Source organism: Xyrauchen texanus, chromosome 17 (assembly GCF_025860055.1).
Source record: "Xyrauchen texanus isolate HMW12.3.18 chromosome 17, RBS_HiC_50CHRs, whole genome shotgun sequence".
Lineage (NCBI taxonomy): Eukaryota > Metazoa > Chordata > Actinopteri > Cypriniformes > Catostomidae > Xyrauchen > Xyrauchen texanus.
The window spans coordinates 25,077,564-25,221,742 of NC_068292.1; the positions used below are offsets into that span (position 1 = coordinate 25,077,564).

The window sequence follows — 144,179 nt, forward strand, 5'->3', positions numbered from 1 at the left end:
TTCAATTACTTCAAAAACCATGCTTAAACGTCTTTTCTCCTGTAGCCCACCACAAGCTCCTTGGTCTTACTGATGTTGAGGGAGAGGTTGTGCTCCTGACACCAGTGTGTCAGAGTGTGCACCTCCTCTCTGTAGGCTGTTTCATCATTGTCAGTGATCAGACCTACCACCGTCGTATCATCAGCAAACTTAATGATGGCATTGGAGCTATGTGTTGCCACACAGTCATGTGTGTTCAGGGAATACAGGAGTGGGCTGAGAACACAGCCCTGCCGGGATCCAGGGTTGAGGATCAGTGATGAGGAGATGTTGCTTTCCATTCTAACCACCTGACGTCTGCCTGACAGGAAGTCCAGGATCCAGCTGCACAGTGAGCTGTTTAAACCCAGAGTTCAGAGTTTCACATCAAGCTTGGAGGACACAATGGTGTTGAATGCTGAGGTGTAGTCTATAAATAGCATTCTCACATATGTGTTCCTTTTTTCCAGAGAGGCAGAGGGTGGGAGAGAGGTTTGTAGCCGTCTCAGAAGGGAGAGTAGCAATGGTCCAAAACCTAGTCCCCACCAGTGGCGATTTTAGGGGGTGGCCTGTGGTGGCCTGGGTCACCCCTGAAATCTCATTGGCCACCCTGTGGCCATCCCAGAACTGATTGGTAGTTCAACATGTTCATCAACACAAGAACGAAGAACCAAGAGAAACGCCTGTCAATCAAAGATGACATCAGCCACACTGACCCAGGGTCAGTTTTATATTTCTGACCATTATAGTGGTGGGACTGAAGCTGTGTGAGCTGATCTCTGATCAGTGGGGAGGGGCAGGCCACGGGCAGCCAGGCAGGTGCCGCAGGTCACATGCAGCGGGCGTCAGGTCTGGAGTATAACGGTCGGTCAGAAGCATGAAGCTGACACAAGCTAGTGTCTACCTCCAACTTCCAAGGAGTTGATGACGTCGATTTGTGGTCAAAAAGAAAGCTGTGAACTGAGAGGTACGTTCATCTAATCTAACGTTTAATTCATCCCGAATTTCCATCTGAAAGTGAAAACATTCATATAGCATGTTAACAGTAGCTAGGTTAAAGAGTAAGCTAGACCCTACACCACATTCAGCATGTTATCTTGATAGTGTCATGAAATATGAAATGTCATGTTTTCTGTTTTAATGACGGAGGCGTGTAAAGCGTTTTACAGATATATATGTTCAATAGCTAAAGTCATATATATGGCTAACCTGTGTGTGAAATGGAGGGGAGTGTGCTGTGACTATGCTTTAAGTCTTTACATGAGTTATTTATTTATGAGCTCATTATTTGTATTATTGGTCAATCGGACCAATAAAATCTTCAAAGTTTTATACCTTATTTTACATTTTAAATATGCAGAGGCAGGGCAAATTGCACTTAAATGCCATAAATGATTTGACTAACAATTTTATTTGGTAATATTCAAAGTACTTGAAGCTATCAGAACATGTGGAAAATAAACCTTAAAATAGTTATAATATAAATCATCACACACACTCACACACACACACACACACACACACACACACACACACACACACACACGTTGTGTTTCCATGTTTTATGGGGACTTTCCATAGACATAATGGTTTTTATACTGTACAAACTTTATATTCTATCCCCTACACCTAACCCTACCCCTAAACCTAACCCTCACAGAAAACTTTCTGCATTTTTACATTTTCAAAAAACATAATTTAGTATGATTTATAAGCTGTTTTCCTCATGGGGACTGACAAAATGTCCCCACAAGTTCAAAAATGTTGGGTTTTACTATCCTTATGGGGACATTTGGTCCCCACAAAGTGATAAATACATGCTCACACACACACACACACACACACACACACACACACACACACACACACACACACACACACACACACACACACATGATGTGTTTCCATGTTTTATGGGGACTTTCCATAGACATAATGGTTTTTATACTGTACAAACTTTATATTCTATCCCCTAAACCTAACCCTACCCCTAAACCTAACCCTCACAGAAAACTTTCTGCATTTTTACATTTTCAAAAAACATAATTTAGTATGATTTATAAGCTGTTTTCCTCATGGGGACCGACAAAATGTCCCCACAAGGTCAAAAATTTCGGGTTTTACTATCCTTATGGGGACATTTGGTCCCCACAAAGTGATAAATACACGCTCACACACACACACACACACATATCATCCTAGCTCCACCGGCAATGCAGAGAGAGAGAGAGAGAGAGAGAGTGTACAAAGCAAAAGACATAGAGAAAAGCTTCCAACCTCATGTCTCTTTGTATTCAGTCACTGCCGCTTCAACTTCCGTTGACTGGCCACATTCACAACAGAAAGTTGTGGTAGATGAGTGTGATCCAGGAGAGTCTGGAGCAGCACCTGCCTCACCTCACAATAGTATGTCAAATTCTGTTGATTCTTTTTCTGAGTTCCATGAATATTTACTTGTTTTTGTGCTCATATTTCATTTCATTTAAAAAGGGTGATGCACTTTTGCTCAGTGTATGATATTAATTTGCTAATACAGAGCAAACCCACACTTTAGCATACACAATATTAATATCTCAATGCAGAACATAAAAAGATACAGGAAGAAAAGTCACATCAATGTGTCCATGAGCAAACTATGAATGTGATGATTATTTTTATCACTTCAGGTTCTTCATCTAGTGGGGAAAGTGATTCTAAAGATATTACAAGAGGTGATGTTGACACCATTGACGAAGAGGTTCTTCAGGCTATAAAAGCACATGCTTCCTCACCCAGACCTCATGGTATGTTTTGACATTTAATCTTTCAGTCTAAACAACATTATTATTATTATTAGCATTGAGACTAGAAGAGCTTAGTCACTTGACATGGACATGTTTATCCAACTTTTTGCTAGCCATCACCAAAACAGTAGACTTAATCTGATTTAAAAATTGATTTATACAATGGATTATGGTTCTTGTAAAAACATTTAGGAAGGAAAATTAAGCAAGAGCTTATTATAAACATATTGTTCTTGAGAGTTTGAAAGTTTACAGAACATTGTTTTATTGTACATACTGTTTTATCCTCTTATTGTTCTTGAGATTAAAATTTGCAGAACATGACTTGAAAGTCCATTCTTTATAAGATTTCCTCACAAGGTTATCTGGTATGAATTATTAGATTAAGATATAAGATTAATATAAGATGAATTAACTATAAGGCAATTTGGTGAAAATTATACTGTAATTTTGTTCTTTTGACTAGATTGATTTGTTTTAATTTAACCACAAGAAGGCACCTTAATCAGTTATCACCTGTACTTTAGACATGTATCTTTTTATGATTATACAGAATACCTAATGTTATATGCAGATTAATTCTCTACAATGAGAATAGCTCTTAAAAATGTGTAACTGACTTTTCCTAAACAATTACTGATTTAAAAATGAATATTATGTTAAAATAACCAGAGGTTCCCAGAAACTGTAATAGATTGAAATAGAACAGGAATCTAAAACTGACAAATTTCAAAACAACAGTCTGATATTGAATACAAACAATTCAGTGAATGCTAACATGAGTTTTATAATTAATTTATTATACACGTGTAGATGTTGAAGCAAAGCAATGCGATATTTACACATTTTGATCATGACCCATTCATAAAGTTTCTCCCAGTCTCGCCACTCCACACTAGGTCTGTGCCCCCTCTTGGCCACCCCAGTAAAAATGTCCTGGATACGCCACTGGTCCCCACGTGTGTTGAAACTGATGTGTTGGTAGTATTTCGGTGCTATTGACTTGAAGTTGGCTTTGTTAAAGTCCCCGGTCACAATGAATGTGGCCTCAGGGTGCGTGGTTTCCTGCTTGCTTATACTCTCATACAGTTCCTTGAGTGCCTGGTCTGTGTCGGCTTGTGAAGGGTTGTAAACAGCTGTGATAATGACCGCTGTGAATTCCCTCAGTAGCCAGAATGGTCGACACAGAAGCATGAGAAGTTCCAGATCAGGAGAGCAGAAAGACTTGATAGAATGTACATTCCTCTGACCACACCAGGATTTGTTGATCATAAAACATACCCCACCACCACTGCTTTTACATGAGAGGTCTTTCACTCCCCCATGGGTTAGATGGCTGAGTCTGGAATCTTCCGCGCGACAATCACGTGATACGCAGTGTGAGATAAGAAGCATAATCAGAACCCAAAAAGAATAAATTTCTTGTCAACGAAGATGACATACATTTTAGCCAAATACATTTAAACTCAGTTTTTCACAATTCCTGACATTTTAATCATAGAATATATTCCCTGTCTTAGGTCAGTTAGGATCACTACTTTATTTTAAGAATGTGGAATGTCAGAATAATAGTAGAGAAGGATTTATTTCAGGTTTTATTTCTTTCATCACATACCCAGTGGGCCAGAAGTTTACACACACTTTGTTAGTATTTTGTAGCATTGCCTTTTAATTGTTTAACTTGGGTCAAACATTTTGGGTAGCCTTTCACAAGCTTCTCACAATAATTTGCTGGAATATTGGCCCATTCCTCTAGACAGAACTAGTGTAACTAAGTCAGGTTTGTACGCCTCCTTGATCACAAATGCTTTTTCAGTTCTGCCCACAAATTGCCTATTGGATTGAGGTCAGGGATTTGTGATGGCCACTCCATTACCTTGACTTTGTTGTCCTTAAGCCATTTAGCCACAACATTGGAGGTATGCTTGGGATCATTGTCCATTTGGAAGACCCATTTACGACCAATCTTTAACTTCCTGGGTGATGTCTTGAGATGTTGCTTCAATATATCCACATATTTTTCCTTCCTCATGAAGCCATCTATTTTATGAAGTGCACCAGTCCCTCCTGGAGCAAATCACCCCCACATGATGCTGCCACCCCCATGCTTCGAGGTTGGGATGGTGTTCTTTGGCTTGCAAACCTCACCCTTTTTCCTCCAAATATAACGATGGTCAGTATGGCCAAAAAGTTCAAATTTTGTTTCATCAGACCAGAAGAAATTTCTCCAAAAAGTAAGATCTTTGTCCCCATGTGCACTTGCAAACTGTAGTCTGTCTGTTTTATGGCAGTTTTGGAGCATTGTCATTGGCTGAGCAGCCTTTCAGGTTATGTCGACATAGGACTCGTTTTACTGTGGCTATAGATACTTGTCTACCTGTTTCCTCCAGCATCTTCACAATTGTAACGAACTCTGATTCTCAAGTTCACCCCGCCCCCTCTAGCTCTCACGCTCGCTCCCGATCACCAGAGTATTAGTTTCACCCGCACTCGTTCCAATCACTGGATTATTAGTTTCACCTGCACTGCTCGTTTTTTCCCCTATATATCCGCTGCCCGTTCTCTTCACGCTTGTTGGTTATTGTTTAGTTTACCCCTTCACTTTGCCAGCTCTAGTGTTCCCCTAGCTTGCCCTGTCTTTTCAACTCGCTTGTTTCATCTGTATATATATTCTGATTCCCCGGCTTCGACCTTACGCTCCCCTTGACTACTCTTCTGTGGATTTGCACCTTTGTCATACTCTGATTCCCCGGCTTCGATCTTTCGCTCCCCTTGACTACTCTTCTCTGGATTTGCCCTTTTGTACTTTTGCCTTGCCTGCAAATAAAGCAGTTTTACTTTACATTGTGACTGTCTCTTCTTGTGCGGGTTACATAATAACCAACCACACTGAAGACAGTCACAATGGATCCCACGGAGGATTTCTGCAGCTCTCTAGAGCGGATTTGTATGGCCCTTTCTGCCCAAGGATCTACGGTTGGGAAACACGACCAAGCGCTCACGGCCCAGGGACAGCAGATACAGGAGATACTACACACGGTACGTACTATTTCCGATAAATTTCACCCTGTTCCACCTGTGTCTGTCCCTGTACCCCGTTGATGCTCCCACCGCATTTCCCAGCGCCGCAAGCTTTCAACCCCCCGAGAGGTTTGACGGTTCGTCGGAAGCTTGTCAGGGGTTTTTGATGCAATGTAGCGTATACATGACGTATCACCCCCTTTTACACACTGACAGCGAGAGAGTACATTTTTTAATCTCACTGCTCACTGGTAAAGCACGGCAGTGGGCCACCGCATTATGGACTGCCGATAGACCCCTTCTGACTTCATATGATCAGTTTTGCCACCAGATTGCCGTGGTTTTTAATCACCCGGCAGCTGGAAGGGATGTGGGCAGTCGCCTCGTGTTTTTGAAACAGGCGTCACGCACAGCCGCAGCCTACGCACTTGATTTCCGCACCCTTGCTGCGGGTAGCAGGTGGAGCGACCCCGTTTTGTTGACTGTCTACCGCCTGGGTTTGAACAACCAGCTACAGATGGAATTAGCATGTCGAGGAGAGTCACTGTCGCTGGAGAATTATATTCAGCTCTCCATCACGGTAGATAATCTGCTTCGTGACCGTGCTTTTCGCAGCCCCTCTGTCATCCAAGAGCTTTCAACGGGTCCCAACTCGTCTAAACCCCTTACTCCTGAAGGCTCTTCCAAGTCCGAACCCATGCAACTTGGTCGCGCCCCACTATCTCCGGCCGAACGCACTAGACGTTTGATGCAGGGCCTCTGTCTGTACTGTGGCACACCGGGCCACCGTATTGCCTCATGCCCGGCCTGTCCCCAGCCTTCCCTCTCCAAAAGCCAGGTGAGAACGTCCGTCATTCTCAACATTACCCAGAAACAAGTCTGCCTCCCTCTGGTTTTGAGTTTTGATAATGTCTCCTTTTCTACCCCAGCCCTAGTAGATTCCGGGGCAGCGGGGAACTTTTTAGACGATGGCTTGGCCCAAAAACTGTCAATCCCACTCAGCCCGGTCGTGCCACCTCTCAGGGTTAATTCTCTGGATGGGGCACCCCTCGGATCGGGTTTTATTTCCTTTTGGACCATGCCATTGTCCCTCCGGGTGGGCTTGTTCCACACGGAACTCATCCAGTTTTTTATTGTTCAGTCACCCAGAGACCCAGTGGTTTTGGGTCACCCCTGGTTAGCGCTTCACAACCCCCACATTTCCTGGTGCACAGGGGAGCTGTTGCGCTGGACCGACCACTGTTTGTCTCACTGTATTTCCCTTCCGGTGTTCTCCACCTCCGTAGAGAGCCCCGAAGGGAGCTCTCCGGTCTCCATCCCTCCTGAGTACTCTTCCTACGCTGATGTGTTCGAGAAAACCCAGGTTAGTCTCCCTCCACATCGTAGTGTGGACTGCGCCATCGATCTCCTTCTGGGGTCCCCACTCCCTAAGAGCAGAGTGTACCCCTTAACGCTACCCGAAACTAAAGCCATGGAGGACTATATCGATGAGGCGCTCAGTCTGGGCATTATTCGGCCATCCACCTCCCCTGTAGCATCCGGCTTCTTTTTCGTGGGCAAGAAGGACGGCGGGCTTTGCCCCTGCATTGATTACCGTGCCTTAAATAAGGCAACGGTAAAGTTCGCCTATCCTCTGCCTCTCATCCAGCCGTCCCTCGGGCAGGTCAGTAAGGCCCAGATCTTCACGAAGCTTGACCTCAGGAGCGCGTACAACCTCGTACGCATTCGCAAGGGAGACGAGTGGAAGACTGCGTTCATCACCACCAGGGGGCACTACGAGTACTTGGTGATGCCGTACGGCCTCGCCAACTCCCCCTCAGTGTTCCAGTCGTTTATGAACGACATCTTCCGGGACATGCTAGACCTCTTCCTCGTCATCTACATAGACGACCTTTTAATTTACTCCCCCACGCTCTCTGAACACACCGTTCACGTCTCGAGAGTGTTACAGAGACTGAGAGAACACGTCCTGTTCGTCAAGGCAGAGAAGTGTGCCTTTCACCGTCCCTCCGTCTCCTTTCTGGGCTATGTCCTGTCTGCTGGAACTATGGAGATGGAGACTGACAAGGTCGCCGCAGTCCTGTCCTGGCCAGAACCTAGGATGCTCAAGGAGCTCCAACGGTTGCTGGGTTTCGCCAACTATTACAGGCGCATTATCAGAGACTTTGGAAAAATCGCCGCACCTCTCACGTCCCTGACACGAGGCAACCCGAAGTTTCTCACTTGGAACGCACCCACCCAGCAGGCCTTCCAGGCCCTAAAGGAAGCCTTTACGACCTCCCCAGTTCTCCAACAACCCGATCCCACTCTCCCGTTCCCACAACGTCGGGAATAGAGAGCTGCTGGCCATTAAGCTAGCCCTGGAGGAATGGAGCCATTGGTTGGAGGGCTCTAGGTTCCCTTTCGTCATTTTCACCGACCATAAGAACCTGGAGTACCTTCGCTCAGCCAAGTGGTTGAACCCCCGACAAGCCAGGTGGGCGACCACATGATTAACCACATCTTTAGAAACTTCGGCATTCCCGAGGAGATTACTTGAGATCGGGGTACCCAATTCACGTCTCGCTTCTGGCGGGCCTTCAGTGACAGACTGGGTATCCAACTCAACTTCTCCTCGGGATACCACCCACAGACCAATGGCCAGACCGAGCACCTCAACCAAGAAATTGGCAAGTACCTGAGAGCCTACTGCGCCCAGAACCAAGGCAGCTGGCACACCTACCTCCCCTGGGCCGAATACGCCCAGAACAGCCTGGTCAGCTCTTCGACTCGTCTTACCCCTTTCCAATGCGTCCTAGGCTACCAGCCACCCCTTTTTCCATGGGAGGCTGATCCCGGCGACGTTCCGGCGGTGGATGCCTGGGCCCGGAGGTGTGCCCAGGTCTGGAGAGCCACCCGTGACCAGATACAACGCTCTACCCAGACCCAGAAGTCCAAGGCAGACCGCCGACGCCGACCTGCCCCCATATTCCATCCGGGCCAAAGGGTATGGCTCTCGACCTGAGACATCCGTCTCCGTCTCCCGTCCAAGAAGCTCAGCCCTAAGTATGTTGGCCCTTTTAAAATTGTTAAAAGAGTTAACCCAGTCACCTATAAATTGCTTTTGCCACCCCGCTACAACATTTGTCCTGTGTTTCATGTCTTCCTTCTGAAGCCAGTGTTTTATAGCCCCATGTTCCCGCCCACGGCAGCCCAAACACCCCCTCCACCACTCGATGTCGGAGGTCAACCCGCCTATACGGTCCGGGCCTTGCTAGACTCCCGATGTCGGGGTGGCGAGTTGCAGTATCTGGTAGACTGGGAGGGCTACGGACCTGAGGAACAGTCGTGGGTACGGTCGAGGGATGTCTTGGACCAAGCCCTCAAGCTGGATTACCATTGCCAGCACCCCGATCGTCCCACACCACTTCCCAGAGGTCGCGCTCCTCGCAACCGAGCGCGCCGTCCGGAGCCGTCCGTAGCAGAGGGGGGAGTACTGTAACGAACTCTGATTCTCAAGTTCACCCCGCCCCCTCTAGCTCTCACGCTTGCTCCCGATCACCAGAGTATTAGTTTCACCCGCACTCGTTCCAATCACTGGATTATTAGTTTCACCTGCACTGCTCGTTTTTTCCCCTATATATCCGTTGCCCGTTCTCTTCACGCTTGTTGGTTATTGTTTAGTTTACCCCTTCGCTTTGCCAGCTCTAGTGTTCCTCTAGCTTCCCCTGTCTTTTCAACTCGCTTGTTTCGTCTGTATATATATTCTGATTCCCCGGCTTCGACCTTACGCTCCCCTTGACTACTCTTCTGTGGATTTGCCCCTTTGTCATACTCTGATTCCCCGGCTTCGACCTTTCGCTCCCCTTGACTACTCTTCTCTGGATTTGCCCTTTTGTACTTTTGCCTTGCCTGCAAATAAAGCAGTTTTACTTTACATTGTGACTGTCTCTTCTTGTGCGGGTTACAACAATGTCCTTTGCTGTTTTTCTGGAATTGATTTGCACTTTTCGCACCAAACAACATTGTTCTTTAGGATACAGAATGCGTCTCCTTCCTGAGCAGTATGATGGCTGTGTGGTCCCATGGTGTTTATACCTGCATTTCCTGGAATTTTCCAAGCTGCTTTATAATGTCACAGTTAACTTCGTGTATGTACATTTCTGACCCATTGGAATTGTGATAGTCAATTAAAAGTGAAACAATCTGTCTGTAAACAATTGTTGGAAAAATTACTTGTGTCATGCACAAAGTAGATGTCCAAAACGACTTGCCAAAACTATAGTTTGCTAATATTAAATCGGTTGAGTGGTTAAAAAATTTGTTGAATGACTTCAACCTAAGCGTTGTAAACTTTTGACTTCAACTGTATTCTATCTGCCAGAATCAAAAACTTCAGGATCAAATGTTCCTTTGATTGTATGCAATCGTGTGGGTGCAGTGCATACAATCACACAGATATGGGTTAGGAGCATCAGTTAATGTTCACATCAACCATCAGAATGGGGAAAAAATGTGATCCCAGTGATTTTGACCGTAGCATTATAGTTGGTGCCAGATGGGCTGGTTTGAGTGTTTCTGTAACTGCTGATCTCCAGTCTCTAGTATTTACTCCGAATGGTGCCAAAAAGAAAAAAAATCCAGTGAGCGGCAGTTCTGTGGATGGAAATGCCTTGTTGATGAGAGAGTTCAACAGAGAATGGACAGACTGGTTGGAACTGACAAAGTCTATATTAACTCAGATAACTGCTCTGTACAATTGTATTGAGATGCACAGCATCTCAAAATGCTATTCTGAGATTCGGGTTGGTGCTGATTTGGCAGCACGAGGGGGACCTACACAATATTAGGCAGGTGGTTTTAATGCTGCGGCTGATCGGTTTGTGTAATATACATCATTAATATATATATATATATATATATATATATATATATATATATTATGACTGCAACACTCACCCTCAACAATCTTCCTTAGCAGCTGCCAACATAAAGACCATCCCGATATCCGCTGTGGCATTATCCACCACATGAGGAGTGGTGGAAACTTTGACTCCAAAGCTATTAATCAGAGTAATATCAAGATGGTCTACCCCTACCCCACTACTGCCAACATCTTTGAGGTTAGGCAAGGACTGTAACAGATTTTGGTCAACTTCACACAAATAGTGTCTGGATTTTGTCTGCGAAGTCTTCTTTCTTTACAAATCTTTCATATGGGATTACAGTGAAGTGTTTCTCGATACAAGGTGCAAAACACTGATGATGCCTCCTTTTCCTCCAAGTGCGGTTGCCAAAATGCATGGTTTCTCCATAACCAATGAGAAATGTAAGTTAGAATAGGTAAAAAAAACAAAAAAAAAAAACAATATCGCATTTGTCTATGGGTGCAAAGATGCCTGTATGACTGTAGACTGTAATGTGGATTGACACCTGTGGGAAATAATTATGATTTCCCACACCTGTTCTTCTCTCGATCTCTCTCCCCACCAGAACATATGAGTGGAGTGGAGCGGCAACAATTTCCCCTCCACATTCTTTTATCTCTCTGCTCCAGCTCAACTCAACTCCGGGTTGTCAAGCCAAGTCAAGTTTATTTATAAAGCACACTTAAAAACAACAAATGTTGTAACCAAAGTTCTGTACAATTTTTTACGAACATTAATAACAGAATTTAATAGAACTTATAAAATGTTAAAAAGAACAAATTAATAAAACATTATAAAACCTACACAGAAAACTATTAAAATTCTCAACCAACATTATAGGCTAAAGAGTACAAATGTGTCTTCAATTTAGATTTAAATATCGGCAGTGAGGAGGAAGACCTAACAGTAAATGGGAGTGCATTCCACAACCTGGGGGCCGCAACTACAAACGCCCGATCACCTTTAGTTTTCAACCGGGAACGAGGAACAGAGAGGAGTAACTGATTTGATGATCTAAGAGACATTGGTGCAGAATGTAGATGGAGTAAATCAGCAATGTACTAGGGAAGCGAGAACTGGGGAAATATGCTCTATTGTCCATTTCCCGCTCCTCGCTCACTCCACGCTCCTGGATTAGAGAAACCCCGCTACATGTTCGCTCCATGGCAAAATTAGCACCTAACTGCCTCTCCACTGTAAAGTTATTTCAGTATGCTTTTTTAATATCACAACCTTCCATGCAGAAGGTGCATTAAATGAAAAAAATCCTAAGAAAAGCAACAATGTACTTTATTAGAACACTAACATTAGCCCAAGACTAAATTAAATAAATTGTATAGGTTACTCTGAAACATATCGGCAGCATAATTAATCGGGGTTTGATTAATTAAATAAATTGCTATGCAAATTTACAAAAAAATGTAAAATATAAATTACCAAACGAAACATTAAATTAAATCAAATTAATAAGTGACCAAAAAAAAAAAATTAATAAACATTATTAGGCCTATGTATTATTGCCTAATTATTGAATATTATATTCTATTATTGCACTTCTTCCTTGCCCTATAATTCTGTAAACGAATAATAATAAAAACTATATGTCAAATGCAGAGTTCATTTTTAGAAATACTAGCGTTTTAATGTTGTAAGATTTTAAATCTTCCTCTATTCGCATTTGCTGAGCTTCTTCATCTGCAAATGTATAACACATAAATTAGCCTATACAACACTAAAATAAATGAAGATGGTAATCGATTAAAGTCAAACTACGCAATATAACATGTTGATTAGTTCAGTTCGTGATTTATGTCATTAAAAGTTAATTTTTAATGCAGAACATAATAGCCTACAGTTAAGATTGAGATGCATTAGATTATAATGTTGATGTGATTATTCAAAATATTTAATAGGGGATATTATATATATATAAACCTTTAGATTTTCTCTCCACATGTGAACGGATTATCATCATGTTTTTTGGACAGGTCTTTTATGATTTCACCACAAACCTTTCATCGTGGCAATCACCTCCCCACTCATGTTCTACTTCGCCATCCCGTCATTAATTTTCACTTTATGCGAGTTGATGTAAAGAGACCAGACACAAGTATGTAGTTAAGTCAAGGAGCGTGAAAATAGAAAGCGAAAGTAACCTTCGCGCTTGGAGGTCGAACATTACCAAGTGCTGCTAGATTTTAAATGAGTCTTTTTTTATTATCTAATTATTTCTGGTTATATCAGAAAATTCATCTTTCATCCATGCCAATTGTGTTTAACACTGCTTAACACGTGGTGAATTATTGCATTAAGGTCCGTTAACAGGTTTTTTTTTATCCGTGATGGAGCATTAGTGGAGCGCTCTGGAGCGAGAGAAAACAATGACGCTCCGATTAAAAAAAAAAACGCTCCTCGCTCCAGGCAAAATCATGCTGCTCCACTCCTTGCTCTGCTCCCCACAGACGTCGCTCGGCCACGCACACACAATATGGCACGCGTAGCCTTTCAGTAAAAATAATCTTGTCATGTGCAGAATTGTATTTTAGACTCGTTTGAGATGAGCAAGTTCTGTGCAGAACCAATCACCAGTAATCACCAGGAGGGAGGTGCATGCCGGTTAGAAATCTGTCAGACTTGTTGCGAAGTCATGACGACTTATGTCTAAAATAGGCTTGTTGGAGATGACAAAATCTCCTCAGCACCGATCAATGGTGATCACCGCGAGGTGCATTATGGTTAGAAATGTGTCGGAGCGTGGTCCGACTTGCTCTGATGTCATGCTGACATATGCCAATATATATATATATATATATATATATATATATCTGTGTCAGGTTGTGCAGTCGAGCGCAGTTACGCTTCCCCAACTGCGCTGAGTCAAGGCACGATGTGAAACGACTTGCTGACGACACCGCACAATGCTGATTGGCTTAAACAACCTTGATGCTTTGTTCTTTTTCTCTATATAAATGTTTGATCTTTTTAACTCTCATGTCATGTTTTATGTGTATACATTATTTGCGAATATTCCATCATCGACAGTGCGATCTGTGAATGGGATAGCCTATATGCCTATGTTATCATATTTCTGAAATAGCCTAAAACACATGTCTTTATTCATTAGAAAATAGATGAAAATACACGTAGGCCTATATAGTAGAAAAACAACATTTACATTGAGTGTCTTTTGCATCATATTTATTTTAATTTTAAAGAAACAGAATTTAAATCATAGCCTATTCACTTTATCAACAACAGCGCACAACAGCAGGTGGCGGTAATGCACTAAATTGCGATCCGCCAATAAAACATAAGAAAAATCAACAGCGTAAGAACGTGAATCCCGCGACATATGTCTTTGATCTCGAAGGTGTCTGATCCATTACGAGAAGTGAGAACTGTCCGACTTGACAGCGTTTATTTCAGCCCTCCACTAACTGCAGTCGAAGGCGAGGCGTTTGTGTGCTGTACAGCGCGAGCACAGGCACTGGAGTGACCGCTCTAGGAATCTGCGTCTCACAGGTGCAGCGCGTTTTTTGATGGACTAGGCCTACAGAGAACAGCGTCTGATTTACAAAACGCCCCCGAACACAAAGATAAGGTGCAGTTTACCCTGGTTGTGAACAAAGCTGATGGTTTAAATTCATTAGCGACAGAATTCGTGCAACAGAGGGCTTTAAATTGGTTATGTCATGCATGCATTTAATGATAAAGCCAAAGTGCTTTAAAATCCTACATATGTGCACGGTAAACCTTTTGTAATATTTGGTTAACCGTGAGTGTTCACGAACAGTTATTCTGTTATTTGTCGGGAGTCGAGAATGTTTATTGCCATGGATAGCCTACGCCAAACACAATCTCAGATTAGCAGGGAATAAAGTGCACAGTGGGCTATGAGCCTTGAATAGCACAATACATATATCTTCAAATGATAAAATCACAAATCTGAATGAAAAGAATCTCTGTCACTGCCTGCAACACAACAGGACTATTCTTAATAAAAGGAGAATGCGCAATTCTGCCCGGGCTTCACTTTCCATGAGGCCGCGAACGCTACGGTTTATAGGACTTTTTCAGAATGCTTTTAAATGAAGCATTGAACTCGTGTGATTATTGTTTACACACCAGAGTAAAAGGGAGAAAAATGGGCTCACATATTATTAAGCACTGAAACTTTGAAATGGTGAAAACCAATCTGGATATATCACGTGTAATCAAATTAACTCCTCTTTGCAACCTGAACTTCAACATAATGTCGATTTGTGACACCAGCACTGAAAAAGCTTTATGCAGCGCAACAAATGGTGAAACAGCAAACACTCATAACCGACCCTTTAATCCTGCTTTACCCAGTGTGATGTCTGAATCTAGCGCTTGATGTTTTAAAGCTTCATTCTCTTCTATCTCTACACGAGCAGGTACCCATAATAAGTATGTGACCGTGCATAGTCTGTACATTTCTTGATATGCTTTGTAGAATTTCACAGACTATATCATGATGGCTGCCCAATTGCCAGACTTACCAATGCTGAATATGAAAATGTGGGATGGATATTGCTGATGCTGTATGATCAGAAATAGGGTCCTTTGAACCATCAGTATATTTCTGTAATACTAACAAATATTTCTGGTTTATAAATTGTCTAACCACAACCTCATTTTAAATCTCACATGGTATTTTATTGATTATTTCCTGTAGCTGCAGATATACATTTGGCATTGTAAACAACAATGGGTGTATTGCAGACCAAACAATAGTGGGGCTAATCTCCATACTTGTCAGACCCATTTCCTGAGCCTTTCTACCTGCAGTCCAACCAACACTTGTGACTTTGTTGTTTCCATGTTCCCAGCAATCCTCTAATATATTTTTTTTCACAGTATGATTATCTGTACAACCTCTAATTGAAACCCAATAGGCCATAGTCAATTTATGTCTTCAGAAGTCCAGCGACATTTCTCCCATCTCCACTTGAATTGGCGGGACTGGAGATGTTCTAAAACCACCACAACATATTCTCATTGCCTGTGCTTGTATTATTTATACTCCCATAATCTGAGGATGGCCTTATCACTGGTCTTGCTCCTCAATCCAAACCTGCCAGACATCTTAATATATTTATACCTTTTTTTTTTTTTTACATTTGGTTGTTAACTTTTGAATATGTACTACAAATGACAACCCTGTATCCAACCACACCCCATATTATTACCTGGACTTGTTCCAGTGTTTGACTATACATCATTATTCTCACTGATGGCACTTTGGGCCTTTTTGTAAAGCATATGTTTTTTGTACTAATAGACAATTTTATGAAATGCCTCTTGCATTATTCTGATGATGTGTTTGATGTTATGACCATGTTTCCATATAGCTCCGTCATCTGCATACAGTGATTTGCCAATTTCTGTGTTTACTTGTCCAAAAATATAATTATCATTGTTTAAAAAAATATAGGACAGCAGAAACTACCCTGCAGAGTACCGTTATTTATTATATGTTTTGGAGTATGAGGATCCCACTCTTTCTATTATAAAAGAAGTCCATGATCCAGTTATACATACCCTTTATGTCCATAGAACAGTTTAATTAGGAGTGCCTCTTTCCACAACATATCATACTCCATTTCTATATCAAAAATCACTCCAGTCACTAACCTCTTTATATACTTGTGCTTTTCTAATAGCTGACTCCAATCCAGACACAAAATAACATCCATTGTGTTTCGACCTCATTTAAATCCACTTTGATATGGAGAGATTTTTTACTTTCCAAAACATAATTTAGCCTATACGTTACCATCCATTCCATCAGCTTCCTTATATTAGATGTCAGTACAATTGTCCTATGGCTACTGGGATTTGATTGATCCTTTCCTGGCTTTTCAAGCGGTATTATTACTCCATGCTTCCACGATGCAGGAATTTTCCCTGCTTCCCATACTTTATTAAAAGGTTTTAACACTATGCTGAGTGAAAGGTCTGACAGATGCTTAATCATTACATAACACATCATCCAATTCTGGGGATGATTGCTTTATGGCCCCAAGGGTTCGCTTCATTTCAGACATTGTGAATATCACATCTGTTGTATCTCCAGAGGGATTTCGCTTTTCCAGAATGTCTGGATTGTCTTTAATATCCTGTCCTCTACTTGCCTTACTTTCCTCTGAAATATTATTATTATTACAATGAATGTTGGTATTTTGTCTCCCAGACAAATCTAGTATCATTTCATCTATTAAGATCAAAGGTGGCATTCTGAAAATCACTGACGTGGAAGTAAAGATTATCCAAAAACTCAGGCACTGTCTGTCGGTAACGTGCAACTTTAAACTGTTTCCAAATCAACGGTTAGTTGTTGTTTTCTCATGTCTACTACTACTACATCCGAGGCCATAAGAGTTGATAGTCTTTCAAATAACCAGAAGGGGGTGTTAAAAGCCCACGATTGACAAATCATAACTTGTCACATTTTTCACAAGAATAAGTACATATATCGGTTGAATTGACATCTGCTTCGTGTTTGTATTTCTACACTATGGTAAACTTTTCAAATTTGTTTTAAATAAATTGTATAAGGTACTTAAATCACGAATGTTTTCCAAATGATGGCCAAGGTCTATCATGTGCTTTCCTTTGAGAATATCATACCAGCATCTTTTGGTTAATAGTTCATGATTGTATATCTACTTAAAGGTTTATAGGCTACTATTTAGCTACTAAAATCTTGGTCTCAATGACAGCTGTGACTTGTATCTTTTCTATCACCATATTAACAATGTTACAGGGCATCTAAAGGAATATTAGGGGTTCAATAAAATTTTCAAATTTAAACATTTCTCAGCATTTATTTACCCTCACTCTCAAGAGAATGTCTCAGCTCTATGGATTTAATCACTGGAGTCGTATGATTTACTTCTATGCTGCCTTTATGTGCTTTTTGGACCTTCTGAGTTCTGGCCACCATTCTCTTGCATTGAATGGACCTACAGATTTGAAATATTCTTCTAAAAATCTTAATTTGTTTTTCAGCAGATGAAAGAAAGTCACATCTGGGATGGCATGAGGATGAGTAAATTATGAGATAATTAAACATTTTGGGTGAACTATTTCTTTAAGCTCAATCAACAGCATTTATGGGATGAGGTTGATTACCACAAAAAATAATTTAGACTTTAAAAAAAAGCAAAAATCTGGGTTACATTGAGGCCCTTTCAAGTGTGTGTGGCCAATCTGAAAATTTAAAAATACTCACCGTTTCAAAAGTATAGCCACAATCTTGGCGGCTGGATCAGTGAGTATTGATGCTGGCTTTTACCCCTGGAGTCGGGAGTTCGAGTCCAGGGTGTGCTGAATGACTCCAGCCAGGTCTTCTAAGCAACCAAATTGGCCCAGTTGCTTGGGAGGGTAGATTCACATGGGGTAACCTCCTCGTGGTCGCTATAATATGGTTCTCGCTTTCGGTTGGGCATGTGGTGAGTTGTGTGTGGATGCCGCGGAGAATAGCCTGAAGCATCCACATGCACTACGTCTCCTTTGTAAAGTTCTCAACAAGGCACGTGATAAGATGCGTGGATTGACGGTCTCAGATGAGGAGGCAACTGAGAGTCGTCCTATGCCACCCAGATTGAGGACGACTTGGACCTAGAGTGCATTGGGAATTCCAATCTGGGGAGAAAAAAAAGAGGGATGAGTAATTACTTTTTGTGGAAATCATCACAAATGCCACTAATGCTATAGATTGAGTTTTACTTATATTAAACCTGCAATTTTATTATTACACATTACTTAAAATGTTTATTAACAAACCTTGAATATATTTAGTCAAAAACAGCCTCATTCACAAAGTCTCAGTAGATTCACAATGCTATGATACTATAATACTATCGCAAGCAATGATTTTGTTCTTAAGAACCAAGCATATAAAGGGTTATTTTGTTAAAATATGACAATTAAATACAAATTATTAAGAAAAATTGCATTTAATGAAAGAAACTGTGTGTTGTAGGCTTTGTAAGGGCCATAGCATTAATTCCAGCACAGTATTTATTAGCAATAGTAGTGCTCCAGCTTTCCTGCAGACTCCATCTGTTTTACAGACCATGTGTAGAGGTTTAGAAATCAACAACCAAATAATTTAATATGTTATGCATTTTCCAAATTCCTGACAAGCAAGCATATTATATTATTATCAAATGTAATTTAACTTAACATTTGACAGGACACTAGAGGAATTTCTTATCTATCCTGTATAGGCAATTGTGGCATAATTTTGTTCACTGGGTGTCCTGGATTGGCTGATCCAAGCTGAATACACCAAATCCATCTGCTACAGTTGACAATGTGCAAGAATAAAGGTCCATAATGCATAATATGCTGTGTGGAGTGGATGCAGTAAAAGTATGGTGTCTAAAGCAGATCCATCTCTACCAACTTAAATCGTGTCCTATATTTGTATAAAACTACTTTCTTGAGGGTTTGATTTGGTTGGCAAGACACTAAAATCTTTGGTTCTGCTAAGCACTTCCCTTCAATGTTTTAGTCTTCACAACTGACTTTGGCCCCAGGGACAATCATGTTTTAAAGTGATAAATTGATTCCCCTCCAGCAGTGTGCCCCATTATTAGTGAATTACAGCATTCATAGTCTACTTAAAACCCTATTTTTCTAAACTAACCAGAAGAAAATACAGGACAAGCTCTTGCAGACTTTACACGTTCATGTGATTTAACAAAACAAAGGGTGCAACAACCGACTCGGTCCTCCTTTACAAACTCAAATAAACAAAAGGTCATAAATAGAAAACACACAGCCATCTATGTTCATTAATGTACATTTTGTCTCATTATTTATGACTAATGTATCAACACTATCAACAGTAATTGGTAGTGAATTGTAGTATAATACTGTGAAATCTTAAAATGCATATCTTATCTGAAAAAAGGAAGTTTGATTTTCATGACTTGTTTGTACTTTAAGGGCATTGTGAATTAATATTTTAGATCCCAAAAGTTTTTTCAGTTTAGTTTTTCTGTCCTTGGCATTTGCATCTCTGACCAAAAGTCTCTGCTATAATGAAATGGGTACTTGTGCTGTGATATACATCTAGAGATATTTTTAACCCTGTTCCAATTAAAGAGACCTATCTGCCTTCAGGCTCTGACTGAATGATAGAATTTCTCATGCACTTTCCTGGTAGAAGACAAAGAACAGACTACCAGTTCTTCGGCAGGACAATCGTAGAAATATACCATCTGTATTACCTTTTCAGAGCTCTCCTGCCAAAAAAAAAATAAAGAGGATAAATCTATAACTAAAGAAACATGGTTTTGCGCATAGATGCTTTGAAAGCTCAATTTTCACCCTTATGTATCAAGAACAGTTTATACAGTATCCCCAGTGTTGTGGAGAAGTACATTGTGAGACACATCTAACAGAATTGCAAAGTAGTAGCGACACAAATCTTTACTTTTTTTTAGTTTTTTTTTTTTTTTTTTACAAAAGTTTTCCCTGTTGTCTTATTCAAATTAAATACACACACATATTTCACAAATTAATAGAGAAAGTACCCCATCAGTCTCAACACTCATTGCTAATCAGGGGTTTTATTTTTAGAAATCCTTGGATTATCCCAGAGAGGGGTTGCTATAATCCTTATGGACTCCTTGAATTCACCATCATTGGCAGAGTATATGCATTCTGTGGTGTGCGTTTCCAAAATTGTTGATTGTATTTTTGAAGATGTTTATTCAATTCGAAAGTGCGACTGTCATAAAGTGGGAGTTGCATGTCAATTATAAGGGATTTATGTTGTTTATATGTTCATTTATGAATAATTTTTTAATTTAAGCTATTGGCATTGCATTTTGACCAGATGCAGGTCATTTAAACACATTAATATATTTGGTTCCTTTTTAAAAAACATTTTTTAATATAATTAACTGTTCATAAACATGACTACAATCCCATTGACATTTAATGGTAAAAACAAAAACTTGTCATTTATATATACCTACATGGTAGAAATATTTTAATGCAGACATTCAACTTTTGGATCTTCTTACAGTGAGTACAATAATCTGTTGACAGTAGATACGCATTGTATTTCGTCACAGGTTTAATTCAGTGGACAAAAAACAAAACTGGTAAAGTTTTATATATTAGCCTATTTGCACCAGCCTTTTCAAATGTGCCGCTAAACGTGCCCGGTGAGTGATAGGACGGAGCCTCAAGAAAGACGACACAAGGTCTCATTAACATCGGTGCCATTGAGTTCACACAATATGAGGGAGCACAGCGGCAGCCAAAACGCAACTCCAGATTTTTCAGTTTGGCGTGTTTGCCTCTTGTGCTCTAGCATAAATGTAACATTTAACGAAACAGTATATCCTACGAGAGTAGAAGCTCAAATGTGGCTTTTATTTTGACTGCAAGAATGTGGTGCGGAGAGCCGAGATAGCGTTCAAATGGAAGACTGGCTACACCAGCTCTTTCAGTGGATATGTTGCCGTGGTGGTTTTTTTGCATCGATCCTTTTTTAATCGTCACGGATGTTTAGATTTGGATCCTTTATACCTCGTTCGTGTCCTGAGCTGTGAAAGAAGAGAGGCAGCACCAACCGAGATAAAACATTCCCTGCCTACTTCGACATATTCCTTCCAGGGATTTAAATAATCACATGCTACAACAACAACAACGGAAATATTTTTTTAATCAGACTTGATGTGGCCGTCTGACCTTTAATGAATTCTTGAGAGCAAAATGAGTAGGGAAAGGCCGAAGAGAAATATCATACAAAAGAAATTTGTAAGTGGAGATTTGGCATTTAATCATCTTGATTACTCGTCGCGTGACCATGAGATTCAGCGCAAGCTGCATCAATAGAACACTTTTATTTACACTAACCACATATTTATTGCCCCCGTGTTAGGCTGTCATCTGTTATGGTGACGGAATTGGGTCAAATGTTTATAAACGACCAGCTAGGAAACTAGCTAACGACTTTGAATTTGGGTTTAAGGACAGACTGGACGGTGGGAATCTTGCTGTTGACCCACATATTGCATTCGGCTTTCGAAGTGTTCCTTGTTACATTTCGTATTTCCGTTGTCTGTGACATGTTGCTATGTTGATTTCGACTGTCAGTGTTGTTATATAGTTACAGTAGTCGATGTGCCGTGAGACGACGGGAAACACCGTGTTGAAGGGGTCGGTTACAGCGTGGTCAGTTTGTGGACGTGTGTTTTTGCGGTCAAGAAATTCTCTCTGTGCGTCGGCTTTTCAGTGTCACACAAATTTAGCTATTCAAATCGTGTTGATGTTTGTACTGCAGTAGGGGCAGCATATCTCTGGCCTCTGGTTAAATGGTGCTGGCAATATTGACATCTTTATTGCAAACAGAATATGCTAATTATTAGTACCCTACTGACCCTCTATTCGGGTCTCTTCTTATCAGGTGCTTCTATTTTAGTTCAAACACTCCAACCCGGCCGTCATCAAATCCAATAATCAAAATACAATTGATAACTCTTTGCTGAGCTCTTTATTTACTGAATTAGGTGAAGCAGCATCCAGTTTTTAATATAACATTGTAATAGTGTGAGATTTGTTTGTTTTGTTGATTACTTTTGGTTGACCCATATTTGATGTCAGATTCATTCCATCCTGATCAGTGACATTCAAACCTCTAAAATGTAAAGATTATTTTAAATTTTGTTATTTAAAAAAGTTATTTAAACTTCTTGCAACCTATTTATTTGTTTAATTTTTACTTTACTTTTTAAGAATAGATGAGAAATATCTGAACCTGTTAAGGCATGCTACTGCTGCTTATATTTATTCAACATAATTTTGACTGGGTAAGATTATGATAATCTTGGGCATATTAGAATATGCCAACAGTGGCTGTGTGCTTTGAAAAATTTAGATCAGGGTCAGAAATTAATTGGGGGGGTGTTATAGTGACAAAAATGCCCCCATAATTTACATTTTGTCGCAAAAACACCCTCAGAATGAAAAAAGTGTGTGCAGCTAGAGGTACAAGGTCAGGTTTTCAGATAAATGTGGCTGGGAATGGAGCGTTTGACTATAAAGATTAATTTATAAAGCTCTCTACTCTAGCTTTAGATGGAAGTCACTGTAATTCATTGCAGCATGGATCAAATACAGCTGCTGTTGCTAATATTTTGAACTTGTGAAGGAGCCTGTCACTGTCTGTTGCAGGAGCCTGAAGCACACTCAAGCAAGCCTAGTTCCTAAAGGGACAGTTCACCCATAAATGAAAACCATGTCATTATTTACTCGCCCTCATGTTGCTCCAAACCCATATTACTTTTTTCTTCTACGTAGCACAAAGGATGTCAGGTAGTCTGTCACTTTGATTGCATCTTTTTCTCATGTGATGAAAGTGAATGGTGACTTAGACTAAACATTCTGCCAAACATCTCATTTTGTGTTTCACGGAAGAAAGCCTACAGGATTGGAACAACATGAGGGCGAGTAAAGAATGACATGGTTTTCTTTAATGGGTGAACTGTCCCTTTAAGCAGTCGATATCATTTACAAGCACAAAAACTTTTAGTTTTTTATACTTTATAGTTCAAGAAATCAAACATGGTGCATTATAAATGCAATTTTATGTCTAAGCTAAAAAATCTCTAGTGTTTTTGAAAAGCAATCCCATGAATATAAATAGCACATTTTGACGAACTGCATATTGAGACTCAGAATGTTTTATGTTATTTCTTCTCACTTGCCAAACAGGATGTGGTTGGTTATTAAATCAACACAGGAATCAAGAGACTTGAGATTAGGACTGTATTAATCAGCCGCAGAGTTGATATACCATGGATTGAAAACTGGCCTGTATTTACACAGTAGTTGCTTTGTTACAGTTCCCACAAAGCAATCTAAACTGATCTCATTCTTTCTTTTTTAAAGTATTATGTAATGTTATTCTGGATTAGGTGAGGTCACAGCATACATCTGTGGATTATTGTAATTTCTTGAACATGAATTGCAAATTGATAAATAGATCACATAACTATTAAATGCTCTCGTTGTCTCTATGGTGCTATATGAAAACAAATCTATTTAATGTGACAACAGAGCAAACATTTTCCTATATTGCTCTATATTTACAGTGAACACAGATCTCACATGCCAGAGATGGCCATCTAAACTGTAAGCTCTTATGTCTCACACATTTTCTTTGGCCTCAGTAGTCAAAGATATTTGATATATGTTTAGCTCTCTCAGACTCATCCTTGCCATCAATTTGCTTCGCACAGTAATGGAGAGCTAAAGCCTATGCTACACTGACCCACTTTTGGTTAGTGCTACATTTACAAACACTGGCAAGTCAAAATAATGTAAGCATAGACTTTATATAATTTTTAGTTCAATCTAGAAAAACGGTGTGTTATAGCACATCTTGAATAACTGGTTTAGTGGGGTAGCCTCACAGTTCAAAAGTTTGGCTGTTAACTAAAAAGCTGCACCACCAGAGTGGTGGTGGCGTAGTGTCTAAAGCACAGGGCTGTTAATCAGAAGGTCACAGGTTCTAACCCCACGGCCACCACCATTGTGTCCTTGAGCAAGGCACTTAACTCCAGGTTGCTCCTGGGGGATTGTCCCTGTAATAAGTGCACTGTAAGTCGCTTTGGATAAAAGCGTCTGCCAAAAAAATGCATAAAAATGTATTTTCTAATCTATTTATATTACATATATTTTCATTACTCTTTTGAGCAAAGCCCTTTGATCCACTCCATAAGACTGCAAGAGAAGTGTCCCAGCAATTCTTGTGACACTTGTCACAATAACTAATAAATTATAGTCTGTTTTGTAGAGCAATTTAGGGCATACGTGAAAAGTTTTTAGACAGAGTGGCTGTTCAATCCATCACAGTCTGTTTTCACTTCTTTCATTGGCTTTATACTCTATATCTCAGATCAGATCCAGAGATTTGATCTACTTTCATATGATGTATGCAGTGTTAGGTAAGTTACTTTATTGAAAGTTATTGATTTCTAACTACTAATTACATTTTCTACAGTGTAATTAGATTACTGTACTATTTATTCTTCTGAAAAGTAATTGCATTACTTATTACTAATTACCCTTATCAACCTCGACCAGATGAAAAATACAAGGATAGACATGAAGCTGTTCTTTTAATTCTTTCAAATAAATCATATAAAATCAAATAAATTATTTAACAAACTGGCCAAATAGTTGAATGGGGTAGCGTTAAATTAGGAGTAATCCCTTATTTTTTCAATGAAAATGTCATTTAATTACTTAGTAATGCATTACACTCAACACTGTATGTATGATGACTAATTTGGTTTGAAATTATAGGGCCTAGGGGAAACTAGGTCACACTTTATACTCCAGTGTTCATGTTACATGTGAATTTACACATCGCAAGTAATGAGTTACCCTAATGAACTACATGTGTCTGCTATGTAATTAATTTGTAGAGCTGAGTGCTATTACTATATATTAATTAATTAGTAACATGCATCATGTGAAACAATGACACTAAAATAAAGTGCCACCAAATACTCATAATGGTAATTTAACATGGTAACAGCAGACTTTCGCAAATGGTGTCATGTGCTATTGATTCACAGTCTAATTTCTTTCATATATACAGGTGATTTTTTCCTGAACTTTATCTCATGACACTTTGAAAATTATATATATATATATATATATATTATACTGTATACTTATAGCCTATATTTGTACTCTAATTATGATAATACATGACCACGATAGTTTTCTACAACATATAAATAAGTCATTTTCAGCTGTGATAAATTGATAAATTAGTCAGGAACTGATCAATAAAATTTCTGTACAACCTCACTTTTATTGCACTTTATCTATGTCATGAAATTTTGTGGCTGTGTTATAGCTCCCCAATAAAACAAAGGATGACATAAAAACTGCAGGAAACTTGTAATAGCTGCTTTATGCCTCCATTTTTGACATGTCCAGCTGTGCTGTAATTGATGCAGTGATCCCAAACTCCACAGAGACATACGGTCTTAGAAACGGCTTGCTGAACTGGGTGCAGTTTTTACTGCATTGTTATTATCAGGAGGTCGTTATTATCAGGAGATATCTATGGGATGGGTTCAAGTGATTTAAAGGCTCTTTAATTTGTTTTCTAAACAGATCATTCTGTTAATTGTCCCATATGAAGTATTTAAAGAATGCAGCACAATTCAAATAATTTTTTGGTTGCAGTATTGGGTTCAAATGGGTTTCTGTTTGTTTACTGCTGCCAGCCTTTCTTACAGAATGTTAATACACTGCTGTACAGCATTCTTAACATATAAGCGATATATTTACTCTTCATTTCATATCCCCAAATGAATGAAAAATTAGTGCAACGTGACTCCATTTGCAGCTGTTGTCTCTCATGCTTGTAGCAATTTTTTTTTATACCACTCTCAACCATTGCATTGGATCACCATGTCTGCTTTGAAGTATCACCAGTGCTGAGTTTGTTTGAAAAGTACCCAGTACAAGGCATGCTGTTTAAGCCTGCTGATATGTATGGAGAGAGAAGGAGGTGCATATGATCAAGCGGCCAGGTTTGCTCTGGCATTCTACTGTTGTCATGACGAGAGAGGGGATTTTCATAGGGTGGGTCTGTGCTTTCTTGGCTCTGTCTGCAGCAATCTGTCTTCACAGCAAGGTGAACGTGTAGAGGGTGCTGTCACTGGAAACAAAGTGTCCTTGATAAGCAAACCTATAGGATATAGTGTTGCAAACTTGATTGTGGGGACTCCCTTGAGTGCAGTCAGAGATAATGAAGAACAGAGCCCGAAGATTGCATTGCACAGAGCTGAACACTAGATTTAGACATTTATAAACCAAAAACGACTAAACATTTTTTATGCAGTGCAAGTGTGAAAGATCAGCAAGTAGAAGAGGATTCTGTGGCTCTGCAGTTTTGCGTACAGCTCAGGAAAATTAATCCCCAGTGTTTTTCAGAATTTATCTTAGGGATTGTGCATGCTGTAACAAAGAGATGAGAGATTGTCAGAGAGAACAAAACATTTTTCTGTTGGTTCTCATCTGAATACAGCATACACAATTCTGCTAAAATGCTAATTTTTGCAATAAGTAATTCAATGGTAAAATCAAGGTTAAATATCTCAAAGGTTCCTGATCAATTCTAATTTGTTGAGTTGAGTTACAGGCAGTTAATGATAAACTTACCTGAGATGGCACATTCTGTATTAAAGCTGAAGTGTGTAATGGCTGTGCTTCTAGAACCACCAAATGGAATTGAAATAAACAAAAATAAACATTGTCGAATATGCCCCCCATCTGCTGTTGGTCAAACAACCAGATAGTTCGGCCCCAAACTCACACTACAGGTTGAGTTAATGTTGTCTTGTTGAACTGGATGGGTCACTCAAAATAAACAGAGGAATTTTATAGCGCAACAGTGACAAGAGAGAAAATTACCCCATGAATGGCATACTTACAGTTGTCTCTGCAGAAAACACTGGGATAGGAGAAGAAAAAGTTACACACTTTAGCTTTAATGTGTAAAGTTGGTACATTTCTCACAAACAGTCTACAGTTAGGCTAATGTACTATATGACTAGGTGTAAGAATTGTTTATTCTGATAATTATAATATATTGTACACTTTTTTGAGCAGTGCTGTATTTTATTAGTGTTTGTGTTTTACAGTGATTTTACCACAGGTAAGGGGTGTTCTTAGGGAATACACAAAGCATAATGTAAAATCAAGACTGATCCCACTGTGAATTCAATGAGAGTATGTAAAAAATGTAATCAGTTGAAATCAGTCCATGCATACCAAAATTGGAACCAATGCCCCCAGTGGCCAAAACTGGAAGTGTTGTTGAATGAATGGGCACGTCTTAGCTCCAGTTTCCAGGTGAAATTAGGGTTGGAAGATATGGCAAAAACATTTAATCGATTATTATTCGATATATATATTTTTTTTCGACTTGTAAGTGTACTCCAACATGTTTCAAATTGTATGTTGCAACCTGTTTAGAGAAATCCAAGTTCTTGTCATTATAGGAAACATAGTTGTGCAGGAAAAATTTACAAATGCACCACAGGGGGAAGTTGTCAACAGAGTGTAAATGTAAAATAAATTAAAATATTTCAGTCTCCATGTTGTTAATCTGTCACATTCATTTGGAGTGCAACACACGTGCAGATGATCAAATCAGGAGAGGAATGAAGACAAGTGCTGTAAATTATTTTTCTCTTTCTCTTTCAGCCTTTGGTGGATTTACAATGTATCCAACTATAGCATTTGCAATATTTTGCAGTATAATATCTCGATTTATCGATTAAAATGCAAATTCTAATTAATCAGAAATAACTCCCAGCCCTAGGTCCACAGAGTGGCGCCAAAAGCGAGTTGTAATGTGAGAATGTTCTCAATCTCGTGCTATATATTTGTAATAAAAAAAGAAAAATGGATGGTGCTAAAAGCTATAGTTTGTTGTAAATTATGTAATATAGTCAACAGGAATGCATATTTTATTAACCATACGCGCTAACCCCAACCCTAAACCTAAGCGGCAGTGGAGTAAAAATGTTATCTTACAGGGAAATCACCACCTCTGAATCAGTTGTGCTCACCATTGATTATATGAACGTGATTGCTTCCACGGGACCAGAACCTCTGTCTCTAATGTTGCTGCGCATCAGCAGTGCCACAGGAAAAGGTAAACACATTTGAATTGATGTAAAAATGTTTGATGTGGGGTGGCGCATGTCAGGAACTTGGCAGAATGGGGTCGATGTCAGGGTTCTTGAACATTCGGTAGCAACATGTTGATTATGTTGTCAAGCCATTGTACAAATGACTCTGACAGTTGTTCTAACACCAGATTCACTAATCTGTGAGGAGGGCTGATTTTGCCCTTGTAAATTCATCATCAGTACGTATGTCTTTTCAGACCTGGAGAGATTTCAGGTTGTCACTGGAGCTAGTGATTTTTCCCCTTTGTGGATGCATTGGATGTGTGACATTGAGGCATGTGGAATGGCTTATTTGAGAAGCTTATGTGAGTTACATTTCCACAGCCTGTCACATCATTTACAATCATCTGCCAGTGTGTACTGTGCTGATAGGCCAGCCGATGTAGGCTTTATGTCACACTGTTGGGCCTTTGTAAATAATAGATCTATTTTTCCTTTCATGCCAGCTTGCTTCTGTTAACATTAGTAGTAATGATCTCTGTTTTGTGTTGTGTGTGTGTGAGTCGCCAGTGACTGGTTTGAGACAGATGGGTAGCAAGGTCAGATTTGATGTGTTGGCAGGCTGGCCAACAGCCCTGCTGCTCTTGCTGCCCTGTTTAAATTTGATCTGTGTGGACCAGGGCTCATAGACCCAACTAATGCTGGCAAGCTCTGTCTAAATCACTGACTTTGCAAAAGTTGTGTTTGTGATTAAAGCTTTTAATTGAAACATTTCTGTAAAGGATTCACTGACTGCAGTCTGCTTTTGGATTCAAGCTTTTGCGGTTCATGCAGGACCAATTTGCTCATTAAAGCCATCATGTTTGATAAAGGCTATTTGACAAGATATCTGTATGCAAATCAAACCCACAGACAATAATTACATCTGTGCAACAGGCCTCAGCCTACAGTTTATTATTCTGCCATTATGCCTTTGACTTTGTCCTCAGTTGTATGGTTGCTTTTTTTGTTATTTTGATGCCTTTCTTGATCTTTGATTATAGAATCCAAATGTGATGTCATAGTGAACGTGGTTGTGGCAGAATTTTCATTTTTGGGCGAAATATCCCATGTAATGCTGAGCCAAAGTCCTCTAATTCTATGGTTATATGTTTGTGGAGCGGAGGGGGGCGGGGCCAGGCTAGAATGTCGCACGCCCGGTCCCCAATATGCCTGATGGGGCGCACGAGTGATAAAGGCGGCCGGTGACGTTTTGAGTTTAATTAAATATTATTTATATTGACAAGCCGGTTCTCGCCTCCTCCTTGCCCATCTTAACCGTGTTACATTGGGGACATTCTAGCCCGGCCCCGCCCCCCTCCGCTCCACAATGTTGTTGATCTTGAAAGAGTTGCTTTGTGCTTACTGTGACAGATTTGTCCTCATGACTTCAGACACAATAAGAGCTACTGAGCCTGAAGCTAGATGACCTGACACAAACAGCAAAATTATGTGGTTCTAAGAGGATACAAAAGTGGTAGTTATTACAAAGGAATTGATTTAGGCAGTTAAATGAGCAACATGAATCATGTGGTTAATTGATTATGGAGATTTGGTGTTCATGTGCTATCTGTGATTAATGCATTGTTCTGGTTGCATCAGATTCACTGTAAGCTTCTTTCACAGCACTCATAAACACTTAATGGATGTCAAGATTTTCATTGAGAAACTACTTACATTTCAGGTTGTTTCACCCAATCCTAATGTATAGCTTCTGAAGACTTGAAATATGATGCAAAACTAAGCCACATGGGCTACTTTTATTAAACTTTTATGATACTTTTCAATGCAATTGCTTTTTAAGCAATTGCATTGAAAACACAGGCTGGATATTAATAAAAACATTTATTTTTGTGTTCTGCGTGTGTGGAATCAAGCAAGCAAATTTCGTTTTACAGTTGGCAAATGAATTATGCTAGCATAAAAACAGCGAATTTGGCATCTATCCTCCATCCACCAATTTTTCCACCAGTTGCCTAAATTACTTTTTAGATATTTTTGTCTCTTATGATGCTGAGTGGCATCTTACTTGTGCACAGGTTTATACCTCAATATGAAATTGAAGACAATTACTTCAAAACAAAGAGATTATTTTGTGCTTCTAAATCTGTTATTAGAGAAGGGTGTCCTTTTCTGTCTGGCAATGTATTGATAGCGTCTTCTGCTTTTTGGTGTCTCTTTTTGGCACCCCACTTTCATAATCTCATAAATAATACAGCTTGCCCCTTGTTTGTGAAATGTCAGAGTGTTTTGAGTTTACCCTGATGGGGACTTTAACATAACCGCTTTAATAGACCTGTGGAAGACTGTCTCCATGGCGACAAGAAGTTCCCTAGAGAGTGGCACTTTCTTCGTGTGCCATGAGGAGTCCCTAAACCGGGGTCAAGCACTTCACATCGTCCTAATCATCTCAAGAATTTCACATTGTTCTCACTGGGGGAGGGGAGCATTCGAGCTTATAACGACTCTTGCTCTCAGGATCCAAAGATAAACTTGTATGTGAAGATAGATTTGTAGTGACAGTCTGTATGTGGGAAACGTTCTCAAAATATATCAAATGTGTAATATATTTAAACTGTCTGAAGGTGTTTTCCTCACTACTCAGCATTCCTCTGTGTTTTGGCCCCTGGCCAGTCATGCTATGGAGCTGCTTTCAGAGGGCTTAACCCACTGTTTTACTTGTTATACTTAAGCCAAAATGTTGGAAACTGGGTAAATAGGTGAATGCTATTTGTTCATGGTGTTAAAACACAAGTTCATGTATATTTCTCCATGTTTACGGCCGACATGTTAATGAGATCTAAAAGGATAGTTAAAAAAAAAATCGAATTCTGTTATTTTTTAATGGCCCACATGAATGTCAAACTCACATGACTTTCTTTTATCTGTGGACCACAAAAGGAGATTGTCAGGTAGAATGTTAAGGAGTGACAGCCTCAGTCACCATTCACTTTCATTGTTTGGTAAAAATTAGCTTTAGTATTATTGAAATTTCACTTTTATTTATTTAATAATTTTTTTGGGTGTTCCATGGAAGAAAATACTGTAAGTAATGTAGGTTTGGAATGAACTTTTTTAGTTGAACTAACCCTATAATAGATGCCTGTATAAGAGATTGGATGAAAGACTTGTTTTGACATTTTGACAGAAATGTGTGATAAAGTGAGATCTCGCATTCAGCTACAGTTTGGAAGATGTGTTATTACAGCGCATTAGGTAATCTGTGGGGAACAAATGTTATGCTAACAATGAGAGTGTGTGTTGTGATTGCTTTTGGAGAATTCAGTAATAAAAGGCTTCTGACACGTGCTGGCTGATTGTTCAGGGATTGAGAAGCCGCAGCCAACTCTACTATTTATAGCCTATTACTCTGTCTGTAGAGCTTTTCTTTGGTTTCACAATACAAGAGGGTTTTTTCCTCACTTGTTCGCATTCAGTGTTTGTCATTCAATATATTTTACAGTAATTTATTAATTCTCTTTTTTCATTGTTGTTTGAACTTTTAACCCTGAACAGTTTATTTAGAGAGCACATTCTTACTGAAAAGACCAGATTAAAGCAGCCTAAGTTGGTTTGATGGTCTTCACTGGTTTAGCTGGTTATCCATCCTGGACCAGCTGGTTTTCACAAGCCTGACCAATGAAAATCAGCTTGGTGGTTTGCCAAGACCAGTAAACCACCTTAGGCTGGTTTTTAGCTATTTTTTGTTTTTCAGCTGGAAATCTTGTAATGTGGTTTTGGGTCATCTGTTTCATTTTTAGAACTCTGATGTTAACAATAATTTTCTTTCTGCAGGATGATAACGATGGGATCCCATGGTCGGAAGAGAGAGTGGTCCGCAGGGTGCTGTACCTCTCTCTTAAAGAGTTTAAGAGAGCTCAGAAAAGCAAAGTGGAGAATGGCACTGGACTAGTTAATGGTGAGTGTCTTTTCTGGTCAGTATTGGAACGTTGAAGGATATTCATAATGATAATTATTTCTTGTTGTTATCAACTGTGAATGTAATAATGGCACAAATGCATATTCTAAGTAAAGATTACGCTTAATTAGATGTAATTTGTCATATACTTAAACTGTTTAAATGCTTGCTGAAAGATGGTTAATTAATCTGACAACCATTGTCCATATGTAACAAATTGTTATCAACTTGGTTGATAACATGAGGTATGACTGTCCCTGCGTTAAAAACTGTGTACTGTCACAGTATGTACTGTATTTCATAAAGAATGCAACTTTTCTTGGTATATATCACTTAATGTTGAAAAGAGCCACCTGACTCGCAGTTCACCGCTGTTCTTTTAAATCCAGTGTTTTGAATGTGACATAATCCCTAGGGATTATTGGATAGTAAAGTGTCCAGTTGATCTGCACTTCTGAATCTCGCCAGAAATTGTAGGTCATCTGGGTATTTCGCTTACTGCTTCATAAATACTGAGGATGCAGACATAATACTCCATTGGCGTACTGTTTTTGGCATACTATATAGTAGGGAAAGTGTGTGCAATTTATGATCTAGAACAAAACATAAAAGTCTCTAAGTAAGGGTAACCCCAGGTCTTATTTTACTCGTAAATCTAAAAACGCTATTTTAAAACCCATTAGAATTTCCTGAGGGAAACCGTGGCTTGAAATTGCTAATTGTATTCTGGGCTTTATGATGGCAAACTGAACAGCTCTATACCTTTAGCATCCACAGATTTGAGCTTTAGAGTACTGCAGTAGGTTGTAGTTGAATGAGCTAGATGTTTTCATGGTGCCAGTGGAATTCCCCTGTGGATCTCTAGGGCAGTGACTTCAGTGCCCTAGACCAGGTTTTTTCAAACCTTTTTAATTTGAAGGATACCCAAATATGATAAAAGCTTTGCAAGGGACCCCCTAATTGGATAATATATTGTTATTGTATAACAATAAATAAAATATCTTAAATATTAAGTTCAAATATTAACTTTTTATTAAGATGACCACATATCTTCACCCATTTTAAGAGCGCTAAGATCAGCACTATGCTTTAAGTTGGGATGTTCGATTCCATTTTTTTGAGAACGAGTACGAGTACAATACTTCATTTTTGGTACTCGCCGTTACAGAGTCCGATACCTGTTTTTTTGTTTGCTTGTTTTTTACTCCATATCAACTGTTTATTTGCATTTTATCATTGAAATGGTGTTAAAGGGTAACTAAACCCCTGCTCAGAGTCTGATTCCACCCACTAGCAATATTTGAAAAATGCTGGAAAAGTGGGCAGACCCCAGCGGGGATAGAGGGGACGAACCGCGGGGGGGGGGGGCGTGCACCTGAGACCCGTAGTGACGGATTAATTGACAGCTGCTGTCAGACTCGAAAATGGAGAGTGACTGGAGTGACGCAAGTAGCTTTGCCACGAGCGGCCTTTTGAAGTCGAGGACTTTTCTCCCCCACCTTCACCTGAAGTGGAGGAGGGTGAATTGTCTGTGGACACAGGGCCGGAGCCATATCAATTCGAGCCGCTGGCTCAAACTCCCGCATCGCGATCGGCATCCGACGATGCTAGCGAAGCAGCCGCGCAAGGGAGAATGGGGCCAGTGTCTAGCTCGTACCAAGGGCGTGGTGAGCTGGAACCTGCTTACCTCAGCTCTCACCGCTTACGTCACGAACTACCGCAAACAGCCAATAGGAAAATTCAACTGCAGTAGCCACCGTTCAACCTGAAGAGGGCAGCACTCAGACGTTTTTACACCATATATTGTAGAATTAAAACACTTTATACACAAATGTCAAAAAAATTACTTGAATCAATGACCAGTACTAATAAAGCCCCATTCTTACAGATCATTAACTAAAAAAAGTTGGTTTAGGGTTTAGTTACCCTTTAAAATAAATGAATTCATTAAAAATTGTATCAATGAAAATATAACAGTACATTTTCAACATAATGTTGTATTTTTTTGTTTTTATCAAAAGAAGTGCTTATATACAGAACCTCACAGCACAATCCAAAATACAACATTGGCGTTTGTCAAATAAAGTGCTGTATAACAGAGCATCACAAATGTTAGATGCTTAAGTATAATACATTTACTACTGATTTATTATTATTATTAGTAGTAATAGTATTACAGTGAATATTGCATAACTTTACAGTAGTGTATTTGACTAAATATAACGCCAATGTTGTATTTTGGATTGTGCTGTGAGGTTTGTATATAAGTACTTAATTTGCTAAAAAATAATACAATATCATGTTGAAAATTAATTGTTATATTTTCTTTTTTTTTTTTTAAAGCTGGAGTATGTAATTTCTGCAAAACTAGTGCCACCGAATGGAATTGCAAAAATGAACATAGTTTTAAAACAGCTTTCTGAATACCCCCTTTGCCTGCAGTTGTTCAAAAGTCAGATTGTCCCGCCCCATCTCAAGCCATTGAGTGCAAGGGCAGTTAGACAAGCAGGTTGGCCATCCAATCATTGCATTCAGGCCGAATGCAATGATTAGAAGGGCCTTTCACAGGCCTGTGACTGCCACAAATAGTGGATTTTTAAATTATCAGATTTTTTTGTATCAGAGCACTCGATTTATTGATTGCTGTCAGGATGCAAAGATACTTTCAACCTGTATAACAAAAAAATACTTCTGGTATAAATTGCATACTCTAGCTTTAATTAATTCATTTATTTAAACATAATTTTGATTATAAAATTAGAAGAAAGTTGATATGGAGTTTGTTGAAACAGGTACAGTGCAAAATGGAACGTGACACCCCTTTTTGTCGGCATAACGAACGCTTCCAGTGTAGAGAGCATCAATGATTATTATGAGGTTCTATTACTTTACAGGGTGTAAGGCATATTTCTATGACAGTGACACATTCCTTTTAGACATGTAAAATGTGGTTCAGGATTTGGATGTAGAGGCTCCATTAAAATGATAGCGAATGTAAGTACCATTAATCATTTCGATCAAGTGACTCACAATCATGGCTGGTATTAAAAGTAATTGTATCAGCCTTCTAGGTTAGGCTGTAGATTGAGGGATCATTTTTTATTCTTCTTGCACTTCATATCTACCAGTTGATTTTGCTTTAAAAATGTTATTTGTTTTTTGAAACACGGAAACCGAAAATATTTCTAAATTCAAATTAAACTTAAAAATCAAAGTAACAGTGGTAAAAAAAACATAAAATGACATCTAGCAGAAAATGTCTAGGACATGAAGAGGACACCTCTGTAGATGCATTCAGCAACTAACACTTGAGGATTGGTTTGGATTTGGTATATAAGGTAAAGCAACACTTTTCTGAATACTTCATTACAGAATCTTGTGCATTCTCTGTAATTAAGACACCAGTCAGAATAACATAATTTTTGTCTGCCACTGATGACACATTAACCTATGCAGTTATTGACTGTAGTGTTTACAGACTTAATTTGGTAATGTTTCTTATGGAGTCGCGTTGATAGATTTGCTGTTTTTATTCGCAATTTTATAGGACAGGGAAGAGGAAATAACATAAGCATGCTTTGTAATTTTAGTTATTAGACTCATCTTTGGCTGTTTGACATGAATGAAACCTTAGATAAATATAGCTGGAGACTGTCAAGGCAAAAAGGCTTGTGGCATTTACTTAAAAAAATTTTTTTTATCAAAATTGGATTTTTGTGGATTTTAGTCTGTGTCTGTTAGCTTTGAAGTCATCTTAATGCTAGTGTACTCTTAAAAGTTGACAAACAACTTTATTTCATACTGTCAGGGTTTAACAGGGGCTCAGGACCCAAACACAGAGTTTAAAAAACAAAGGATTTATTAATATAGGGCAAAACACACCAAAACAACCCCGTAGGGGACTAATATAATCCAGGCTGGAGTAGACAAGACACAGGACCAACCAGACCGAGCAGGGATGGGGGAATGAACCATGAACCGAATAACAGGACTGACCAACACATAAGACCGACTGGAACAAACGAGTCCGACTGAAAACACAAGATGATCTGGCACTGGACAGCACACATGAGGAGACTAAAATAGGGAGAGAAATCAATAGGTTAACAAGACAGGGCAGGTGTGACTAATAAACTAATAATGAGCAAACAAAGAGGCAGGGTATGACTCAAGTCAGAGAGACACATGTCGATTCGGAAACAAAACAAAGCCACGTGCTCTCACAAGACAACAAATCACCCGAATAGTATGAGCGCACATCGCCAAGACAATAAGGAATATACGCTCATGCCAACTGACAAACAAGACGAGAGAATGCGCAGCAACTTCAAACAAGGTGATGCCATGCATTCTAACATCCATACAAAGCCTGAGCATACATCGCAAGGCAAATGCCACGCGAAGCACACAGCGGGCGACAAAAACAAGACAGGACACCTGTGTGAGAGTTCGGCCACACACAAAACCTTAGACCGAAGTGACCGAACCTCAGCACAACATGAAGACAGCTTGTGACCCAGGCACGCAGCGCGAAGTGAGAGCAACAGATTATTGAGGCAAGTGCTTTCCGCCTAAGTGCAATGCACTCACGCCAATACAAGACAAGACATGGAACTTGAGTGTCCAGATTCTGATACCAAAACCGAACCAGACAGAAGTGTCAGGATCCAGACACCATGCTCCGGACATGAGACACGACTGACAAAGAGCGCACGGTGGGAAATCACAACTGGACCTGTGCACTCACACAAGACAGAGATGGGACGATGATGCCTGTGACATTACCCCCCCTCTCCCCCCAAAAGAAAATTACAGGAACATCAAACCATAGACAAGACAAACAAAACGAGCACTAATATAAAACAGAAAACACAACAGAAAGGGAGGGAAACCAGGGAGGGAGTTTAAGGAAAGAGGCGACGTCCGGCGGTCTGTGAGCCGGCCTCCAGGCAGAGGCGGGGTATGGTGGCCGGGGAGGTGGCCTCAGGGCAGAGTTGGGATACGGCGACCTGGGAGGTGGCCTTAGGGCAGAGTTGGGATACGGCGACCTGGGAGGTGGCCTCAGGGCAGACATGACACAGTACTGGGGGGCGGCTGCTGGACAGGGGGTACCGGACTAGGCAGCAGCCGTTGGACAGGGTTCAGGAGGGAGCTCAGGGGTGGAGCCGTGGAAGGCTAGGAGGGCGTAGCTGTGGAAGGCTCGGAAGGTGGAGCCATGGCAGGCGTATGACCTCTGTGGCCGTGGGCACCAGCAGTGACAGGGGAATGGCCTCCATGGCCGTGACACATACATGATATTGGATACTTATATTGGGATTTTTAGTAATAATAGGGATGGGGATTTTCTTTCTTCTGTACATATGTTTGCCTATTGCTTAAATTTAACCACATGTCCTTTCACAGGCTCCTTTGCAAATGGTCATTTGAATGGTTCTGGAGCTAAAGCTGGGCTGTTTGCTGGGAGCTGTAAGTCAGACAGGATGCATCATGCAGCTCAGAACAAAGACTGCAGCCATGAGTACTCAATAGAGGGGCCTGTCAGGAAGAGGTGAGTTTACTATCTTTTCCTGTTAGATGTTTGAGATTTTCAGCTCAGTATTTGGTGTTGTTGTGTCATCCTGAATGAGTGCAAAAATATGTGTGGTTGGATGGTTGAATATTACATTGGGGGGACTTTTCAGATGACCCTTTACTTACCGTATGGAAAATTTCCAACTATAATATATCAATGTTACATTAACGATCTGGAATGACTTTGCCGTGATGCCATCTGACGAGCTTACTGGACAAATCTCGTCTTGTAGGCTATTGTTTAGATTTGGGACGCATCATTTCATATTTAAAAATGGGACGATCGCGTAAAATAGTAGTAAGAATAATTTTTTAACCATGTTTCGTGAATTCACCCCCTTGTGCACGTTGTGTCAGTCATCAGTCAAGATTTATTTTCATTTATAAATAGTACAATGTACTTCATGAAATAAAGTTTCCTGTTCACAGCATTTTAAACAGTATTAAGAGGATGCAATTTGTTCACTTTTGTTAACTTCCCTCGTCTCACACTGTTTCTCTCACCAGACCAAGATTGCAGGTTCAGAGGAAGTTTGCTCAGTCTCATCCCTGTTCTCCCAGTGCCACCCCGCTAAAAGTGCTAGCGACTGTGCCCCTGAGCCCCGCCGCCCTGCTCAACCATCTCACTAAACGCAAACCCAAATCTGAAGACTTCCTCACCTTCCTCTGTCTAAGAGGTGGGTCCACTCAATCTCTCTCTCTCTCTCTCTCTCTCCATCTTCTTAATGTTCTTAATCTTTTTCACTCTCTCGACTTTTAAAATGTATATATACTGACTCCATAATTCACCTCTGTGCTGCACACATTCAACTCTTATATGGGAGTCTCAGTTATTACTGGCAAACATTTCTGTGACTCTCGTGTATGCTGCTGTTATTTAGAGTGTTTGTTTTTTGGCTGATTTCCCAATGTGCATCAGAGTTAGAGCCTGTCCCACAGCACTCTGCCTAAACCTCAGTCTTACATAAGACACCAAACCTGTGCTTATTCTAAACCCCAATCATTCGATCTCTTTCTTTCAATCTATTGTTCTCTGCCTCTTTCATACACACAAATGTATATTTGCCTTTACAAACACAAGGCCTTCACTGTCCACTGTCTTGTTTTTGTGTCTTTTCTGATTACACTGGTGTTGAAGATAAGACTTACCTCTAAAGATCATGTGTCGGTCAATACATTTTCAACTTAATGCCAATTTTTAACCCTTACTATTGTTAATGCATTAGCAATGGAGGTAATATATAAAGTGTAGTGGAGAGTCAGCTAGTAAGGATTGTAAAATAAACTCTGACAGGAGGATCAGGACTTGATGGTTATTGTACAGCTACTTAACAAATAAAGAAATAAATGAACATGAGATATTGATTTGTGCTAAAATTGTTTTAGGAATGGAGGGGCCTACAGTATGCAGGAAAATTGGATGCCTATGACAATGCTTAATTATACAAACATATTGACCATTCAGAATGAAGTATTCCAGAGAGATACAGAGCGTTTTTTGTTGGCCAACCAGGAAGGCTAATTCATCATGTGTTCCCTCTCTCAAGACTTTCTTTGAATAGTAGTTTCGATGTATGAGTAAAATAAGATTTGTGTTTGACTTTACTTGAAGAGACTTTCATTAAATTACATATACTCTAAAACTCATTGAAAATGTGGACAAACCAGTGGGTTGAAAATGATAATTCTTATCTGGGGTTTTAAGACTACAAGCTAAAAAGCTCTAAAATCCCATATTCAAATGGGAGTCTGCCATATGGATTCAGATTAACTTGTTTTCTCCTGAAAGATCCACAAATCTGAACAATTCTAGGGACCGCAGAGCACCCAGGTGTGTTTTTCTGAACATCTGATGAGCTTGTAAATTTCAAGTCAGTTTAGTGTTCATTGGGTTGCATGTGCATGTGCAGTATATGTTGAAAGAGAGAGATATATCAGCATCACTGATAATATAACCACTATCTGGATGAGTGACAGCTATAAGTGATGTGCTATCCTTCTGCTTCAGTCCCTCATCATATTTTACTTCTCATCTTTCACTGGCAGTCTGAAGCTGAACACACTTAGAGGAACACAATTTGAGCTAACTTTATACTCTCTTTTATTCCTTCTCGCTCATATCCTTGCACTTTACGTGTGCCTTTGCAAATGGTTACAGGAACAGTTCACCCAAAAATGCTAAATTCTGTTGTAATTTATTCATGCCGTTCCAAACCTGTGCAACTTTCTTTCTTCCATGGAACACAAAGGGAGATTTTAAGATGCAATGAAATTGAATGGTGACTGAGGTTGTTAGGCCCTAACATTTTGCCCAGCATCTCCTTTTTCATTCCATTAAAGAAAGTCATATGGGACCGCATTGGAATTATTTTTCTTTGGGTGGCTATCCCTTTAACTTTCATTTATTCTCTCTCTCTTCTTTCTTGCACACACATGGCCGTGTAAAGACAGGAAACAGACTGATTAGATTTGCCATGGACTCTTAGCTGTGGGCAAAGTGGGTTAATTGATTTTCAGATATAAAGGATGTAAATGAGAACATATTTCCCCAGTCTCAATCTCTTTTTATTACTGGATTAGTACTGAGAGCTGCTTTGTAGATCAGTTGATGGATTCTAAAATATCACCAGAGCTCGTAGTGTCACGGAAGTCATGACTGATTTAATGTATGACATCAGCAATAACCTAGATGGCTATGTCAGCTTCTCAATCCTGTTTTATAGTGCACATAAATCTGTTGATAATATCAATACTGCTTAAAGAGGCGCTATTATGCTTTTGGGGATTTTACCTTTCCTTTAGTGTGTAATATAGCTGTTTGTGCATGTAAAAGGTATGGTACAAAGCACAAAGTCCACACTAAAGGGAGTTATTCTCTCCCACAGATAACACTACTCAAGAACTACATGAAACAGCTGGATTGTAGACCAGCCATTTTTTTTTGTAAAGTATCTATAACTATTTAGCATATTTGCATAGCAAGGGCTACTTTGTCTCACCCTCAAACAAACATAGTTATAGCTGAGGCCAGGATCAGTTGGGATAGTGTTGTCGCAATGTCGAGAAGATGCTGTTTTCTTCACTGTGAAAGCAAAAACTCATTGTTTGGACTTCCAAAGGCAGACAAATTGAAGAATCAGTGGTTAAAATGTATTTTTACCACTATTCCTCAGCAGTACAACCACAACTAATGCCGGATTTTCAAGACGGTTACTCCTGAAAGACGGTGCAGTTCCCACATTGTTGGGACAATCTGGTGCTTCAGAATCACAACCTGTGAGTATATTTGATTATTTGTGGATTTATCTGCTACTGAGAGTTCAAAAGCAGAGTTTTGTGTTGTATCTACTGTGTACACGCAGTGCACAGCTGTAGGCCTCTGCTAACCTGATAGCTAATGTTATACTGTGAAATAGTGTGTGAGAAAATGTTCAATCTCATGAGTCTTATATAATTACGAGCTGTAATGTTATGGCCACTTTCCACTGTAGTACATGGCTAACTTGCTCACTAACTGGGAGTAAGCCTCTGTTCTCCGTTCATAGTTCTGGTGAAAAAAGTTTAGCTACACCCATTCCAGCAAAAGATGACTAACTTAGATGCACCATGTGTCTTTTACTTGAAGTTTTGTTAGTTTCACAATAATCAACAGTGTACTTCTAAGAAAGCAACAAATGTAAAACTTACCACTGTGAAACGCCCTACTCAAGTCGTGCTTGCTAAGGTGGTTCGGGTCGATAAGCTTGTTCTTACAAACTTTCATTATCTGACTCAAACTAGTACCACAAAAAACAATGCCACTGTTACCATAGTTACAGTAGTGTTTACAGCTGTTAAGGAAGCCTGAAACTCAGTTATGGTGAGGGGTGTTTCATTTCCAACACACACTCTACGCGGTTGACCAGTCACAACAGACTGGGCCTGTTGACCAATCAGAGCAGACTGGGGTTTTTGGAAAGCGGGGCTTTAAAGAGACATGACCTAAATCAAGAGGATGAAAATAGGTTTAGCAAAAATGTACAGTATGAGAAAAATAATGTGTTTTTTGAACATTAAAGCATGTAATTAAACATGGAGCATGTAGTGTTAAAACTGGATGATATCAACATTGAACATGATTTTATTTTTTTAAATTCATTTGAAGATGAATTCCATGTAGGGATACATACGCAGTAGTCCCAACAAGCATTTTTTATTTTTTTGTAAATGAATGATGTTTTTTTGTTAGTAGATCTTATTGAGTTGGTCATTTAAAGTAGATCATCACGCAAAAAAGTGTGGGCACCCCTGGGAGGGGGCTCTGTGATCTTGGGGTGGGGGAGAAGGCAACACTGGTTGTTTCACTGTCGGTCTCTCTCTCTCTCTCTCTCTCTCTCTCTCTCTCTCTCTCTCTCTCTCTCTCTCTCTCTCTCTCTCTCTCTCTCTCTCTCAATTTTCAATTTCAATTTCAAATTTGCTTTATTAGCATGACTGTGTAACACAATGTTGCCAAAGCATCAACATATTATATATAACTAATAAAACAAACAAACAAACAAAACATATATGTATAAATCATGTCACATGTAGCATTGTAAATAGATGGATAAATAAATATACACACACTGCATAAATAAATACATTGGGTCACTCTAGAGAATTAGCTGTCTCTGGCGTTGTGAATAGCTAGCACATATTTAGCCGCTAGTGCAGCTGTATTATCATCTTCTCCGAGTAAGAAGGACATTTTTTCAGTGTCACTCAGTTCATAGAATGATGGGATCAAGGCTTCAAATTTGGGCAGAAACATTTCTCTTATATTGTTATATTTAGAGCAAAAGAACAGAAAGTGTTCCTCATCCTCTATGTGCTGTAGATCACAGTGTCTACAGATCCTCTGCTCTCTCTCTGTCCATGTTTGTCTATGTCTTCCTCTCTCTATCTCTAGGTCATGGTCACTTAATCTGTATTTGGAGAGGATTTGTCTTTCTTTAATGTTCAATAAATAGATAACTGGCCAATTTAGTGGTTCTATTGAGGGTCGAGTAACATTGGAGTTTATTCTGGAGGTCAAAATGTGCTTTTAATGATTTATCATGAGTGTCTTTTAGATTTGTGTGGATTTCTTTAATAATAATTTTGGGGCTGTAGCTGTGGTCAATAGGGAGTATAGTCTGATGGACGAGTTGAAGAGCAAGTGTGTTCAGAGGATGAGGTTCTGCTGAGGATTCATTGGCGAGGAGGGCTTTATATTGCACTGACTCTGGATCAGACTGATGGAGGTGATGCCAGAACTGAACACATCTCTTCTGGATCTCGATGTTCAGCGGGTACAGGCCTAGCTCAGCCCTGCAGGCGGCAGTGGACGTGTTTCTGTGGACCCCTAAAATATTTTTGCCAATTTCCAATTGTAATTTTTCTACTGGTGTTTTATCCCAATTTTTAAAATTTAGTACTGGTCCCCAAATTTCACATCCATATAAAATAATTGGTTTTATTATTGAATTATATAATTTGATCCAGGTTTTAATGGGTAATTTTAAGTGTCCGCATCGTAACTTTATAGCATAGAAAGCCCTCCGTGCCTTTTCACTCAGAGTTTTGACAGCCAGACCGAAGCGTCCCGAGGCACTGATGTCGATACCCAGATAGCTATAGCTCGTGCTGTGCTGAAGGACCTGGCCTTTATTCAGGAACTGGTGTTTGTGTGCCTGAGATCGGACCTTCTTCTGGAACACCATGACTCTGGTTTTGTCCAGGTTGACTGTCAGGGCAGGGACAGGCTCTGCTGAAGGCCCTCAGGTGTGCGGAACAGCAGGACCAGATCGTCCGCGTACAGCAGACATCTGACCTCTGACCCCTGACCCCTGGCCTGTGTGTGGTGTAGAGTGAGACCGGGTACAGTCGAGATCTCCAGCGCTGATGCCAGATCATTGATGTAGATGTTGAATAGAGTCGGGCTCAGACTGCAGCCCTGACTCACTCCACGGCCCTGCTGGAAGAATGCGCTTCTGTGGTTACTGATTTTCACAGCACTTTTGCTGTACAGAGATTTTATAATATCAAATGTTTTTCCGCCAATGCCAATTTGTAGGATTTTGTATAGTAGACCATCATGCCAAATTGAGTCGAATGCTTTTTTAAAGTCTACAAAACATGCAAATATTTTTCTTTGTTTGTCCTTGATGTTTTTGTTGATGAGAGTGTGAAGGGAATAGATGTGGTTGGATGTGCGGTGTTTTGGTAAAAAGCCAATTTGTGCTTTATTTAAAATGTTGTGTGATGAAATGTGTGAAACGATGCGTCTGTTTATGATGCTGCAGAACAGTTTTCCTAAAGCACTGCCCACACTGATGCCGCGATAACTATTGGGGTCGAATCGATCACCTTTCTTGAATATGGGTGTGATGAGTCCCTCAGACCAGCTCTCAGGGACGCTTCCGGACCACAACACCAAATTAAATAATTTGGCTAAAGTTTGAATCATGCTGGGACTGCTGAGTTTAAGCATTTCGTTACTAATGTGATCTTTTCTACATGCTTTCTTTAATTTAAGATTTTTTATATGTTCTAATATTTCAGATATTGTTATATATTTATCTAATGGATTTTGATAATTTTTAATTGTTTTCTCCAAACAATTGTTTTAATTGCCACTCTCACTCACTCACTCACACACTCACTCACACACTCACTCTCACACACACACACACACACATGTTGTGTTTCCATGTTTTATGGGGACTTTCCATAGACATAATGGTTTTTATACTGTACAAACTTTATATTCTATCCCCTAAACCTAACCCTACCCCTAAACCTAACCCTCACAGAAAACTTTCTGCATTTTTACACACACACACACACACACACACACACACACACACTCTCCATCAGCCCATGAGGGACAGACATTAAAAAGATTTGGCTTCAAACTCATAGACCCTCAAGCAAAGTCACACTTTGCTTTGAGAAAGAATTCAAATAAGAGGATGTCATTTGCCATATATCGCTACTCTTTCAAAACATATTAAGATAATTTATTCAGAGCTTCTAAACACAGAAGCCTTTCCTCTAGATACATTGTGCTATAATAAATGTTAACTGATGAAAATTAGAGTTAAAGTATGGTTGCTTGTAACATTAGTTATAGCATTGGGCATAATGAACAATTTTTTTTTATTAATCTTGGTTAATGTTAATTTCTAAATATACTGTTGTTCATGATTTGTTCGTGTTGGTTCATAATGCATTTAAAAATGTTAATGTATACAACATTCAATATTAAAAATATATTAGTAATTGTACAGATTAAAATGAAATAAGAATAATAAATGCTGTACAATTATTGTTCATTTTATTTCATCTTAACTTATGCAGTTAAATAATGTTAACAAATAACATTAGCTGTTAACAAATACAACCTTATTGTAAAGTATAACCAATGTATTTGTAGAATAAAATGAAGAATCTTAATAACATATTAATAAAAGCTGGGTGGCATTTGTTCATTATTACTTAATTAGAATACATGTGTTAATTTGTACAACCTTATTATAAAGTGTTACCATTTTATCATATCAGATCATCATCAGTATTGCTGTAGCGTAATATTGTGACATGAAACTCGCAGAACATTCATTAATATTCGTATCTGAATTGGCTCTTCTAAACCCCCATAAGACCTTGGCATTATCAGAGAGCATCGAAGAATCATTCATTTTACCTCTTGAGCTGTGGACAATAGGCAGTAGCTCAAAGCCCCCAGGAGCGCATATTAAAGCCCTTGATGATAGAGGACTGGCTTAAAGTGCGGTTCCCAGTAATCTGGAGGCCTAGAGATCCTTTCTTTCACCATTCAGCCCAGCTCTTCTTTCACCTGGAAATTATAACTCTCCATCCATAATCTGCCACATAAATAATTTAAATATATTCCAAATGATTATGACCAGATAGCAGTATGAATTCAACACTCTATTGGTTATTGTGGTCTCTTCAGATTTACAAAATAGTTTTATGTAAACAGATTGGTTGAAAAGCAGCTGAACCACCTCCCCTCTCCACTCTCCTCTCTCTAGGTGGCCCTGTTTTCCATCCCCCTTCCCATGTGCTCCATCCTACACACTCAGTCTCTCTTGCACTTGCACACAATCCAATGCTACTGCACATGTGAGCACCATAGACCCAGTGACTCTGGTGCAGATAAATGGCTATTGAGGGACTGTGGAATAAAGCTTGTGAACAGGCACTCCTTTGTGAGCACTGGACGCTACAGTGAGGATCAGTAGCAGGCTAGATGAGTGCTGGACTCGGCCACTCTTCCATATCAACAATTAACTGCTCTCTCTCTCTCTCTCTCTCTCTCTCTCTCTCTCTCTCTCTCTCTCTACACAGACACACACACACAGTGCTGCCTTGGACAGTGTTGGTAAACATGATACGGAGCTTTGCGCAGAAATACAAATGCACATTTACACCATTTTGAGCATTAGCATCTTGATGCATTGGATACTTGCTGTAGAATTTTATGAAAGTTATTATAAGTGAGTAGTTATTGGGATCTCATGCCCCTGGGAATGGCTGTGAGAAACATAGAGCACCGAAACTTCTTACATCTGACAGATTAAGAGCAATCATATTTCTTTCAAAGAGAGATATGTGGAGACTTGAGCATGTAGAGGTCTGTTTCTATCTCAGATGCTAGCCATTACCACTGTCTCAACAGGGCTTGACAATAAATATGTGCCAGTGTTAGAGAGTTGGGCCAGTTGATGAGACTACCACTTGTCTTATTGGGCCAGTGCTGTGTTGCCACTGTATTTTACATTCGCTGATCATGGGAATGAGTTTTTATTAGAGATGCACTGATATAATTAAGAATATTTGCCAAAAAACTATTTGGTGGTTGTGCTTTTTTATGCAACATTGTTTGAAATCACTGATAATTATTTGCACAACTTTGAAAGAAATTAATATTACTTTATTACAGGACTGAGTAATATTCACAAAAAAAGCTTATTTTATATATATATATATATATATATATATATATATATATATATATATATATATATATATATACTGGCGACCAAAACCTATGGAAAGAAATGAGTACTTTGATTCACCAAATATGCATTCAACTGATAGTCAGGGCATTAATAATGAGAAAAATTATTATTACAATAAAACATTTTTTTTCTGAACTTCTTAAACTACTTAAAAGAGTTATCATCAAAATATCCTCCATGTGCAGCAATGACAGATTTGCAGATCCTTGACATTCTATATGTCAGTTTGTCCAGATATTCAGGTGACATTTCACACACCTTACAGTCTAACTGATCCCACAAAAGCTCAATGGTGTTAAGATCCATAACACTCTTTTCCAATTATCTGTTGTCCAATATCTGAGTTTCTTTACCCACTCTAACCTTTTCTTTTTGTTTTTGTTTCAAAAGTGGCTTTTTCTGTGCAATTCTTCCCATAAGGCCTGCAGCCCTGAGTCTCCTCTTTACTGTTGTACATGAAACTGGTATTTAGCAGGTAGAATTCAATGAAGCTGTCAGCTGAGGACATGTGAGGCATCTATTTCTCAAACTAGAGACTCTGATATACATATCTTCTAGTTTAGTTGTACATCTGACCTTCCACAACTCTTTCTGTCCTTGTTAGAGTCAATTTTCCTTTGTCTTTGAAGACTGTAGTGTACACCTTTGTATGAAATCTTGTTTAATTTTTTTGGCAATTTCAAGCATTCCTCAAAACAATGATTGACTGATGAGTTTCTAGAGAAAGCTGTTACTTTTTTTTGCCATTTTTGACCTAATTTTGACCTTAAGACATGCCAGTCAATTTAGCATGATTACTCTTTGATTACTTTAAAATTTCTTTTTTCAAATAGTTATGGTGCGGTTTTTTACATCAGTAATGTCCTGATTATACTTTGTGATCAGTTGAATGCCACTTTGGTGAATTAAAGTACCAATTACCTTCTGAAACAGCAACATCTGTTTATTATTCCAAACTTTTGGCTGCCAGTGTATATAGATAGATTGTGGTTGCGATTTGGGGAAATGTTTTTCCTTATTCACATAATTTACATTAAAAAAAAATAAGTTTTTCTTTATTCGTATTCATCTTCCATATTTGTGTTCTGTTCACTCACTGGTATCTTTTATGCACTGTATTTAGCCTTAAAAATACTAGGGGTGAAACAATCAATCCATCAATCTGGATCAATGCATCGATCATTTAACCAATGGTGCGATGTCATCGCTAGAATTTGTAAAGATCAATGTTTATTTTTTTTTTTTAAAGATGCACCTTTGTTTTAACGCTCTAATGCCAGCCATTTTTGTTCAAATTTTCATCATGCGATGCAGTAACCTTATGATGTTCATCTCGCTTTATAAGCACTAAATATGCTTCTCGTGATGTGGGAAATGGATGTGCGTGGAGTGATGCTCTGAGCAGAGTGCGGAGAGGCACACATGCGCAATTAAATAGGGCTTTGTGGCAGCGGGGGCGTGGTCAAGCCCCGTCCGGGAGAGGAAAGCGGTAAGGGCGCTTACACCTGAGCTAAATTATGCCTAACACCTGTCTCTAATTCCAGTGAGCACGAGGAGAGCAGCATAAAAGCAGACACAGAGCCTCCAGTCAGGGAGGCCCGACAAGCGAATCCAGTGTGCTTGTACTGTACCATGTTATTCTGTGTGAGATCATTGTAGCTACATTATTGTGAGAAAGACGGCAATTAAAGCCTTACCTTTTAGTTGGAGCCTCGTTTCCTGTCATCCTTCCCGTGAGGGATTTACAGGCTTACTTCAATATGGTGGCTCATGCTGCACTTTTGAATTCTGCATGAGATTTTTCGCTTTTAATGAATGTTGGAGCAATTCAATCATGACAAATGGCTAAAGAGCCCCGATATGGTGAACAGCGCTGACAAGAGATAGAAAAAAATGCTTGTTCTGCTGCACCAACATCAATTACAACACTTTTCACATTTTTACATCAGCACTATTACTAAATTTATCACTGTAAATTGTAACAGATTATTTTCAATACAACTGTGGAAGATTTAGCCAAGAAAAAACAATTATAGCACATACTCTCCTGTCATGTGTATGTAAGTATTTTGGATTGAAAGTCTTGCTTGACTGTTTTAGAGATGACAAATTGTCACTGTATGTTTACCTCATTCCACAAAGCAATGAGCTGTCATCAAACGATTGATGATCACTTGTATGTGATTACATGACTGTATTTTTGTATATTATTATTATTTTCTGTAGTAACTGAAGTAGCCCATCTTATTTTCTTGTGGATGTCCCAATGTGGATACTGAACTATTTTGGTTGCATTTTTGACATAATAAACGTAACTGTGTAAAACAGGCACATAATATCGTAATATCGATCGCAGGCCCCTGAATCGCAAATCAAAATGGTATCGCGGCAGACTTTGAGGTATTTGCAAACATCGGATCGCTGGCTAAGAGAATCAATACATGATTGTATCGTGATGAAACTGGCGATATACACACTTATAAAATACATATTAGCCTTTCATCAAATAATGTTGAAGCTCAAATTAAGCTTTTAGAGTCAATGTTGCACCTCCTTCTTTTTAAAGTATTGCATTAAGATTTTTGGTGGCACCTCCTCTTTAGTTGGTTGAGCACCTTTTTCTAACTTTTTGTGAAAATTAATATAGATTGTTTTTTATTGTTTTTGCTATAGTGACCATAAACGTCTACTTAATTGAGTAGCCTATTATATATATTAGCCTAGGCCTAAGATATTAGAAAGAAATATGTTCTTTCTGGAAGTTAGAAAATTATGTCTCTAAAAATGAAGTTTATAATTTGTTTGTGGTGAGGCCAGTAAAAATGTTGGCAGAGCATGTAAAAATCTTAATATCCACATAGTTGCGTACTGCTTTATTCTGTCTTCTGCTCTCTACTGTATTTTTCTCTCTCTCTCTCTCTCTGCGCATTTTACTCCCTCATTTTGGCTTTCTTCTCTTTTCTTATTGGCTCAGGCTCTCCTGCGTTGCCCAGCAACATGACACACTTTGGTAGTGCTAATGATGATGAAGATGTAGATGAGGAAGAGGAAGAGGAGGAAGACACTGCTTGCAATGCCCCTTCTTCCTGCCAGTCTACTCCACGCAAGAGCAAAACACCCAGCAAATGCATTGCCAACGGTCATGGTACCTACACCCCTGAAACTGTCACACACACAATTTCAATACAAAAACACAATACAATTTTATTTCTATAGCACATTTAAAAACCACTTCAGTTTACCAAAGTGCTTTCCAGAATAATAAAATTAGGACATATAAGATGAAATCAAAAACATTTCAAAGAGCTAGTTTACCCAAAAATGTTGTCATCATTTAACCAGAATGTTCCCAGAATGTTCACTTTTGGGAGAACTATCACTTTAACATCCACTTAGTGACATCATCCATTTAACAGTTAAAGTCTACATGTAACCACATACACACTCTCATAAACTTTATTTTACCTTGTCTTTTATAATACTTTTTACTCAAAATAGCGATTTACAATCCATTTTATTGTGTAGTCTGTGTAGAGTTCAGTGTATTTTTGCCCTGCCAGTAGCAGACAGGGTGGACATTTGGTTCCCATTTAAGGACCCCAGCGAAGTGAGTTATGGTCCTGCCTCTCTACACACCATACAGTTAATGAGCCGTGTCTATACACAGCACCCTGTCAGATTGCCTACATTTGCTGTATGCCATCCATATAACATGAGGTATGCACATCTGCAGTGTTGTATGAAGTATCCATTTGTCATACTTGAGTAAAAGTAAAGACACCTTCATGGAAATGGAATCAAGTCGTTAAATTAGCTCATGAGAAAACAACTTAAGTAAAAGTATTGAAGTAACTGATTTTAAATTTACTTATGTATCAAAAGTACAAGTAAATTGTATAAATTACAGAACAGTTTATTAAACCCATGGCGACTTATTTGATTGGTGGTGCTCATCATTTACTCACCCCTCATATTTATGGGATGATTGTAAATAAACAGTCCATAAAAATTGGAACACTGAAGGAGAGAGTTGAGTCATATTAGTGACCAGAACAGATACTTGTGGGGATGGGCTCTTTTCATTTGGGCCAATAAGCAACCACCCAGAACACCCTGGCAACTGTGTAGTAATATGCTAAAAACAGGGTTAACAGCATAGCAACAACCTGACAACCACCTAGAACACCCTGGCAACTGCAGGTCAATGTGCTAAAAACATAAAACAACTTAGCAACAGCACAGTAACAACCTGGCAACCACATAGGGTAGCAATGCGCTAAAACACACAGCAGATCACCTTGACAACTGCATATCATGCCCTGGCAACCATCCAGAAAACCCTAGTAAGCACATGCTGTTGCATAAATGTGCTCCAAAGCAAATATAACACTTTAGCAACCACAAGAAAACTAGTTTTGCTTAGAAACTCATAAACTCCTAAAATATAAAAATAAATATTGTTGGATATTTTCATGTGCGCTGGTACAGTAATTGATGGATATTTTAACGAGCGCGGTAAACAGTTAAATGTAAAATGTGAATGCATGATTGACTTTTATATAAACAGGTCTCCTGGAATGGTGGGAGACTGATCACACATAACTTCATTATTTCACAGCTTTCATAATGTTTAAGCCTAAACTTATCAAATTAATTAGTGAAAAACTAATTTAAACTTACATGAGCAGTTTCTTGTCTTCCACAGAGGAGACAGATGATGGAACACGTAATCTGGTGCGTTTTGCTTGTGATTTTGATTCAGATACATGATTCGCAAAACAAATTATTCAGACTGCTTTTTGAATATTTTTGTTCAGTTCAAAAGCATAACATTTTAAAGATTAGACTCAAATGATTATTTCAACGAATCACACATCACTATCGCCAATCTGCACGCATTTTTGCACGTACAGCTGTTATTTATTTGTGGTGTTATGTAAAAGTAATGAAAGGGTCTGGAGAAATGTATAATTGAATTAAGTAAAATAAATATTTATACTCATGTAATGTACAAATATGAAAAAACTGTCCTTAAGTACAGTAACAAAGTATTTGTACTTCGTTACTATACACTTCTAGACATCTGCCTACACACGTGTGCATTCCTGAAAGCAATAACACAATATATAGCAAAAGACCTGCAGTACACACATAATAATTTATAGTATCACAATAAGCAATATACAGTGTAATTCTTATAAATGTTATCTGTTCATTAAAGAAACATCTAATGAGCGTATCATTAAAGATCGCATACTAGTCAGGACGCTATTAAAGAAAGAGTTCACCCAAAAATACAAATTCTGTCATCATTTACGTAACCCATGTCTTTCACAACCTGTATGAATTTTGTGTCTTTATGTTTTACAGCTGAATAGCTGCTCTTTAATATACAATGAAAGTGAGTGGTGACCATAGCTGTGAAACAAGAATTTCAAACTTAAATTTCAGTTTGTTCTTCACACAAAGCTATGAGATGTCTTCAGAACACTTTGAATATACAGTAACACAATTCAGGTTGACTAATTGTATTACACTTTTATGGTGCTGTGTTTGTCCTTTCTGGAGCTTGACAACTCTGGGTCCCCATCCACTGAAGAAAACAGCTCAGACAATATGCTAAACTTCTTTTGTGTTCCATAGGAACAACATGAGAGTGAGTAATTGATGACAAATTTGTATTTTTATGGTGAACTAGCCATTTGAGGTTTGCTTTATTAAAGTGTTTAAATGTAGTTTGTCTGTATATTAGTGATGACTCATCACTGTGCTCATTTTCCTTTTTTTCCCCTGAGATTTCAATCCTAATTATAGCTAACAGATAAAAACAGGACACTCAGAATTAAGCACAGATTTGATTTGATACTGAGGTAAACGTCACTCCATTCTCTGTCTTCTGAGGTCTATTTCTTTCTGGGTCTCTGGGTTTGAAAACGGACCCTTTTGCCCACTCAGCAAGATCTTTAGCTTAATCTGACACCACAGTCACCTAATACTGCTCCACATCCTCCATGCATGTCTGAGGGTCTCTGGACATACTACCACCATACACACTACAGACCTCTACAATAAACAGAGCATGCAGTGTCTGAAACTGGGCATGCTGAAGAAAATAACTTTTCCATCTCAAATGCTTAAAGGTGTACTCTGTAATTTTGCCCCCATTAAAAAGGTTTTACACCTAAAGAAATGTATTTTAATTTTGAAACCTATTCTAAAATCATTGCCACTCACATAAGAGGAGGACTCATCTAGTCATATCAGTAACCGTATAAAAGCTCTTTTATTCTACATTGGGTAGGGGCATCCTCATGGAAGCTGCCATTTTAGAATCACATGACCAGCTGAATTCTACTCGCTTAATTTCAGTAACTATCTTGTTATTAGACATTTTCACTTTTAATGTCATCTGTAACTGAAAACTATTGATTTTGAATGATGCTGCATCCACACCACTAGGTGTCACTATAAGTCCAAGATGACATGAGCAAAAAGGTACTGAGTGCACATTTAAAGGAAGGTTTTATGAGCCATTTTTATGCTCTTTATGTGTTTTTTTTTTTGTCATTTTGGAGCTTGACAGCTCCAGTCTTCATTCACTTTCTTTATTCTTGAAGAAAACATTCTTGAAACAGTTTTTGACCAACAGTTGAAGTGACCCCTCAAGTTGTTCTGCTGTTTTGAATCAGGTCTCTGCAGAGAACCCTGCGTGGCCAGATGGTCTGGCGTGTATGGACGTCGGATTGCATGCTGAAAGAAAACTCTGTGTGAAGCCTAATGAAATTGGGATTCATGCTGAGCATCCATAGTTTGTAACAAAACCAGAACCACTTCTCCCTATATATTGTACGAGCCCACAAGCTAAATATGACACTTTTATGTGCGTTGTTGGACGAGATCCAAACAGTTTGAATGATAAGTTGGTCCCTTTAGAAGCAACATGGTGTAGCTTTCATTTAGAAGAGTGATCCAAAGAGCACTTGTTTAGTATTTTTACTGCTAACACTGGATTCTCTGTTGAATGCACCATCTGTTTAATTCATGGAGAATTAAAACTTCGCAAACTTTGTAGCTCCTTTTTCCGGCTGCAATGTGGTGGGCTCAGTAAATATTCATGCAATATTATATTGATTGTACAGTCAAAGCAAGAGATTAAACTTTTAGATATAGGCCTTTTTAAGTGTTTTTTATTTTTTATTTTTAGCATTCAGCAATTTGTGTTACAGGGTTTCATGTTTTAAGTATGATTTATTGATGCTGGTTTGAGAGCTATAAGCAGCTTTGCTGTTACCATATTTGAGCTTTAAAAGCCCATAAACTATAGTGTGTCAGACAAGGCATCTATGCAGACTCTGTTTGCTCTTTGGCAGTCTTCGTTTACTGGAGCAATTTACAAGTCAAGTGTATAGAAAGTGGAAAGTAGAGCAGTCAGGTACAGCAGGACCATTCAGCAGCAAACCTCAAGGCCCAGGGTGTTTTTTTTCCCCCCATTATGGCATTAAATCACCTGGTTTAACTCACCTAGGAGGGGAAACCATCTGGTTAATTCAGTCACTTCAGTGAATAGTATTTTGATGCAATGTGCACCTTAACTAAACATACTTTATCACAGACTTTAAACACGTAATTCAGTGAATCAATAAATAAATGTGTTAATTTCAGAGATTTATCTGATGCAAATATTAGTTAAGGGACTTATACTTAATTCACTTAATTCAGTAAAACCCTCACGTCTTTCTACACCTATATTACTTTTTTCTTCTTTTTTTCGTGGAACACTTCAGATGAAAAAGATAGAATCAATGTGCTCTACCAGTTTAGGGTGCAAAGATCAATGAGCCTTTATAATCTCAAGAGAAAAATTATCCGCAATACTTTTCTATTTCTCGCAAGTCAGGGGTTGCAATAGCCTTCTTCAGTTTTTTCGTGGAACACAAAATTAATTATTTACAGTATAGCAGAATGTCCAAGCTACACTTTTCTAAACAATCGAAGTAAATGGTGACCACTGCTGTCAAGCAAGATTTTCGGTGAATAATGACTTAAATTTCAGCCTGTTCCTCACATGAAGCTAACATATGAATTCAGAAGATTTGGAATATAACACACAAGTCATATGGACTACTTAAACAATGATTTTATGGTGCTTTTTGTCCTTTTTGGAGCCTCGCAGTCTTTATGTACTTTCATTATATGAAATAGAATGGCCAGGGCATTTGGGTTTGAAACAACATGAGGTTGAGTAAATCTCAGAATTTTTATTTTTGGGTGTACTATCCCTTAATGTATGCATACATACTCAAAAAAGGAGTACTTACCATTAGTTCTGTGCTATGTGCTCTCTTCTTCAAGTATTCAATGGGCAAGTACGAGCTGCTGAGGAACCGGAGAGCAGTTTGAGGGCCAGAGGTAAAGAGGGAGTCCAGGGGAAGGAGAAAAACTCTGTAGCATCAGCTAGAACATCCAGTACACACAATTTACGACCCAGCAGATCTGTACAGGAACAAAAACAACAGGTATGGCTGGCTTTATATTGCATTGGTTTATTTATTTGTTAACTTTTTATTTAATATTATAAACTTGGATATGGCTTTGGTAATGTATGGAAGATGCCCACATATTTTATTTGCTATTCTTTTAAATGTAAGACATAAAAATTAGCTAACACACAGATTATGTTTGTAAAATGGTTTTCTAATGATTTATTCTATTTATTTTAAGAGCTACATAGCCATTTAACAATAACATGTTTAATAGCATACAATCTCTTAAGATTGTGCTAACATTAAGCATTTGTTATCGCTTTACTAATTTTCTAGTTTCTTTTCTTACACATCAGAAAAGATGTTCTGATACTCCCCAGATGACCAAAATAAATGTTCTGCCTTCAAGAACTACATTGTGCCATACATTAGACAAACCATTACTGTATATTACCTAGTTCAACATTACATATGTGTTCTCTGCTACTTGTGAACTGATGAACAGTCCAAAACCTCTCCTTAGCTGATCCAAAAAATAAACATTTAGTAATTTCCTTATTCACCATTCACTTTCATTGTATGGAAAGAAAAATGCGATGACTGCTGCCTGACATTTCCCGAAAGTCATACATATTTGGAACTGCGGAGGATTGTGCGGCAGAGAGAGATCGTATACGGACATGTCCATCATGTGTGTGTTGTTGTCTTTTGTTTAAGTTTATAATTAAAATATAATTTTTATTGACAAGCCAGTTCTCGCCTCCTCCTTTCCATTGAACTACGTTACACTGGTGCCGAAATCCGGGAAGGAGGAGGGATACGCCGTAGTAGAGTTCTCACAACGGAGCAGCCGCGGCCATCTGCTGGGGGACGAGGAGCCCGGCCGCCTGGAAGCAGATGACGTCCGCCAAACGCGAGGGGAGAAGGGGCTCCTAACCGACCACCTGGAGCGGTCAGGGCCGCTGCCAGGGGCGGAGGAGTCCCCTACCAGCCGCTGAAACGCAGCGGGGTCTGGGGCTCGCTGTCGACCACCTGGAGCGGGAGAACCGCTGCCAGGGGCGGGGGAGACTTTTCTGCCCCCCAAGAACCCCCCCATTTTTATTATTTTTGTTTCCCTCCCCTTGTCCCCTCCCTCATCCAGGTGGATGGGGATGACCTGCCGGCAGACGGGGCTTCGGGCACGCCCTCCCCCAGGGAATGGGGGGGGGGTGGTGTACGTCATGCTGGGAGCTCCCCTGCCTGAGAGAGGAATGTTACAGGGCGGAGGACGGGTCGGGTCGTGATTCTACACACCGGTCCCTTATTAGGCTAATCAAGCCTCTGAGAGGGATAAAGGCAGACTGCAGAGGATTGTGTGGGAGAGAGAGATCGTTTCCGGACATGTCCTCCTCCTTTCCACTGAACTATGTTACAGTCTTACAGATTTGTGAGAGCACAGAGACAATTATATTGTGCTCACCAAAATATCCTCTCCTCCAGCCAAAGCTTCCTATTTCAGAGCAGCATAGAGTTTGGTTTACCCTTCCCTACCATCCTGCAGCAGGCCTATAGCAACACATGATGTCATATCTCCAACCCCCCCCCTGTCCACACACAGTCAAAACCAGTAGAGTGTGGGAGTACAACATATTTGGGATTCTGTTCATTTTATGTTAACATGAACTGAGTTTCTATGTGGTGGACCATTTGTATATCTGTGGTGGTTGCTGTTTGAACTTTGGCTTTGGGCAAATTAATTGACTCCCATCCCCCACCTTGCAGATGGAACAATCATAGGACATGGCCCAAGTCACGTGCATTCACTCCCAAAAGAATGAAAGAATGGCTCCACTGAGCCCCCTAGTGGAGAGTATTCTTTTTTTTAGAGTGAATTAGTTGAGGTCATTGTTAAGGCTTATGGTTTTAGATTAAAATCGAGGAAATTATGGAGGCAGTTTTGTGTATTTTTTGTAACTGTAAATTATATTAAACTGGGTTGTCAGATGGAAGCATTTTTTTCTTTGCTAAAGGAAATTAAAGCAGTAAAAAAATATATTTCTGTGCCACTAGCAGGGTGAAATGCTGAAAAGCAAAAATAATTAATGTTTTTGAATGAACTATTACACAATTCATCTTAAAAATTACAAAACAAACTCATTCTGTTCTTTTCCTCATCCCTCAGCCCTCCAAAATGAACAGAACTTTGGGAGCCTCTACTGTCAATTCCAGGAAGATGAGAGATCTCCGCACTCCTCCGACCAAAGCTGTGAAATACCCCAAGGGCCACGTGACTTACACCAAAGCCAGACTGCTGAAAGAGGCCAAGCTCAGCCTGAGCACACAAACACGCCAACTCAGTTCGCACCACACCCACACACACCCTCAACACTCCAACTCAGGTAAAGCCCAAAACAGCCACGCCAAGATGCAAAAACATGTGCTATCACCAGCAACTGCTGGGCGGCTGTGTAGGAAAAACACTTTCCCACCCAGACGAAATGGACTGAGAAAGTCGAAAAGACAGTTGGAGATGGCTGGCATTAGAGCAGAGGTTGAGGTAAAAAGGGTCAAAGTTCAGGTTGTTCCCTTGGAGACCCGCAGTAGGAAAGCAGCTCAGGGGACAGCAGCGCCCGGTAGCCATGGTAAAAAGGTGAAACCGCAAATGACTGGAAGACCCAAACGGGCTTCTGCGGGGAAGCTCATGTACACCAAACAGATGCACTGTAAAGCCACCGTTCAGGCTAATAACAGGCACGCTACCTCAACACAAGACATTTTGAAACCAGCCAAGTCCCCCAAATTATCTTTATTCACCAAAATAAATAATGCTCGAAAACAAGTCGATCCTTCTGATGTGACCGAGACCCTCAAACCAGTTGAGCCTAAAGGTGCTAAAGACAAAGAGCGAGGCAGGCGAGGCACGGTTGCTCAGGTAACGGAGATAACAGAGGTTCCGGTTTTCTATCCAAGCACACGAGAGTTCCATGACCCTCTGGCTTACATGGAGTTTGTGCGGGGGCACGCAGAACTGTGTGGGTTGTACCGTGTTGTTCCGCCAGTGGGCTGGCGTCCAGAGTGTAAGCTTAAAGAGGAGATGCGCTTTGTCTCTTACGTGCAGCACGTGCACAAGCTGGGCAGACGCTGGGGCCCGAATGTGCAGCAACTGGCCTGTATCAGAAAACACTTACGGACACAAGGCATTAATATGGAGGAGCCTCCACTCATAGGTATGGACAAGTATGAATTAGTATGAAAAGTATTGCATGAGATTCAAACATTTTTAGTGGGCATACAAAAAGTATTTGGACACCCACACTGAAAAATTTATGAACTTCATTGTAATATTCTAACCAAGTGGCATCTGCCAGCACTTCACTTTTCTGAGCACTTTTTGCAATGACTTTTACCAAGTTGGTTTTAAGGTGATATTTAGTTGACGCATGAAGTCAGTTCCTCTCAAGTTCACATACAGAAATTTAGTTGGCCTGAGGCCAAAACTGCCATCAAAAATGACCCTGAAATGAAAAATGTGGGAGCAAAAATGCTCTCGTAATAAATTCTAAAAAGAAATTTGTAACATCTGATATAGTTCTTAATATTCTATTGTAGATCTCTTAATTATTCAATCTTGAAGATTTGTATAAATTTATCAATTAAATATTACAGATAATTTGTTTAAAAAGGTTTGAAAAAATGCTCTCAAAGGTAAAAAATAAAATAAAATAAAAAAGCCCCTGAAAATCGTATGTTCTCCCATAATGTAAAAAGTTCATTTTTGACACTGGTGCAGAGCATCCACAAGTGTAGTTCATCACATTAATTATGGACATGTTCCACTATTATTATTCCATGTTTGATAACCAGAAATTGTCCAAATACCTTGTATCTTCATTTTAAACATTGTAAGCATCATTTATAGTTTAAAACTCAACAAACTTCTTTTTTCAAAATGTGTTGGTATCTTCTGCCGTTCCTAATGCAATTTATAGATGATTAAAGGTGTAATTACTTCGTGGGAACAATAGATTTGAAAATTAGTTACATGCACAGCATTTTTAGTGGCATGCACATTAAAGAGGGTCTGCTATTTTCATTTACAATTATATTGACCCATATCACATTTAAATTGTCTGTCAAATTCATGCTAATATGTCCTCATTTGAAGTATATCAGATTAGTCTGTTAGAAAATTTCTGTCATTTATTTACCGTTTCAAACCTGAATTGTTTTATTTTTCTTTAGAACATAAAAGTAGATTTTAAGAATATTTACTGCTCTTGCTATACAACAACAGTTAATAGTGACCACACCTGTTAAGCTCCAAAAAGGACAACAACAACAAAAAAAACTTTGGGGCATTATTCCAAGTCTTCTGTAGCAATACGATAGCTTTTTGTGAAAAACAGACCAAAATTTAAGTCATTATTCACTGATAATCTTCGTCTCTGCTACAGATTGAGACTAGTCAACGTCCAGATAAAAAAATGGCATGTCGTACATCACTGACACCAAACTACATTGGTTTTTACATGTGTAGCAACTGAATGTGACACACCATTCTTTAATTCTGGATGAGATCTTAGGCTAGACTTGAGCTTCAGTGGAGATTTAGATTATTAATGAATAATGAGTTGGATGATTTTTGGGTGAACTATTCTATTTAAGTGCACACACCTGTCCGATTTGGATTGATTACCCAGCTCGTGCCAGGGTGGACAGTGCATCTGAACTGTCACAGAGCCAAGAGCTCAGTATTGTATTTTGGTGACTGGGAAAATCATCTTGCCAATGCCAGACAGCACTGCTTTCTTCTTGCCAACATTAAATCCTTCTCTAGTTTCTAAGTGTCACTCACATGTTGTACCCTGCAAAGACCAGGCTGGCACTAAATGAGCCATTAGAATGCTTGTGACTAATGGGGTATTTGCACACACATTTAGAGACAAAAGTGAAGCAAAATGAAAGAAACAGCATATATAATATCTTGTGGATGAAGTAAAAAGATAATTGGATACATGCTTGAATTTAATTTGTTTTAAAATTGTCCATGAAGGGAAAGTTACTTTGGACTGCTTTTCACATTCACAAAACATTGTTGGTCTCATTCAAATCATTATATAAACAAGAATAGTAAATAATAATCCTGTTACATTTCATAATACAAATAATAAGTTAATAAACTCAATAAAAAATGTGTTAAACATATTTAAGCACAAAAATATTACACAGACACAAAGGGTCATTTCTGAGCATATGGGGCCCCTAAGCGAAATCCTACTTGGAGGCCACTGTAATGATACCATATAACTTGGCTATTGACAAGGACTTTGTGTTCTTAAATTCCCAGCTGCCTTTGCTGCAGCTAAATATTTCAACATGGCACCTGAAAATAATGCAGACAAGACAAATTTGGTTGATTGAATACTCTAATGTCTACTGTAATTACCATCAGCTAGCTAGTTAGCTAACTAACTGAAATGAAGATAGCATATAGTCTATGAGCTAATCTTGGCTAGCTACGCTATGTCTAATATCTACACCTATAGCTAGCAAAAATGTCTGAAAACATGTTCTTTTGAAAAATAGGACACAACTGCAAAACTTTAGATACCAAATTGTTGCAATTTAATGCATGACTATGAACAAACACCATCTATACAGGTAGCTGGCTGACATTCATTTCTTACCAGTGGTCTGTGGCTGTGTCTCTTATCCTCTTTTTCGTTTTTTCTGCTCCCAACTTGTAGGTGCACTTTATGAAGACAAAAAAAACCCTTTGAGCATGCGTGTTCGTCACATCTAACTTCAACTCTCTCGTTGCAGTTACTTTCCCTCTCGGGGCTCAAGGAGGCCCCCTATAAGTTATTGTGGCAGGGGCGGAGGGCGGGGACGGGTGTGTATGATCACGAACCGGCCACGCCCTCCGCCCTGCCACAGTTATTTAACCTTGACAGGTGCCTTAGTCTTACTCGCAGCTTTTGGGATATTTAAAAAATCTAAATCAAAAATCAAATCAAAAAACTTTCAAAAATGACCTTGCTTTGCGGGCCCCATTGTGGCTCAGGGGTCCTAAGCGGCCACTTATACCACTTATAGCTAGAAACCAGACCCATCAAATAACAAAAATAAAAACCTTTCAGCAAATGGACATGTATCCACTTTGTTATTTAGTATATATGTTATTTCACATAATCTCTACTATTTTCCATGTTTTAGGCATTTTTGCCATGTTTCTCCCTTCACATTGTCTTTTTGCCTCCTGTTAGGCGGGTGTGAGTTGGACCTTGCCCGATTCTTTCAGCTTCTAAATGAAATGGGGGGCATGCAGCAGGTGACAGACCTGAAAACATGGGGCCGGCTTGCGGATCTGCTGGGCATCCCACGGTCTGCTCAAGATCGGCTGCCCAAGCTCCAGGAGGCGTACTGCCAGTACTTGCTTTCCTATGACTCCCTATCACCAGCCCAGAGGGCTCAGTTGGAGAAAGAAGTGCTGACAGAAAAGGAGACCCTGGAGAGAAAAAGTGGGCCCCTAGAGGGCCAGGGAGACATATCCCAGCATGCCGCTCTGCTGCTTCCACGCTGTGAACCCAAAAATGGGTTGGTGAATGGAGCGTTGCACAGAAGCGGAGCACGTGAGCACCTGCGAGAGCTGGACCCCACAGCGAAGAGCAGCCGGAAGAGACGACTAGAGAAGAGAGGAATGGAAGAGGGGGTGCTAAGTGAACAACACAAGTGCATATACAGGGTACAATTTTCAATTATTTGGTACATAAATACCAAATTTTGACTTGGCCAACAAGGCTTACAACAAGTAGTCTTAATTCATATTTAATACATAGAGGAGTCATTGATAAATAAGATTATCTGAGATGATAAAAAAAAAAAAAAAAAGGATTTTATGACTTAAAAATGTTTAGTGTAGCCATCAAGTAGAAGATATTACAATTCCTTGCACTTTGAATACATGTGTGTACACACCTTAATCATTAATTTCAAAAAACGTTTTCAAACATATTTTTAAGGTATTTTTTTTTTTATATATTCATAAATATCAAGATGTTTTCTAAGTTTACTCCATTTAACCTGAACAAAAGGCCTTTTCATAAAAATATCTACACTTTAGTAACATGACAATAGAATGGCTACCTGGTTGGGTAAAATAAAAGATTATTCCATTTTATTTTTTTTACTTCAGCTTTAATAAGCTTTATAATGTGTGTGTGTGTTTTTTTCTTTTTCTTTGGACATTAGATTTTTTTTTAATTTAAGGCCCAGAAAAAAATATCAATATAATTTTCAATGCAAAATAATGAAAGCATGTCCATAGAGGTGTATTCCACTAATTGTTTTGTGTGACTTGCATCATTCATGTATTTTTTTAATAGCTTTCAGATCCATAAAAAAAGCACCATGTTATTGACCCATAGTCATAAATAAATTAAATATACATATACATACATACAAATTCTAACGTCACACAATTATAGAAAAATAGACAAGTGGTCAGTTATTTAAACTATAAAGAGTTGCTCAATGTCTGCCTATGTACCACATCAATATTGAAGACCATCATTCTCAATTCATTTGTTTTTGTTTTTTTGTTTTGTTTTTTTCCTTGGCATCATTACTAATACACATAAAAAATAACATAATAACATAAAATCAAAACTAAACAAACAAACAATCATAAAAGATACAAATTTAACAAACTACACTAAACATCATCCTTTGGTGTTGTCTTTGTGTAGACATTCAGTGTTTGCTGACAGTCTGTGGAAGAGATACATTTACATCTAACTGCTTGTTCTCTACATCTTTCTCAGGGGAAATCTTTCTCTCTAACTACGTTCTACAGGGCATCCAGGAATACCATGAACATGTGTTTCAGCAAAGAGCCAGACACCTCTGAAATTGAGGTACATCTACCATAACACTCTTATCTTCATAAAGCTTTCTTTGATGAGTTTACATGTCTACATTTGAACTATCTTTCCTGTTCCTGTTGAAATGTTACTACAGAAAGAGTACTGGAGATTGGTCGAGGAAAAGGAATGCCATGTTGCTGTGCATTGTGGTAGGGTTGACACAAAGACACATGGAAGTGGATTTCCTGTGGGCAAGTCTGAGCCATTTTCAAAGTAAGATATAAAGAAAAAGACACACAGAGCATCTCTATTCTGTGGTTTTTATTTAACTTTTATTGTTTTTATGCATACAAAATATTGTTTATGTTCCTCTAATTTGTTTGGTCTTGTTCTCAAGGCATGGATGGAACCTAACTGTCCTTTCCAATAACTCAGGATTCATCTTACGTCATCTTGGTGCTGTGCCAGGTGATATTTCTCTTTTTCTGAAATGCTGAAAAATCTAAATCTCGTGGATACAATAAAACCTTATAGCCAAGGCTTAACTCATATTACCATACTTCTAAGTCTTTCAAAACTGTGTGTATATTTGTATCTGCTTACGAAGCTGTTGAATCTGTGCTGTAGTAGGTGTTCGCTACTGACCACCTGTTTGTGTTTGTTTAAAGGAGTGACCATCCCCTGGCTGAATATAGGCATGGTCTTTTCTACCTCATGCTGGTGTCGGGACCAGAACAGCCTTCCGTACATAGATTACCTACACACTGGTGCTGATTGCATTTGGTAAGAGTTCAAAGTGCTTCATATTTATTGAAGAAATTCGCTGTTGTTTCTTATCTGGTATAAATTCATCAAACTGAGCAAAGTGTTATTGCATCTCATATTTCTGCAAATATGTCCTTTCCTTAAGGTACTGTATTCCAGCTGAAGAGAAATCCAAACTTGATAAAATAGTACACACAATGCTGCAGGCTAATGGAACTCCAGGGCTGGAAGTGCTTGAGAAGAACATTATGGTAAGAGAAGACCACTGGCTCTGTTATACTTCTGCACTGTTTAGGTATAAGGTTTTGGATTATTTCACTGAATATAAGGAATAGTTCACTCATGTCATTCCAAACCTGTATGACTTTCTTGCATGGAACGCATATTGATATGTTTTGTATAAGTGACCTTCTCCATCAGTTTGAGTCGCATTGACCCAAAATTACATTTTGGGTTTTATGCACTACAGTAAAAAGTTAGGTCGCAGCTTTCTTATGATATAGTTTTTTTTGTTTTAGTTTTTTTGTTTTACATAAAACCTTGTTTTAGAGAAAACAGGCTCTAATATTCCATTCGCACATCATCAGGCCAGGCATAGTTCCAGATCAAAATCGCTGAGGATGCTTCTGAAAATAATGGGGTGCTCCGCATAAAGTGGTGACATTATGTAATAAAGATTTTTTGATGAAATCATGAAAACAACCTAATATTTAATCCACAAATTACACTGCCTCTGTTTAAGTTTTTATTTATATATTTTTTACAATAATTATAGCTATGTTATTTCTGCAAGTGAATTCAGCAAGCGATGTTGGAAGATGTTGTCCGCAACCACTGATCTAGAGTCTAATAGATCATAATAATATATGTTTGTTAGTTTTGATACAGGGTTTTCTGTGTGTTTGCCAGGATTCAAGGAAATCTTCTTTATAATAATATAAATTATTATTAGGTTTTCATATTTAATTGAGGGTGCTCTAATGTTCATGTAAGGGTTCTTAGCAGGGTGCTTAAGCCAGTGTTATTATCGTTAACGAAAACAAAAACTAAATAAAAACATTTTCATTAACTGAAACTATTAAATACTTTTTCATAACTCTCAATGAAATAAAATAAGATAAAACTGATCTTGAATTAATTTTAGTGGTATTTTATGAGGCACAGTAGGGTGCCTATGGGCAAAGTGGGGAACTTTTAGATATGGTGCTTTTCTTGCCACTTTTAATTATGACATTATACCTTTAAAGTTCTTGATACCTTCTTAGTCGAAAGCAAAATTAAGAAATAGAAGAAATCAAGACTGGGAAGAACCTTTAAAGACTCTCTTTTGACCAAATCACAGATTTTTTTCAGGCAGATTTATTAAAGTGGGCCAGAGGAAAATTTTATTGCATTGATAAAATCTAATTTGCTATACATTTTTACTATTTCTCATACTCTCTCACATTCTAAGTCATTATACTGTATGTATCATTTTAGTTTATTATAGTATATAGTATATAACTTTTAGTATATTATAATCTTTTAATTTGATTTACCTCAAATTTCTTTACCACTGCTTTCCTCACCGGTGGTCATGAGATGAGCTCTGCCAAACATTCTGATGTAAAATCATTCATTTAAAACTTCTGTAAGTTAATTGTTTACTTTGCAAAGATTAGTTTAGTAATGATTTTAACAATTATTGCAATTCATATACCTATCTTTACCCTATATTCTAAAATTTGAAACATTTACTGTACCATCCACCTTAATTAAACAAGAAAATGTCACTAGATAGAGGTAACACAAGACTGCCCTGAGAAATGTAATGATGTTAGACATTTTAAATGATACCAGTAAACATTTTAGCTTTGGCAGCCATAAAATACTAAAACAACCTAATTACCTGACTAAACTTAAACTAGAAAACACTGTGAAAACAAAATCTAAGATAAAACTAACATATAAAATGTGAAAAGTAACGGAAACTAAATTGTAATGACAAATTGAATATTAGATAAAAACTAACACCTCTGTAGAATCGGGCCTGTGTCTGGCACCGAAGCAGTTCAATTATCTGAAATTAGTTGTTTTCACTCTGTCTCTTGTTACATCTAGGACTATAATAGGATTTAACTCATCTCTGCAGTTCATTTGATCAAACTAATAAACTTTGACATCGGATGACGTCTTCCAGCAGTTGAAACACTGATTCATAGATTATACGAGAGATGATAATTTCAGCCAATGGCATTTGATGTTTACTCATGTGCTTTTGGTGCTGACATTTTGTATTAAAGAGAAGGCTGATCGGAGGAGAGATGCTATATACAGTGCGATTTGACACACCGCATTAACGAGCAAAACAACATTTATAGTTTGAATTTCATGATAAAATTGGCATTATTTGAAAGCGGAGACTTTTTCAAATATAACATAAAACTGAAAAAAGTCAAGAATAAATTTTTTGATCAAAATACCTGTTTTTTTCCGAAACGGACCATTGCAACTCATATATACTTCTATAAAATAATGTTTATGGTATTTTTGCACAAGTCAGTATTCATTGTAACTGCATGAAAAAGAACAGTCAGCACAGTCTATAGAAGATTTTCTTTTGTGTTTCACTGAAGACAAACAGTGACGGTTTGGCATGACATGAGGGTGAGTAAGTGATGACAGAATTTTCATTTCTCGTCTTATGTAAATGTGGTTTGAGTTGATCTTACTCAGCATTTTATATAGTCTCTCTTTCATGACACAGATTTCTCCAGAGGTGCTCCGTCAAAAGGGAGTGAAAGTGTACCGGACAGTGCAACAGAGTGGTCAGTTTATGGTATGTTTCCCAGGCACCTTTGTGTCGAAGGTGTGTTGCGGCTACAGTGTCTCAGAGACAGTGCACTTTGCCAACACCCAGTGGATGAAACTGGGCTACGAGGCAGCTAAGGTAAGAGACTTGATGCACGAACGGACATAGTCAGCAGGTATTTGCCTCTATTAACTCAAATAGAGCCGTATGTTTGTTAGTGAGGTTTTTCTTATTTCCAGAGGGAGTATGGATTTTTGCTCTGACATATGAACTTGTGTATCGTATTTGCTTTGCAGGACCTTAAACGTCGTCGCATAGAGGAGCCCTTCTCCACAGAGAAACTGATCTACCAGATTGCCACATCTGAGCGGAATAACAAACAGCTCCTGAAAGCGGTCTCCACTCTCATCAAGGATCTCAGGTAGGTTTCACTGCCTGAGCTTCACTGGCCAGAAACCTCACAAAAATCTGTTTCCTTGCATTGATTACTTGCTTTTTTTGCAGCTTATTCTGGCTAAGAATCGCCCACTTAGAAAGGAAGAGACCGTCTGATTGACATTTGTGTTTTGTTTTTAAGTGTGGTAGTGTTATCTGATATAGATGACAACACAATAATACAAATGTATTCTATTAAATTAATTCTGCTTTTGGATATCTAGTAAACTTCCTATGAAGTGTTTTAAACAAACACCTTAAAGGGATAGTTCATCCAAAAATGAAAATTCTCTCATCATTTACTCACCCTCATGCCATCCCAGATGTGTATGACTTTATTTCTTTAAAAGAACACAAACGAAGATTTTTAGAAGAATGTCTCAGCTCTGTAGGTCCATACAATGCAGGTGAATGGTAACCAGAATTTTGAAGCTCCAAATAGCACATAATGGCAACATAAATGTAATCCATATGACTCCAGTGGTTAAATCCATATCTTCAGAAGATATAGGATAGGTGTGGGTGAGAAACAGATATACTGTTTACGTTCACATTCTTTTTTGTTTTTGGCGATTCAAATTCTTCCTGCATATCGCCACCTACTGGGCAGGGAGGAGAATTTATAGTTAAAAAGGACTTAAATATTGAACTGTTTCTCACCCACACCTATCATATTGCTTCTGAAAACATGGATGTTAAATCCACTGGAGTCATATGGACTATTTTATGCTACCTTCATGTGCTTTTTGGAGCTTCTACATTCTGGTCACCATTCACATGCATTGAATGGAACAACAGAGCCAAAATATTTTTATAGAAATCTTCATTTGTGTTCAGCAGAAGAAAGTAAGTCATTCACATCAAAAGTGGAAAGAAACTCATACACATCTGGGATGGAATGAAGATGAGTAAATGATGAGAGGATTTACATGTTTGGGTGACCCATCCCTTTAATCTGTTTGTTTAAAACATTTAATAGCAAGTTAACTCTACGTTTTATTTAGAAGTGCTCATTAGGTGTTTTTCCACTGCAGAAACATTTCCTAGTTCGATCAGCCATGACATTAAATGAGTAGTTCACCCTAAAATGAAAATTTGCTGACCCTCAGGTCATCCAAGATGTATCGGAGTTAGTTTCTTCATCAAAACAGAATTTAAGATTTTTAGGATTTCATTTCAGGTCTCCTCCTTTAAACAATGTAAGTGAATATGCTCCATTTTTTGATGGTCCAAAATGCATATTTGGGTGCATCAAAATAATCCACACGACTCCAGTTCTTCTGAGTTCTTCTGAACCCAAACGATTTATTATTTTTAGAAAAAAAACAATACTTATATATTTCTATCTACAAATGTTCACTTAAGTACATCTCTGTGATTCGCACTCATGAGAGGGATGATGGAAGATCGTTGGTAAGGTCACTCGTCACGTGGAGTAGGAGGCAGGAAGTCATTGTTTACAAGAAAAACTTGCACAGACTACAGACCAAGCACCGTTCACACCAAAACAGTCCAAAACTATTTAAAAACAATATAAAATAATTAAACAAGACAACAAGAGAACATAGGATCAAAACATAATTTATGTTTCATGATTATGGTGTGTATGGTTATACATTGTGTTTATTATGTAAATAGTTAGCTTGTTCCACTGTTCAGTACTTTAAATATTTTTGCACAGCCTCGTTTGTACAATTGTTTGCTCCTTTGAAATCTTCACTGTTTGCATTATGCACAAATAAAGATGTTTTTAATTTACCTCAAGACTATAAGTGATCCATCCATCCTTTCACACTGTGGAAATCAGTGTTAGAAAACTTAATACACAATAGTTCACATTGTCTAAGTGAAGATTTGTACAACAAAACAGGACAACAAAAACAACACAAAATCTTTCACAGAGCCATACAATGTTTGTTTTGAAGTGAGCCAAGCTGTTATCGCATTAATTTCAAGTGTCGCTCTTATAACAGCATCACATACTTACACCGATCAGCCACAACGCTACCTGCCTAATATTGTGTAGGTCCCCCTCGTGCCTCCAAAACAAGACCTCTGAGGGTGTCCTGTGGTATCTGGCACCAAGGCGTTAGCAGTAGATCCTTTCTGTGTCCCTGGTGGAAAACAATGTTATAACATGTTATTGGAGCGAGTATAGTTCCACCACAAACTGATTTTAGTTCAGGTACTAGTTCCACAATGGCTATTATATCAACCTGGTACATCCTAAACATGACTTTGTTTCCAGGTGAACAGATTTAAAAAACCTGTCCTTACTCCCAAAATTTGTGTAAAGCCAGCCAATAAGATTGGAACTGGCAATGTCAGCCAGCACTTGACAATTTTGTGAGCAAAGTTCTGCATCAGATGGTCAGTGAATAAGCTATGGGTGTACAGTTTGAGGATAAAACTGTCCTAAATTTAAGGGAATTGCATGTTGGTTGAGGCAAAAAGAGAGAAACAGTCCATAAATCTTGGGTAAAATTCCTGTTACAACCTTACAGGGATGCAGAGATTAGCCAGCGCAGGGGTCTTTTCGAGGCTGGGCTACATCTGTCTGCACGCTATGGCACGAACTGCGAATCTCTCGCAGACAGGAAGAAGCAGCAACGTTTAAGATTTACAGAAGACACAGCCGACAGGCGCTGCCAAGTGTGTCAGCATCTGTGTTACCTCTCCATGGTAAATCTGTGATAATACTCATGACCTTTTAGTGTTGGTGTATACGTTTTCAATGCAGAATGGTTTGTATTGAAGTTTGGAACTAAATAGTACAATTTGCCCAGTCTATTATATAAACCACCAATTCAGAAAAAGTTGGGACATTATGAAAAATGCTATTAAAAAACAAAAAAGGAGTGATTTAAATTGTATTCACTACTTTACCTTGTGAATTTAATTGTTTTCTTTGAAAATATACATTTATTTCTAATCAGATGATTTGACTCCAAAAAAGGGTTTACTACATTTCTGGCATGAAGACACAAGTTTGTAAAGTTTAGCCAGCAGAATGTTCCCCCATTTCATCTATTATGCTGTTCTTCATCTGTGTAATTCTACATGGCATTTATTGCCATATGGTGTGCTTCATAATGTGCCACACATTCTCAATTGGAGACTGGTCAAGACTGCAGACCAATTCAGCACCCGCACTGGTTTGTTGTTGTCCTGCTTTGAAATGAGTGTATATTTTCAAAAAACAATTAAATTCACAAGGTCAAACATTAAATAATGTATTGCTGTAGTGCTTTTAATATAGCACTGGGTGCTGATCTGACAAATCACCCCTTTTTTGTTTTTATTTGCATTTTCTATACTGTCCCAACTTTTTTGGAATTGGGGTTGTATAACATGCCATATTAGAACACATCAATGCAAAACTATTTGTCTCTGTCTTTTTCAACAGGTTGTTCACGAGAATGATAATGTGGTTTTCTGCCTGGAATGTGCTCTTCGATACATCCAGAAGCGCAGGTCCCCACGTGGCCTCAAGATGATGTTTCGTTACACTGAGGTAGTTCAGTGTTTACACAGCACACGTAGTTTGTCATAGAATACTAGTCTACAGTTTTTTTTTAGTAGTGTGTCAAACAGTATCTAATACTATGCAACTATAAATGAATCAAACTGTAGAATGCTACATTGTTATCACATGACCTAATTAAGCTATATGTTAAATTCAGCAAGTGCTGTCCAGTGGAATACTTGCACAACTGTTTCCATGTTCTATTTAGTGCTGTTCAGGCATTTTCTATCAATTCAGTTCACGAGACATTACTGAACATTTTGGGGAATTCCTTTTCCACTGCCTAGTTGAATCCTTTGTGGCGTAATCCCAATCTTATGATTGGCAAAGGTGTTTTAGCCCTGCCGTTTTAGGCACGCATTTGCCCTATATAAGTGTGTGCTCACACCCTATTTCTTCAGAATTGAATTCCAAGACCGACATCATCTCGTCTTGACAACGCACCTGGATCAGCCCTCTCTTCGCAATCGACGAAAACCCATCAGCAGATGGGATTTCCTGCAGACGCATTAGGACGTTCTTCGCTGACTCTCTGCAGAGTGGTGAAACCCTTGCATCGCGCACTGGCAAAACACCCATTTAAGCTGTTAACTGAGAAAAATATGTTATTGCACATCCTCCCATGGGACTGGTTTGCACCAATAGATCTAAAGGACCCGTACTTTCAAATCCAAATTGTACCACGCCACAGGCTGTTTTTGAGATTTGCGTTCGAAAGGAAGACATATAAATTCAAAGTCCTTTGCTTCGGATTGTCTCTGACACCGCACACGTTCACGAAATGTGTCGATGCGGTACTCGCCCCTTTGAAGATGAAAAGCATGCGCATTCTAAATTTCCTCGATGATTGGCTATTACTGGCCTGCTATGTCAGCACAGGGACATTATACTTCACTTCATTTGAACAGCCTGGATATCAGTATCCACTGGGCGAAAAGCACACTTTCCCACAGCCAACAAATCTCATTTTTGGGAGTTCGGCTCGACTCCATGAGAATGTGTGCACACCTCAAGTGCAATAACCAGTGTCTTTCACAGTTCAAACTGGGAAAAACATTTCCACTGAAGTTTTTTTTTTAGATTAAGCTGGGTTTTTTTCTTCATGCCTGGCATCAGAGGCGCATGTGCATCACCATGACTCGCCGCTGCCTGGCTGCTCTAGCACCATGGACTGCTCCAAACTTTTATCAGCAGGGTGTGATGCTGGGTCAAAAAGTGGTAACCACTGATACGTCCAACACGGGTTGGGTGCACTGTGCGATGGACACCTTGCTTTCGGCACTTGGATAGGTGCGAAATGAGCATGGCACATCGCTTGGAAATGATAGCTACTGTATCTTCTTCCATTCCGACATAGTGAATCATCATGTTCTGATATGTCAGTGGTAATGTACAGAAATCGCCACGGAGACACTCAATGGTTCAATCTGTAATAAACACCATTTTGCAAGCTAAAGCAAAATCTACTAGATGCCTCTATGCAATAAAATGGCGTGTGTGTGTGGATTGGTGCTCTTTACACAGCAAAGACCCAGTAAATTGCTCCAAAACTGAGATCTTTACATTCCATCAAGAGCAGTTGGATGTAGGTCTTACTCTGTCAACGCTTAAGGTTTATGTAGCGACCATCTCGGAATTTCACGCCCCAGAGGCTGGCTCCTCTATAGGTAGACACAATCTAATCATAAAGTTCCTTAGGGGAGTGTGGCACTTGAACCCCTCTCGCCCTGCTACAGTTCCAGCATTGGATTTGAATCTAGTGCTGAGGACGCTCACAATCTCCTGTTCAATCCTTTGGAATCTGTTGAGTTAAATGTGCTCTCTTTAAAGACGGCACTGTTGTTGGCTCTGGCCTCTGTCAAACAGGTTGGCGATATACATGCGCTGTTGGTTGGCAGTTCAAGTCTGGAATTCGGTCCCAGCTTTCAAAAGCCACCATCTAACATAAAAAATGCTATGTTCTTGGTGCTTTCCACACCCTTAGGGCTAAGCTAGTGCACCTACAAGCTTTCTCTTCTCCACCATCTAATTTGAATGAGGAACAGTTAGCGTACTTATTATGCCCCGTGCGGGCATTTCACCCGCATGTGGAGCGCACTTCCCAGTTTAGACTGTCAGGTCAGCTCTATGTTTGTTATGGAGGATGCACAAAAGGCATGTTTGTCACCAAACAAAGGCTATCTCACTGGATCATTGATGCTATTGCCCTAGCTTATCAATCACAGTGCGTGAGATGCCCTATTGACTTGAAAGTGCATTCAACTAGAGGCATGGCCTCTTCGTGGGCATGGACAAATGGTATATCCCAACACACGTTCACAAGGTTTTATAGCCTAGACATGGTGTCCATCACTTCACGAGTCCTCTGTCTAGAGAACTTCCTATTCCAACACCCGGTTCCTAACCCTAGCCCCTTATGACGGGTGGACTTTGTCTACATGCAGAGATTTATTCAGAATATGAAGGCTGAATATTTCTTTTTAGTGCTGTCAGTTGAAATTCACTGAAATTTGCCTCTAAATACAATATAAACAGAAACTAGTGAGCTGCATTATTTTAAAGGGGAAGTATATCATGAAGCTCAGTGATTGTAGTCTGTTATAGTATCAAAAATAAAAATGCCATTGTTTTGCATTTTGTATCTTTGATAGAAATGTTTGTAAATATGTCTAAAAATGTGCTGCACATCTAAAATGCATATGCACTGTATACATACTGCTGAAATGAGTAACATGGTAGTGTAATATTTTTATGATAGTTTACTATTCCAAACATCCCTTCAACTTTTTAAAAGTTAAAAGGTATAGTTCACCCAAAAATGAAAATTCTCTCTTGACTTACTTACTCTCCTGGCATCCCATATCTGTATGACTTTCTTTCTATTTCTATCTATATTTCAGCTCTGTAGGTCCATTCAATGCAAGTGAATGGGTGTCAAAATTATGAGCTCCAACATCCACATAAAGGGAGCATAAAAGTAGTCCATATGACTTGAGTTGCTAAATCCATGTGTTCAGACATGATATGAAAGGTGTGGGTGAGAAACAGGTCAACATTTAAGCAATTTTAGTTAATAAATCCTTCACCCTGCCCAGTAGCGTGATATGCATGAAAAATGTGAATCACCAAAAACAGGAGGAGAAAATAAAAGTGAAGGAATAAGGACTTAAATATTGATCTTATTTCTTCAGAAGATATGGATTTAACAACCAGAGTTGTCTGGAGTACTTTTATGTTGCCCTTATGTGCCTTCAAAATTTTGGCACCCATTCACTTGCATGGTGTGGACCTACAGAGCGGAGATATTCTTAAAAAAATATTCTGTTTCAGCAAATGAAAGAAAGTCATACACATCTGCGATAACATGAGAGTGAGTAAATGGTGAGAGAATGCTCATTTTTGGGTTAACTAACCCTCTAAGTGTTAAGACCTTGAATGCGTAATTACAAGTTATTCAACCATATTTTGCACAGGAGCAAATCAACAGTCTGGTAAATCAAGTTTTTGGCAAAGCATTGGAGAAGGGTGGAGAGAAGAAGAAAGCCGCTGGCCCCATCAAGACCCCACCAGCAAAACGAAGTCCCAGAAACAAGAGCCCCGCCCTGGTCACTCTCTCCTGCTCCACCTCAAAGAGCAGCAGCCGCTCCTAACCAGACATTCCTCCTCACCCAACATCACATACCGTATAAGGCCATAGTGTCTCATTTTATATCAGGTGTTCCTAACACTTGTGTACAAACACTCATTAATAATCTTTGTACCTTGTGTATAGTATCAATACAACAAGCTGTTACATTGCACTTTTGCATTACAGATACGTGTAGTTACTGGCTGGTTAGTATAATATATTGAATGTATGGAGGTTTAATGGTACATTGCGTTTCACAAAAATACAAAGGGGCAAATGCACAACTGTTTAGACACCTGAAATAAGTAAGACTGTTGGGCCTCATCCGGCAAGCACAGAATCTTTTGCACTAGTATTGAGATTGGTTTTAGATGAGTATTTTCTGGTTGTTTTAACATTAAATTGAGTATAGATATGCATATACATAGATATAAATATATCCTATACAATTCCTATCATTTGTGTTTAACTGGTGCTGTAATGACACTTTTCTCCATTACCCCTTCAGCCTGTTTGTCTATTGGGCTCACCTTTATTAAGTCTTAAAGGTATACTTCACCCAAAAATGAAAATGTTGTCATTATTTACTCACCCCATGTTGTTCCAAATTCATAAGACTTCATTTTCCCTGTGGAACACAAAATAGGTTAGGCAGAATTTTAGACTCTCTATTCACTTTCGTTGTATGCAAAAAGTTGCATGAAAGCGAAAGATGACTGAGACTAACATTCTGCCTAACATCGCCTTTTGTGTATAAGGGTTTTTGGAACAACATGAGGGCGAGTAAATGATGACAACCTTTTAGTGAATTGTCCATTTAATATGATGTCAGGAAGAAGGCAGTAGCCCTCCCATGTTGAACTATCTGTATTATACATGCTGTAACTGGCACGTCAGATCAGTTTTAACTGACTTATGAAGATCCTTTAGTAGTCACAGATTTCTAAAGGCCTCGTATGATAACACTTGGAACTCCCCATTTTGTAAAAGCACATTTTGATGCCTCTTACCACAATCTTTGAAATACAAAATTTTATAGCAAGTTTGATGCTGAGGGCAATTTTTAAAGTTTTTATTTTAATTTTAAAGATGCACTTTCCCTTTTATCCCAATGTTATCTAAATGTTTGCCCCGCTGGTTTTACATTTGTAATTGGTTACCAATGTGTTCTAAAATTGCTCCCACTTTTTTGCCATTAAGAATCAAATCTTGAAATATACTTATGTTTACATAGAATATTATAGCAAAATACTATGTTAGTTAGCCCCAGATATGTTTATATGCCAGTAAATCTGAAAACATAAATACAAAATTATCCTTTGAGTTCGGGTCTATAGGGGTTTGTGACGAGAAAGCCAAGATGAAGAAAAAGCCTTACGTCTATATTGGTTTCTTCATCAATATAAATTAGATGTGAACAGGGTTGCTACAAAAACATACAAAAAATAAGTGCTGCTTAAAATCACTGAAGTATGTCATAGTGGTGATCCCTAGTTTTTTAGCTTTACTTTTTTATTCAAAAGTCTTTTACCCAAAAGTAAACTATTGTAGTAGGCCTAGCTACCCATTGCACTGACTGTATCAAAGTCCTGTGATCAAACACAGTAGTTGCCCCTTTCCAAATGACTGACATGTATTTAAGGTTTAAAAAACTAACAGTGTGTCTCCAAAAATGTGGTTCTATACTTTTTATGGCCTTAAATGTTTTTTTAATATCCCTTTCGCTCTATTTTATACAGTAATCCTGCAGCTCCTTGTACGGTTTATTTATATGCACTGTTACTCAATCCTTCAAATTCATTTGAGATCTTTTTTGTTACTTGTATTTTCTTTTCCTTTTTTTTCAGTTTTGTATATTTTTGGTTTTAATAAATAAAATCACTTGTCAATCCTTCCAAAAGTGTACTAGCCTCATGCTTTTAGAGACTTCCTATTGAGTGCATTTTCATGCATGATCTTGCAATGATTATGTCTAATAAGATGACAATGTGAGTGGTCATGTAGCTAAACAACTTACAGCAGCTTTTCTTCATCGGGTATTCTCTGGCGCACACATGCACATGCAACAGCACATTTGAATTTTAGTGAGAACTTTTCTTGTTTAAATAGGTAGATTTTTGTCCATTACTGCAATTTTGCATTTCATGTACTTTAAATAACCTTTACAGGTGTTGTGTCGAATTCTGTTTCCCTGTTGGTTCCACCAGCAGATATGTATGGGGGAACAGTTTCGGATGGTAACATTCTCCGCTGTCATAATGCGTTCCCCCATGTACAAACCTAAGCCAAACCCTTCTCTACCCTACCCTACTTACCCTACCCCTAAACATAACCCCATAACCTATCTGGGTTAAGGGGGAACAGATTCCGATGGGGATCACAATTCGATACAACACCATCATTCTTATTGGCCAATGTGCACAAATGTTGTGCGCATGCCTGTTTATGTTTTGCGGTATAAAAAAAAAGAATAATCCCAAAAATGTAAATCAGGTAAACCTGATTGTTTAAACATGCTGATTTTTGGTAGATCAGCGTATTAGTGTGCATGTAAACGCACTAACCATCATCAAAAATCATGCAGTCAGACATTAGAAGAAACTTTCTATTTCATGATACTAACTGGGTATTGTTTCCCCTAAGGTAACAGAGCATCAGAGCAAAAGCTTGCTGTAAATTCTGTAATCACAGATGGTCCAAATGTCTACAGCTAATTATATACCAGAGATGAAGTCTCTGGAGTACGAAATGCTTTCTAGATCACTACAATATGATGTTAACTATTAGTCCTACACTGATATGGTCCATGAGGCTTATATTATTTCATGGTAGAATTTATTTCAGTGTATTATTTCAATAGGATCAATTATCTCCTATACAAAAATGAGATTTGCATCACAAATTCATGCAACATACATCAGTGATATTAGCAGGAACACTGTAAAATGTTTATTATTTTCTATATATTTCTGATGCAGCAGGTTTTCCTTTATAATACGAAGAACTGTATTATCATACGTTGTATTGATTTTAAGTGAAAAAAAAAAAAAAAAATCACAGTGCTATTAGTCTGAAAGAGTGTTCTAACAAGGCTCCAAAATCCTCATCTCAAAGTGCCACACTAAGCCGTGAATAAATGTTCAGTTTCTCCTATCCAGGCCTTGATGTAAAACAGGGTTTCATCACAAGAAACCAGCTTGATCCGAGCATGCTTCCCCTCCATGGCCACTAGGGGGCCTGTGCGTCACTGTCATCTGAGCTCTTGAGTGGCTCCTCTGTTTCTGCCAGACCCATGATGGCAGTGTCAGCTTGTACCTCCTCCTCATCTGACTGGACTAGCGGGAATTCTCCACAGCAGCTTTCCTCACTGGTTTCCTCTTCATCATCCGGACCCTCGGTCACACCACTGATAGTGTCAGTGAAGGAGGAGGAGATGGTGGAGTCAGTCTGCCATTGCTCTGTCTGAGATGGCACCTTCAGGCTGATCTCTGATGGGGATGTGCCAGTTTCCAGAGCTGGGCCACCAGCTGAAAAGACAGAACAAGGTTAAAATGGGTCACACTATCTTTTTCAGAATATTTATTAGCCCTGCGAGCAGGCCCGCCATCAGGGGGGGGTCAAAGGGTACAGATGACCCCGGGCCCAAGCAAAGGTCTATAGTTGAACCTTAATGGGATCAAGTACAACAATTCACTGACTTATATCACCAAAAATAGAATGCATATGTATTTACGTGATAAATACATACATTTTTATCATTAAAACACACTTCAACTTGTCATCGGATTCTGATGCCCATCCTCCCGCTGTTATTGTGAAAAAGGTTCAGTCGAAACACCTGGCCAATCACATGTGCGGAACATACACGATGTGCATTGTGCAAAGCGGGAACTGACTAGAGAGAGAGTCAAAATTCCTCACCAAAGTCTAAAATCAGGGACACAAAAAAGAAATGCGAGCAAACAGAGCAAATGTGAACGAAAGAAGCAGAGAGGGGAGGGCCAAATTTCTTGCCAAGCATGAAGCACTAGGTATGACAGGCGAAGCTTAACGTGGCAAAAGCGAGGAGCTAGTGTAGACTAGCAAATAAAACTGCAGTTAGCTAGCTTAACCTTTAAATAACGTTAGAATGCTAACATAACTAGATAAGATTTCAATATAATAGATGGTATTAAGGGATGGGTACAAAAACCCGGTATTAGACAGACCCCAGTGCTGAATTATTAACGACTGTAGTATTGATAAGCTCCGACATTGCGGTTCTTTTCAACATTTTAGTTTAATTTATAATCACGCTGCTGCAGCCTCTAATCTGATTCAGAGCTGCGCTCAACAAACCATGCATACACGCACGCACTATGTAGGCAGCAAAGAAGGTGACAGGTCCACCTGCACTTGACCCACATGTGTGCAGTTTGATTGACATCAAACACAAACCCTTGCTGACAGCCTTTCCTGCGTTCTTCACAGCCATTGGATACAATTATTTTATTGACATTTAGATGTCAGATATCAGTTAGATATTGAGTTTATACAGTGATTCTGCTGTTGTAAACATTACTGTTGCTACTCTAGAAACAACATTCTTTAAAAAATGATATGTTTTTATCAATTATTGAATAATTGATAAAAACAAACCGATAAGGAGTATTGATCATAGTAAAAGTATTGATAAAATCCTAACGATACCATCCCAACTTATATGGCAATTATATTGCAACCTGCTGGAATTACTAAAGCTTGTAATTAGCACATTTTTAGGCCTGAAGTCAGCAAGAAAATAATCAGACTCTTCCTATGATATCACCCTCTATCAGAAGGAGAGACGAGCATCCCCACCATGCAGAGCAGGTCCAATGAGGGAGAGACATCCCTAAACAGTGAGTGAGTGAGTGAGTGAGTGAGTGAGTGAGTGAGTGAGTGAGTAACACAAGGATGGGTGGGTGGTGCTGGAGTGGGTGTGGATGAGGGCAGTGCCACAGTAAGTAGGGGTTGCTGTTTTTTTTTTTTTTACATTTAAGTAAATAAATTAAACAAAAATCTTTAAGAGTAAGAAAACGCTCTTTATTTGAATATTAGTTTTTCATATTCAGGTTGGCAGGTTGGCAATGAACATGTACAACAGTGTACAAGCACTCCGCACAGTCACAGTCAAAGTCATTGAAATATGTTTTGACTGAATACAACAGCAGCATTGACCTACAGCCAATGAGAGAGCAAGAAACGAGGCACGGGAAGTTTCAGTGGGTGGAGTCCTGATGTACCTGCAACAGAACATCAACTAGCATGGCTGCGGTATCAAAAAAAGTCTCATTGGACCGAAGAAATGGAGGAAAAATTAGTGGAACATTGGCAGGCGCACCAGTGCCTATTTGATGTTTCATCTGAACTGTAGCACAACCGCATGGAGAAAGAAAAGGGTTAGAGAGAAATTGTCAATTCTCTTGGACAGTCAGGTAAGCAAATAGGTAGATTTTTCAGTAGGAGGTACTTTTTTATATTGTAACCAATAAAATATGTGATAAAAAAAATACACATCATATTCTGAAATGCACAGCATATGATCATGCATTTGTTTTCGTATCTCGTATCACTTCTCGCATGTACTCTGTTGTGAAACGTAATTTGGAGTCCAGGCAGAGTCATCGGGGATTCGTCAATGGTGAAATGTTTTGTAATGAGTTCACCCCTGTTGCCGATTCGTCATGTAATTTGAAAACGTCATGACTTCCATGACAAGACAGACAGTTGTGTAATATGAACGGTACCACAATCCGACATCTTTGAAATTCGTGTAGTGTGTAGGAGGCTTAAGAGACAGTATTGTGTTCAGCTTCTGCACATTTCAGTACTCAGTTATAGGTCTAGCAAAATCTGTGGATGTTTTATGTTACAATACATATATTGTTAGCTAAAAAACTAAATATTTAGGATTTGTAGGATTATTTTATTTTATGAATAACGATCATTCCAATTCTGCAGAAATCTGTGGAGATTCATTAGATAATGTTTAGGCCTGCTCATGGTCTTTTTTCTGATTTGTTTGTAAAACTCAGTAAATTTCCATGCACAGTTATATTTAGGATACAGTGGGTTTTTGCATAGTCAAGCTAAAGTATACATTTTTCTGTACGAGTATACATGACACAATACGTAATCTATTATTTCAAGGAAGGATGTTAACTGAAACAGAAAAACATATTTCCAAAAAAATTCTGAAAACAAAAACACTCCATGGCAATGAGATGTGATCTAGGAGCTTTACGCAGCAGCTTTTTAAAGTGCATGCCATTGAAGAGACTGTAAGTCCACCCATTTTTTAATTCCTGTGAAAAATCAAATATGGTGCTACTTTAAATAAGGTCTGTTGTGGTTAGATAAACATGTATATGTGTCAGATGAAACCAAGCTAATATCGCAGTATCTGCTAGGTCTGTTTGGTGTGACTTTCCAAAAATCTTACTGGTACGATTTTAATCCAACAAAAGCATTTGCAAAACACATTAAAAAGTCAAATTATTGGTTTAGTCCAACTGAAAGTGAACTTTTAAAGTGTGTGTAAACGTACTGTGTTTTTCTGCAAGAGGACATATAAAATTGGTTAGTTTGATCAGTGGTGTCAATTTCAAGTACATCTACTGTACACTGGTTGCTATAGCAATGATGTAGGTGTCACTATGATTCAACAAGATTTTCTTTATGGAAAACTGAAAATTTGTTCTTATATCCATCATCACATTTTGAACTCAGAGTGGGAGGATGCATTATTGTATTTTTCAAATATATACCCAGACACTCCTGGTAATTTTGCATGACTTGTCTAGGTGACATCCCGAATGAGGAAAAATAATCTAATTCCAATCTTGGACAGAAATGGTTCTCTAAAAATCCAGTTATAATCGAATTTGCAAATGTGGTTTGAGTCAGATATGTCTAAAAAACTGATTTGGGCTACCAGAGTGAACAAAGCCATATACATCAATACAGAGTTAGAAAACAGGTTTTAACATAACATGTCTGGAAATACCCAACCTGTGTCAGGAGCTGAAGCACCATTCTCTTCCCCAACAGAGCTGAGGAAGACATCGAGAGCCTCGTGGTCAGACACATCTGTAAGATCCATTTGTTCCAGCAGATCAATATTCACCTCCATTGAGGACATACTACCTGTTGGATCTGCCACACAGAAAAACATTAAATCACAATGACTCCTTTCACACAGTTTTCTAATTTCTCATTTCTAATGGTCAAAACCAAAAGTTATACTACATCTTGATTCACTTTTAAAACCAACAGAACAGTAGGTCTAGTGCAGAAATATGGAGTATTCTACATATAAATTAAGACAGAGTGCAAGCCCCAAAGGATGGGCAAAGCATACCTCACAAATAGTGCAGCATTAAGGAATGAGGGAAAAGGAGAAGAGCATCAGTTTACCATCAACATCCCTGCATTAGCTCTTTAACATCCCTATTAACACAGCATTAACACTTTTAAATATTAATGAAGGAAAGGGCACAGCCTTTATCAGCAGTTTAGGGTGTGTTCACACTTGGCAGGTTTCGTTCGATTAAAACTAACTCTGGTGCGATTGCTCTGTTAGTGCGGTTTATTGAACAAGTGCGAACGCTGTCACCCGAACCTTTGTACGCACCAAACAAGCGGGCTGAGACGCCTGAATAGTGGGTCTCGGTCCACTTCCAAACGAACTCTGGTGCGGTCCAATTGATATATGAACGCAACATGGACCAAAGACGTAAGTAATTTGCCTAATACTGACCTCAAGCATACCTGTTTTTTCTCATCATAGGAGCTATGATGCCCATTACAGTTTGGTACAGGTGTCGGAAACGCCGTCTGCTGCCCTTGCAGCATATCTTCATTTGTGTGTGCAACGGAGGAATTCCTGGTGCTGTTTTGTATCGTTAGGTTCGGTGTTAAAAATGCCAGTGTGAACGCCAAGCGAACCAGGACAAAATGTATAATTTTCTTTTTTGGTCTGGATCAAGAGGACCAAACTACAAGTGTGAGTCTTTAGACTCCATACAGACTATGATTTAAACTATTTATTTTTTATTTTCAGAACGTCACAACAAGGTTACTTACGCAAAAGTTAACAGCACATTTTAACTCCTAAATCTGTTTTATGACTATAAACGATAAATATATTTAACACAAATGGCAGGATTTTTTTTTTTAAATATAACAAGAAAAAGTCAAATTCAGGCATTAAAGGTATGTGAAATAGGGGTATGTGTAAAATAAGTAACTGACCTCTCCTATCAGTGATCTGGAGGTATCCTGTAGAGAGGTACTGTTCCATCTCTTGCTGAAATGCTTCCTCAAAGAATTTCTGTCGCTCCTTTAGCGTGACCTGCTGTGTATGTTCAATCAACAAAACTTTCTGGGCATGTTCTACATCAAGCTCTGCTACAGAAAGACATAAAACACCAAGTACATTATAAAATGAAATATGAGCTTGGGTGGGGGGGAGAGAGAGAGAGAGAGAGAGAGAGTATGAGGACAAATGATGACATGATGCCGATTAACAAAAATGTCAAGGTAAAATACAAAATCACACAACACACTCTCTCCATAACCCCAAACAAAGCTTCTTAACAAATGAAGACCAATTAGTGGTATTGCTTTGGCAATGTGCAAAATAATGCAACTATGTCTGACAAAACTATTCCCACAATCATTGGCAAGTCTCTTTTTAACCAGTGGTGGATTTAGGCATGGGCGACATGGGCAGCTGCCCCGGTCAACAAGTTTGGGGGCGTGCTGAAGTAGCTTTCGCACAAGGTGCCATACAATCTAGAACCACTACTGCTTTTAACACAAAAGAGGCAGAATATAACCCTAATATCTGCTTGATCAAACATGTGCATCTGCATACCATATATTTAACACAAACCAATCATAATAAATGTACCCCTATATAATTATGAACCTAAAAAAAAATACAGGAACTTTGGAAATACTGGAAGATTGGAAAAGATTTTAAACTGCTTCAGTTTTCAAATGTTGTTACTAAAGCCCGACAAACATCAAGATCCAACAAAAACGTCTTTTCTTACCACAGAATGTGATGTACAGTGGCTTGTACTTCTAGTAGATCAGACAGAACATGCACTGCTTCTTTTGTCTAAGCTGCACAAGAGTGTGTGCATATACATGTGAGTGCTTATTCTGATTGGTATAAGCTGTGCAATGAAATTCTTTATCTCTCACAGGAAGTGCACAATCTTCTCTTGAACAGCAGGAAGTCTGCCTGTGCTATTAGAATGTCAGTGTATTTGTGTGTGAGATGTATGCTTAAACAGTCGTGCACAAACATCCTGTCAAAGATTATCTTGTTTGACATTCTACTGTAAAAAACAAAACCTGCAGTTTATTTCTGCAAAACACTTCCTTCCAGCACGTTTCACGAAATGGGCCTATTTTAAGACATGGTCAAACAAACAAATGACTTTAATTATTATATTCACGTATTTATGTCTCAAAACTTCCTCTTTGCAATATACAGCAGACTCTTGTTGTCTTCCTGTGTATAGTGTGTGAATAAAAGGAGCCCATTGAAAAAGCTGAGCGAGCAGTGAGCGTCATACTTTGTTATTAGGCAGCGCTTTTAATCACAGTGCTGTCACATACTCTTGTTAAACAGACATGTTAAATGCTGGACCGAATACAAGCATACACACTGCAAACCTGCTTAGAAGCCATTGTAGCCCATTTCAGCACAATTTCAGCCTGGGACATGTAAAGAAGCTGATGCAAACTCACTAAATATACTGTATACGCATGTATTTTCATGACATCAGTTTAGTCTAGTTGACAAACTCTTTTTGATGTTGCCTGCCTTAAGGTGCAATATGTAAAAAAAATTTTTTGCCAATGTGTGAACGGCTTGTAACGCAACTTGAAACCTTCCCGAACTTCCTAGGTTGCCTATTAAAGTCTGTAAACATATTTTCATGCGAAGGGAGTGGGTTGGTTTTGCCGGAAAATCCAAATGATGTGATGTTTATGCGCAATCCCGAGAGCCTTGCCTCAGACAAAAAAAAATCCCATCTGAATCCCATCTGGCTAAGTGGTAACGTGATCGTGGTCGAGCGAAAACTAGAGTGAACATCAGCAGGGCATTTGATTCCTGGAGGGACCTCCGTTCGGTTTTGGGGATCAAAACCGACACCGAATTGGCATTCTTCTTATTGGACAGGTGAGCTTACATAACTGCTAAGCATGTGAAATATAGTGCCATAAATATTGATCTATTGATTAGCTAAACTTCAATAACAGATGAAATGAATGCTAGCCAATGTTCAAGATAATGCAAAAAGACCCATTAATTTGTTTAACGTAACTTGGTTACACAGAAAATATATACATTCTCTTATTATAAAACAACAGCGCATCAATATATAAAAATGACAGTTGTAATGGAATCACAACAATACTGAATTGTGTCAACATATTTATAAAGTACAGTCTATTTTATAAACAGCTACCATCATCATCCACCAAATTTAGCTAACAGCTATTGATAAAGCTGGCTAGCGGCAACATAGGCTATTGTATAAATGCAGTCAATGTGTCACACAAAGAAAAGTGATTACTTCAAACTACAGTTTCGCATAGCCAGACATATCCACACTTTGTTCCAGCACTGGAGAGTAAAATATAATATACAGTCTCAAAGTTTGTAGAAAAACAATCATAACTGTGTAATATTAATTATGCTACCTCATCGGTCAGCATGATGTCGATGGATCACATTCAGTCACTTTGTACATTACATCACTGTTTTGGTCGATGCTCGCTCACGTCCCTAAGGAGTACATGATCCGGGAACAATTTTCCCCCATATTTGGTCAAATGATTGCCAGTTTGTTTATCAATCCATTCCATTTTGTATCTCTACACTCAAGTCCAATTTTGGTTCGTTAAAATGGGTCATTCTATAATTGTGGGTACATTTTATGTCTCTGCGATATATTTAATGAATGTAATCAATATATAGTACCAATGCTTTTGTTCTTAGTACATAACTATGATTTTCCAAATCACATCATTATTTGTTGGTTAAACCATCTCTTTTGTTTTAAAGCAAGGTGTATATGAAATAAAACTTCATACATAAATTATTTTCATACTTTTGCCTTTATATAGATTAGATTATCAAGACATTTTATGCACTACAAAAAGTACTATGTTTCTATTGTGATTTTATGTTAAACATGAACTAAGTTACCCACCTGAAAAACACTTAAAGGGGTCATGACATGGGTTTTTTTATTGTATTATTATGTTCCCTTAGGTGCAATTATAGTATTAATATATTTTTTTTTAAGAAAAACTTTTAAAATCTAGTGATTTATGACCTTTTCCCACCCTGTTTCTCATCCTCTGATTCAAACAGTCTGTTTTGGGGGCGTTTTCCATTTAAGACTTCAGTGTTAACGCCCACTGTTATGATTGGCTAACGTCAGTGCCTATGTATCAATTATTGACGCCCCCAGCCAGAACAATATGCAAGTAAACTAAGTAAAAACACTGTGATTATTCATAATGAATGAAACTGCGCTTTAAAAAGTAGTTTAAAGTTTAAAATAGATTACTTACAGTTTGCGTCGTCGTTGTTCCCAGAATAGTCGGCACGGACTTATCTTTGAGCAACAGTTTTCTGGCAAAGCCAGCATCATATTGAGATTTGTTCTCAAAACAGTCATCCTTAAAATGTACAGAACAAACGCTTAAGTTAACCTTGCTGTGACTGGGGCGTCCGCAAAAAATAAACTGCATCCATTTTTCCCTGGCGTCTGGATCTTTCGGCAGCTTATTCAGAGGTTTTGTTTGACCACAGCCAGGAACAGCACATCTGTGTGGCATCGTAATTTTTCTGTTCACAAGTAGTCTCTGTCAGAGCTCAGCTGTCCATCGACTGAACACTTGTGAGGCGCACGGCGATACGAAATGAGCGTAGTTGTTTTGCACTTAAAGCGTAGTTATCTTGCGCTGGAGGCGGTCATATGCAAACGCTGTTACGTCACTTCTAACCGACACGTCACTTCTAACCATGAATCCAGAACGAGCTGTATTTTGAGCTTGATTAAATAAATGATTCGTTTAGAATGGGGAGGACGTCTTAAAATATTAAAATTGCAGGACGTTTTAATGATACAAAGACCTCTTATATACCAAAAGATCAAGGCAAATTTGGTTTCTCATGTCATGACCCCTTTAAAAAAGGAACAGTTTGACCCATTATCACATAACTTGCACAACATGGTGTAATTTCCTCAGGAAACACAAGGATGGAGGACTTGTAGTTGGATTCTTACTCTTTTTGCCAAATATATGTTGAAAATCCAAGCATGGGTCAAGTGTGGATTAACGGTGTTACTCAAGTATTATCACTTAAAATCTTTACAAGAAAAAATTACAAAAAAAAACTATTCAATATTTTTGAAAATGCATTTCAAAAGATACCATGTGCTCAGTAGTTCTAGGCCCCATATTTTAAGATGCAAAACGTAAAAACGGTCCCCCAGTACTAAGTAAAGGTAAAATAGTGGACAATATGTAACATCGTTGACATTTTTAAGCACATTCTACAGATATTAGGAGCAGTTTAAAATCTTCTAATTTAAATTATACAATGTGTTATATAAAAATGTAAGAAGTTACTAAACATTAGCTTAGCAGTCATATGGAACATTTTAAAATCATGTTCAGTTCAGTAACTTTAAAACAATGCTTTGATGGAATAATAAATAAAAATGACCATTGTCAAAACCTGTAAAATGTTATCTCTTGCTAATGTTGCTACTGTACTTAGTACAGTACTTAGTTTTTTTACATAAAAAAAAAGTTTCCTCCTGTACAGATTTGAATAGTGTCAAGTGACTTACAGAAGTGTGTATTGTCCCCTTCTGACCAATAATGCCCTTAATGGTCTTGCCCCTTCTTATCTGTCTGAACTTCTCCATTCTTATAACCCAACACTCACTCTCAGGTCCTATGATACTGAAAATTGTTGATCTCTGATTGCTTACTGCTCACGAAATTTAATTTGTTGATGTCTGTTTTGCTCTATTTGTCTGACAATGATGAATGTTTTCCTGATTATTCCTGAGATTGTAAAGTGTCCTTGAGCTCTGGAAAGGTGCTATGTAAATTATTATTAATCACAATTAATGTTTTTGGTGAGTGGCCAAACAATCTATAAAAAATTATGGTGCTATGCCAATTCTCAGGTGTTTTCCAAAAGTGTACAAAATTAACAAAATTTGTCAGTAACACGGATGACCAATTAAGCACTAATATCATAATTTTGTTGAAAAATATCCAACATGAGGCTACCCTGAGTTTGCAAAATAGCAAATAAATTTAATTTTAAGGGTCCTTTATAAGATCATATTTGTGTTTTGGGGTAAACTTCTGTTCTTCTCACTATCAAATTCCAAATGTACACCTAATTATAGAATGACCCTATATGCTCATTCTGACTCCATTTAGCTTTGTTTGAGTGTACCAAAAAAATAAAAAAATAATTATAATTTCAATAACGGTAATATTTTAAAGATCATTCATTTTATAATGGAACCATTTCATAGACCATGTATGACCTGTTTCCAACTAATTTAGCAGCAAAATGTAGCAAATATTGTAACTTTTTTTGCTGCCTCCGTGTCTGAGACCGTCAACCCGTGCATCTTATCACGTGGTGTGTTGAGCGCATTGCCACGAAAACATAGCACGAGTGGAGGCTCAGCGACTTCACCACTGAGCTCCCCAGGCCCCCATATTTTTTACTGTTAATTTATAACATTATTCTTGGTGTTATATTACACTGGCATTCACTAAGAAAAAATAACAAGTCACCAACGCTGTGATGGGTGGACAGTAAAACTGCCATCTTTCTCTCTTCTGTGTTCTCTCTTTTTTTAATCCTCTTTTGGGAAGTCTTGGAATCTACAGTAATAATGGAATTGATTTCCTTTTGCTGTTGGAGAAAATGAGAAAGCAAAATAAATCATATTTGCTGTGGTCTCCCATGTCACCGCTATAGAAGTTTACCCCACATACTTCTTTCCTTGTGGATTGGGTGGGGGGTCATGATGTCTAGGGTACCAGGATTACATCTACATTTTAGAGTTCCCACACCCACGAAATTCCAACTGAACTCCTGCCCCTAAATCACATATGCAAAGATTCCATACACCGGTCGACCATGTGATGGAGTGCAGTAACCTGAACAAAGCAGTTTCACAATCAGCACTGTGTGAATATGGTCACATTAAACTGATATTAATTTACATAAAAATTCTGATTTTAGCAGCATGCACCAAAAGAAATAGAAATATTAGTGTACTGATGAGCCTGCTGTGAATGTGAGGGGTGTCTTGTAGCTAATTATTGGAGCATCAGGTAATGGCCAGAAATGCAGGTTGAGCCTGTGGGCCAGACAGGTTAATGACTCATTCTAATGAGCTGACTGGCCTCCACACAGCATCACAGCACAGAACACAGCCCCAGTCTTCATCACAACAGCAAGAACAGAAAATAGAGGGAATGCAGACACATTCTCTTCCATGACTGACAGTTTATTCAACACATAAAAGATAGGTCAGGTGCATGGTTAGGATGCCCAACATTTGTCATTAAGAGTAAAATAGGGGCCCTTTCCAAACCTTCACATATATCAATGAAAAACTCAATGTAGTGATGAAGTGTCTTAATCTGCATAAAGTTGATCAGTTTTTAAAAAGGGATAGTTAGCCCAAAAGTCATAATTTAATCACCTTTATATCATTTGACACCCGTATGACTTTCTATCATCCGTGGAACACATAATGGGATGTTTTGAATAATGGGGGACAAAGACTATTGAGAAATAAAAACTCAATAAAACATAATTTGTGGTCACTACCCACTATTGAGGGTGAGGAAATTATGACAGATTTTTTAGTGAACTATTCCTTTAAGGGTTCACATGATATAGCTGTGATTCATGGCCACAACACGCACAGCAGGTCTCTTCTGGACCAATCAACTCGAAATGTTCCCATTTTGTTTGAAGTCCCTTTTTGCAACTGTAGCTTGCAAACAAAACAATGTCCACAAAAACATACAAAATGTGCACAGAAGAAAATAGCAAGGCTCCTTTAATTGTTTCTATAATAATACATAAAATAACATTTCCATTTATGTCGCTGCAAAGATGACATGAATGAGTTGCTCATATAAATACCCTATATGGGGTTAAACTAAAGACAGATGAAATCATAAGGCCACAATAAGGTAGAATCTTTCTTGTGCCATGATTTAGAACTATGAACTAATATTTCTCAGTACCACTGATGATGCCATTTCTCTCAAATGAAAGCTGAATCTCTGAACTAATTGGGCTACTTCATGAGATGTAATCCATGAGCCACCAAGATGTTGTAGGTTTACAACCATCTCCTCAATTTAAACACTCCAGATTACAGGGCAAAACTAAATACCTCCAGCATATAGATAGGTCAAACACATAAAAAGATGAGGGCATAAAGCTCACCAATCAGCACTATGGATCTTTATGACCATTCCATGTTGCACTGATGCTCTCCGCACATAGCACGACTTGAATAATCACCCCGATCCTTTAAACTCTTGCTTTTCCTTTGCTTAAGGTTAATAACTATGACAACTCACAATACATTAGAGCTAGAAATATGTTGTGACAGCACAGTCTTTGTGAAAGACTTCACACAGGATGCACCTGTCAGCACTGTTTTGAATTGTGTTTCTTGGTAAACATGCACTAAACTTCTATCTTCAACCATTGAAACTTGCCTTGCTGTAACTTTACTTGCATTTTTCAGCATTTTGGAAAACGAGCAGCAACAGTTCAACTTTAAAAATGCTTCACGATACACATGCGTTTTGTTCCATTCCGTCTAGCTTTTTAAAACACAAGAATGTGGCCAGTGCAAATGACCCATTGCAGTAACCTTAGGCAATCTGATGAATTAAAAGTACTGTATACTTCTTTCATCCATAGGGATGCATTATGGTGACTGTAAATTAAAGCAAATGTTTGCTTAAGTTCCAACAGTTTTATACCATCTTAAGCCAGAGATAAAAAAAAAAAAAAAAAAAAAAGAAAAGACACTGTAGGCATCCTAATCTGTTCTGAAATTCCATTCCTAAAGCCTGCCAAGCCCAAAGATGACAAACAATGACTGCAAACCCCCAATTCATTCCCTGAAATACCACCAGATTTCAGTACGACACTTTGATACAACATCACCTCAGCAAATTAACCTTAAAAACAAATTAGAATATTGAAGATTGAGTTTAAAAAAATAAGAGTGTCTAAAAACCTACAGGAATCTCTCACGCTGCTGTCCAGAGATCCCGACGTGGACATTTTGTGTTTCTCCTTGAAGAATTTTGATGGGCAGAAGGCAGAGCTGATAAGCCAGAGACTGTAGTTAATGTGAGGCTGAAAAATGCCTTAAACTAACATTGTGGAATGAAAATGCAAAAGAATATACAAGCAACTCATTTATGGAAAGCAATGCTGAGACATTGCCTGCTAAGGGACACAAAGCTACAGATGCAGCTGGAGTGAGAAGATGCAAGCAGGGAATGTACCATTCACATGTCTGATATAGGGGTGAGGGTCTGTTAAAAGAAAAGGACAAGTAGTGGATCTACTGGAATCTGGGATTCATGTGAAATACATGCCTTCACAGCTTTGCAATTTAATCACCTTATCTCATACCTAATATTACAAGCCTATTATTAAATGGTACAAAGAGAGAAAATGAATAACATGAATATTACTGTGACTGGTCATTAGTTAATCCCAACAATACTGCAATGAAAAAATAAACATCATAGTCACTCCAGAATTCCAATCAAGGATACATCTAAAAGTTGAATATGGCCATTAAAGCTACATTTAAATACTCTGAAAAAGGGAGCTATGATCGATTTTTGTGCTATTTTAAAGTCAAATAAATAAATTTAGACAATAAATAATATTTAAAATAAACAAATCATTTTAAAACATAATAAATAAAAAAGAAGGAAAGAAATTAACCAAAAACAATTTCATGCAAATATATATATAAAAATAATTTCAAATAAACAAATAATAAAAAAAGAGGTATGAAGTCTTGAAACACACTGCCAATACAAAAGTGGAACCAAGCTCAAGCAACACCACCCACATGCAAAGAGAAGTGTCATAACCACTAACCCACTGCAATGACAACTAATCTTGTGCTATGCAAAATAAAAAAATGTATCTGTCAATTAAACCATGTAGACCTGATTTCTGACAGCTGCCAATACAATCTATTTTTTAATTTTAAATGAATCTAAAATAATTTACTGCAGGTATAATACCTGTTAGCCTTAGATTACAAGAATTTTCAGCAGATCAAGGGCATGGAAATGTGAACAATGATGCACATCCACCTAAAGGTAATTTCTGTTAGTACAACAGCTTTAAAAGACAGCACAGATAAACAGTATACGTTCCAGCATGTCATCCGATGAAAGACTTCTAATCTCTTGTTTGTCAGCTTAAGACAAACATCTCTAACCAATACATTAAAGAGCTGTGATGATGAAAGTGAAAGTTATTTTCACTGACAGTAGGCATGAACAGATGGAGCAGGCAGCTCCCCTTGGAGGTCAGTTTGGAATTAATGGCATCATGATGCCAAATAGAGACAACAGATTCCACTCACTAGAGCAGTTTTCGTCTCCCTGAAGTTAATTAGTGTCATCTGGGTAATTACAACACAGTTCTTCTCATTGTGGAGCACTAAATAATGTCCATGATGTAAATAACGAAATGATCAAATAAACTATACAAACAAGAACTAAATGGTAGATCCCACATCACTTTTAAAACATAAATTAAATTAGTTTGGTTCATTCTTCCATGTAACATGTTAGTCTCAGTGACCAATCAATTTCATTGTTTCTTTTTACCAAGCAATGAAAATTAACATTCTATGGAGGAAAGAAAGTCATATGGTGAGGAAATGATGAATGTTGGATTAAAAAAAGTGTAGTCTGTAAGTGCAGAGGGAGAGTGGATCCACTATGGAACACTTTGAGAATAAAAAAAAGTTGCTTTTTCTTACCTTTGAAAGACTCGAGTTCTTTCCTAAAAACAAAAAAAACAAAGGACAGTTATGACAGCTTTAAATTTTTTCAGCCAACTAAATAGCAAAACAATTCAGCAGATGTCACATTAAGTCAGCCCCATTAAAACCGCCACAGACTCCTGAGATAAAGAGGCAGCAGCGCTGCCGACTTTTGCATCTGTGCGTTTGTACTAATGAATACCCACATGCAAAAGAGAAGAGCAATGAGAACTGAGCCCAGCTGCTTTCCTGCTCACTGGGCAAAGTCAGAGATGATTTAGCTGCAGGTTCAAACAGTGAAAACATGAAGCATCCAAAGAGTCACAGACGACCGTTTACAACACACATACAAACAAGCTTTGCATTAGCCTATTTGTTGCTTAGGTTTTTCACACAGAGAGTACATTCCAGTGTTTTCTGTATGGGAGAATTCACTTTTATGCAAATCTACAAAACACACTGTGCTGAGTCATCTAAAATGCAGGTGTTATATTGCTTATTTCGTCTGTATTTAATATTGGCATTCGAATTTCTGCTTAACATAACCAGAATGCAAAACATAATGTCCATGACAAAATGACAAGCTACATTACTGTTCACTTATTTAGCTAAATGAATTATTTAAATGGGCAGCAATTTGCAGTAGAGGGTTTCGTGAGTAAACACGTCTGCTTTGCGGTTCAGAAGATGACAGGATACAGTTTATTTTATTACTAGTTTCGTTTTGCTTTTAGAACAATAGCGTACATGCCTAATGAAAATAAATAGTTACCACTGAGATTATCAAGCTGGCATACACAGTCCTTAACATTCCACACACACAAGATGGGGACTCTTAAAACAATATAATTCAAGGTGCACAGTCTATCTAACCTTCTATCTGTCTGTCTGTCTGTCTTTTTATTAAGTAGGGGGTTTGGACCAGTGATTAAATGAAAAATGTCACTTCATGTCAGAAAAGATGCAGAACCCTGCTGTACATTATTTAATGATTTTTTTCAATAGCGCTGCACTAAGCATCATATGTACATACAATAATATGGTAGCTTACCATACACGTTTTTATAGGAATAAAACACAACACTCAATTTAATACAATATGTCACAAGGGTCCTGGCTCCATCTCTACTCACAAAGGGGTCCTTGGTTTAAAAATTGTTAAAGACTCCTGGTCTAAGTGTTGGTGTAGTAGTTACTGTTTTTTGGATTTGTTGGGGAGTATAAGTCAGCCAATGGGATAAAGGGAGCAACAGATGAAAGCCAGGACAAACACTCATGCTGCGTTCATTTGAAAAGAATAAAGTGTGCTTTTATTTTATTCGCTTCTTCTAACTTGAAACATAAATAACTACAATAACTAGTGGTCGACCGATATGGGTTTTTTAACGGCCGATGCCGATATACAGAGAGCAGGGTGGCTGATCAAACTCTTATTTAGCACTATATTTACTAAATTTCACACAAATCAAAAAGAAAAATGTTGAATTTTAAATGTAGATAGCAGTTTCTTCAGATTTCTGTTTAGTCATAACATTTTTGTAATTTATTTGCACATGAAGTTAATATATTAGGAAGAAGGAAATAACAGTACACACAGTAGTCCAGCAACAATGGATGGCATGTCCACATTAGCAGTTGCATTTGCAAAGAAAAATACAGAATCAAACCAATTGTACTGTCCATACTTTTACTTATAACACACGTGACAAGCTTTAACATTGAGCTGCATCCGAAAATGTAGGCATGTGACTTGCTACCTAATCTGTTAATGGCTTAACTGACATCTGTTTTAAATGAATGGAACTCTTATGGAATCTGGTCTCCGAACAGTTTGAAAATAAAATTATTTTCATCCTAACTCCGTATACAGCCTTCAGAAGCAGAATTTTCCTGGTTTCGAACGCAGCCTTGAAGTTGCACTCACATGCTTGTGCGGATCCAGTGAGCAGCAGCAATCTCCTGACAGTTTAAACAGCCTGGATTGCCTTCTTGGATTGACACGGACTGACCATCAAGATTTGTGAATCAGAGGAACTTTTGATCCTGAAGTTTCTGATTCTGGTTGATAGAATTCATGCTTCAGAGGAAGATTAATGAGCTATCCACAGGATGCTGGATCTGCTGAAGTTGTGTGAGGTTGGGTTATTATATTATGTTATCTGTTAAAACGAGATATATGCATATTTGCAGACGGTATATGATATTAGTTTTATTGATATTTGCCTTTTTATCATTAGACAAGACAGTTAAATGTTACAGGGAACTGTTGAGGAGAGAGAGAGAGGGAGAATGAAACAGGAGAGTATTCTAACATTACGAGCACAAAGTGTCAGCCGCAGCTCTGATATGCAGACCATTTTAATGACACTGTGTTGCACACTGGTCTATTATTTGTAGGATATTTGGTATGCGATTGGAAGGGAACTTTTAAATTGCCCTCATTCTCGCACCATTATATGCAAGATATTTGGTACTGATGAATTTAGACAGGAACCATTTATGTACCCGTCTTCTAACACCAATATATGTAGGGGAATTTAGGGTCTTGAAATAGCTGAGCTATGAACTAAATTAAACTGTCTTTATTGTACATTATTAGGTAATGAAAGGTATAATGGAATTAGTCGCGATCGACAACCATTATAAATTAGATACATGACAAATAACTAGATTATTTGACTGAATAAATTCTCCACCATTAAAATCGTAATACGTTTAGTTGTATCCTCTCAAAATTTCTACTGTAAGGAATTAGCTTTAATAAGTGAATTATGATTAATTCACTTGTTGGAGTGATATTATTCTCATGGCTTATTGAAAATAATATCCCACATATTTAGGTACAGTTTTGAAGCTAAATCTTTTAGAAACAGGGATGAGATTATTTATCAAAATATTCCAGTCATTCATCTTTGAATACAGACAAAATGTATTACTATTCTAAACATAAATCTAATTTAACACAAATATACATGAGACAGGTTGGTGAAAAGAGTGACAGAATGTGAACTAAATGATCAATACAGTGAAAATGAACTTTATAGAGTCTGTTAACAATGCCATTTACCCTTCGAGTCTACATCGATTTGCTATCGAATTACCCAAAGTATTTAGCAAATACACCAGCACATTGAGCACTATATTGGAGATGTACTTGCGATCTTTGTGTTGCTTGGTTCTTGGCTCTAGGTCCAAAGTTTGTTCCGTCTAATAGTTTTGGACCTCTGTAAGATCGAAGTTATTGTCTGTATGAATGATGAGGTTGGTTTTGAAGCAAGGCTTTCTCATGGGTATGTGAACCGTAGAGAGTGACGAGCTTTCGCGGGACGTCCAGTCCCAAGCTTCCTTGGACCTCATATGGCATGGATCGGGTTCCGACGAGATCCAGAGAAGACCACGAGGGAAGAGTCAGAGCAAACTCTGAGCAGACAGACGAGCAGAAGATGAAGAGCGAAGAGGAAGAGCGCGTGTTCTTCCTGTTTGGAAACATTTGAACTGAAATTGGCCGCATCCCCAAAGGTGTCCTGCGCCAATCAGAAGTGAATTTTCAGAGTCACATGGTCAGCTGGGCTGTCTTTTCCGACAGTTGATTTATGGTTCTTTGTTTCAGATTCTTTTACAAAATTCCAGCTTTTGTAAAAGAGGCATGACATTCGTTTTCATCAGCTTTCTCTGCATACGCCAGCGCACGATTACATTCTAAACATAATTTTTTTTTTAGGATATTATACGTGTATGTAACAAAACATGAGAATCCCTGGTTACAAATCATACTGGTTAATTAATTGGTTATACAACATGGATAAAACTTTACACACATTTTAAAGAGGCATATCAGGCTATAATCATTAATTTGTCAGTTATACAAGTTACCACAGTTCAAAGCAATTTTCAGAATTGTCTAGCAAGCCTAGGTATTGAATGAATCGTGGATTTAAAGGCATTCTGTACATTTTAGAAGGTTTATTCAGCAAAGTACTGTGACTTTTTGTGAGATGTTTCTGGATTAATGAATGTCCTTTTTAAGATGTTGTTTGCTGAACCATGGTCACGATGCCATGTGATCTGATAAGTCTAAGTGTAGCAAACTGGTTTATATTGGAGGACAGAATCTTGTGTGTCCCGGGTCTCTCGGGAACTCAAAGAGAGTGTGTTCTGTCTTTTATTGCTTTGACCTTTGAACTTAGGGCCTCTTTGCAGAGACGTTTTCAAGTTATATGTGATCTAAACAAGTCTCTTTGTTAGCTTTATTGGCCAGATGTGCGACTCACTGGCATCAACGACTTTCCATTTATGACGTTGTGGAATTCCAGGATTAAGATTGGGTAAATCCTAGATTCAAATCATGTTGTTTCAATTCTCCTGCATGTATAATACCACATATTGTAGTAACACGAAGGAACGTAACAACAAAAGAACTGTGACTGGTCGTTTACGTGTCTGTCGCTTCACAAGCAAGCAGGCCATTCTCGGCACACTCAAGAAACAAATCAGTCAAATGGGTACATTTATCGGCTGATGCTATAATAAAAAAAAAGTCAGCCAATGGGTTTAAAGGAGGATAAAATGGCTCGGCGATATATCGGTCGACCACTAACGATAACATACTTCACAAAATAAGGTTACTAGGCACATCAAACTGACTGGAATTTTGTTCAAATGTGAATAAATACCTTTTCTTCTTCTTGTAGTTTTCCAGCTGAAGGATCTGAAAGTGTTTGAAGCGTTGATGTTCACACTGAGCACACACATCTTCCAGATTAATAAGACGACTCTCCATTTCCTCAAAATCAGCCTCCAGATGAGCTGTTCAGATACGTAAAACACAAAGTCTTTAGTGTTTATTGCGTTTGAGAAAGTAAATGAAGAAAATCAGATCCATTCACTCAAAATGGTCAAATGTTCTAATTTCCATATTTCAGCTTCACATCCATAAACACTTGGGCACAAATGGCTGAAAAGTGAATGCAAGTTGACACATAGGCAAATTGATTAGTGTCATTGCAAGTACATAAAGAGGCAGAACTTGACATATCTACATTACACCACCAAGTGGCAAAACTAAGAAATGCCTCAAAGAGAACTCACTCCAAGTTCTGTTTAATCACAGGTAACGTGAGCACCTTTACTTATCTCTGAATATGCTAACATAACAGCAATGCATACATTAGCAAACTGGTGAACCTCTTTGGTATAAGACATAACAACTTGTGAAAATTCATCTGCTGATGATTTCAGAGGCCTAAATGCATTCATACACACAAATCTATTAAAGAGACACATAATGTTTAGTAATTTACATCACAATTTAATTAAAGATTTCAGAGGAACGCAAAACCTTAAGAACAAAGATAAGACAAATTGACAGGTCTGTATGGTCGGCACATCTAATTGTGAGCTTGACTTAGCCAACAAAGAATTTCAAATTGCTTGCAATTTGGTGAGACAAAACTACAGTAACAACTCTTCAGTTAAACAACCCTACGCTATGAATCAGTGGGTAGTATGAATCTATAGAGAATATATTGCTGTTATTTAAGCTTTAGCAGGTAATACAAATTGTTTGAAGCACATAATGGACAGTATAAAGTGCACATGCCAATAACAAACTATGAAAAAGTTAGTTTGCCAACTATGTGTATATTAAACAAATTTTATTTTGCCCTAAATGAAAAACAATCTCACGAATAACATCACAAAAAAAAAATGTATGTTATTGACTGGAGATGTTTCCTAATGTCAAAAGAGCTTATGACTAATGAATGAGTAAAGCCACCACTAGACTCTATTTGGCTTTTGTAAAGGCATTCTACACAATACATTTTTTTAATAAGGGAGCCTATAGGTTCAATAGGATGGCATGAACAACAGCAACAGACATCAGCAGATGGAGCTCTACAGGAGTCATTGTAAAAAGCGGCATGTTTCAGTAACACACAAAGAGTAAAACATTATGCTCAGACAGATGCTTTGCAAAGTCAGTCAAGGTGATCTCACCTCTTTACTATCACAGTATAACTTTGTAGGCCATGAGATTACATTACATTAAAAATGTAAAAAAAAAAAAAAAAAAAAAGCTATTATGCCATAATCCACAACATGTGCAGGGGCAAAATACGCCAAAGAGAACAGGTGTCCCTGCTGCTGCACTGACCGTACAAACAACAAAAACAGCCAGTTAAACTAATTCAATTCTTATACTAACAAACAGTTGACTTGTTGAAAATGCATTCTTGGGCCTACAGGATTTTCCAAAGTGGCTTGATCCAGTTCCAAACAGCAACACACAACTAACTTCAATAAAGTTAAACAATCATGTTTTCTAGTATGTAACAAATGCCTTGAGGATTTAAATGTAATATTAATCCTTTTTAAAGTAAATCAAAGTAATAAATTGTTTTAATTGCTGTAACAGAATAAATATTTAAAGTGCCTCTGTGTGAATAATTTTCATTTGTGCTAGCCAATATGGTAATCATTTTGAAATAATGTTGACACCCGGTGGCACTGATGCAGTATCACACAAAAACAAAGGTTTTCTGTTATCAATGCCACAGTAGAAATTCACTTTTTGCAGTCAATCTAATTTATTATTCAGTGAAAGTGTCTTATAATAGGTGGGTTACAGAGATAAAGTATTATTAAGCTGGTAATGTGATCAACATGACCAGCTTAATAATACTCATGAGGAGATCTGCCCCATGTAAAATAAAACAGCTTTTATCTGGCTTCTGATTTGATCTGAGTTGTCTCATCTTATGTAAGTGGTCATGATTTTAAACATTAAAGAGATAGTGCACCCAAAATTTTTAAATTTCTCATAATTTACTCATCCTCATGTCATCCCAGATGTGTATGTCTTTCTTTCTTCTGCAGAACACAAATGAAGATTTTTAGAAGAATATTTCAGCTCTGTAGGTCCATACAATGCAAGTGAATTTTTATGTTCCAAAAAGCACAAAGGCATCAAACAAAAGTAATCCGTATGACTCCAGGGTTTTAATCCATATCTTCAGAAGTGATATTGTAAGTGTTTTTGAGAAAATTATCAATATATAAGTTCTGTTTTGCTTGATATTTTTCTCAGTGCCCAGTAGAGGGCAGTATGCACGAAGACTTTGAATCATCAAAAACACAAAAAGAAGAATGTGAAAGTGATCAGTTTCTCACCAACACCCATCATATCACTTCTGAAGATAACAATTTAACCACTGGAGTCTTATGGATTACTTTTATGCTGGTTTATGTGATTGTTGGAGCTTCAAAATGTTGGCACACATTCACTTGCCTTGTATGGACCAAAAGAGCTGAGAAATTCATCTAAATATCTTAATTTGAGTTCAGCAGATAAAAGAAAGTCATACACATCTGGGATGGTATGAGAGTGACTAAATGATGAGAGAACTTTCATTTTTGGGTGAACTATTCCTTTAAGAACCATTAATTTCTTTAGGGTTAAAACTTTTTTAATAAGGAAAATATAGTAGGTACACCTCTAAGATTGTTGATGTGTGATGTCTGTTGGCAGTGGCGTAACTTGGATATTACGGGCCCAAGTGCAAAATCCAATTTTGTCTTTTTTGCCTTGCAGGTGGTAGGGAGGTGTCCCCCTTGGCAGTTTCCATGTTCCCCCTTTCCTCCTGGGCCACAGTGCAGCTACACAACCTGCATTTTCTGTATTAACACCACTGGCTATTTGTTAATGTCTTACCTATCCTTGAAGTGATTGTCTCCAGCTCAGATAGAAACGCAGGAATCTGCTGAAGTTGTTCCTGTAGCTCCAACACAGCTCTTCGTCTATTCTCCCAATGTGCACACAGCATTACTACCTCCCTATCCACAGTCTGACAGAGAGAGACAACCACAAATCCTAGTTACCAGGACTACAACACCACAACTGCTCCATTACACTGAGTAAGCTCTTCGGTGTGAACTTACTTCCCCATTCTTGGCACACTCTTTAGCTCGCTTGTGAAGAGCCACCCAAGTGTCTTCATACCTAGAGAAAAGTAATACATACATGGTCTCAAAATCCAGTTATGATCACTTTCATCAACCATAAATACCAGATATTTATCAAAATATTTCCAAATTAAACTCTAGAAAAAATGCATTCCATTGACATTTTTGTCAATGTACTGGACAGATGCACAGTAGTATAGCTTTTAGATGCACAGATATTAAGAGATATTGTTGTTTATCAAAGGAAAGTAATGTACCGACTGAGTAGCTCCACTCCAGCAGAATATTGAGGAAGGTGCTCATCTCTTCTGGTGGAAGCACACATCACATAAACAAAACACTGATATATAACAATGCTTCTGAAAACAATAGAGTAACAACTTTTAAACTCATTCTTCCACTACCTCTGTTTCTTCTTTACTTTAGCCTCCTTGGATTTGTCACTCAGGGTCTTGATTCTGAAATGGTTAAATAGAAGCATAACAATCCAAGCAAAAGCCCTTGTTACAGAAGTGTGTCATATTTTTATTGCTGTGAGTTGGTTCCCTGGTGGTGATTCTCTAGTTATTCTGCTCTATGTAACCAAGTCCTTATTGAATGTGAGCTACAGGGACTAAAAACAGGAATCAAACATTTTTTTCATCAAACAAAAGACCAAACGGTTTATTACAGTACATTTTTGGAATTACACCATTTCCTGTTGCCCAAAAAGTTATTTTTTGGGGAACTGTTGTTGTTTTTATCTGGAGACACTGCAACAGTGACTCAACAGATCGCTTAGATGCCTCACGGTCAACTTCACATTGGCCCTCTTAGAAGCATAATAAAATAAATCTGTTATTAACATTTTAAATAAATTATACCAGACACTATTTAGCAAGGACGGGTCACTTCTATTAAAGTAGGCATGAAATGGAAGTTGCGACTGACTCTACTTCCGTATTGTGACGTATTTCTGAGTGAAACTCTGGGCAGTATTTCTGGGCATTACATAGCGGAACGGAGGCAGATCTGAACACGAGTTAGCAGTAGACACACACACACCCCTACTACTGTGCTGCTCGAGTCAACACCGGTTATCGGTGACATTGAGCAGTGATCTCAACAAATTTTTGATCAAACTGACAACATAAACGCGTGAGTACATTGCGGTCTTTGTTTACGAAGAGGCTGTAACCGTTGAAAAAAAATTGTGAACAAAAGATAACCATATTTTAACATTTTGAATCACAATACACTAAATATAAATAAAAAAATATATTCAAAAATATAAATAAACTCCATGAGCATCCGAATCAACTCAGCAATTCAGGCATGAAATGTCTCAAACACAACCGAGAATTCAGTGTTGTTCCTCCTCGTTTGAAGCAGCTAACCCGTAGCCAAGGAATTTTGAGTTAAGGAACGATAGTTTTGAAGGAAAACAGATGAAAACACTCCTTGCCATCTTCACCAACATGCGACTGACGCTTCATTCATCTCAACGCAAGGTTGTGGTTTTTATAAGAAAGGGGCAGATGAATAGTTCACAATAAGATCAATAACATGCATTTAGAAAAAAGATAGGGTGAATTTTCATTTCATGCCGACTTTAAAATGAATGTGAGAAATTGGAACGGCCAACAAATGTGGAAAGTCCCACCATACAGTTTAAGTGGGCCAAACACCTTTTAGATTCAGATATCGCCTGTTAATGAACTCACAAAAATTGCACAAAATTGCACTTTTCAGTGCGATCTGAGGTAAAGCAGCACAATTTAATATACCATTGCAGTCAGATTTTACTGCTGATTTGAAATATGTTCTTTGACCGTAATCTTGTCCAACTGTTTTGAAGATTTCAATCATTCCCCAATTAAGTAGATAAGAGCTGAAAATGTATGCTGCTTGTTAAAGGGGTCATGACATGGGTTTTTTTATTGTATTATTATGTTCCCTTAGGTGCAATTATAGTATTAATATATTTTTTTTTAAGAAAAACTTTTAAAATATATGACCTTTTCCCACCCTGTTTCTCATCCTCTGATTCAAACAGTCTGTTTTGGGGGCGTTTTCCATTTAAGACTTCAATGTTAACGCCCACTGTTATGATTGGCTAACGTCAGTGCCTATGTATCAATTATTGACGCCCCCAGCCAGAACAATATGCAAGTAAACTAAGTAAAAACACTGTGATTATTCATAATGAATGAAATTGCGCTTTAAAAAGTAGTTTAAAGTTTAAAATAGATTACTTACAGTTTGCGTCGTCGTTGTTCCCAGAATAGTCGGCACGGACTTATCTTTGAGCAACAGTTTTCTGGCAAAGCCAGCATCATATTGAGATTTGTTCTCAAAACAGTCATCCTTAAAATGTACAGAACAAACGCTTAAGTTAACACTGCCGTGACTAGGACGTCCGCAAAAAATAAACAGCATCCATTTTTCCCTGACGTCTGGATCTTTCGGCAGCTTATTCAGAGGTTTTGTTTGACCACAGCCAGGAACAGCACATCTGTGTGGCATCGTAATTTTCCTGTGCACAAGTAGTCTCTGTCAGAGCTTGCTGTCCATCGACTGAACACTTGTGAGGCGACGGCGATACTGAAATGAGCGTAGTTGTCTTTGCGCTTAAAGCGTAGTTATCTTGTGCTGGAGGCGGTCATATGCAAACGCTGAGTAGCGTCACTTCTAACCATGAATCCAGAATGAGCTGTATTTTGAGCTTGATTAAATAAATGATTCGTTTAGAATGGGGAGGACGTCTTAAAATATTAAACTTGCAGGACGTTTTAATGATACAAAGACCTCTTATATACCAAAAGATCAAGGCAAATTTGGTTTCTCATGTCATGACCCCTTTAACAGAAAAATAGCTGCCTGGGAGCATTCCAAAAATGGCAGCTGAGCGAACTGACTTGTTTAAAAAAAACTTTGATTATACACAGAAGTGAGCAACATGCTTGCCTATATCACTGGCTACAATACTCTCAAAAGCATATGTTAAATAGAAAAATTTAAATAATATTTTGACACAACATGAGTAGACCTACATGGACTGCAGTATCTGACGGTTTTTAAGATTTGTTAATTGTGACAGATATAATTGTGATCTTGATTATTTATTAGATTAATTGTGCAGCTCTTGCACTGCGGACTGTCGTTTTAAAAAGAACATTATTAACCGTTCTTAAAACGGAACGAAAAAAAAAAAATACATTTTCTGCTCATAACAAACCAAAATGAAAAACTTTTTTTTCAGTCCATGGTACATAGACAGCATTTTTAAGCACCCCGTCCGAATTATGCCCAACTACCTGCAATGCTGTCTAGTTAGGTAGCTCACAATATGATTTGATACACAGCCATTGATTCAATTACACTTCATTTATCTTATTGTTTCAGTTAATATTATGGTAAAAATAACTGCGACAAATTTTATGGTTATTTAATATTAAAAAGGAGAAAGTTCTACTTGATATAGTGTATAATAAAAGTGCAGAAATGTCCTGTCTTGCCCATCAAATGAGTCAACTGAACATTTCTAGTAGAGACTTAGTACAATTTCAGCACAGAGTTGTTAGCATTCGGCTAACGTGACAGCACTAAATATCTTGAATGCGTCCTTCTGCTAAAAAAATTAGAAAATGTATTTAATTTTGTTTCTACTTCTACACAACAGTTTTGTATTTTGAGAACAACTTAAGCCAAAACAAATTACACCCGTTGTTTTAAAGTCGGATTATGATTAGCCGGCTAATTCGCTAGCATCAAAATCTGTCGGCTTCTCGCTGAATCGTGGCAAAGCAAAAGTTATGTCAACATTGTGTAGTCCCCGAAACACCTTATTCCAGAAAATAAATACATACCCTGATGTGAAATCCTGCTGTACCGTTTGCATTCTCCCTCTGAAATTCTCAAACATGTTTTTTTATTTCCTTAACACAGGCTTGAAGGAAAACATTTAACTAGATCTCAGGGTGCTCATAGACTTCACGGGTGCTTCAATCATCCTTAATAAGTGGACAATGTCATGATGTCCCGTTTTAGGCTATGACAGTCTGGTGGTGTGTTTCGCTTTGCTCCGTTGATCAATGTCTTGTTACCTTGTTCATCCAGCTATTGCCATTTTACCTCCTCAAACAAAGATTATCAAACTTTGAATCTGCGTGGACGTTATTATAACAGTCAGAAGTTAAAATTTCTGATTTATCGTTAGCCGTAAGATTGCTGTAGGCCTACTACAGCTAGTCCTTCCGTCACGTAGTAGTAAAGCTACAAACTACACACGCCCCTAACTGAGAGTGAAGTGAAAGTGATTGAGTGGGGGACGGTTTGTTCTAACGGAGCACAGCGAAGTCCGATTCATCAAAGAGAATCGGTTCGTTCGAACGGTTCGTTTTGATGAACCTGGTCAAAAAACTATTTGCCAATCATTAGACTGGGCAGACCTTTTTCGCAAGTGCTCCACGCACGAGATTTTACTTATATTGTTCAAGTAAAAAGCATGCAGCTGAACACTTTGTTTGTTTTTTTGTCGTGTAAATATTTTATTCATAAGAACAAGTTTCTGGATTCTTTGCCCAGAGTCGAGGTATTTTTGGTTGTTGAACTACCTTATATTCTAAAGTCTCTTAAACTCACTAATAATGACTGTCACATGTCTAAAATATTATTAATGCATTAGGTATCATCAACTAACAATGGACAGCAATTTTTTTTTTAAAATAGCTTTCAGTAATATTTGTTAATGTTAGTTAAGAAAAATACAGTTGTTCATTGTTAGTACATATTAAACTCATAACTTTTCAGTAAACAAAAACGGAGTGTCTGTTTACACTAAGTGCTAATAATGGCAGAGGCTATTTACTCTAACTCCACCCACCACCACTGCTCAGACCAAACTCAAGACCTCCAGGACAGATGGGTCAACTGCTGATCAAATGAAGGCAGACATATTTTAATGTTTCGCGATAGGGCAGAGACATTAAACTGGTTAAGTGGGTTAGATATTTCGTGGATTAAGAGATTGAATAACTAAGTGACTATTTGCCCTGCAATAGTCTGCTGGAAACAGGATTTTATGACAATCTGTGCCTCTATGTGCAGTTACAGTAGCTCTGGGTGTGTGTATTGTTGTCACACTGCAGATCCAGGTTCAACTCTCACCCCTTGATATACATATGTATATATACTGTCCCCCCCATGTCTCTTGATATTTCCTGTAATACTACTTATAGTGATAAATAAAAGAGATTCATTGCAGTGATTTGCTCACTGTGAATATCTGGGAGTTGAGAGAAGGATTTGAGCCTGGTAAAATTAACCATGGTTTTACTGTAGTAATATTGTAGTAACCATGTGTTTTGGTGGAAACTAGTTCTGATGGACTAACCATGGTTTTACTACAGTAACATGTTGTTAATAGTAGTTAATAGTAACCATGTTTAATTCTGTGGTTACTATGATTTTACCAGAAAAATACCAATACCAGGGGTAGGGGTTGGTGTATGGTGTCTGTGGGACATAAACACAATACAAATGCTGCAGTGATGCCACTATACTGTATGTTAATATTTAAACAGGGGTGTAAGAGTATCTGCTACTATTTGCTCTTTGTGCAAGTTGTAAGTGTATGTTGAAATTAACATTAGCCAAGATCAGTAGCCTACATGGTGTAAAAGTATTGTTCATTGTTAGATCATGTTGTTATTTAATGTGAACCAATGTAACCAGATTTTTAAGTGTTACCAATATTATAACCTTGTAACTGAGAAATGTCCAATTATTTTTCTCTTCTTTTTCTTTTCCGTATCATTTTCTTATTGTACTGTTTATGTACTGTGTAAAAAAACAACAAAAAAAAACAACCCGCACGAGATTTTATGATCGCTATTTTACTAGATTGTGTCTAATGTTGTATTTTTTATGCTGTCATGTAACCCACATATCACAGTTTTAACACAAGTCGAGTGATTTAAAAAAAAAATGCTTTGGGAATCGGTTCGATTGACTCTTTATAAAGAACCGGTTCGAAAGAGAAATTCGTTGGCTAATCGGAATCACTGTGACGGGAGGCGGATCCTTGAGTTAGACCAGGGCTTCACTAACCTCCTCTCGCTGCTTTTCCTTTGGAGTTTGAGCCAGAGAAGAAAGTTACTGTGAACCACATGTCACTTTATTCGTTTTCCTGGAGAACGTGTAAAACAAGAACCTGCATCAATCATGATATGCCACATAACTCGTCCGGACTCTGTGGTTGTGGAAGTGGAGGTGGACCCAAAAGCCAACGGAGAGGACATTCTTAATAAGGTGAGCAATGCGAATTCAAGAATTTAGGTTCGGAAAGTTATTTAATCAATTCTTGAGTATTACATTTGGATGCTCGTTACCATCATTCATAATACAGCAAAGGTCACCATGACTGTCGTGCCACATGACTTTATCAAACAAAAAATTGGGTGTATTACAGTAATGACCATTTCTTAAAACAAAAAGGATGATCAAGAAATAGAACTAGCTACACGAAGAGCAAACATTTAGAGGTGTAATAATTGAGGAAACGTACCTATATAGCCTCAAATGTCTTTATGTTTTCTATAATTACTTATACACCACCAATATATATTGAAAAGTGGTTTTGTTCCTGTCACCTAAACGTCCATTTTATGTAGCACGTCTTGTCTTTCGAAAGGGGTGGACAGAGCCCAAGTCCCATCATGGATGAGAGCACAATTTATGCATTCCAAAAATTTATAACGGAATGTTTTTTTGTTTGTTTATGGCAGATATGCTGGAAAATGGGGATCATAGAGGTGGATTATTTTGGACTCCAGTTCACTGGTACAAAGGGAGAAATGTTATGGCTCAATCTCAGAAACAGAGTCTCTCAACAAGCAGACAGTCTGTCCCCCTGCAGACTGAGGCTGCGAGTCAAGTTTTTTGTTGAGCCCCATCTAATTCTGCAAGAAAAAACAAGGTAAAGCTCCACTTCAGTAATGGGAACCTTTTTCATTATAGAAAAATTTCTAGTAATATGTTATATATGTCTGCAGAATCATTGAGGCTTCACATATTTGCTCACTCTAGAGAACATGAGGCACATTTTTTTAAATTTTTTCTCATCTCATACATCTCTCGCAAACAGGAAGCAGCTACTTAAAGTCAAGTTACTGTGATTCATAGCACATTATGCCTCAGCAATACTGTTTTGTTTTATTTTTCCACCTTTGACCAACTTTTCCATGCATCTTGCTTAAAATGTCGTTTGACTTTCTGGCAGGGAGTTAACTGATACATGTTTGTTCTTGAAAGTGCACACTTTTTAGGGAGTGTCTCCTGTATCGGAGTAGTGTATTTTGGTAAAAACTCTTCTCTCTTGGCCATCTAAGGGACATATGTGGTTCTGAATACTCACATGTCATATGTATTATCTGCACATTTGGTTTACTGTAAATGCAGTAAGAGAAGCACCTTCATCAGATGTTCATATAATGAAAGTACAGTGTGTTCCAAACTAGAGGACTAGTGAAACTGTTTGGTCATGTCTGATGAGTGCTGTTGGTTTTGAAGGTGGGTGCTTGGAGGTGTCAGTATGCCGGAATTTCGAGTAGAAAAGTGCTATAATGTGATGCTGCCTTTTACATAATCTTACACAATGTCTGCAAAATCCAGGTTCCTCTGGGCCAGCCATTGTTATTCTTTCTCAGACTTTACATTCATGGTCTTTCATAAATTGGATTGTGCCAACATGGATTATTATTGTAGAGACTGTGAACTTTATTGTGTTATGTAACACTTAATGGGTTATATAAAATATGTTAATAGTTTTTTAGTTATGCAACAGATCTTTGTACATATTTGTGGTGTTTAGCAACAGGTTTGATCATACATTATTGTGTAATGTATTCATTTATTATAGTATTTGTTCATAGTATTACTTGTACAATTGATTTATGTCGGGGTATTAAAATATGTGCCAGAAGTCACAAGTGTACTCATGTTACTGAAATTCGCTGGGTGTAGGTCACTGATTAAACATGACTTCATGCAGACACTTTGTTTTGATATTCTAGATGAGTTAACAGTGCATGAAACTCTGTTAATGAGAGACAAACTGGGTCTTTACATATTGCAAGTGATATGTTTAAAAAAAATCTAAATAAAAAGTATATAATTGATATATATATTTACACAGCTTGAAAACATTAAGAGACCACTGCAAAATTATCAGTTTATCTGGATTTACTTTTTATAGGTATGTGTTTGAGTACACAAAATTTTTTAGTTTTATTCTATAAAGTACTGACAACATTTCTCCCAAATAAAAATATTGTCATTTAGAGCATTTATTTGCAGAAAATGAAAACTGGTCAAAATAACAAAAAAATGCAGTGTTTTCAAACCTAGAATAATACATGAAAACAAGTTAATATTCATTTTTAAACAACACAATACTAATATTTTAACTTAGAAAGAGTTCAGAAATCAATATTTGGTGGAGTAACCATAATTTTCAATCACAGCTTTCATGTGTCTTGGCGTGCTCTCTACCAGTCTTTCACATTGCTGTTGGGTGATTTTATGCCACTCCTGGCGCAAAAATTAAAGCAGCTCGGCTTTGATTGATGGCTTGTGGCTATCCATCTTCCTCTTGATCACACACCAGATGTTTTCAATGGGGTTCAGGTCTGGAGATTGGGCAGGCCATAACAGGGTCTTGATCTGGTGGTCCTCCATCCACACCTTGATTGACCTGTCTGCGTGGCATGGAGCATTGTCCTGCTGGAAAAAGTTTTCTTCCAGGATAACCTTGTACATGGCTTGATTCATGCATCCTTCACAAAGATGAATCTGTCCGATCAGCCTTGCTGAAGCACACCCAGATCATCACCGATCCTGGATCATGGATCAGTGTCGGTTCATTCGTTTTTCATGTATTTTTTCTTTCTCTGCAGACATTTGTTTCTATTGCATGTGAAGGAGGAGCTTTTTAAAGGAAGCTTGCGATTGGACACGGAACAGGCAATTGAGTTCTGTGCATTATTGGCTCAGGCAGAGTTTGGAGATTACAGCCATAACACGGCCAATTACTGCTACTCCCAGATCTATGGTCAAGAACCCAGCCATGACACCATCAACAAGTAAGAACACTAGGAGTTTGTTGTAAATTCACAGTCAAAATAACACGATCAAAAATTCATTCTCTGAATGCTGTAGAAGACAATAGCAAGCAATACAGATATAACATGGAAATTCTGACCATACAATTCTGACTGACAAAACAGAACATCTCATTTAATTTTAGTGTTTGTTTTGTGGAACGGCTGTCTTGTTGTTATAGTATTTGTTGGAGGCATAAAGAGTTGGAAGGTGTCAGTCAAGCTTCAGCAGAATATCTAGCCCTGCAGCTGGTTTCCTCCCTTAACAACTATGGTATAGAGTGGCATTCTGCTCGTGGCTCAGAGGGACAGGAGCTGCTCATTGGGGTTGGACCAGAGGGCCTGTTTGTCTGCAAAACAGATTTCACTCCTATTGAAAGGTAAAGACTTGAAAACGATGATAAGAGATCTCATAGGCTCATTATGAAGTACACATTTCAATCCTATTACATGATTTGTTCAGAATCATATATCCAGTCATTCAAATGGCCACTCAGTCTGGAAAGAACGTATATGTGACCATCACAAAGGACAATGGAGACAGTGTGGTGCTCCTCTTTAAGTTCGTCAGTCCCAGTGCTGCCAATGGACTGTATCGTGCTATCACAGAGATCCATACATTTTACAGGTGAATATTGCTACAATTCTATCAGCTTTACTTAGGAAAGAGATGTCAAAAGAGAATACAATTTAAGTTACTCTTGTTTTGAACTAAAAATCCCTAAGTCCTATGATCCTTTGAATTTCACCCTCTGACAACATCAAATTTTATATTAGCTCAGTGGTTCATGACTATATTTTTTTTTGGCACATTGCCTAATTGCATAATTATCTTCAGGGAACATGAAATATGAAAGATAGAAGATAAGAGATATATGGATGCATGTATGAATTCTATCAGCTGCACTGCAAAAAAGTGGTAACCTGCAGTTTTAACCTTAAAGAGTTATTTTTACCTAAACTAACTCTTAAAATTTGTTTGGTTTGTGTAACCTAATGAAAAAATTTTGATTCAGTGATGTTGTTAAATTGTATTTATGACTTGAACTAAACTAGTTTATTTAGATGTAACCAAAGAAGTGCATTTTTTAGGTTAAAAGTATTTTCATTGTGGTTAAAGGGTTCCAAAAGAGTATAGTTTAAGTCTTGACTGACATTCAACTCAAAACCTTAAAGTAGTACTTTGTAGTAGTACTTTGGCATATTCATAATGCCAAAGTACTACTACACTAACTGCAGGCTGTTAGCTTATTGAGCACAGATTTCCATGAAAAATAAAAAGATATTAATAAAAACAATAATAATCAGAATTTGCTTACATTTTATGTATAAAATAATGAATGTGGTAACATCTAAATGAACTGGTTTGATTCAAGCCAATACATCCCAGATGTGTATACATTTCTTTCTTCAGCAGAAAACAAACAAAGATTTTTAGAAGAATATTTCAGCTCTGAAGGTCCATACAATGCAAGTGAATGGTGATCAGACCTTTGTAGCTCCAAAAATAATATAAAGGACAAACTGAAGTAATCCATATGACTCTGTTGTTTAAATCCATACAGTATCTTCAGAAGCTATATAATAGATGTGGGTGAAAAACAGGAACAAATTTAAGTCCTTTTTTAATCTAAATATCCACTTTCACTTTTACGTCTGAAAGTCACATGTGGTGCCTGTTTAGTTTTACTTTAACTTCTGAAAGTGAATTTTAAAGTGGAGATTTAGAGTAAAAAAGGTCTTAACTATTGTTCTTTTTCTCACCCACACCTATTATATCGCTACTGAAGATGTGGATTTAGCCATTGGATTAGTATGGATTACTTTTAAGTTTTCTTTATGTGATTTTTGGAGCTACGAAGGTCTGATTACCATTCACTTGCATTGTATGGACCTACAGAGCTGAGATGTTTTTCTAAAAATCATTGTTTGTGTTCTGCTGAAGAAAGAAAGTCATACACAACTGGGATGGCATGAGGGTGAGTGAATGATAACTGCACCTATCAACTTTTGCAAAACAGTGCAAATACATTTGTGTAGATATTTGAAAATGGCTGTTTGATGAACGAGACATGCCTTTCCTTGCCTATGTTTATTAACACAATTATAACTTATAACTCTTTCAGGTGTGACACAGTAATGAGCACAGTGAAGATGCAATACAGTCGGGACTTCAAGGGTCACCTGGCCTCCCTGTTCGTCAATGAAAGCATTGACATTGGTAAACGGTACATGTTCGATATTCAGCGGACGTCCAAAGAAGTGTATGACCGTGCCCAGCGTGCCCTGTTCAATGCAAGGATTACCGGAACTGAATGTGGGAGCATGCGAGACAGCTGCAGTCCCTCGTCCTCTCCGCTGAGGCACGTGCAAGTTGCGAGGGAGGAGAGGACGTGCATGAGCTGCAGAGAAACTCACATTCTGAGGGAGAAGCTCCAAAGGCTAAAAGAGGCTCTGACCTGTGCTCTGTGCCTTGAAAAAGAGATCAATGCTGCCTTCTGTCCTTGTGGACACATTTTATGCTGCTATAACTGTGCCAGTCAACTTCAGGTGACTATTGTAACATAATTACAAGATCAGTGCTGTTTAGATTTATGGGCATTGTAGTACTAGTAATAATAAACAATTAAATGTACATGTAAATACATAGAAAATGAAAGTGTGATTTGTCATGCTTAGAAATTGTCATCTGTACTAGTTGCAAGTTAAGTTAATAATTAAGAGAACATGCAGGATTAGGTTTACGTAACTTCTAGTTACCCTCCTAAAATATTTCCCTACATGTGACCGACATGTGACATCATCCATTAGTGTCTGTTCAGACAAAGATCTTGATAATCAGAAATGCTCTATATGCAGCAGTCCTATGACCTTTTGAATTTAACCTGTCATTATAAAAGTCTTATATCAATTCTATGGTGCATAGCTGTATAGTTGAAAATGGCCTATTTGCCTATTTATCTTCAGTGAACATCAGATGAAAGATAGATCAGATATAGGTGTATTTTAACATTTGTAACTTTTTTTTTCTAATCAGCTTTGCCCAGTGTGCCGCTCAGAGGTGAACCGTGTCCAGCATGTTTATTTACCCACCTGTGCCAGTCTGCTTGGCCTGGCGGAGGCAAGATATGTCCCCTACAATGCGCCCAGAGGGACTGCCATCTCAGAGAACTGTGACAATAAAGAAAAGAGCTGCCAGATGTAGAATGGATAATATCTGCGCACTGCACATGGACTGGTACACTATCCACATACTATTTAGAAAGTAATGACATTTTTATGATAAATAATATATGGTTCTATGAAGTCAGCATTGAAGGATAGTAGTTTATCCAAAAATGAAAATTCTATCATCATTTACTCAATGCAACACATTTATTCATGTTGTTCCAAATCAGTTTGGCTTTCCTGTCTTCCATGGAACACAATAGAAAGGCAGAATGTTAGGACAGCCTCAGTCACCATTCAGTTGGTGCAATGAAAGTGAATGGTGTAATATTACAGATTAAGGCTGGCTATCTGCAAGAACCTTGAGAAATAACGACTGAACTGTTAGTGGTGCAACATTCTCCAAACGATAGAAGAGAAGCCTGATAATATAGTTTTATTTATATTTCTTGTTTAATTAAAGGCTAATCATACTTTACAGGAGTAAACAAATAATTAATACTGCAGGGGGGAAAAAACTGTATGTCAGCACAACCCTAATATAGAGTGTATGATATAAGAAAACAATACAGAGAGGCAAATATTTGCAGAGTAATGAGTTAAATGGCGCTTTAATAGTCTTTAATACTTTAATACCGGGCCACACAATATAATTCTAAAAGCAATCATGTTTATTGCTTTTTCTCAAAAACAGCATTTATTTCATATTTATTTTATGTTCTGCAAACAAGTTCCAGCAAAAATTTGTAAGTTGACCTGATTGTAACAGGATGCAACTGTAACAGGTCTTGATAACACTCCACACCAAGAAGGATTTAAAAAAAGTATTTATCTATGTTATTATTTTCAATTTAACCTTATAAATATATCAAAAAATACATTTTAGTAAATTATATGAGTTTTTATTCAGTGCTACTGCAGTATTTACAAAAAGGGACACACTTTATATTAGGTGGCCTTAACTACTATGTATTTAATCATTTGATACAATGTACTTATTATGTACATACATGTTGTTGCATTGTATTTACATTTAAAGAACTTGCATTTAATTACATTTGTAGTTACACAGTTAAATTTACCCCTAACATAACCCTTACTCCAAAACCGTGTTTGTACTCCCCAATCCTAACCCTAACCTTACTCCTAAACCTTCCCTTACCTCAGCCTCTGTAGCAGCAAATGTGCCCGTTTTCAGAACAACATGTAGTTACGCAGTAAATCCAGTACATAGTCTTGTATGTATTTCAAGTTAGTACATAGTAGTTAAGGCCACCTAATATAATGTGTGACCAAAAAAGTATCTTATGCACTTTATAACAAAAGGTCCAACTAACACAAAAAGTTATATCTATTATGTTGACATGCATTTCAGTTTTATTTTTGGTGTGAAATAAAGAGTTTTTACCAAGCTTTCAAAACCTGACATTTGTTCTTGTTTTTAAGATGTTTTTTTGTAGGCTTTGTTTATCTACACAGGATGTTTGTTCTGTTGAATTAATTCTAAGACCTTTTAAGTGCAGCCTAGTTCATACTGATACACTTTGCACACACACACACACACACACACACACACACACACACACACACACACACACACACACACATGTTGTGTTTCCATGTTTTATGGGGACTTTCCATAGACATAATGCTTTTTAATACATAATACTGTACAAACTTTATATTCTATCCCCTAAACCTAACCCTACCCCTAAACCTAACCCTCACAGAAAACTTTCTGCATTTTTACATTTTCAAAAAACATAATTTAGTATGATTTATAAGCTGTTTTCCTCATGGGGACCGACAAAATGTCCCCACAAGGTCAAAAATTTCGGGTTTTACTATCCTTATGGGGACATTTGGTCCCCACAAAGTGATAAATACACGCACACACACACACACACACACACACACACACACACACCTTTTAATCTCAGGATCCAACCAGATTTAGCTGTATAATATTTTTAATGAATGTGATAATTAACAAATTATTTGTAGATGGTTGAACAAGCAAACCTTAACATGGCATGACATGAGCTTCATACAAAATTAGTATGCATTAAGCGGCCTTAAAGTTGTTTCTTGAACTACTGTAGGTCCACTCTATAAACCCTACTGTAATAAAGTAATATTAGTACCAAGTAATATTGAAACTCACTTTTTGCACGTACAGTATAACTGTACTGATACTGTACATACAACTTTACTGATATGCACAGATAACTATATTGTCTGACGCATTGATGGTAAAGGTTATACCTAATAAAATCTCCTCATAACCCTTGACAGGCTAGATAAATACATTAGCAGACACCTACCAAAACGAATAGGTCATACCTTACAGTGGAATGTTTCCTTACAGAGCATGGCCATTTAAATATAATTTTCCATTATGCTTAAATATGATTTTAAGGTCACATATGGATGCAGATGCCTTGAATTATTCAATGACACAGTCAAGGTTGTATCCATCTGACCCTTTTAGAAACTCTCCTAAGACAACAACATTCTGATTACACATATTTAAATCTCTAATACATGAACTTGGTGTGAGAAAGGATGCCAAAAGCTTGACAGAGGACTCATTGTTAGACTACTCAACATTTGACTGAAAGTGAGCATCTCTCCAAAAAAATATTGCCCCATTTCAGTTAAATGCTCTCCTGAGACACTAACCTTATAGCAGACACAATGTCTTGCATAAAACCCTAGACGCCCATCTGTTACATACAGGGTTGGGGAGGAACGGTATACATGTAACAGGATTATGTATTGAAAATAAAAAATATTAGTAACTGTATTCCACTACAGTTACAATTTAAATAATTGGTAATAATAAGAATACAATTACATTCAAAAAGTATTTTGATTAGTGAAGAGATTACTTTGCATTTTATTGTAATTTGTTTCGTCTGATTAGTTATAATTATTAGTTATTACATTTCTTTCAGATGGAAAATATTTAGATGCGATCCAAAGTGCATTTGAACAGCAGTGAAACACTTTCTTATGACAGAGAAGTAAGTTTGGAGCAGAAGAAATAGAAATAAACCTTGTGTAAATTTTCAGCTTTACGCTAAGAAAAAAGGCTATTTCTAGACATTTTACATGCACATGTTCCCAGACATGATCATGTATTTTATCAAGAAAATTGGATCTTAATTTCTTTTTTCTTGTAAGACCTTTGATATTAAGGCAAAAATCGTATTCTTGATAATAATTTTGGTATTGTTTTCCTGTAAAAATATCTAAAAATCCTTAAAACAAGATCAGTTTGATTTTTCTTGTTTTAGAACACTGTATAAGATATTTAGTGTTTTTTCAGAGAATGTATTTTAACATGTGTATTTTGTAGCCAAAACAAGTTAAAAAAATCTACCAGTCCTGAAGAAGTAATCCATAGTATTTAGAGTATATTACTGACCTTGAGTAATCTAACGGAATACATTATAAATTACAATTTACATCATGTATTCTGTAATCTGTAGTGGAATACATTTAAAAAGTAACCCTCCCAACCTGGTTACAACTTACATTCTGAAAAGTAGTGTGCTGCCTGAAGCCTCAAGGTATAGCTTGACATGTAATTACCATTGATTGAGATAGATTCAGTTGAGCAAGTGTGATGAACTTTGGGCTGTATGTTGTGTATAAGCCTAAAATGGATGCATGGTCAACATCACTCTGGCATAGAAGATTTCTTCACAGAAAACATCTGTTACCTTGTTCAAGTCTCGATGCTAACAGGCCCTCCCAATCTGGGGCAGCAGGGGCAATATGGGGCTACTCTTTTAAAATGTTTACTAACTTATATCCTTATGTCTTTCTGCACTAATTAAAACATAATTTAATCACTTATTAAAATGTAGTATCACTACTAGTGCACTTCTATACTACCTCTCTCTTTCCTAGCATTTGTCCCACGTTGGTGCAGGGTCCGCTTCGTGATAGTCCGCATATATATTTGATTTGGCACAAGTTTTATGTCGGATGCCCTTCCTGATGCAACACCCAGTGGCTGGGGACTCTCACTCACACACACACATACGGGTCAATTGAGAGTCTCCAATTCACTTAACCTGCATGTTTTTTGGACTTGTGGTTGTGAGGAAACCCACGCAAACACAGGGAGAAAATGCAAACTCCACAAAGAAGGCCCCTAGATAAGCCGAGACTTGATCCCAGGACCTTCTTGCTGTGAGGCGACAGTGATAACCACTACTCCAGAGTAGCTCACATCAAATAGGAAAATTTACTTTTACTCACTCATTTACTCATCCTTATGTTGTTCAGAACCCATATGCTGTTTTTTTTTCTTCGAACATAAAAATAGATGTTTTAAGCAGCTCTATTCCATAGAATAACAGTTTATAGTGAGCAGGAGAGGTCAAGCTTCATAAAGGACACATACTATAAAGCACTATTAAAGGTTTCGTATAAAGACATCATAACAGTAGACCATATGACAAATGCTCTATATTCCAAGCTTTATGGGGCCACACAACAGCTTTGTGTTGTATGGACTACTTTTATGGTATTTTATAATGATTGTTTTTGACAGCAGTGGTCAAAATGAAATGTTTTTGCATGGAAAAGAGCAGCGTTAGCATTCTTGAAGAAAATATTGTGTTAAGATTCTACTGTGAGAAAAAGAGAAACAACTTGAGGGCAGTAAATAATTTTGTGTATTTTATTTTTTGCTAGCCAGCTGACACAGTCATGTCACTTTACAGATACATCAATGATGAAAAGAAATTCAAATGATATTCATCTTTTCTTTGAGACAGCACAAAAAGAAAGAAAAGATGACTGAAACAGACAGATTGCTAGCAATGCAGACACAATGCAGTGTTTGTCTTGTACTGTGTGAACTTTAAAAATACATGTGTCTTTTAAAACCAAAAAGTATACAATTTTGGGCCTTTATCGAATTTCAAGCCTTTATTCAGAAAATGATTGCATTCAGCACCTTTACTATATTAAAGGACCAAAGAGCACCATTATATTTGTAACCTCAACACCCGTGACTCCCAAAATGGTTTGGTCCCCCCCAATGTTCAAGACATGGTTACGGCCTTGGTAATATACAAGAGAATTTTCATTTTTGGCCAGGGACTAAAAACGATTCAGGGAACGCAAATGAAAACCAAAAACAACACTTTACAATAAGGATTTATTAGTTTACATTAGTAAATGCATTTTTAACAGTTAGTAAGTTAATTGTTCATTGTTAGTTAATGTTAGTTCATGTTGCATGAACTATTGTTAACATATACTTTTGATTTTAAAAATGTTGTGCTGACCTCACGCGCCTCCTTACAAATCCTCAGAAGGATCAAGAGAGGTGAGGGGGGGAGAACACATGCCAAAGCTAACCAATAACACTGTTATCTAAACAAGATAACAAGACAATAAAACCAATGAAAACAAGACACATGAACATGGAGGGAAACACGAAATCACATGACAAGGGAACAACATGACATGAAACAGGAACTAGAATTTCAAAATAAAAGACATGAAACACATGAACCAACAAAATACACATGACAAAGTCCAAGGTTCTATCAGGTGAGCTACAAAGCAAGCTAACAATATAGAAATAAAGGTGTATCTGTAGTGGGTCTGTTATGCAAGTGATAAAATGTATAGTTCTTCAAATCATGTGTTAATATCATAACATAGCAGGGGTAAGATATAGAGTTCTAAGTTGTAATCGTTAATTTTACTTGTGATTTCTATGACAATGAATACAATGCACAGTTGTTGTAGCGCCTCTATTGTTCATTTCACCAGGAAACTGCAGCGAAATGTAGAAAACGGCATGTAAAAGTCAGTTTGCTGTGAAGAGTACAAGAAATAGATATTGTTATACTGAAGGGGGAAATTCTGACGAGCTAGCACTGTGTGGCGCCATATATATGCCCAATAATGACTAGAGGGCTTCACGGGTCCAAAAATGTGTGCCTGAACCTGAAGAACTAGGAAATGTGCTACCCGGAACCGACTCAGACCGTCGGTTATTTGAAAGTTTGGACCCGGACCTGTGCAGAAAAGAGAAATGCCATAAATGTACTACCCGGAAGTGATTCAGACCAGTCTATTATTTTCAATATGGACCCGGATCCGGCCAGGACACACAGACCCGATTGAACCCAATCAGCACAGATCCCACAGCTAATTGCTATTAACAAGTCACTTTACAATTTGTGAAAATAAACCTTTGTACCCTTCTCTCCTTGCCAAGAAAGATGGCATCCATGTTGTTCCTCTCTTGCTGATTGAAAGAGCATGCATAATCCACTCATTATTTCAGTTTCAAAAGTCCAATTGTGGTCACGGTGGCGGATGACAAACGTGACTGCAGCTTTGCAGTTTTTTTGTTTCTCGCATTATTAGATAACTTCCACTGTTTGCCCTTTTGAACTATAACAGGGGTCGGGAACCTTTTTTCACCAAGGAGCCAATTTTTTTATTTTTGGTTGATGCATTTTTCGAAAGAGCCATACCACAAACGAATAATTTACTATTTTACTACGTTTTTCAATAAAATACAATGTTTATATTGCCCATAGACTACTCAAAAACAAACAAATATGCAAATATTAGGTAACATGTTGCAATATGGAATTGAGTACACATGTTTGTGCAGGTCTCCATAAAATTCCAATCATTTTACTTCATGAACATTTTTTACTTCCCTTTTGGGCTGGGCGATATGTAAACACATTTGACTGATAATTACATTTAAAATATCAATAGTCGATTATATGGTCAATCCCCAAGATCGGTGAATATTTTTGCTTTATTGATTTAGCTTTAAAAAAATAATTAATTTATTGAAACACGAAAAACTTGAACAAAAGACATTTCTAAATTCAAATTGCACTTTAAACGAAACGAAAAAGCAATACAAATGAAGTGATAAAAAAAATCGTATAACCACCTCCCCAAATCCAAACATTTACCGGCTCCATTTCGCATCACGCAAGTATCAGTATGCAGCAACAGGTGCAAGCATACAACTTAATAACTGAAGACAATTATAAGTGTAAAGATAATTATAATAATCATCATAATAAATAAGCCTAAAAAATATGGTGTTCCCAAAAAATTTTGCCAAATGTGTTCTTATCGAATGTGTTTTTATTCCATTTTGGTCATATTTATTCTGCCTAAAGAAAAAAATATAATTCAATTTTAGGTTCAAGGCGAACGTGTCTTGTATTACCTTATGATTTAATCACTTTCGTCTTTGTTTAATTAATTCAAAGATATCTGTATATATTACAGAACCTGCAGAGTTGCGTTCACAATGTGTAAAAGCGAACTAAACTCACAATACCTCACAAGATGATCAGAGATCATTTGCAGCATTCTCATAGCTTTTCTTTTGTCTGTTCTTAAAAATATAATAAAGTGTGTTTCTTCAAACACGTCAGCATTTCTTGTCATGTGTCACTCCGAGACACCTTTTGCAGATAGATGAGCAAAATTACTCGCGCATGAAATGCATTTGCAGAGGAGTTCGCAAATTGGATTGAGTCTCGTCTCATTTTGCGGGTGCTATATCACACCCTGGTTGCACATAAAAAATAACGAACGTTCATAAAATCGCTCGTAGAAAATTCTCTAAACAGCTAAGATCAATAGTTATTGGGAAACGAGTCCCAAAACTCTATGAATGTTCGTGTGTTGGAGAAGCGCTTTCATTGCACACTGCGTGCACACATCAAATCGACGCGCATCGGCGGCTTTTCTCTTCAAAATATAATCACGTTTCGTCAAACGCGCGTCTTTGTGTCTAATTTCTTGTTATATATCTCTCAAGCTTCAAGCTTTACAATCGCACCCACACCTTCTGTTGGAAAAGTATTTCTAGAACATTTTAAACAATCATGTGTTTTTTAACAAAGAGCCACATCTCGACCCCTGAACTATAACAATGATTGCTCATTCAGTGCCATGGCAGCTGACATTAGCATCCCTAATTTGCTGTCATCTGTGCTCTCTGAGACCTGTCTGATCATAGATTTGAGATATACAAAGCGAACGAACTCCAACCACAATATGTCAAAAATCCAGCTGATGCCAATAATGCACTTATGTTTATGTCATCTGTCAAACAGGATATGGCGGAATAAGTCCCGCCTTCTAAATAAAAAAGCCAATCGTCAATTGATAAAGTCATCGTGTCACTGCAGATGTTAAATAGACCCTTTCTGAGGTGGTTACAAGAGTGGGGGATGTTGAAAAACGGATCGGTTATCTTAAGTCATAGGAGAGGGAATTATCTGTAAATCTGTCAGCGACCAAGGTGGATTTGGAGCATATCTGGGCGAAGTTGGAGGACATGGAGAACCGTAGCTGGCAGAATAACATCCGTATCGTTGGAATCCCGGAGGGAGCAGAGGGACTGCTTGACATAGCAAGCCAAAAAAAAAATCGAGTGAGCTCACAGGGTTCCTGCTCATCGATCTGCAGAGGGAGGCAGGCCCCGATCAATTCTGGCCAAATTTCTGAGATCATCTGATAAAAATCGTGTGTTATGTGAGTTGAGGAGTAAAGGAAGGCTTTCTTGGAAGAACCACAGCATTTTCTTGTTCCCAGACTTTGACAAGAGAGAAACGTGATCAATTCAAGTAATGCACAAAACTTTTACATCAACGTAAGGTTTTTTTGCACTGATATTCCCAGCCAAATTGAGAATAGATGCTAAGGATGGCCATAAAACATTCACATGCCCACTGCAAGCAATGTCTTTCATAAAGTCAATGGAGTGAGTAAAGACAAAGTCTTATTTTGGCTAATATTTATGCACCTAACGTTGATGATCAAGGCTTTTTTATAGATCTTGAATGGATGTTGCAAGCCGGTGGCACTCCTCATGATATAATATTGGGAGGAGACGTTAATCTTTTGACGAACTCAGTTCTTGATCACAGTGAAGCAAATGTGGGCAAGCCCCCTAGAGCAACATTGACGCTTCACAGGATGTGTAAAAATCTTGGTTTTACAGATATTTTGAGACTTTTGAACCTATCTGGTAGGGACTATAAAAGTTTTTCATCAGTCCATAAGATTTATTCTAGAATATATATTTTTTTAATATATATCTAAGTCCCTCATTTCATCTGTCGTTGATTGCTCAATTGGAAACATTATAGCCTCAGATCATGCCCTGGTGTTTTTAGAGGTGTTGCCACATATGAAGAAAAGGAAATTATATAGTTGGCACTTCAATGTATCCCTTTTGCGAAATCCTGAATTTCAACAAATGCTAAAGACTGAAATCAATGTCTATATGGAGACCAACTAGTCCTCAGTATACTCTCTGTGCTTGGGAGGCACTTAAGGCAGTTCTTTGGGGCCGTATCATACATTATGCCGCATTCACCAAAAAATCCAAAGTACAAGCACTCATGGAATTGGAAGGGAATATTAAACGTACCGAGGCAGAGCTGAAGCACCATATGTCTTCTAATGGTCTCTGAGAACTGAGAAATTGACCCGATTAAAATACAGATATAATACTATTTTGTTGCTGATGATGGAGGTTTAGCTATTCAGGGCAAGACAGTCATACTTTGAGTCAGGGGACAAAGCAGGGAAGCTTCTGGCTAGATATATAAAACAGAGAGAGTCTTTTTCTATCATTCCCTCAGTGACATCTGCTGGTGGTGACATATTTACCTCAGCAACTGATATTAATAACGCTTTTAAAAATTATTTCTTGATCTTTATAGTTCCAAATTATAGTCTACTGAACAGGATATTAGAAACTTTGTGGAACCCTTATAACTTCCTAAACTTTCGGCTGATTCACTTGATTCTTAGATTAACTTGGAGGAGTTTGGTGAGGTAATTAAGACTGCTTTGCTGCTGAATTTTTTAGATCTTATGCTACAGAACTGGCTCCATTTTTTCTAGAAGTTTATTTGGAATCATTAAAGATTGGAAAGCTTCCTCCAACCATGACACAAGCCCGGATCAGTCTGATTCATAAAAAGGACAAAGATCCTGTTAAAATATAGTAAACATTTTTGGCTTACCGATTAAGTAAAGTTATGACATCTCTTATACATATAGATCAAGTGGGGTTTATTCGGGGCTGTAGCTCTTCTCATGACATTAGGCATTTCATCAATATCATGTGGTCAGTGGCGAATGATCAGATGATCTTTTAAAAATTTTGGAAATGTACGTGTTCGGGAATACTTTTATTTCATGGATCAAGTTACTTTATAAACACCCGGTAGATGTGGTACAAACAAATGGATTCTTTTCAGATTATTTTACTCTGGATATGGGCACCCAGCAGAGTTGTCCTCTTTCACCGTTATTGTTCTGTCTTGCCCTGGAACCATTAGCAGCCATAATAAGAAATAATTTTACGCAGATAATATTTTATTATTCAAATCTGACCCCACTAGATCTATGCCTTGTCTCCACAGAATTATCCACAAAGTTCTCAGGATACAGAGTTAATTGGTCTAATTCCGACGATTTGGCTCAGACAGCATACTGTCCGGTAATGGCTTTTCAGCCGGTGCCTTCCAATGGCCCAAACAGGGCATAAAGTATTTGGGTATTTTATTCCCAGCTAATTTGTGTGATTTAGTTAGTTAGTTTTAACACTTTAATAAAAAGGTTTTCGAGCGATGTGGGCAGGTGGGCTTCATTACATTTATCGATGATTCGGAAGGTTAATGCTATTAAAATGAATTGTATTCCAAAATGTAAATATCCTGCGGCAATCTCACCCTCTAGATGTCCCCCTCTCTTATTTCAAGCAATTTGATGGCATTGTGAAGTCCTTCATTTGGAATAATAAATATCCAAGAATACATACATCTCAGTAAATTGCACAGGCCGATTGGCAAAGGCTAGGCCTACCCAAGATTTTGTTTTATTATTATGCATTCGGTATCAGACATTTGGTTAATTGGTCACTTCCACCTGAGAGAGCCCCTTCCTGGTTTTGTATTGAACAGGAATTTCTTGCCCCTATTTCGCTATTGCAAAGCCTTTCGATCAAACTAACCATGAATTAAGTTAAACCCCTTAAATTAAATTAAAATCTCGCATTTGCACGCGGTATGGACAAAAGTGTCCAGAGTTTTAAATTCAGACATTTATTTAAATGTTGCTTTGAGCATATGGCTGAACCCAAAGTTATGTATTAATATGTCCCCTTTCTGCTGGATAGAGTGGATTGTGAGGGAGGTTAATATGCTCTGTGACCTATATGAGATTGGAATGTTGAAAATATGGTTCAACATTTTGGGATTCCCAGGTCTCAATTCTTCAGGTATTTACAGCTGCGCCACCTGCTCTGTACTATTTTTGGGAGTAGCATACACCACCATAGAGCGGCAGATACGCTGGGAGTGGTGATTACATGCTTTTGGAAAAGGTCATGAGGCATCAGTGTATTACTCCCTGTTAATTCAGAGTCTGGGATACGGAGCTTCAACTTCTCAACGTCTCTTCAACTGCTCTCTTTATCTTTCTCCCATAAGAGATTATGGGAGAAAGATTTAAACTTGGTATTGGAGGAGGGAGTGTGGGCTAGGATTCTGAAAAACAAGTCTACGTCTAGAGATGCAAGTGTGTGCCTTATAGAATTTAAGATTTGACATCGATTCTATTGGACCCATTCTAGATTGTATAGGCTTGGCCTTAAAGACACACCCACCAACTGACCATTCAGAAGATGGGGACACAACTGTTTTTTGGTGGTGTGTTAAGATCCAAAAATTTTGGTTGAGGGTTCAGAGTTTTATGTGTGAAATACAGGGCACTCAAATTTAATTTTGCCCCAGACTCTGTATTTTAGGCAATAGGGTTGTCATTAATACAGGGGATAAATGCATAAATAATTGGTTCGCGTTATGATCGGCAGACAGATTTTTCTTAGGGGATGGAAGTCCGCTGGAGCGCCCTCATTTCAAGAGTGGTGCAGAGAGATGGGGAGGGTAGCGACATTCAAGGAAATGTCATGTAGAAGGCTAGGCAACTTAGATTTATTTAATAAAAAATGAGGCAGCATTTTGGAGGGCTCTCAGGAGGGGCAGTGGAGAGAGAAGTGTAGTTTTAATGTGTGAGATTATTTTTCTTCTTTTTGTTTTCTTTTGTGTGTATACTCAAATGTGACCACAGGGATATTTGTTGAGGGTCAGTGTGGGGTTGGGGATTGGGAGGGGGAAAGTTGGTTGATTATGTGAATATATGTGTCCATTATATGAATCATTAAAAGGTGTTAATCAGAAAAAAATAACCAGTTAATTTAATTTAGCTAATTTTGTCATGGGGTTCAAGGGTTTTATCACAGTACATACAGTTTTGGGAATTACATCACTTCCTGTCGAAAATGCCTGAAAAAATGAGGATTCTCTCTTTTTAGTTTAACGTAAGCAAGTGCTTTGATCCTGAAGGCTGGATCCCGCAGCATCACACACACATTTCTTTTCCTAATTGCATGTTGATGATGCAGCATTCTGTGACATGTTGAAGGCCATTTTAACAACTATATATATAATTACTACATTATAAAAAAAATATTCGCCCACGTTTAGCCCAATTGCCAGATGGTCATATGTGTATCTGAAATTGTTTTATATTTTTGGTGTCTGGAATGAAATTATTGATGAATAAATCTCATTTCATCAAAAAAGAGGCACATAAAATTGGCACAGTATTTTATTAGAGTGATTATGCAGATACAATAGATTTGCACTATACAGCAAGTCATTGAATAGGACATAATTGCCAAAAGTCTGATTCCTTTTCCATTTAATAAAAATCTAAACAAAAAAAACTTGCAAGCACCACCAAAGAAATGATCACTGATTTCACTGAACAGTCTCAGATGCTCTGTTCACATAAACACACAACAGTTAGAAAAGTTGAGGTTGACTTCTGTCATAATTGCTTTGTGTTGGTTTTTAGAAAAGGAGCTAGTCAAAGAATGAGAATAATATCACAGGTACAACAAATCACACAAATATAGTAACTACATTGAATGTATAAGAAAATGATAAATCAGTTATGTGCTATTTTTTGTCTTTTTAAAAGTAAGTGTCACTCTGGCATTGAGGTTTAACAGGAGGTAAAAGATCTACCCCAGAACTTCCTTTACAACAATATTAAAAAACAATGAGTTCAGTGACTGAGTGTGTTCTGATGGGTCACTCTCCAGATGTCAAGTTTGGTCTCCCAACCCTTAATGAGGCCTTGTGCTATTGCTAGAGCTATTCCTGGCTATGGACCATTGAGGCATATATGCATACAGTAAAATCCGACTGTCTTTGGATATATAATATTTTGTTGATGCCCAACCTTGTACATACAACAGAATGTTGTATTTCCTATATGAACACATTTTCAGAAGAGCACATGAGCTACAGGAACAGAAACAGTCATTTGGGCCAGTTTCTCAACCTGAGAATACAGTTTGACTTATGCTATAATTATTTATAGTACTTTTATGCCTTTAAGTGGTTGACAGCCTTAAAGGGATAGTTTACCATAACTGAAAATGCTGTCATCATATACTCACATTCATTTTGTTCCAAACTTTCCATCTTCCTTGAAACAAAAGATGTTTAGAAGAATGACAGCCTGAGTCACCATTCACTTTCATTATATGGAAGAAAAAAAGTAAAAAAGACATGACAATGAAAGTGAATGGTAACTGATACATTCTGCCAGAAAATGTCATACAGGTTTGGAACAACATGAGGGTGTAAATTAGTTTAGTTTTTTTAACTAACTATCCTTTTAACATTTCTTTTTTAAATTTGATATAAATTATAATAAATTGATAAATAAAGCACACATTGGACAAAGGAACATCAGCTGAAACCTGACTATATTAGATTAAGTTCTCGACAGGTCTAAATGTACATAGCAACACAGGAAGAAAGAGAGAGAACAATTACACATTTGATGCAAAGAACAATCCATAAAACGTAGACACTTTCATTATGGTTTCTTGTTTATTGTCATAGCACTGAGCCTTATACTGCCTTCCCAATATCACTATTACAATAGACTGTATTAAACATATTGTAGCTCCACATGGCTACTAATCAACCATCCTTTTAATTTCTCTTGTATTGTCCTCTTTCATCGAAAGTGCATAAATCTATCCAAATAGGACTGAATGTGCAATCAAGCATTACTTCTACAACATGAGGTCAATTGTGATTCCATCGGAATATAACCCTTTCGAGGGCCTCACTCCAGGGCCTAGATACACAACAACGCCTTTCTCAAGTTGGTCAACAAACTGAAAACTCACACTTATGACCACACCTATCAAAATGTTTAGCTTACGTGAACCACAGAGCTGGCGATATGAAGTGTTATCTATAAGACTCCATACATACACTCGGCTTTAAACTACTTTAATATTTCTACTTGTGCAAATTGCAAAAAACATATATTCTAAGAATATTTCTGAATTCATACAAGCACTCATGTATAAACAGTCAGTGAAAATATTCACAGGATTTATTTTTTTTAACTTTTTCCCCCACCACTTTTTTTTTTGTGAAAATATTTCCTTGGCTTTTATTTATGGAATAAAATATAGCAGTTGTATTCATGATTTAAAATAAGTTTGTCATATAACCATCTATAATTGCAATGTAGTAAATTCATTAATTTGAATTTATTTAACATGACCAGCACAGCTTAGATAAAAGAGCAGAGAAAATCAAGTAGAAACTAAAATCTAAGGATATTATTCAACATTCAGGATTGTGAATATTCAAATTTGTTTTTGTTATTATTCTTTTTATTCACAGAATCTCTACTTTGCAGGTCAATCCAATGCCTTTGTAGAAGTGTCCATGTTTAGGCCATTAGAAGCATACTGTTAAAAAAACAAAAAGATTGTTTTAACAGAACCACAGTGAGCTGATACACTTTAGTCAGAGTAGATAGATGCAGGCTTAGGGTAAAAAATAAAGCAGCGAGAGATGAAGTACAGTACATTTATTTGTATTTTATTTTTCCAGTTTTTGCCCACAATAATTATATTTTGTATTTATTTATTTTTTGGTAAAGATGTATTTTCAATTAATTTAAATAGCAGAAAGATCAACAACAGTCCCAAATAATGAATGGACTGTACTTCAGTCCTACACAGCCTCTTTGTCATTTATGTCAGTTCAATACAGCCTACTATGACTAAGGTCTATTGTAGAATAAAGTCTTCAGCAAATCAGGGTTACTCGCAATGTTCCAGGACACATCAGAGGCACAACATGACTCTATAACTATAGCTCTCTTGCTACTGGCCCAGATCCTCCTTCGATGCACTGATTACAGATAATTAAATTCTTAAATGTAGGAACATTTTATGTGAACTTCATCAGACGTTCATTAGACCATTTCTGAATGGGACAAACCCATGAAAGGTTGCTTGTTTTGAAAAACATCAAGAATGCAACCAATATAGTTGCTGATGTACGTTGATAATTATGTCTTTAAAAGAGCATTCATTATTGCAGCTGGACTGAGTAAAGACCAAAATACTTACAATGATGTTAAGAAGACATCATTATTGAAAAATACTAAATGAAAAGTGCTTTGTACCTAAAACGGGTAGTAATGCACAAAATTACTTACAGCACTCAAAACTGTCTGTTGCTGTAGTAACAAAACAGAGGTGGGAATGTTTCCATCCATTCATTCAACTTCCTTTAACTTAGTTTTGCTAAGTTTCACAATGTGAAGATTTCTCTAATGCTTTCTCACTCAAAGATCACAGATCCGATCAGGCCATTTAATTGGGTTATTTGTTAAATGCACATTTGAGGTATGTGAAAGCTCAGTATTGCATATCTAGAAGACTATCAGCAATTTAATAAAAAATAAGGATAAATCATTCGACATTCAATGTTGTATCTTGATGCTATACTTGACCTAGTTCTGATTCAAAGTAATCACTCAAAGCCTACCACTCTCAAACAACTTTGTATAAGCAAGGGCTTATTGGGGCAGTAACAAAAGGAAGGCAGCTTCTGTCAAGATAATCAAACTACTACATATTAGTACTCACACATATCTCACTGTTAACCTTTTGCCATCAATCCTTGTAACAGTCTACATGCAATCAAGGCCCTGATTATGAATGAATTCAGCACATATCAGGAGACTAAATTAGACACTTGACAAAAACTGAACTGAAAATACTCATAAACATACAAGTATATACAACTGAATATTGTCATGCCCAGCTGATTTGAAAAGAAAGTTTAAGCATTAATTACATACACAACAACTCAAATGATCACACAAATTCTTGTGTAGAATGATCCAACATAACAGTAACCTGGATATTAATGTCACAGGAAAGCAACAAAGTTCCAAAAAGTAAATCTCATCTTCCTTGTCGCTCATTGTGAATGGGTTCATGGCAGTATTGGGGAACACTTTGTTTTGAATCTCTGTGTGGTTGAAGCAAAAGCATTTTCTTGGACACCAAGCAAAAACATATAAATGTTTGTCATCTCTCAAAGTCTGAATTAATCGAGTAAGGCTAATTAATGTATTTCTTGGTTTGAAATAGACCCTTTTGCAAGAGTACTCCCCATCACTGCTCTGTGGTTTCCATAAGGCCCTCAGCAACCTGTGCTGGAGTGGCCCTCAATGCTGACCTTCAGCTGATGTGGGAGGAAAGAAAATTTGGGTAAAATCTGATGGTCCTCCTGTGACCTCCTCATTTCCCCTCTCTCTGGAGCAGACCATCTCCTCTTGCGGCAAACTGCTCTGTCAGCACCAGATGTGTATGTTTTTTGAGGGTTTATGCCTCCATTCTCTGATAGGGTCAAAATGTTTCCTGGTTTGGGAGTCTCAACTAGTGTTCCTGCAACATTGTTCTCCTCTCCTGATGTTATTTTACAATCCCCTTTAAGATCTGACACTTGGGTTGGTCTTTCCTCAGTGAGCCCATTGCTTTTGGTTCCTTTCAAATGAGGGTTGGGTTTCAATATAGAGTCTGAAAAGGGATCTTTTTTTAAAGGGCAATTTTTCAGGCTTTTAAGGGTGAGAGAGATACAAACATCACCCACAGAGAGCTTGGCACAGGACAGTGCAAGCAACTGGGTGGTGCGGTCAGGACAGCAAGATGACCAACCTTGACCAAACACGAAGAAAGGGTATTCCATCAGTACCTCTACACATACCTAAAATGAAGGAAAAAAAACAAGATACATTTTAGAGATCCAAAAATTGGATAATTCAACAGTACTCAAGGCTACCACTAATAGGGATGAGTTTGAAAAAATTAAACATAGATTGTGCTCAAAAACTGAGGCAGCAGCGTTGCTGCCTCACTGCCCAGTCAGAGAATGATTTACAGGCAGCGTTTGGTGTATGAGGGCACAATACCCTTAAGTCTAATTATTTAAAACAAATTCAAGTGAGCTTTAGAGATAACCAAGCAAATATTTAGCAACTATAATATTTATTGCTTGGTAGAAATGGAGTCAAGTTGAAAAAAAGTTAAATCTGGACATTAATGAAAAAATTTACTTCTTTCAACTGCTCCTTTAGACATGATATTTGTTTTTTCCACCAATTGCTGAACTACATTCTACATTCTGAATTGTGGAATCTCATAGTCAGTATCAAAGATACATTTATTATGCCTTCAAAAACACACCAAGTGAAGGCACCTCAATAGACAGGATATTAGACAAATATTTAAATATTAGATTAGGATGTGACTTGAAGCATTCCTTTCTCTGAATTCAGCCTCCGAAGTTAGAATTTTTCAACTTTCAGACACAGCCAAGGTAATTGATAACAAAAACTGCAGTACCTGTGCTTTGTTCTCTCCAACTGAGAACTGGATGATGACAGCATTGGGACTGTGGCTGAATTCTATACGCTCTACAGTGCTGGAGTCAAGCTTCAGCTCTCCGCTCACCTCTGCACTCTGCACAAAGTCCTCTGTCTGCAGATCTTCCACACGCTTCAGCTCACCATCCGCCATTTGGATAATGGAGCCCTTCATGAAGAATGGTGGTAGGCTTGCTGATGGTGATGATGGTGAGCTGTGAGGGCTTGAGGATGCTGGAGGTGTTAGAGGGACCGGAGATCCCACTACACTGGCTGACAGAACAGGCAGCTGTGCTTGGTTTGGACTTTGCATGGCAGAGGGGGCATGAATTCCATCAGAACCTGTGATGTCTTGACCATTCGGTAAGACTGAAGCTGTAGCTGGTCCTGTATTGATAAAGGTTTGAGGTAAAGCTGCTGATGCAGTGGCTGCACTAGGGATGACAGAACAGCGGATAACCTCCGGCTCAGTAGTTGATGGATTGAAGTTAGTGGCACTCACTGGAATTAGCAGCGAGGGGCTGCCTGAGATCACCACGTGCTGTGGCAAATTGCTCTGGTAACCAGCTACCGCTTGTTGGGACCCACTAGGAGCATTGGTGATGTAGCCAATAATTGGGAGCTGTGTGGCAGAGTAAAGACTCGTAGAGAGCTCCTGTTGGGGAGTGTTGTGAGGAGCCTGCAGGAGTGTGTGTGGGAAGAGTGTGGAAGCTGGAGACACCTGGCTGCCTGAGGATGTAAGGGTGGACACTCTGGACATTGGCTTGCGTAAATAGATACCTCCACTCTCGGCAAGGTTCAAAGATGGGTGGTCCTTACCCAAGATACTTTGGAGCTCTGGGTTACTGTTTGCTGCAAGGTGGCTACTGGAAACCAACATTAATGATGTCTGCAACCCTGCTCTGTCATGAGAGGTGTAGTCGGCTGGGAGCAGAACCTGAGCTTGGGTCTGGAGGCCAAGGTTCTGAATGCTGGAAGCTTGGGAGATGCCAGCACTGGTGGTCAAGACCTCTTGCGGTGACCTTCGTGGCTGTGTTGGACTACATGTTGATGGCATAATCTGAGAAGAGATATAACTTGTATAGGGGCCTATGAGCTGGAGATTGGGGGGAAGTTGTGTATACTGTACGGAGCCTATGGTTTGATGAAGGCTTGTGGAGAGTACAGCAGAATTGGCTGTTAGCACTGTAGGCCCAGAGAAGACATCTCTGTACATTGAACTATTTGAAGGGAATGAAAAACCAGCAGATGTAGTCACTGGAGGATATTCCATCACCACAGTGCAAGCCTTATTTGATGGTGGGGGGCTGTCAGGCTCATTGCTGTTACTCCGTAATGGGCCTGCATTGTTAGGGATTTGGGCCATGCTAGCCATGGTAGCAACGCTGGCTAACCAAGCCAAATTCTCTCCGCTCTGGCTCTCACTGGCAGCAGCTGACACTAGCACCTGCTTCTCTTCCATGGCTAAGATCTCCCGCTTCTTGGGCGGAAGGCACTCATTACTGCGCTCCTGGTTAGACTTCATAGTCTTGGAGCTTTTCCCGTATTATAACCCACAAAGCTTGATCAGGATGTTTCAGAGTGCAGAGTGGATCTCCGTTCTCAATATTTTCATTGTTCTACAATGAAGCTCCCTTTTTTACCTTAGTCTTGCCCATTGTCATGTCTCTTGCCATAAATGGATCCATGAGCTTCATGTGGAATCATCTCACTGACTGTTAATGGTCCTTGCCTTTATCAAACAAACACAAAAGTAGAAAACACAAAAGTTACATTTGAAACAACATATTATATTCCTATCTTACAGACCAAAGCCTTTTTATGCACTGCCTTTTGCATTTTAACTATGAAACCATCTCTAAGCTAACCATAATATGTGCCTGCAAGTAGCATATTTTGTGCGGTGGGTTTACCAGTGCCAAATAAAGAAATATTTAGACATGGCATACAAAATTTGGTTAGTATGGCAGCCGAAACAGTTGGGGGTGGGGGGTGGGGGGGTTTCTTTCTACATATGCTAATGCTTTTGAAAGACTAAACACTTCAACTTCCATTTTATCTTTAATGTATAGCCGTTTAAACCACCAATTAACTGTTTAGAGAAAAAGAAAACATCTAAAACTGCATAATTAGGATCATGCAAGTGACCATGCATAATGGTGATATATATGTTTGAATACATGGAAAGAGAGAGACAAAGGGAAGGAGAGAGAGAGAGAGAGAGAGTGCACTGGCTCTCCTGACCCACATTGAGCTATGCCTGCAGTGAGTATGGTTATTGAGTTAGTGTTACACTGGGAAACAAGAAGAGAGCAAGGGAGGGAGGGAGTAAGTGAGGGAGGGGGGGGGGGGGGGTAAGAGATCCCTTCACCACAGTATATCTGCACCAATCACTGTCCTACTTTCCTCTGCTACTGCTTACACCACACACAGCCATTAAAGGCTTCAGTCTATTGTACACAGAGCATTATACACACACGTACACCATTAGCATATCCCTTGGACTGAAACCCACTTATATGCTTGTGATTTGGTGCAGTGTGTTCACATATCAAAGAACAATACAATTATAGTGCATAGATCACAGTGCTACACTGTGTTTTAGGCACACAGCATAACACATTCAACCTAATACTATGTGTGCACATATACACATTATTGCATTCACCTGTATCATTTCATGCATTCCATAAGGGATTTTACTTTTTTGTGATACAACTTTAGGTCCTAAATCTGAATTAAAAATACACACACACACATTGCTAATGCAGATGGACAATATCGTTTGCCATTGTCAGGTTTTGTCCCCTACAAGGATAGTAAAACCAAAATTACTTAAAAGGTTTAGGTGATAAACATAAACATTAGTTCAGTATAAAAACTATAGTTGTTAATAGAGGTCACCCGATAGTGGAATTTTGAGATACCGATTACTAAGGGGTGGAAAAGCATTATCGATTCAATATTGAATGTTTAAAAATATTTCTTAGTCTTTCCTTACCATGACGGGCACAGACATTGAGGCTGCAAGAGTCCAAAATGTTCACCTGACCATATCATATTTGAGCAGTGGTGGACAGTAACGAAGTAAATGTAATTCGTTACTGTACTTAAGTAGCTTTTTTGCGTATCTGTAATTTACTGAAGTATTTAAATTTGGGGAGACTTTTACTTTAACTCCACTACATTTCAAAGTCAAACATCTTACTTTTTACTCTACTACATTTTCAAAATCAGTCGTTCCTTTTTATTTATGAGTGGATAAAAACGTAACTGGTCAAACGAGCCACCAATCACAGTACAGTGCGCGCGCTTTCTTTTGAACTTGCCTTGGCGGCATCTACTAAGCGCGAACCAGGGGTGCGTTTCCCAAAAGCATCGTTAGCCAACTATGGTCGCAAGTTCCGTCGTTATCATCATAGTTCAACGAGTCAGTGTTTCCCGAAACCAGCGTTTCCCAAACAGCATTGCAGAGTTGTGCTCTGCAACAGCTCTCGACCTGTGGTTAGAAGCAGAGTTTCTTGTTATTATAACATGTGGGCTTAATAAATTATTATCTTGAGCCAAATAAGCAAGATGCCATTCAGGACAATCAGTATCTTTTATTTAGAAGACATACAAATGTCTTTTATGTCTTTTAGTTTGTCAATAGGGGCAGTGGTGGCTCAGTGGTTGAGGCTCAGGGTTACTGACCAGAAGGTTGGGGGTTCAAGCCCCAGCACCACCAAGATGCCACTGTTGGGCCCTTGAGCAAGGCACTTAACTCCAGGTTGCTCCGGGGGGATTGTTCCTGTAATAAGTGCACTGTAAGTTGCTTTGGATAAAAGCGTCTGCCAAATGCATAAAAATGTAAATGCAATAGATTTAAAGCTTTAAATGCAATAGATTTAAAGCAAATCTTTAGATTTAAAGATTTGAAGAGTGCGCATGTGTGAACGTGCACTAGTGCGTAAGAACGAGCCTATGATTGAATCTGGAAATAAAGCAAATAACTGAGAAAAATATGAGATAGTCCTCAGATGACATGTCCGTTAGCATTAATTCGATCGCAAACAGATTCATTAAAAGTAGTTTTTACTCCACCACATGTGTGACATCATTAACCAACGTGGTTGAACAACCAATTTGCGACAATACGGTTTCGGGAAACAGTCGTGACTAGCAAGTTGATTTCTTCAACAGTGCATCATACTACGGTAGTGGAGCAGCAATTTACGTCGTTGTATGGGAAACGCACCCCAGAGCCGTTAAATATGAGAGTTGCGAACATAGATGTTTGCGACAGTGATCTCGCCGCTGCGCGGTCACGTGATTCGTGTAGCTCTCAATAGTTCCAAACAAATTGCGTTGCCAATGATTTTAAGCGGGGCAGAGAGCAGCAGCTATTATTGCAGCAATTATCGGTAAATATTGACGCATAATGTACATTGCTTATTATGTTGACACTAAAATGACTTGCATATAATAGCATTTTTTTCTGGGGAGTAGCAGAAACACTGCATTAATACGTTTTTGTGTTTAATTTTGGAGGGAAATTGGCTGCTCCCATAACATAGAATATATATATATATTCTATGTATGTGTGTGTGCGCGCGCGTGCGCGTGTATATATATATATATATATATATATTTGAATTGGAGGGTTATGACTTCTAGAAGCTAGAGATCTCCCACCACTGAGATCTCCCACCGCTGACTCTGTTCAAAGGACGAGTCAGCCCAACACCCGAGGGAAGTATTCCACGGTATAATTTAACGTGAAGACCTAGCATCACTGAAGTGGGGACCTCGTCGGCGGATGAACGAGTGGGCCTGTTGTATCCGGGGTAATGAGTCTTGGGACCTCCAGCCATGAACCTTTTGGACGGGAGAGCTCCCACTGCGAATAGAACAGGAGAGCCTCCATGGGATAAACATGAGGGATCACACTGCATCAAAATGTGAGAGCCTACATTGCTATTCGAATGGACGAGTCCACGGATTTAAATAACATGGAGGCTCATGCTGCATTCGAATGGGAGAGCCCACACTGCGATTCGAAACAGGAAAGTTGAGGTGCTGCAGACAGAAGAGCTTGTCGAAATATGTTTGGGCGACTGGTACAATCTGAGTGGCCCGCCCTGGGTTTAGCTAGATCAGAGCCAAGTGAGCTTGTTTAATATGAAATAGATTGGTTTGTATATAAGATCTGAGGGCCAACAGCCGAGCAATTTGTTATGTTATGGCAAACCTCTTTGAGCAGCTGTAGTGGCGGCACCAATACAAAAAGTATGGGAGGAATACGGATGCGAAAGAATGCCTGCGGCGGAAAATACGGATCTGAGGTTTTTGAGAAACCTATGTCTAGACGCTTGGAGGTTATCGTTGTCAACAAAAAGCTGGTCGAGGGGAGAGTTGATTTGAGCTCCTCTTTGCTTTAAGCAGAGAAAGAGAAACTGATAAGTTTGTATGGGATATTGAATATATACATGAAGTGGCCTCATTTGGTTTGGTCCGTTTTGCTCTTCTTGATGAGAAACCAGATGGTGTCGTCATCTAGGACTTGAAGATCCGAGAAGGTGGGGTGGATTTCAGAGGTGATCTTGGTATTGATTGGAAATTCCGCACTTCTAAGGAAACTGAAGTGGCCTCATTTGGTTCGGTCCTTTTTGCTCTTCTTGATGAGAAACCAGATGGTGTCGTCATCTAGGACTTGAAGATCCAAGAAGGTGGGGTGGATTTCAGAGGTGATCTTGGTATTGATTGGAAATTCCACACTTCTAAGGAAACTGAAAAAGGCCAATATAAACATTGCTTGTAGCGTCATTGCAGTATTTTCGGGGAAGAGACCAGAGCGGAGGGTTTTAACGCATTTATTTAGCAGATCTATCTGCAATACTATATGCAATCTGAAATCCAAATGAGACATCTGAGGAGAAGCATGATTTTGGGTAAGTTTGAGCGACCTTTGTTGATACAATTAACTGTAGCTATATTATCAGAAAAGAACAAGATGGATTTTGAAGTCCATTTTTTTCCCCATTGGTGGGTGGCTACGTAATTGGGTTCAGCTCAAAGAGTAGAGGGAACGGGTGACAGGGAGAATGCAGGTGGCCTGGTGGAAGCGAACCAGCGGCCATTAAGGTATCTGCCGAAACCAGCCGAAGGAGGCATGTCTGTAAACAGCTGGCTATTGCTGGGGAGAGAAAGTCGTCATAGAAGAAGGTAAGCTTGTTCCATTGATTAAGGAAATGTATACATAATTGAAGGTCTGCATGGCTACAGGCATTTAGATACAGTGAGTCATCTAGGGCTGGGACGGATGAAGTGAGGAGAGCAGGTGGGAAATAAAAAGGTGAAGTTTAGATGACCCAGCAATGACAGCAGATCTGCTATATTGGAAAGGTAGTCACTTCAATAAATCTATTTGGGAACAGAGAGCAAATTATTTCTGTGAATCTCCCAAAAGCGATGCAGAACTCGGCGAAGGTTAGAACGTGATTTGGATTGGATAACATATTTTTTTAATTGATGGTTATTGGACCGCAGTCCAAGAAGCGACACATTTCATTTTGGGGAAACAAGGAAATAAGTGAAGCCAGATCTATGTCAGCACCTACTAAGATTTGACAGTGGAAATTAGCAGATACTGGTGATGGATCCATGGCAACTGTGTGGGGAGGAGCCGGGAGGGGAACAGCTGAAACGAGAGTGAAAGATGAAAGTCGGGCTGAAGTAGTGGGCATAGGAAAGGTGGGAGGATTTGGAGGCGGAACCATTAACTGAGGCAGCCTCATGTTGTGGTCTGCTCCATTGAAAGGTAGGTTAGTTTGAAGAGGAGATGAGGGAGAAAATGGGGAAAGAGATGGAGAGTTGGAGAAGGGGGCAGCCAGTGATGTACTAGGTACAGAAGCGAGAGCTGGTAGAGGGTTAAAGAAAATAACAGGCTGTGAAAAGTGTCTGGAACCTGAGGGAGGAGCATTTAAATCAGTGGAAGGAGCTTGATTACTTAGTGGAAATGGGGAAATCATTTCTTGAGGTAAGAGTAGAAGTGGGAGGGACTTCCACAGAAGAGAGATTAGGGAGGAGAGGAGGGGTGTAACTGGGCATATAGGAAAAGGACGTAGGAGGAAAAGAAGCCAGAGGGGAGACAGAGGCTTGAGAAAAAGAAGAAAAGGGAGTTATGCATTGTGGAGATGAGTTTGTGGATTTATAGGGGGTCTGTCTTGCGGATCGCTGGAAAAGAAGATACTTATCATATAGCTGGGCTTTGGTAGATCTGCGAGAGAATGCGACCCCTGCAGATGAGAGGGCTTGAAGGAGTCAATTGATTGTCGTCTATTTCTGGTATAGGAGGAGTTGCCACGAGAGAAGAAGAGGATGAGGAGACTTAAGTAGTCTTCAGTAGAGCTGAACGAATTCTAGACGTTCTTTCCCGGGAGTGGAGAAAAAGGTCTTCTGGAGCAATGTAAAGTGGACTGATCAGAGGAATGATAAGCCTGTCAACACGCGTCACAGTACGGGGAAACTCTGTGGCCAGATGAGAGGATGGTCCTGGTCAAGACCTCGATCTCCAGAGAGCTGGACATATTTCTCAACATGGGGCAGGGTCAAATGCCATAAAAACTCTCACTAGAGTGAGTTAAGCGGTGGCTTATATTCTGCATTCTGTAGGTTGATTGGCAGATTTGATGAGCAAGCTCCTCCCAAACTTTAGTTTAAGGACTCCAAAAATCCCAGATGTTTGTTTGTTGTGCAACCAAACTCCCAAAAATAAATATTTGGTGCATAACACTGGACTTTTAATTACAAACACAGGACTTATAATTATAAACAAGAAATGCACATGGGACTCTTATTTTGAAATATATGTCCTTCCACCTCACACAAACACACATGGGAACCTTTATGCATTCTTACAACTGTCTTGTCTGCAATTAATTACAATAGAATCACTATTAAGTAAACATTGTCATAATACTAACTGGCTAATAAATACAGTACGAGCAGTAATTCATCAATAGTAGATCATCAGCAATTGCTTATCATTGGTCATATGTGGCCTTTTAATAAACCTTTTTGGATTTATATCGTGAATTAGTAAAAAAAACGTGATGTGACAGAGACTTGGCTCTTTGGCAATGCACTGTATGTAAATATTCACCAAATTAAAGGAATGTTCTGGGTTCAATACAAGTTAAGCTCACTCGACAGCATTTGTGGCATAATGTTGATTACCACACAAATACATTTTGACTCTTTCCTACTTTAAAAAAAAAAGAGGCAAAAATCGAGATTACAGTGAGGCACATACAATGGAAGTGAATGTGGACAATTTTTGCAGGGTTTAAACAAAAATGTGACACGTATTATTTTATAAAAGCACTTGCATTAATTCTTCTGTTAAAACTTGTGTATTACACTCACCTAAAGGATTATTAGGAACACCATACTAATACTGTGTTTGACCCCCTTTCGCCTTCAGAACTGCCTTAATTCTACGTTGATTCAACAAGGTGCTGAAAGCATTCTTTAGAAATGTTGGCCCATATTGATAGGATAGCATCTTGCAGTTGATGGAGATTTGTGGGATGCACATCCAGGGCACGAAGCTCCCGTTCCACCACATCCCAAAGATGCTCTACTGGGTTGAGATCTGGTGACTGTGGGGGCCATTTTAGTACAGTGAACTCACTGTCATGTTCAAGAAACCAATTTGAAATGATTCGAGCTTTGTGACATGGTGCATTATCCTGCTGGAAGTAGCCATCAGAGGATGGGTACATGGTGGCCATAAAGGCATGGACATGGTCAGAAACAATGCTCAGGTAGGCCGTGGCATTTTATCGATGCCCAATTGGCACTAAGGGGCCTAAAGTGTGCCAAGAAAACATCCCCCACACCATTACACCACCACCACCAGCCTGCACAGTGGTAACAAGGCATGATGGATCCATGTTCTCATTCTGTTTACGCCAAATTCTGACTCTACCATCTGAATGTCTCAACAGAAATCGAGACTCATCAGACCAGGCAACATTTTTCCAGTCTTCAACTGTCCAATTTTGGTGAGCTCTTGCAAATTGTAGCCTCTTTTTCCTATTTGAAGTGGAGATGAGTGGTACCCGGTGGGGTCTTCTGCTGTTGTAGCCCATCCGCCTCAAAGTTGTGCGTGTTGTGGCTTCACAAATGCTTTGCTGCATACCTCGGTTGTAACGAGTGGTTATTTCAGGCAAAGTTGCTCTTCTATCAGCTTGAATCAGTCGGCCCATTCTCCTCTGACCTCTAGCATCAACAAGGCATTTTCGCCCACAGGACTGCCGCATACTGGATGTTTTTCCCTTTTCACACCATTCTTTGTAAACCCTAGAAATGGTTGTGCGTGAAAATTCCAGTAACTTAGCAGATTGTGAAATACTTAGACTGGCCCGTCTGGCACCAACAACCATGCCACGCTCAAAATTGCTTAAATCACCTTTCTTTCCCATTATGACATTCAGTTTGGAGTTCAGGAGATTGTCTTGACCAGGACCACACCCCTAAATGCATTGAAGCAACTGCCATGTGATTGGTTGATTAGATAATTGCATTAATGAGAAATTGAACAGGTGTTCCTAATAATCCTTTAGGTGAGTGTATTTGAGCTGTAAAATTGTTTAAATCATCATTACAGTCATTTTAAGGTTTGTTGACATCACATCATCATGGCAACAAAGTTGTAAAATTGGCTATAACTTTACAAAAAAAAGGATAGTAAGTGATTTTAACACACTAAAATTATCATTAAAATGCATATCCTTTATGTCTTGTGGCTATACTTTTGAAACAATGAGTAATTTAACAAAAAAAATTGCCTATATTAATTTCCATAGTAAGTGCCTCAATGTTTTTAAAGAAAAGGGGGGACGAGTCAAAATTTTATTTTTGTGGTAATCAAAATTATGCCAAAAATGCTGTCAATAGAGCTTAACTTGTACTGAACCCTGAATATTCCTTTAAGCTTTTGTAGCCTAATTATTCATCAGATGTAGGCTTTTGGTCACAGAGGAAAAAATTGAAATAACACACACACACACACACACAAACTATCTGTAACTATTGCTGTCGATTTTTGCAGAAAGTGAAAAGCAACATATCGGTTGTCCACTAGTACCCAATGGAAAGTCCCCATGATATTTGTGTGCATGTGTCTCATATAGGTTTTGTATTTGCCTTTCTATTTCCAGGAGCTTTAATGAAATACACAAGCAATTCAAAATAAGACTGCAAGGCCATACAGCTGCACAGATACAACAGTGATGCTTAATTTCTGTTTTCTTTCTGTTAGTGACATAGTGCCACAGAAGTGTATAGTCCATGTTAACTACAGATTGATTTTATATTTTCTATTGCAAAAATACCCCCACCACCACCTTGAAACACACACACACACACACACACGCACGCACGCACCCACACACACACGTACGCACACACACATGCACACTCATACTCACACACACACACACACACACACACACACACGCACGCACACGCACACACACTCATACTCACAAATGCACGTACATTAGCTAAAGAGCAGAAAGATTAACAACCTGCAGTATCCTTATAGTTCTTTTAACAGTAGACCTCATACTCTGCGTACCTGTTGCAGTTCAAATGCCATCAACACACAACATATTCACACCAATAAACACAAACCCAACATACAAATTAAAGCAATGTTGATGTAACATGTCTGACTAGTTCACACAAAACAAAGACTTCATAATGTAAATAATTTAGTTTTGCTAAATCAAATGTCACACAAACAAATAATGTTACATAATTTTGGTCTCTATTTAACACAAAGCTAATTCTATGCACATTTTATCAATGCAAAATACTCAGGAACATAATACTTGCAGGATGCTGTGACACCTTTTTCAATGATGTCATCTCAAAGATCAACGAACCAGAGGAAAGCGATGATTACTGCATATGGGTACAAACATAACCACTCTGAAATTAAATGCTCATTTTTACTTCTTTCCTTAAAAAAACATGCTCTTTATGAAGCAAAGGATTTCCACTCATGTATATAAAGTGCCTGTAAGCAGCTCCCCTCTGCACTTAACTACCTTTTCTGTGGGTGTCTGTCCCTTTAAGAGGCAGTCTAGGGAGTCCTAAGCTAGACATGAATCCAAACAGAGCTGTTGCTGCGTTTACAAGGACTAAAGCCTGTTTCTCTGCTCTCTCACTCTCCCTGTAAGCAAATACTACATACAGAGTGACACTAAATTGCACACGGCATGCAACTACTTGCAAAGAATTATGTGCATAATATCCTTAATGCACAATGACTGTTATTAGCTATATAGCTATAATAATAGAATTACTGAAATATATGCACACATTATTTGATACATATAATGAGAAAGGTATAGTATGTATAAGTGAGCAAACAATTCATCTTTTGGGTGAAACGCTTGTATATCTTGTGAGGAGCCATACCTTGCTTTATAGTGGAGCCTTTAACAACTCTCTCTCTCTCTCTGCACTATGAGTGTATCTCGCTCTCCCCACTGGCAAGCTGTCCTTTGTCCAGGTTTAGCTCTGCTATCAGGTCACACACGCAATCCTTTGATTAATATTTTCTTCCACGTCCTGTGTTTCCCCTGCCTGTACTCTCTTCCATTTCCTTTGACAATGGTTTGGAGGGCCGAGGGTAAAGGAAGTCCCCTCGTCTGCGCTGTTTCACTAGCTCTCTGTGTGAGAGCTACAGCGTATGTTATGCAAGGCAAACAGACTGCCAGCTCTCTCTCTCCCTCTCTCTCTATCTCCCTCCCTCCCTTCACACACACACACACACACACACACACACACACACACACACACACACACACACACACACACACACACACACACACACACACATTGGTGTGGCTATCCTTATGAGGACTCTCCATAGACAATGATTTTTATATTGTATGAAATATAGATTCTATCCCCTAACCCAACCCCTAAACATAACCCTCACAAAAAATTTTCTGCATTTTTACATTTTCAAGAAAACATAGTTTAGTATGTTTAAGCAATTTGAATAATGGGGACACTAGAAATGTCATCATAAACCACATGTATCGCATAATACATTTGTAATTACCAGTTTGTAACCTAAAAAATGTCCTCGTAAATCCACACACACACACAGTGTTCTATAGAACACAGCTCCTCCCCCAGTCAGCCTTTGCAGCTTCATCAGGTATTCATTCAAAAAACACACTATACTTGGCATGGTGCACAGACTACACACACACACATGGATGGGGATGGTGGGGGGTGTTAGGAGGGAGGATCCAAGCACACTAGATGAAAAAACACATAGCCACAATACAAGCACTACCTCACATACATACTGTACACCATGGTGCACTCATAAGAAACACAAACACAGCAACAGAGCATGAAATTCTCTTGAGGGAGCCTTTGTACGGATTTCTCAGAGCTCCAATGCATCACACTATTTTTCGATGACTAATTAGTTGCCCTCAGTGGAAAACGAATTTGCCCATCTCTTCCTCACCACCATTACGTGTGATGCGAGAGTAAGCACATTATTTGCATGGGACTTTTCAAGTCTGAACTGAAATTATATCTCCTACTACACCAAAACATCAAGCCCCCACTGCCAGATATAAGGACCGCAGTATATATTACATATGATATTGAACTGTTGTACAGTGTATATTGTATTTTGAACCATTTTGATACTATTGTACATTTCACACACTGTACCAGGTATGCTGTAGAGCTGTGCGAGCCTTAAACAAGGGCTATGTGGCAAAACAGATTAAATTCTATTCAATTCTATTCTCAGACTGACAAACACACTCAAACACATACCCACATTCTTCTAGATTTAGAATGCAAAGTAGTTGTAACTCACCCTCAGGGGGGATCCACATACAAATTCAAAAGTCACTGTCCCAGTCACGCACACGCTCACATGGAAAAATGTTATCTGCATGCTCAACCTTGAGAAGATCTGAAAACACCCTGTGTTCAAAACACATACTATCAACATGAGGAGAGAAACACTGGGAACAAGAAAAGCCCATCAGCAATATGTAACCTCTAATATTAGTCTGGCCTGGTTTACTCTCTCTGAGCAGTGTTTGCCAAGTCACAGACAGATAGTAAGCTACCATATACACTTGTCATAATGCTTCTGAAGAATACACCACTGGAGTCTTATGGATTGCTTTTATTTTTATGCTTTTTATGAGAACCAGGACTTTTCCTGGTGGGCTGGCCGCGAAACGGGGATGAATGGGCTGCAATAAGCTGAAACGGGCTGCCACGTTATGCTGAATGGGCCACAACAGGCTGAAGAGGGCCACGCAACAGTGCCGCGATATGGCGAATGTGACCACG

At 38.3% G+C, this 144,179-nt stretch overlaps 4 protein-coding genes across 9 annotated transcripts; 2 read left to right on the top strand and 2 right to left on the bottom strand.

The window, feature by feature from the left end:
• The first annotated feature begins 14,109 nt into the window (after window positions 1–14,109).
• Window positions 14,110–76,475, top strand: LOC127657881 (protein Jumonji-like). 2 transcript variants are annotated; one of them, XM_052146845.1, is made up of 18 exons: window positions 14,110–14,330; window positions 32,281–32,404; window positions 37,808–37,952; window positions 38,483–38,652; window positions 49,997–50,167; window positions 55,375–55,538; window positions 57,667–58,711; window positions 61,751–62,229; window positions 63,308–63,400; window positions 63,504–63,622; window positions 63,747–63,817; window positions 64,018–64,132; window positions 64,260–64,365; window positions 66,861–67,043; window positions 67,202–67,326; window positions 69,845–70,022; window positions 70,747–70,854; window positions 74,340–76,474. In XM_052146845.1, exons 3-18 carry the CDS (start codon window positions 37,885–37,887, stop codon window positions 74,514–74,516), a joined length of 3,372 nt encoding a protein of 1,123 aa, XP_052002805.1. In that variant the 5' UTR covers window positions 14,110–14,330; window positions 32,281–32,404; window positions 37,808–37,884; the 3' UTR covers window positions 74,517–76,474. The 2 variants fall into 2 exon arrangements, with proteins under 2 accessions (XP_052002805.1, XP_052002804.1); XM_052146844.1 differs by lacking the exon at window positions 14,110–14,330 and adding an exon at window positions 21,021–21,538 and having other exon boundaries at window positions 74,340–76,475.
• A 794-nt stretch (window positions 76,476–77,269) lies between these two features.
• Window positions 77,270–104,884, bottom strand: LOC127657889 (dysbindin-A-like). 4 transcript variants are annotated; one of them, XM_052146861.1, is made up of 10 exons: window positions 104,463–104,884; window positions 101,019–101,072; window positions 100,872–100,922; window positions 100,591–100,651; window positions 100,364–100,496; window positions 97,326–97,458; window positions 92,650–92,672; window positions 82,769–82,924; window positions 81,527–81,661; window positions 77,270–78,021 (listed from the first exon to the last, which is right to left on the bottom strand). In XM_052146861.1, exons 1-10 carry the CDS (start codon window positions 104,516–104,518, stop codon window positions 77,723–77,725), a joined length of 1,101 nt encoding a protein of 366 aa, XP_052002821.1. In that variant the 5' UTR covers window positions 104,519–104,884; the 3' UTR covers window positions 77,270–77,722. The 4 variants fall into 4 exon arrangements, with proteins under 4 accessions (XP_052002821.1, XP_052002819.1, XP_052002820.1 ...); XM_052146859.1 differs by having other exon boundaries at window positions 77,297–78,021; window positions 81,527–81,670; window positions 100,872–100,919; XM_052146860.1 differs by having other exon boundaries at window positions 77,297–78,021; window positions 81,527–81,670; window positions 82,769–82,921.
• A 1,786-nt stretch (window positions 104,885–106,670) lies between these two features.
• Window positions 106,671–114,333, top strand: LOC127657887 (E3 ubiquitin-protein ligase MYLIP-B-like). Its single transcript, XM_052146855.1, has 7 exons — window positions 106,671–106,905; window positions 107,382–107,572; window positions 109,551–109,736; window positions 109,937–110,134; window positions 110,218–110,382; window positions 111,881–112,304; window positions 112,792–114,333. Exons 1-7 carry the CDS (start codon window positions 106,819–106,821, stop codon window positions 112,957–112,959), a joined length of 1,419 nt encoding a protein of 472 aa, XP_052002815.1. The 5' UTR covers window positions 106,671–106,818; the 3' UTR covers window positions 112,960–114,333.
• Window positions 114,334–125,624: 11,291 nt separating this feature from the next.
• LOC127657884 (ataxin-1-like) lies at window positions 125,625–143,704 on the bottom strand. Of its 2 annotated transcripts, none has more exons than XM_052146852.1 (3): window positions 143,692–143,704; window positions 130,765–132,516; window positions 125,625–130,126 (listed from the first exon to the last, which is right to left on the bottom strand). In XM_052146852.1, the coding sequence occupies exons 2-3, from the start codon at window positions 132,307–132,309 to the stop codon at window positions 129,563–129,565; spliced, it is 2,109 nt and encodes a 702-aa protein (XP_052002812.1). In that variant the 5' UTR covers window positions 132,310–132,516; window positions 143,692–143,704; the 3' UTR covers window positions 125,625–129,562. The 2 variants fall into 2 exon arrangements, with proteins under 2 accessions (XP_052002812.1, XP_052002811.1); XM_052146851.1 differs by lacking the exon at window positions 143,692–143,704 and adding an exon at window positions 142,257–142,515.
• Window positions 143,705–144,179: the final 475 nt, after the last annotated feature.

What these genes read in the sequence shown, in the direction of transcription:
- LOC127657881 (XM_052146844.1), top strand. Translation starts at nt 21,494, where the DNA reads ATGAGTAGGGAAAGGCCGAAGAGAAATATCATACAAAAGAAATTT. An exon ending in GAGGGGCCTGTCAGGAAGAG is followed by an intron (nt 37,953 to 38,482) that starts GTGAGTTTACTA and finishes TTCTCTCACCAG; the next exon opens with ACCAAGATTGCAGGTTCAGA. An exon ending in TCATCTTGGTGCTGTGCCAG is followed by an intron (nt 63,818 to 64,017) that starts GTGATATTTCTC and finishes GTTTGTTTAAAG; the next exon opens with GAGTGACCATCCCCTGGCTG.
- LOC127657889 (XM_052146858.1), bottom strand. Translation starts at nt 104,518, where the DNA reads ATGTTTGAGAATTTCAGAGGGAGAATGCAAACGGTACAGCAGGATTTC. An exon ending in AAAGTAAAGAAGAAACAGAG is followed by an intron (nt 100,923 to 101,018) that starts GTAGTGGAAGAA and finishes TGCTTCCACCAG; the next exon opens with AAGAGATGAGCACCTTCCTC. An exon ending in TGCTTCAGCTCCTGACACAG is followed by an intron (nt 78,022 to 81,526) that starts GTTGGGTATTTC and finishes CTGTCTTTTCAG; the next exon opens with CTGGTGGCCCAGCTCTGGAA.
- LOC127657887 (XM_052146855.1), top strand. Translation starts at nt 106,819, where the DNA reads ATGATATGCCACATAACTCGTCCGGACTCTGTGGTTGTGGAAGTGGAG. An exon ending in AGCCATGACACCATCAACAA is followed by an intron (nt 109,737 to 109,936) that starts GTAAGAACACTA and finishes TTGTTGTTATAG; the next exon opens with TATTTGTTGGAGGCATAAAG. An exon ending in GAGATCCATACATTTTACAG is followed by an intron (nt 110,383 to 111,880) that starts GTGAATATTGCT and finishes TAACTCTTTCAG; the next exon opens with GTGTGACACAGTAATGAGCA.
- LOC127657884 (XM_052146852.1), bottom strand. Translation starts at nt 132,309, where the DNA reads ATGAAGTCTAACCAGGAGCGCAGTAATGAGTGCCTTCCGCCCAAGAAG. An exon ending in TTGGAGAGAACAAAGCACAG is followed by an intron (nt 130,127 to 130,764) that starts GTACTGCAGTTT and finishes CCTTCATTTTAG; the next exon opens with GTATGTGTAGAGGTACTGAT.